This window comes from Cyprinodon tularosa, unplaced genomic scaffold (genome assembly GCF_016077235.1).
Source record: "Cyprinodon tularosa strain WSP-4 unplaced genomic scaffold, ASM1607723v1 ctg114, whole genome shotgun sequence".
Taxonomy (NCBI): Eukaryota; Metazoa; Chordata; class Actinopteri; order Cyprinodontiformes; family Cyprinodontidae; genus Cyprinodon; species Cyprinodon tularosa.
This window is the reverse complement of record NW_024037937.1, coordinates 316807-460985: the sequence shown is the minus strand read 5'-3', so window position 1 is coordinate 460985 and position 144179 is coordinate 316807. Positions and strand designations below refer to the sequence as shown.

The 144179-nt window shown below is 40.1% G+C and overlaps 3 protein-coding genes across 10 annotated transcripts in view; 1 reads left to right on the top strand and 2 right to left on the bottom strand.

Moving 5' to 3' along the window:
- Positions 1-41444: 41444 nt before the first annotated feature.
- tp63 (tumor protein p63) lies at positions 41445-84812 on the top strand. Of its 8 annotated transcripts, none has more exons than XM_038303991.1 (14): positions 41445-41592; positions 48994-49128; positions 49215-49344; positions 64089-64337; positions 74232-74418; positions 74496-74611; positions 75091-75200; positions 75283-75419; positions 75598-75680; positions 75767-75891; positions 79548-79693; positions 83037-83184; positions 83486-83579; positions 83675-83971. In XM_038303991.1, the coding sequence occupies exons 1-14, from the start codon at positions 41540-41542 to the stop codon at positions 83969-83971; spliced, it is 2010 nt and encodes a 669-aa protein (XP_038159919.1). In that variant the 5' UTR covers positions 41445-41539. The 8 variants fall into 8 exon arrangements, with proteins under 8 accessions (XP_038159919.1, XP_038159927.1, XP_038159901.1 ...); XM_038303999.1 differs by having other exon boundaries at positions 41540-41592; positions 75283-75407; XM_038303973.1 differs by lacking the exons at positions 41445-41592; positions 48994-49128; positions 49215-49344 and adding exons at positions 59606-59881; positions 61044-61112 and having other exon boundaries at positions 83675-84812.
- A 236-nt stretch (positions 84813-85048) lies between these two features.
- Positions 85049-108170, bottom strand: zbtb11 (zinc finger and BTB domain containing 11). Its single transcript, XM_038303960.1, has 10 exons — positions 107630-108170; positions 99224-99462; positions 98896-99127; positions 97688-98676; positions 95570-95872; positions 95012-95435; positions 94793-94910; positions 91905-92063; positions 85876-86051; positions 85049-85789 (listed from the first exon to the last, which is right to left on the bottom strand). Exons 1-10 carry the CDS (start codon positions 107937-107939, stop codon positions 85248-85250), a joined length of 3492 nt encoding a protein of 1163 aa, XP_038159888.1. The 5' UTR covers positions 107940-108170; the 3' UTR covers positions 85049-85247.
- A 35420-nt stretch (positions 108171-143590) lies between these two features.
- dpt (dermatopontin) overlaps positions 143591-144179 on the bottom strand; it is an 8395-nt gene continuing 7806 nt past the window's right edge. The window contains exon 4 of the mRNA XM_038303789.1: positions 143591-144179. This exon is cut by the window's right edge and continues 71 nt beyond it. The gene's annotated coding sequence lies outside the window, so the exon portion shown is untranslated.

Sequence of the window (144179 nt, the reverse complement as noted above, 5' to 3'; positions counted from 1 at the left end):
AAAACGATCTAGAAATAAGTAAAAATGTCTTAAATTAAGTGTATTTAGCTTTAATCTGAGTAGGTTAAGGAGATAGTTTGCCAATGGAATGAATATTTTTACTCTTAAAATACGACAATTAGAAAATATGCACTTAAAATAAGACAATGCAGTTGTGTTTTCCTATTTTAAGTGTAAATTGTCTTGTTCCATTGGCAAAATGTCTCTTTTACCTCCTCAATCCAAGAACAAATGCACATATTTTAAGAAAAAATGACTTATCTAGATTTTTTCTAGTGTGCAAAAACCAAATAAGTAAAACATTTCTCAAATTAAGTGTATTTACCATTAATTTGAGAAGGTAAATAAGATGCTTTTCCAATGGAATTAGTATTTTAACTCTTAAAATAAGATAATTTGATAATATGCTCTTGAAATAAGACAATGCAATTATTCTTTTTTATTTTTAATGTAAATTGTCTTGTTCCATTGGCAAAGTGCCTCGCTTACCTCCTCAAATTAAGAAAAAAATCACTTATTTTAAGAATAAAATTACTTATTTAGACTTTCATTTGTTGCAGTGCAGTGAGGCACTGTCAGCCCAATGAGTAAATGTATAAAAGTAGGTTCCTAGCAGTGCAGAGCGGGCTGATGGCAGTGATGTCAGAGTGCGGACAGAGTTTACATTCCTGCAGTCTTCAGCGAGCGATGAGAAGCAATGTGCCATCAACACGGCTGTCAGGTCACGCTGCGTACAGCTCTGATCCTGGCTCAGATGGACAGACACAGACACTCCTGGTCACTCCAGCAGGACTTGAACCGGGCTCAGAATGACTTCGGTAACATTTGTGTGCTTCCTGACATCGCTGAAATCTAGTCAACCGCTTTTAAAATTGTTTTGATAAGAGGGATAGCGTTGTGTTTAGAAAGGCCTCTCATGTTGATGGATGTGGGCTTTTTCTTCTGGAGCTGACTCGCTCTGACTAATGCTAAAGAAGAAGAAGGTGTGATGACACCTGTGTGTGTGTGTGTGTGTGTGTGTGTGTGTGTGTGTGTGTGTGTGTGTGTGTGTGTGTGTGTGTGTGTGTGTGTGTGTGTGTGTGGCAATATATGGCACTCCCTTCTCAGAATCACCTTACAGTAAATTTGGCACTCGGGCTATTTGTCAGAGCTCACCCTATCCATGATCTATTTCCCATCTTCCGTCGCTGCCTAAAAAAAAAAGGAAAAAGATATGTCAGCAAAAAGCTATTTTGGATCATTTAACCTGATTTATTTTGCTCAAGCAAGCATTTGACCCAACCTTTACATCTGGTTAAGTGGTTCTCTCCGTCACTATATATAATAAATGATACCAGCTAATCGCTCTGGAACCTTGAGTTTTTTTTTTTTTTTTTCTAAGCCTGTATGAATTAGCCTCATATTAAATTAGCACAAGTTTTCTATAAAGAAAAGGAAAAATTTCTGTACAAGTCTTAAAATGAAGTCTGCTTCTGAGCTGAGCTGCTTCTGTCATGATTTTATCAAGAGCTCGGACCCACATGCAGAGAAACCAATACAGAGAGACCAGGGGAAAAGTTTAACAGGTTTATTGAGAAGGTTGTGGAGATTTCAGTGTTCCTCTGAACACTGCTCAACCAGAACTGAAAGGTAAGGGGAAGACACTGCGATTAGTTCAGGTTCAGTGGGAAAATTGATTCTCGAACTTGAAAAGAAATGGTTTGCAGACTCACCTTTCTAGAAAAATGGTTGACTCTTTGACTCCAGTCGGTGTGGGGTGTTCCAGTGTTTGTCTCATTCGGTGGAGGGTGGAGAGGGTTTATCCAGAATGCGGCTGTTTGCAGGAGAATGGAGAAACTGACTGCCACTCAGATTTCCTGCTGTACTTGAACGGGTCGTAGTGGAGATGAATCCCTTGCTCAGTGAAAAACTCAAACGATCCCTTGGAGGAAAGTGGATCCAATCCTCCAGTTTGAATCCCCAGCTCAGTTTGAGGCTCAGTTGACCCTTCCAGGGAGAGAAGGTCCGAAACGTCCAGTTTGCAGGAAGACTTCCTGCCGAGAGGCAAAGAGAAAAATAGCAAGATTAAAACTCAGGTTGACAAAAACTCAGCAACTGAGCTTGGCTAGAGTACCCTAAACTGGCAACACTCTGGCGTCGAGGTATAAGCAGTCAGCAGCTTAAGAGCACTCCGTTAATGAGGTAACCCTTTGCAGGTGTGTGAGGAGGTGAATCAGGACTAGGCGCCGCCTGGTGGAGGAAGGAAGACAAACACACAAAACACAAACCACACAGACAGGAGTCCTAACTTAGGACCTAGCTACAGACCAAAGCTCATTTATGATGACTGAATTGGTGCTTTTATATAATTATTCTGAAATGCTAGATATGCACCCATTTGAAATTTGCCCCTGACTTCGAGTCTGCCTGCCTTTAGTCCTTTTATCCGGTTTGAATGGCTAAAGCCAAATGTAGCTGATTTCTCTGGTTGATATAATATGGAATCAGTGTTGATAATGTTTGTATAATTTATGTATATTTCTTCCTTGCATAAACAGTATTCAGTAACTTTAAATGCATTGCTGTCGTATTAACTGTTAGCATTGTTATAATATAACTAAACTTTATTAATCTCTGGAGAAATTTACCTCTGCATTTAACCCATCCCCTTGGGGAGCAGTGAGCTGCTACTGTGAGGCAGTGTGGGGTTAAGGGTCTTGCTCAGAGACCCAGACAGGAAGCTGTGGGATCGAGCTTGGTACTTGCATCCTTGCCAGAGCACAAGCGCACTGCTCTTGCCACTAGGCCAACGCTCCCCCTGAGCTTGGCCAGAGTTACCAAAGCAGATAGTTGTGTATTGAATTTGGATCCTGCCCTTATCTCTGAGATCTCCAACAGGCTGCCAACATGTTCGAGAAACCCAGAGCGCAAAAGTTCAAGAAGATAAGACAGATCAAAAGTGATTTAGTCTGTTGAGCCTTCATGTTATCTGCTCACAGTCTCTCTTTGCAGATTGAATAAACCACAGACTTGTTTCAACTTGTTGTACAAATACACTTTGGTTGTTGATAGGGGGAGCAATTAGATTATATGTGGTTTGTTTTGTTTTTTGTTTTTTTAAATTTGTAAATAAACCTGTTGTAAAAGCATAACTCTACCCCCAGACAAATTTTGTAAAATGCCAAAAAAAAGTATGCAATGCTCCAGAAACACAACCAAGTGTGGGTATCAATGGAGAGGGGTGAGGTCAGGATGAGGGAAAGTGAGAGTGAATTTGATAGGACTGAATAGTATAAATAAAATTAAAATTTGCCCTAACTACTGGTTAAAACAATACTTACCTTAATATTGCTATTGGTCTGTATTCCCTTGCCCAAAACTTCAACTTCTGACTCATGGTATGAGATGGTTTTATGTTTCTCTAGGGTCAAAATCAGTCGGTAAAGTCTGTATAGGTGTACCACTTTCATCATTGTTATGACAACAACAATGGAGAATATGAGCTTCCACAGCCAGGAAAATGGAACGCTATCACCTCGGAGATGACATCAAGGCAGCTTCCCGGCTCCAACTCTAGAACACTAACAGAATCAGAATCAGACTCAGACATACTTTAATAATCCCAGAGGGAAATAACTTTTTTTTTACACGCTCCAGATACAAACATTTATATATATATATATAACAACAACAACAAACCATCCATCCATTATCTGACACGCTTGTCCCGAGTGGGGTCGAGAGGGGTGCTGGTACACCCTGGACAGGTCGCCAGTCCATCGCAGGGCAACACAGAGACACACAGGAAAAAAATAACCATTCACGCACACACTCACTAAGGACAATTTAGAGAAGCCAATTAACCTAACAGTCACAACAAACCACACAAGATAATATAAATATATATGCATATAACTCTTCTTTCTCTATATATATATAAATGTATAGTTATGCATATGTATAACTGTGTATATATGTATAACATATCCAAACATGGGGCTGTGACGTAGAAATATATCAGGCTACACTGGCATTCACTGTTTTACCCAATAGGAGATTTCATTCAGGTGATTTGCAGTTGATTTCTCAGTCCTGTATCTCTGACTGTGACTGGCTGGATGTGCTCTCTTCATCCTCTGACATGGGAGCTGGCTCGGAGCTCGTCTGCCTTGCTGTGTGTTTCCTGGATGGGGCCGTCTGTGGAGCTGGTTTATAGCTGCTTTTTGTATCTCTGCTTCTGTCTCCTTGAACTCCAGTCGGCCTCAGAAGATGGCCACTCACACTGAGTCTGGTTCTGCTTGAGGTTTCTTCCTGTTAAAAGGGAATTTTTCCTCTCCACTGTCGTTACAAGCATGCTTAGTGTGAGGGATTGAGGGATTGAGTCGATGCAATCAACTGTTTTTTCTTGGATAGAAAACTTTGAATCAGTTTGACTCTATGATCTGGTGAACTGTAAAGTGCCTTAGGATGACAAGCGTTGAGAATTGGCGCTATAGAAATAAACTGAATTGAATTGAATTTCATTTCATTTAGTTGATTTAATTTCCTTTCAGTGCTGCCCTGTATGGGTTGAGTTTCAACCCAAATAGACTAAAATAGTTGCAGAATCAAAATTTTCACCATAACTTCTTTTTTCCAGCTTTTTATTGTCATTACACTGTCACAGTACAGAGCAACAAAATTTGCCCTCTGCATTTTGCCCATCCCCTTGGGGAGCAGTGGGCTTCCACTGTCTGTGGGAGTGGGGCTCGAACTCAGAACTTCCAAGCTCTATGCCCTAACCACTAGGCCAACACTGCCCTCAGAATGTACAGCCCTATATTGTCGCACAACGCGGGAAATGCATTTAACCCATCCCCTGGGGGGGCAGTGGGCTGCCATTGTGTGGCGCCTGGGGAGCAGAGTGGAGCTTTCTGGGGATCAAACCGGGTACGTGCAACCTTCTCACAGCAAAAGCGTGCTGCTCTTAGCCTGACGTAGTCCGACTCAATTCTAGTCAGAATATGAGTCTGATACTGCTCCATAGAGCTGTGATTATGGGGCGTGTTTTGAACGGACCAGGAAAAAAAATGCCTCTGCACTCAATTGGATAGACCTACAACCAATAAGAGCAACGGAGTGCGTGACGTATCTTAAGCCAGGCATAGTTGTTGTCCACAAAAATCAAAGCGTGCAGTTTCACGCCTAGAATAAGAAGGTGAGCCTTGATCGCGTTTCTCTGTTCCTCTTTTAAAATTAATTTGCTGTCGATATCTTCTAGAACAGACCTAATAGCAGAATCTACTCACCCAAACTCTCCAGCGGCAGCCATTATTGTTGTCACCCAAGCCCGCTTTGGTCACGTGGTTGATAACGTTACTCTTGATCATCTGTCCATGATCGTATAAAGCCCGCCCTGACAATTTGATTGGATCGCCTGACAGTGGGCTTTAATACTCGCGCTACTATGGAGCAGAGCCAGACCGAACTTCCCCGACCTCAAACCTTGTGGGCGGGACTAAGTTCGGACTGGCACCCAGGCTATGCTGCTCTAGCCACTAACATAAAGACGGCACCCATAAGGCCCTATTCATGCTGTGTAAATGTATCTATTTTAACTTCAAGAATAATAAATAATTTAAAAATATTTTTTTATTGATTTTGGTGTAGTTAATTTAGCTAAGTTGCCGTCTACTGGTATTTCATCAGCTAAAAAGCAAAGAAAAAAAAAAAATCAAAAGATTCTGGTAACTTTTTTTTTTTCCTGATTGCCTCTTAAAGATTTGCCGCATCATTTTTTCACAACTTTTACAGCTATCCAGTAAACATTTTAGGAACCAAAGATTTTTTTTTTTCTCTTTTGTTAGCATTTTGTTTTAGATTTAGGTTTGAAGAGAAAGACAGGATCCATCTGTATGTGTGGAGCTCATTGGCTGCCTAAAGGCAAAATGAAAATAAGGGGTTGTTAAAATATGTTCCCACAGTTTAATAAACCATGCAAACAAATTTGCTCGAAGCCATAGTTCTGTTAGAGAAAAAAATAATAGATCATAACTTGGGTGCAGTTCAGCTAGAAACTTGGACAAATTTGTGCCTCAGGTCTCTTTAATTTAGATGGAAAATGTAGCAAAACTTTTTTTTCTTAAACAGGAGAAAAGAAGCTTATTTTCTTTAATGTTTTTTTCTCATGTAAAACAGTAGTCAGAGTTGATGCTTGATGGCTTCCTAGGAAATTCTAACAAAAGAAGAAAAGAAATCAAAACACGCTTGGCAGGTTGGGTTGTCAGTTATGCATTATTATCAGAAGTGGTAGCAGCAGCAACGCTATTAATGATATTATCTTTTATGGGGTTTTGTTTTTCTTTGTGGGACTGTCTAAACTAAAACTGCAGGCAGACCCTATTGGCTCAGTCGGTGCTGTTTATTCTGCTAGATCTGCTGCTCGAACATCAACATGTAGTCTAAACAGAGGGGGGAAAAAACTATTTCCTAAACTTACATGAATGTTTTGAATGAATATTATGAACAAAAACAGAGTTTCTTTAGTCTTAAAAGTGGGCCTTTTTGGAAACTGTGAGACAGGGAGTGACTCTGTATGTAACAACAATGTCTTTCTCTGCAAAAAATAAAAACATTTTGAATGTTTTCTCTTTATGTGCATCTTGCTGTGTTTTTTTTTGCTGTGATTTAACCTTAAAAGGTCAGTTGAATGCAGGATCATAGTGGTCCCTGGAGAAGTGGATATACTTGCGCTCTTTTTTAATGCAGCCCAGAAACAATGACATGTAAGACCGCTCAAAAATTTCTTTGCAGTATTTACTCATGTCATATAATTTTGACCTCAGGGAGGAAGGATTATGAAATAACTAAATACTGGCCCACAGAATAGTGAGAGACAATTATGGATTTTGAGGGAACTATTCCTTTATTCTGAATCCATCTACATACATGACATCTATTCTGTCACTTAGCAAGTCAGTAGTTCCTTTTGGAAACTGTCTCTTTGAACAGCTGATTTGCAACAGTTTGTGTGGGCCGCTATTAACATCAACATAACTTAATCAGGAGCAGTTTGTTGGTATTACTGGTCATACAGTCAGCCCGCATGAATATAAAATACATGGCAAATAAGGCAAACATTGTGTTTCAGTTATTTTTTTATTATCATTTATTTAAATAAAACATATTAGATTTGAATTTTACATCCTTGTTCATATTTCAACTTAGATTTAGAAAGGAAAATCAAATGCATCTCCAGCTGTCTACTGGCGAGAGGTACACCCTGGACAGGTCACCAGTCCATCACAGAGATCAAACAGTACAAACACCCATTCACGCACACACTCACACCTAAGGAGAATTTAGAGAAGCCAATTAACCTTACAGTCATGTTTTTGGATTATGGGAGCAAGCAGGAGTACCCGGAAAGAACCCACGCTGCAAAAAATTGAAATCTTAATAAGTCATTTTTTCTTAAAATAAGTGCATTTTGTCTTGAATTAAGGAGGTAAGTGAGACCCTTTGCCAATGGAACAACACAATTTACATTTAAAATAAGAAAAATAATTCTTATTTTAAATGTTTTTTCAAGTGCATATTTTCTAATTATAATCTAATCAGTAAAAATACTGATTCCATTGGCAAATCATCTTATTTACCTACTGAAATGAAGGGTAAATACACTTAATTTAAGAAATTTTTTACTTATTTCAAGATCGTTTTTGCAGTGCACACGTGCACGGGAGAACATGCAAACTCCATGCCAGGAATCGAGCCGGGAACCTTCTTGCTGCAAGGCAGCAGTGCTACCCACTGCACCACTGAGAACCCCTGATAAATAACATAATAAAGCAAATAACACAAAAGCAGACATATTTAAATCATATGAACAATAACTTATCACGCTTATCTTTGTTCTCCAAAGAGAAGTTTGTCTCAGTGTCTCTTCTTCATCAATGTGGTGCAGTTGGTTGGTCAGCTAGTTGACCGATCGGTAATGTTTTCATAGGTACCTACTGGAGAGCTTTTGCTGTTTTCTATTTTTGTGCAATGTGTTTTTTTTTGTTTTTTTTTATGGTCGTTTTCCTGAAGGCGGCAGTCCTATTTTGACCACTTTCATTTATGTGTGTCTGACGTGTAGATTGGATTTTGTGAAGCTTTCCAAAGCTAGCCTGGGTGCCATTCCGAACTTAGTCCCGCCCACAAGGTTTGAGGTCGGGAAGTTCGATCTGGCTCTGCTCCATAGTAGTGCGAGTATGATCGCCCACCCTCTGGCGATCCAATCAAATTGTCAGGGCGGGCTTTATACGATGATGGACAGATGATGAACAGTAACGTAATCAACCACGTGACCAAAGCGTGCTTGGGCAACAACAACAATGGCTGCCGCTGGAGAGTTGAGGTGAGTAGATTCTGCTATTAGGTCTGTTCTAGAAGATATCGACAGCAAATTAATTTTAAAAGAGGAAAAGATAAACGCCATCTCGGCTCATCTTCTTATTCTAGGCGCGCAACTGCACGCTTTGATTTTTGTTGACAACAACTATGCCTGGCTTAACATACGTCACGCACTCCGTTGCTCTTATTGGTTGTAGGTCTATCCAATTGAGTGCAGAGGCATTTTTTTCCTGGTTCGTTCGAAACACGCCCCATAATCACAGCTCTATGGAGCAGTATCAGACTCATATTCTGACTAGAATTGAGTAGGACTACGTCAGGCTAGGCCAAAGCACCTTTCCTGCCCTGGATAGTGTTCTTACTGATGACCCTGTGAATGCTGAACGTAGTGGAGCTAGAAACAAGTGGTGGGAGCTATGATTTAAGACATTCAGATTCTAACTTTTGTGTGGAAAATGTGGTCCGGAGCAAAGAATCTGAAGTCAGCAGCTCTGTTTGAAATTTTGCTGCACAACTAACTATTTTATCCCTGTGAGTTCAATTCAGCTTTTTTTAGAATTTCAATTGCTTTATGGGGCCTCAAATCCTAATGTTGTTTTACTGTTCTTGTGTTCATGTTGCCTTAGGGTGTTTGTGTGTGGGTGTGTGTATATTTTGTAACTCACCCCAGTCATTTGGACGTGATGGGATGGGGCGGGGCTGGCTGGCAATTTGATCTCTGTAAATTTTATGGCAAATCCAACTGATGACATATTTATCCACTTTTTCCACTCTCTTCTCTTTTTTTCTCCCATACACAAAAAAACAGCAAATACGAGAGGCCAGCAGAGTGAATCTCACAGCACCGAACAGGATTTTGTTTATACTTACCTTCCCAATGATGTGTTTGTTTTAGGAGTGAAAGTTCAGAGATTTGTCATCAAGCTGGGCTTTTCTCAAAGCCTCCTCACGTCATGGGTCTGATTGGACTGAGGAATACAGTGTGCGTCCGTCAAAATGAAAGCATTATTCTAACAGTCGGTAGCGTGTGGAGCGGCAAATGCCTTTCTAGAGTAGGAGGTGAGCGATGAGAGCGAATGAGTGCAAACTACCCCCCAACCCCCACCCCACCCCACCCCAGAGGCAGAGGAAACCAGTCCTGCAACTTTTTCAGGTTAGCCCACTGTGTGAGGTGTTCGAGAGTCAGATTTGTTTTTTCAGACATGTTTTCCTGCTTCGTTAAAGACTAACATCATATCAGAAAAGCAAAAAGCAAACAACGAGCAGTGCTGCAGTTCCTAATTTCTCTTCTAAATTTTTATTTTTTATTTTCATTACACTGTCACAAGAAATTCTCTGCATTTAACCCATCTGCTTTGGGAGCAGTGGGCTGCCATTTGCGGCGCCTGGGGAGCAGTGTGGGGTTAAAGGCTGATTTAAACTCCGGTGCACCTCTCCAAAATTGTAGGTGACTGCAGACAGTGCCAAAAACAGGAGGCCTTGTTTTGTTTGTATGACCGCCATTGTGGAAAATGACTCTTGAAGATTGACCAGGAAGAAGAGCGAGTTGTGAGAAAACATTTGGACCCTTTTTCCACCTGGATCCCTGCTCTTTTTTGACGTCATGTCCCTGCGTTGTCGCACAAACTTGCCCCCACTACTTCACCGCCCTGGCCGTATCTAGACACACAGCTAGTTGGTGATTGTCCCTCATGGTTGTGGCGTGGAATAACATAGCGCAGACCACGCTTCAATATTGGGCATAAATCAAAAATAATCTGCAACAATCTGCTGCGGGAGTATAACCAGCCCTTAATGGTCTTGCTCAGAGAGCCAGAGGGTTTCAAACTCACAACCTTAGGATGCCAAGCCATATGCCCTAACCACTAGGCTGCCACTCCACTCCACATGTTACTTCTGATGTTTAATGCTCATGTTACTCCTCTAGAGTGTATTCGCAGTGGCAATTCTAGATAAGCCCAATAAGGTTACAAAATTAGACCCTCTAGTACGGTATCACAACCCATCAGTTTTTCTTTCACCTACAGTTATCTTAGCCATATTTTGGAAGTAGTTTTCTTTAAAAGGCACGCAGACATGTCAGGTCACAAATCTGGGGGGAAAATATTATGATTTCATATTATTCAATATCCATGAAGCGAAACAAGTTTGGTTCCACCAAGAACCTTCAAAACTAGTCAAGCAATACTGAGTTTTTTCAGAGGGGACCAAATGTCCAGCTGCCTGAGAAAACTAGAGTTCACTTGTTAGGATGGGAGACAGTTGAGAAGGTCAACTGCGATATACTTGTCATGTCTTTAAGGATGAATGGCCAAACAGATGGCAGTCCTCACTTAAAGGCATCTCAAATTTACCAGAATTTTAAAAAAGAACTTCCTTTTTAGGCAACAATAATCACCTTTAAATAATTTCTACAGTGAAGCATGGGGGTGGCAGTATCATTTAATGATATTTCTTTTGGTCTGCATGGAGCATAAAAAGACTCCAGGTCAATAGAGACTCTTGTTTCAAAAATAAGACAAGGATTCATCTTCCAAAATGACCCAAAGTGCTTAGCCAAGAGAAAATAAAAACAGCTTGGAGACAGTCCATGTTTCCTGGCTCAGCAAAAATCTAGGCTTAAATCCAACTGAGAATCACTGCAAATGACGAACCATAAAAGAATCCTTAGAAGAGACTGGTAAGAAAAAAAGGTATAAAAAAAACAGGTGGGCCAAAAGATACAGAAGAGTCACAGCCAAAAGAGTCAAACAAATTAAACCATGGGTGTGAATACCCATAAAATATTGAATTAACAAACCTTTGGCAGTAAAATTATTATCTTTTTGCTTTAAACTTCTTTAGTTCTATAGGTCTGATGAAAGGAAAATCTTGCACCTATTCTAAAATAAATCTGCAACTTAAAAAGATATAGAAAATGTAAAAAAGGCGGCAAGACCGACAGTATTTTTCAGATTACATACAAGTTCGACAAGTAGAGGTGTAACGCAGTTATTGTTTTAAAATGCAAACCAACCGACAACAGTTTTCATTACCTCAGGGTATTGGTTACGCTTTGGAAAGGATTCCTAAAAAACAAATTATAACAGGTATGGGAGGTGTTGTTGTTGCGCAACTGTTTTTGTGCTTTTAAATGCAGGTACCTTGAGAACTGCAGGCAACTCTCTTAACAACCATTTCTTTAAAAAAAAAAATCCCTGAGAATTTTGTGTCTACAACTAACTAATGACTTAACTGACAGAACAGAATGTTTTAGAGGTTTTAAAGTCTGTTTGGTAATCTTTTCACAGCAAAGACAATAGATCTGCTCTTCTGGTCCTCTCTTATGTGGGGTCCTGTGGGACTCCGTTTTATGTCCCTGTCACATGCTTGTCAGGAGGCCAAGCAGTCTTGGAGGTGGGACCCAAACTGGTTGAAAGAAGAACATGCTTTGTAGAGTTTTCAGCAGACAAAATTGTTATTTCTTCTTGTGCAGGACATCAACCAAACCACACCAACCAAGAACAATGGCAGACATGTTTCTTAAATAGAGGAGGAACTAAATTGGAAGAAACCATTTTTAAAAGGCTGTTCAGCTTCACAATAAGAAGAAAGGGAAATTTTGGTTTAAACAAACAACTACTTAAGAAATACTTTTACCAATAAATACAGAAACAAATATTTTAATTCAATCCAAACAAATACTCAAACTCAATAAAGAAAATACCATATATCAGATCAACCTCCCCCCTCTTCAATTATCTAATGGTACAGTCCTGTACACACCTGCTTGGAGAATGAAACAGCAGAGGTGAGTATTTCAAAATATTTTAAATCTTTAAGCCATGAATGTCCCTTTTATAAATAAACAAAAAAAATATATTGTAAAGTGAAATCAATGTACCTTTTTACAAAAATAAAAACAAGATGTGGCCAACCAAAGAACCACAACCCAAACAAATCCACTTCACCCAAAACAACAAAAATAAACCAACGTAGAAAACCAGATCCTGTGTTTAGCTGCTACTATGGCCAATATACAATTAACAATGGCTCATTGTTACAGTCCCCTTTGCGATTCTCCCTCTTGATTATAAAATATCTAGTCTCCATTTGTGGTTATGCAGATAATAGACAGATTTATTGTTGTTACACTGTTAGACAGGAGAGGAAATATAAAAATTATTGCTGAATGTTTAATATTACCATTAACACTTTGGACCACATTCTCCTCTTTACTGATTGCTTAAAGTTTTGTGTTCAACATCATCTGGCTGAATCTGGGATGCTTCTAGGACTGTGGCAGCTTTGAAGTCTGTGAAATCTCTGAAGCCCAAACAATATGATGTTGACTAAAACTGAGCTTATAGGAGTAATACTTCTGTTTTTTTACACTAGACTAGATTAGGGTTGAGCTCGTTCACAGTCCACATGTGGGGTGTGTATGTAAATATAAGCTAAGTTGTTGCATACCATCAACAACATACCGGTATTAATCCTGCATCAGATTCTGTTGACAAAATTATTTTTCATATCAAACGAACACTGGGGGATCCTGCTGTGCTGCATTCTGTGCACACCTGCAACCTCATGGCTCAGCAGCTGGTTAAAGTGGGTAATGCCTCCTTTGCCCGATACCAGGGGCAAAGGAGGCATTACCTCCTTGGTGGGGGTAGAACAGCCCCACCACCCTTCAATATGCATGGGGATGGTTCTTCATCATATCATACACTGCAAAATCTAAAATATGAGTAAGTCAGTTTTTCTGGAAATAAGTGTACTCTTGATTTGGGTGAATAGTGAGAACATTTGTAATAGAGTAAGATGATTCCTGCCTAAATTGAAAAAAAACCCAAAACAATTTGTTGTGTTTTTAGAGCATAAGGTCTAATTATCTCACTTTAAGGACAGAATATTCTTTCCATTGGTGGATCACCTTATCTATCTGCTTAAATTAAGGGAAATATCAATATTCCAGGAGAATTGTACTCACTTTTATGGCAGTTTTTGTAATATGCTTTTTTTATAACTACCAAAGACACCTCTACACATATCCATGATGAAATATTACCTTTTGCACTACAAAATATGAATTATCATATACTTTCTATGGATGTTTTTCCAATACCAAAAAAAGATGCAAGGTTTTCCCTCAAACTAGCAACAGAAGCAGCTATTCAAAATTGCCCTTCCCAGTCAATTGTCCAGTCGCTGGAGTGACCCCCTCCTTCTCCTTCTTACTTCTGGGCGTGCATATTTTTTACTCTGACTCTGCCATGTCACTGAATATTGAGGTCTGACCAGGAGAAGGTGCTTCTCTTTAAATCCTAAAGTCCACAAATCATGACAGAAACAATATTTTAGTACAAAGATTGATGTTTAAAAAAGGAATTGTAGGGGACCAGGCAAGGACCAGCCAAAGACCAGCCAAAAACCAGCCAAGGACCAGCCAAGGACCAGCCAAGGACAAGCCAAAGACCAGCCAAAGACCAGCCTAGGACCAGGCAAGGACCAGGCAAGGACCAGCCAAAGACCAGCCAAAGACCAGCCTAGGACCAGGCAAGGACCAGGCAAGGACCAGCCAAAGACCAGCCAAGAACCAGCAAAAGACCAGCCAAGGACCAGCCAAGGACAAGCCAAAGACCAGCCAAAGACCAGCCTAGGACCAGCCAAAGACCAGCCAAGGACAAGCCAAAGACCAGCCAAAGACCAGCCTAGGACCAGCCAAGGACCATCCAAGGACCAGCCAAAGACCAGCCAAGAACCAGCAAAAGACCAGCCAAGGACCAGCCAAGGACAAGCCAAAGACCAGCCAAAGACCAGCCTAGGACCAGCCAAGGACCAGCCAAAGACCAGCCAAGGACAAGCCAAAGACCAGCCTAGGACCAGCCAAGGACAAGCCAAGGACCGGCCAAGTACCAGCCAAGGACCAGTCAAGGACCAGCCAAAGACCAGCCAAGGACCAGCCAAAGACAAGCCAAAGACCACCCAAGGACCAGCCTAGGACCAACCAAGGACCGGCCAAAGACCAGCCAAGGACAAGCCAAGGACAAGCCAAAGACCACCCAAGGACCAGCCTAGGACCGGCCAAGGGCCAGCCAAGGACCAGCCAAGGACAAGCCAAGGACCAGCCTAGGACCAGCCAAGGACCATCCAAGGACCAGCCTAGGACCAGCCAAGGACAAGCCTAGGACCAGTCAAGGACCAGCCAAGGACTGGCCAAGTACCAGCCATGGTCCCATCAAGGAAAGTGGGGTCATTTTGAATGGCTACTATTGTAGGTGAGGCAACTGGTACTCTGTTGAGTAACCTTCACAACTGTTTGCATTGAGCACATACTACACTGTGAGCATAAACAAGCACATATACAGAGCATAAATTTAATTTGCACTCAACAAAATGTAATGTTGCATTTTTATATTACAAGAATTTAGCAAGAAGAACATCACGTTTGCATTTAGTTTGAACAGAACCAAATCTCATTAACCCACCAGTGTTGCCAGTCCATCATCTGCTTTCACTGATAAAATTGCATAGTTTTTAAGTAATAAACACTTTGTGAATCCACCTAGTCCTTGTCTAAGTGTTCAAAGCTGTACAGACTAAAGAGCAGGTCACAAAGGAACACATTAGGATGTGTTGGCTCAAAGTTCACATATAGAAATTGTAACCACTTCTGCTGAATGCTCTCCTTAAAGAGTTTGAAAGTTATTTGGGGATTAACTTATTCTTTGGGCGTGTTCCTAACTTTGCCAGGTCCTCCATGGTTGGTTCAATACAGGGAGGTGGGGTAATTATAAATCCCACTATGAGTCATTGTGACAACAGAAACAGAACCAGTTGTTTTGGAAATGTGGATGGAACTGCCAAGTAGAGCAAACTATTATTGAGGATTTCTCAAACAGGCCAGAATAACCAAAAATAACTTTTAAGGAAAGTTTTTTATATAAAAATAGCATTTTATAAAAGCTAAAAAAAAAAAAAAAAAAAGATGTAATCTTACATATTATGGTTCCTTTAAACAACTTTTAGGACTTAAAGTTATTTCGAGTATTTAATTAGTGAACAGCTGGAGTGGCCATTTTTTGTGGACATGTCATGAAACCTCTTTTGTCAAAAGTCTCATCAAGTGACAGATGAACAGCTTAGGTCCATGTGTAGAATAGTGTGACATATCTTACATTATGTGGTGCCATTGCTCTCTTTTTGTTGTGGAGACTTCCATTCAGAGAAGCTCACCACACCAAAAGGGTCAACTACCATCTGGAGGTGTTTGTGCCAGAGCTGTGACTCAGACTCCGCTTTGGTTTTGTGATGTGAAGCCGGAGGTTCGACATCGACACCGTCTGTTAACAAATGCCGCCGATGAATTCCTCAGATGTGGGATCCGTTCTCCTTCCTCAGCATCTGCATCCTGAACCCACCTCCGTACATCACCTGCTGTGAAGGCATTCTGCTGGCCTGGCATGATCTGGCAGCGGATGGACACATCATGTACGGATATATCGAGGGTAAAACGAGAGGAGGAGCAGGGCTGACCTTCCTAGTATAGCCATGATGGGTTTTGCTCTGACTATCAAAGCCATACCTTCACACTTTAGCAGAGGTACGAGCTCAAAGATTTCCCACTAAGAAAGGTACGACACCGCGTAACGATGTGACGTTATGCGGCTGGAAGTTGGCCCTACCTGACACTGCAAGCATTCCCTTTCCGTTACCTCCTGCTCTATGTATCAGCTTTCATACGTCGCTACAGCGGTGCAAATTCTGTAAGCCATTCAATTAGCAAAGAGGATTACATGCTTCTTCGCTCAGGCTGACCTCATAACAGAGAAAGCAGAATCAAAAACCAAGGTCATTGTTGAATGCTGAAGGCTCTGGGAGTTTTATTGAGCATGACTCATGATAAGAATGTAACAGCGAGTTCAGCACAGATGAAGCTCAGGCTGCACCATCTGCCCCTTCAGGAGAAGGGGATAAAACCTGAGAAAAGATTCCCCAGTTTTCCATGACACAGATTTCTCCCCAAACTTCATGAGGCCTTCAAGTGTAAACCCTGTCAGACGTATAATTGTTTGATGGTCAGGGTGTGCCACAGAAGAACTATATCCATCCACTCATCTGAGACTCTAAGAAATGCCTCTGAAATATCCACTTTCAGTCAAGCGTCCCAGAACGTCGACAGGGTGTTTTATTTTTAAAAGCATATCCAGTGACAAAGGACACCATAACCCCTCGCTTAGATTACATGTGGACGGGCGCAAGCATCATTATGTTTTACGCATACATGCTTTTTAATAGGTTGAGGGGGAGACCAATCACACTTGTCAAGCTGTTGCCAGGAGACCGGCTGTGTGGTTGCTAAACACCAGTCCACAACTTTTACATCATGGACTATATTTCTGAAAGTTAGAATATGAAAGAATATTACATTACCTCACAGAAGTGCTGAAGCAGGTCCCGGCAGCACCTGCTCTTTCAGTGTAAAATATCAGCGGCTTTGAGCTCCTGAGTCTGAACAATTTCCTCATTAAACGCCAGCTCGCATGTGAGAAGATAATCATCCTCTAATCCTAATTAATTGTCAGCCTAAAAATAACTTGAAAGGCTGAGGAGCATTTTTCAGTTAGAATGAGTAGTTTAGGTTAAATACTTCATTCATTTCAGGAGATAACTCAGTTATCATTTGGCAGTGATGAAAAATTAGCTGTAATTTGAGGTAAGCTTTTATTTCCGTGTACTAATTAAATCTCCCATCAGATTGTTATCAGCTTAATTAGGTCTTCTCCGTTTTTCAGCTCAGTAAGCTACTGCTTGTGTTTTTGGCTCATTTCTCTGTTGTAAAATAGGAAATTATTAGCGCCGTTCCGCTCTAGCTCTGCACCATCAGTGATGTTGACTGACATCAAAAGGCAGGTTTAGTGCTGGATTAGCCCTGATTGATGGTTTGCGGTTCACCGGTTGATCTGCTCCTCAGATCTGGGACCAGTTTTGGGGAAAGCTTTGATTGTGTTTACTCCAGTCGGTGAAGGGATTCTCTCTCCTGGGAAAAAAAAGCAAAGCAATCCAGTTTTACCCGTCTGAAGTGAAGCAGTTTTAATCCACAGGTTCGTGTTTATTGTTTCGTCTCTAATCCTTTATGGCCTCCTGCTTATCCAGGTTATGCCTGAGGAAGAGCTGCTGCCCATGTTTTTGATGTTCATATCTGTTTATATCCAGAGGTGGGTTGTCACTAGTCACATTACCAGTTACATTTTTGGGGGGGGGGAATACTTTTAAGAGTAGCTGTACTGCATTTTTACCTGTTAATTGAGTAGTTTTAATGGGAAGCATCGTGACTATTACTTGAGTAACTTTTTGGAAAAAAAGTACTTTTAAGCGTAGTTTACAGAAGGCCTGGACAATAAACCAGATTTCTACCGTTGCCGTCATTCACCACAATAAGCGGTGACAATTTTCCGATGTCAGTAAAAGAAATAAACTTAATTGTGCCGTTTATTCTCTGTGTGTTGGTGGCTGGTATTTCCTTCCCCTTTAAAGGCTGGTTTATGCTCAGGAACCAGGTTGTCTGTGTGTGTGTCACAGTTAACGCAGATACGCCACCGCCCCTCCCGCAGACACTTTGGTGCACCTCTCCAAAATTCTAGGTGACTGCAGACCGGAGTCATCTGCTCTACTCTATGCGTATTTCCTGTTTGGTACCTTACTGGCTTGTTTTGTTTTTATGACCGCCATTGTGGAAATCGGCTCGTGAAGTTGGATCAGCTAGAAGAGCGAGGTGTGCAAGAACAATGGGAGCCTTTTTCCATCTGGATCCCTGCTCTTTTTCGCCCTCATGTACCTCCGTTGTCGCACAAACTCGCCCCCACTTCCTCACCGCCTCGGCCGTTTCTGTGGTCAAGATACCACTAGCTGTGGTATATAGACCACAGCTAGCTCGTGATTGTCCCTCTTGCGTTGTGGCGTAGAATAACATAGCACAGATCACCCTTCAATATAGGGCATAAATCAAAAATATCTGTATCATACCTGCGGCACACTGCTGCGGGAGTATAACCAGCCCTTAAGACACGGCAGCGTGTGTGTAATCACCTGACTCAACCAATCCAGTCAGAAGCGTAAACATAGAGAACTGCGGATCAGCCCAGCGAAGAAGCACCTAACACAGCAATAAAATAAATTACATCAGTAAAGAGAAGAAGTCAAAAGCATGCTATCAGAGTTGAGTGCGCGGCAGACCAGCTTTGATTGAGGATATGTGAGTTTAAACAATTCACAACGTTCTCACTGCAGGCTCAGTTCTTTGGCAACAGAATTACGCCATACTGTAGATGTTGAGCAAAAGAACATGAAATGCAAGTTTGACTGAAAACTGTCAGAACTACCCAAATTAACACATCCAAATTCCACCACCTACTGCACAACTACACTGTTGAGTTCAAAGATGTGTAAAAGGCTCCATTACATTTTCGCAAAAATATTTGAAAGAGAAGAGAGGTAACATTATTCTCCTGATCAATGAGCCATTGTTAAATTTTAAACTTGAATGGGTACAAGACTTTAATATTTAATTGAAAGTAAAATCTAATGTGATTTATTGAATAAGTAAATTGGAAATAGATCGCTTAACCCCAGTCGGCCCAGATAGCGGCTCACACTGAGCCTGGTTCTGCTGGAGGTTTATTGCTGTTAAAAGGGAGTTTTTCCTCTCCACTGTCACTAAAAGCATGCTTAGGGTGAGGGATTGCCTTTGAGTCAATGAGTCGATGCAATCAACTGGTTGTCCTTAGATAAAAAACTTTGAATCAATCTGACTGTAGGATCTGGTGAACTGTAAATTGCCTTGAGGTGACATGTGTTGTGAATTGGCGATATATAAATAGATTGAAATATTACTTGAGGAAAATGTCCGGTTACCCTTCAGAGTGCGAGTAACTGCTTGGGGAAGAACAAGCTTGTTTTAAACTAAAATCAATCAGACAAAAGCAGTTAAATCATAATATGTATTCTTGTTTTTTACACTTTATATTTTGATGCTACTTTTTGATTTTGCTATTGGATGTCAAGTGAATGTACAATATACATTGGAGGTTGTCGAGGTTGTTTCATTTTGATTTAATTCAATTTAAAATTTTCGGAACCAGCTCTATTTTTACTTATTTGGTTTAAAACTCATTGAGATCTTTAATTCAAGATGAATCTGGGAAGATTGAATTATTGAAATTCAGCTTTTAATTTTATTCAGCTATATGCCTTCATATGGTTTTAAAAAATGTAAAAACATTAAATGAGTTACTAGAATAATAACTGACTGTCAAAAGGAAAGCTCTCTTTCAACAATGATTTTAGTTCAATCAAACTTGCTCCATGAATTTAGACTGAAAATTAACCCAAAAAATAATAATAATTGGGGGAAATTCTTGCCTATTGTGCATACCGAAAGCAAATAACTTAGGAACTGTGAGCCCAAATTACATGTTAGCTAAAACCTTCTAGTTTCTGAATATATGAATGAAAATTGGGTGAGTTAAACACAGCCCAAGCTGCATCAGTACAAGCGTGACTCAAAGTTTTTTTTTTTTTTGTTATAATAGGTCTTTTTTGTACAGCAGTAATAAAGAAATGCTTGCTTGTTGTGGCTCCTTTGTCATGTTTACATGTTTGACATGCTGCTATATCTGTTTTTATTTTGCTTTGATGCTCGCTATGTCCATAAAATGAACTTGGTTAAATTGTGGAGAATCTCCCAAAAATGTCTAACATGCCTATATTGGTGAACATTTTACCAATGTAATTTTCAAGCGTTCTGAGTTATTAGTTGTAAACACTTTAAAACTAGTCGCCGGCAACACAGTGGGTTTAGGGAGGGTAAAACATGTTGAAATATTGGGGCTTTTACTTAAATTTTAGTTTTTGGCTCTACCTACTTCCAATTCCATTTTATTTTCCAATGTTAAGTTATGAGCAGATTTAATGCACATTTTTAAATTTTATGTAAAAAAAAATATCTAGCTTTTCTTAAGATTAAAAGTAAACAAATAATAAGAATTAAAAAAAGGCTGTAGGAATAAAAGTTTCTACAAATCATATTGGCAAACTAAAATGGAGGACTGTACATCCCATCCATTTCTTGTTCTACTTGCCTATGACTTTTTTCTGTTTTTTCCAGCTTTTTATTGTCATTACACTGTCACAAGTACAGAGCAAGGAAATTCACTCGCTACATTTAACCAATCCCCGTGGACAACAGTGGGCTTCCATTGTGCGGCACCCGGGAAGCAGCATGGGGGTTAAGAGTCTTTTTCTTGGGGACCCACAGTGACAGTCTCTGGGAGTGGGGCTTGGACGCAGAACCCCTGGATTCCAAGTGCAATGCCCTAACCACTAGGCCGCCACAACCCTGAAACAAACAAGCTAGCCAGTAGTCTAACCTAGATTCTTCTGATCCCTAGTCATACATGTTATCCATTGCACCACTAGCCCTAACTCAATTATAACCTCACATCTTTGCCTTTTTGAAATTCATCTATTTATTTACTAAATATTATTCTGAAATTATTGTCTTAAGCTTAAAAGTGATATTTCAGAGTAAAGACAAATGTACAGACAACGTTGATGACCACTAGATACAGTGAGGGATAATTCCTCAGGAACTTGTTTTGTTTACCCCACATTAGATACCATCAGTTATTTTCTTGAAAATTACTGTTATCAGTGTTTTGCTTAGAAGAAAACATCAGCACATTTTGAAGTTGTGAAACCTAAAAATAAATCAGAATTTGTATTTATACTGTTTTTCAAAACAGAGGTGCCATTTAAAGCACACTCTTCTGACACAATAAGAGTCTGTGGAGGCAGGCTTTTATTGATCGGTATCCTAACAACAATATATGGGGTGTTACAGCCCATTACAGGACAAAGAGACTGCATTGACTGTCATGATTCCTGGCAGTACTGCTGGTTTGATTCAGGATTCAAAACACCTGTCAGATCCGCCCCGTTCCCAATCAGCCTCCATCAGATGCACCTCCTCACCTGACTAAAATCACTAGTGCCAGATGATTACAACCCATTGAGGGGTTTAATCCAGAATTCATGCATACCTTTCTGCCTCCCGATTATCTGAGCCTGCATGCACCCTATTGGACCTGTCATAGTGTATTTTTGGATATCTGTACTATTTATAATAAACACTGTGAAAATTGCCTTGTGTTATCTGCCTTGTCACCCAGTTGTCCAATCTCCTTCCAGTTCCGGTTGCTGACTCTGGTGAATCCCTCCCAATGTGCAGCAGTTTCATATTTTAATAAACAATTTAAACACCAGTTGTTGCGTCTGGTTGAATTCTGGGTCTTCTGTTTTTTGGTCATCATAGAATAATCTGGCCAAAAATGAAGCCATCGCCAGATCAACAGTAGCATGCATGCGTGGAGAATTCAGCCTAAAACGTTGTGAGATACAACATTAGAAACATGTAATGTTTTTAATGTTGATTTCTGGTTCACTAACCTTCTCCGAGTTTGAGAACAACCTTTTAGAGTTTCTGAAGAAGCCGGTTGGAGTGTGACGCCACTGGTTAACCTCTGAGGATTCCTGAATCCTTCCCGGTTGGTTTGCAGGAATCCTTATTTGATAGTTACTCGTTTGTCCGCAGAAATGCAAAGGGTCATATCTGCAAGAGCAGAGAGGGAGAAGGAGCAAAGGGACAAACCAGAGTACTGGAATCCAGGAGCTGGTCCAGAGTCAGAGCCAGGTGATCTGAGATCAAGACACTATCCAGAGGGGAATCAGAGAGCGAGGTCAGGAGACAGAAAATAGGTCAGAGATCCAAAAACACACTATGACAGGTCTGACAGGGTTCAGGCAAGTTCAGTAAATCAGGAGGCAGAATCAGGTCAGAATCAGGAAGACAGGTAACAGGATTGCTGGACCAAACCCACTGATGGCTCGAAATAATCTGGCACTAGTGACTGGTCTGAGAGCTGGTTATATAGTCAGGTGAGCAAGTGAATCTGATGGAGGCTGATTGGGAGCAGGTTGAAGCTGACAGGTGTGTTGAATGATGAATTAAATCAGCCTTAGTGCCAAGAATCAAGACAATTCAAGCGTAACAGCGATTTCTATAGTCACTAGTTTGTCAGTTCTGCCTTGCAGTAGCGTAAAAGATGTCTGCCTCCACAAGTGCGAACCCACTCCTATGTAATTATAAACAGCAATTTCTAAGGAAAGGTAAACATAAAGATTGAGGCTTTGAGGTATTCAATAACATACATATAGATAATATATTACATTTATGTCAGTAAATCTCTGTAATTATTACTCACAATACCTTTATATAAAGCTGTTATGCTATAGTCAGCACTGTTGCCCTCCAGCTATAAGTTCCATGGTTCAAATCCCAGGATTTAGTCTTTCTTCAAAGATTTTAAACATAAAAATCAATTGAACAGTCCTTTGAGAGATCTCAAAGGTATAAATCTTTCCCAAAGATTCTGTCTACACTAATACGGCACAGCACAGCAGCCAATTCAGTCTCCTTTTCACCATGGAGGTCTTTATGTTTCTTTAAAATTCACCAATGTTCAACAAATATGCAGCCTGAAGTCTATGATTTTTGAAACTGAGCATGCAGTCTGAGGTTTAGCTCCTCACCTAGGGTGCTGTAAATATAACACCCTAAGTGAGGAAGCACACTAATTATATAATAACGTAACAAAGTGATCCTATTGGGACTTCCGCTGCAGGTCTTATATTTGCACGTCAACTTCTTTATCAGAAAGAAATACAAATACCAGCTGGTTGTGTAAGCAATGAGGCACTCTGACTTACTCTTACTAACTAAATGCTGATATTTGCTCACGGAAAACCACCAAACATTTAAAGCTCTAAAGCAAACGCTCTTTGAAAATCGCTTCCTCTTCCTTATCTCAACTCTGATGTTGGATTTCACGTTGTAGCGATATTTCAGCTTAAATATAATAAAACTGACACAAAGTGAAAGTAGCAGGTGCGTTCCTTGCTTTGATGGATGTGTAATCACAAAGCAGGTTTTGTGTGTCAACGATTAAAGACACGGTGAGGGGTAAAGCGCTGCATATTCGCCTAACTTTTAGTCTCAGAAAATCCATGCAATCAAAACGACCTGCAAGCTGGAACATATGTGCAAAAAATGACCAGATTTAAATCCAAAACTGGAACGTACCTAAAACCATTACAGTAGTGCAAACAGAGTATACAGTTTCTTCTGGCTTTCTGTTTAAACAGTCTACCTGCAATGTTCATTCTTGATAAATATGGTTTAAAGAATATCTCTTAAAGTTGACTTTCAGCTATTGAGTAGTTTCTTATAGGTCTGCCAGTTACTATTTTATGAAATATTAGTCATAAAGATCACAGAAAAAACAATCATAGGATCCCAACTGAAGGTAGTTGGGCGGGTTGTCCTACTTTGGCATGTTGCCACTTTAGCCGCAAGCTGAATTAATTTTCCCAAGATCTCAACTGGTTACTCTTATGTACCTGTGACAAAAGGCTCACAGAAGGGGAAGGAAAAGGCCCAATCGTATCGTGGGAAAGAATCTCTAATAGTCTGGGAATCTAAATATTACAACACCAGATGCAGTGAATTGATAGAAAAACTGGTTTAGTTGGTTAAAAGGAAGCCTCGTGCCGTCTCATGATTGCATTTCCTCAGTGCCGTTGGATGGATGTGAAGGACTGGTTTGAGAGGAAAGTATTCTACGCTCAAGGAAGTGAATTTATGCTGAACTGTAAACATGTTTTGATTCATTTTGTTGTCACCTATCAGTTTGTTTCTTTTTCTGTTTCCCACAGTTATCTCTCCTGGATAAAGTCTTCACACCCCTTGAACTTTTCCCTATTTGTGTCCAAGAAGAGATTTATTAGTATTTTACTGGTATTTTCTGGGTCAAATAGAGACAAAGTGGTGTTTAATTATGAAGAGGAATGGAGAATTAGATTTGCAAACTGAATTAAATGTGCATTTATATTCAGCTGACCTGACAAACCACCTTTTAATGCATTTATGGCTGCAAGTCTTTTCCTGCTTTGCACATCGGAAGTCTAAAGTCTTTGTCTGTTGTATTTGGTAAAGTATCTCAAATTTAGACTGAATGTGAAATGTGTTTTTTTTTTTTTTTTTTTTTTTTTTTTTTTTTTAACCAAAGTTCTAATGAGACTTTTTTCTGGGCTTAAATTGGGCTGTTAGAACTGTTTTTTTTTTTTTCAAAACCAGGGGTCAGTAATCTGTGGCTCATTACCCCTGGCTGAGGCCCTTAATAACATTTGCTAAAAAAGAGGTATTTGAAAATGTAAACCTTACAATAAAGGCTTAACATTACTACAGGTGATACACAAAACGTTCAACATTTTTTTTTATTATTTGTTTAAGTCTGTGCTTTTATTAAATTATTATCTATAAAACTTTCCTATTGAATATATTAAAATTACAAAAAAAAATGTATTTACTATCTAGACCAATTTAATACATTATTTGTGTCATGATCTCAGCGCTGATGCCTGGTCTGATCACTCATATCACACACCTATTTAACTCCGCCCAGTTCTCATTACTGGCTCATTTGATCCACCTGCATTAGCCACTATATAACCAGCCTTCAGACCAGGCATCAGTTCCAGATTATTGCTAGTCATTGGTGAGACTTCACTCAGCGTTCTTCGTTCTGACTTCCTGATCCTGACCTGTCTGCCTCTCGACTCCTGAGCCTGCTTGTTCCTGTCTGATTCTGACTGCCTGACCTGTCTTCCTGCTTCTGCCTGATCTGACTACATGCCTGATTCCTGCCTGTTGTGTACCAACCTGATTTTCATTCCTGGCTAAGGAGCCTGCCTGCCCTCATCCAGCCTTTCTGCTGCTCTGTGAATCGAACCCGGGACTGTGACTATACACCGTCCTGGCTGGTCATTGGCACCTCACCGGCTCTCTGATCTCCTGGCTCTGACCATCTATCCCCACACTCAACGACATAAAGCAGAGGTCACGGATTAGTGGACCACGGTGCGGATCCGGACCCACCTGCGGGATAACCTTGACCCAGCCTGGCTTAAAACATTGATGAATTACCGCATGACGACAGTGTTTACCTTCACTTGTGCGACTTCTCCTGTTAATATGATAAAGACCTCCAAAGAGTCCAGGACTACAGGTGATACAAATTAAGCCGGGCATACACTGTGCGATTTTCGGGGTGATTTTCCATTCATGCGAGAAGCTTTCGTTCGGGCCGACTTTTAGTTTGATCGTGCTTCGTGAGTCATGTAGTGTACAGGGTGTAACGAGGGGCGATCAGCCTCTCATGACCACCTCCTGATCAGGAATTGTGAGATCAGGAGAAAATCAATTCTCCCAACCGTTGTGGGCAAATCGCTCAGTGTGCAAACAAACATTCTTCTGTAAAGACAGAAGCAAGCCAGGGATGCAATGAGTGAAATGCAGTTCTGTCTGTAAAATTGACAGACTGTAGTTGCCACGTTTGCTCAGCCATGTCTTTTGTCCAAATACGTTGTCGCCTTTTCTTTTTAGGGATTTCAGCACAAAATTGCTCAAATTGCCAAGGCAGCACATTTCACTCTAATGAGCTTAATTTTCCCCTTCTATTTGTTTGGCTTCCAGATAGACGAGTCAGAGCAGCTCCATCTCACTGCAAAGCCAAGTCCGATGTGCTTTTTAGTTGAACAGTGTGAGCAGGTAGATCGAATGAGAGCGTCGGGCCGAACATAAATTGTTAGCTGTGAACTCACACTGTACGACTGAACCCTGTGGTTAGTCGTATAGTGTGAGCAGTAGCTGCGTGCAACGACTGAAAAAAATCGCATAGTACACTATGCGATTTTTTCAGCTGTGTCAGTTTGTGTCAGCTGTGTCAGTCTGGGTTGCTGCTGCTGCTACTTTTAGACACAGCAAACCTGTGGCAAGCCGGGTGATAGGAAAGAAGGAGAAGATGATGAGAAAAAGAGAGCAGAGAAAGTGTGGACTGCTGGAAGAACGGTGGTGAACTGGTGACAGAAAAGTGAAATGGTGCTCAAAGATGACCCTGCACATTTTAAGTATGTATGGCTCAACTTACTGCTGTGAAGCAGTCAGTTCACGAGTTTTATAAAATTTGTGAATCAAGAAATTGTCTATTTTACCAAACTGAACGATTGTATAGGCTTCATGATGCTGATGTGGCCTCTATATCAAAAAAGGCTTTTACATCCCTGTTCTATGAGTTGCTTATTTCTAATACTTAAGCAGTAGTTTTAGTGGAGTGAACATGGTTGTTTTTCAGAAAAAAATAATAAATATTTTGTTTTAGGTTAATGTTAGAGAGCCAATTCTCATTTACTGATACAACTTTGCAAGTTAGCAAAGCCAGCTGAGTTGATATAATCAATTCAGTTTATTTCATTTTGTTTGAATATCACCAATTCACAACATGTGTCATCTCAGGGCACTTTACAGTCAAATTGATTAAAACACTTCTCTAAGTAAAGCCATATGATGTATGGAGTCATTTTCTTTCAAGGGCTTGCAAATCCTTGACGGGAATGGGGCATTTTCAGTTGCATTATGTTGTTGACACTACAGCTTTCCTTCACACTGAACATGCATATAGCTAGGTCAGAGAGGAAAGACTCATTTTTAACAGAAAGAAAACTCACACAGAACCAGGCTCAGTTGAGGTTGTAGGAGACAGAACATAGAAAAAGACCAAAGAACCACTGCTCCATAAATGCTTCTATGTTAGAAAGGTAACAGTAGTTCTACAAATTTACTAAAATGAAGGGAATTTAATTGGAAAATTTTCATACGATTCTTTATCACATCACAACTGTCCCCCCAAGAAATGTGTTGGAGGCAATGTGGCACTGCTGATGCCAACCAATAACATGTTTTCTGGACCTGCATTGAGATGAAACCTTTCTGGTCTTCTATCAACCTTACTCTGTGCAAAGTACTGTTGTATTCTGTACCATTAACTTTTACAACAATGTATCTGGGCCTTATGTCGAATGTGAAGAAAGATGATCAATATTAGGTTAAGATATTGCTGTCAGCATGAAAACTGTCTATTATATCATGACAACCGGTTGCTGACTTACGTTTGTGTATTCATCTTCCCGTAAAAATTCAAAAAATATCCACTGTACTTGGTTTCCAAGATTTGAAGACGTTTCGCCACCTCTCCAGGAAGCTTTCTCAATTCAAATGTCTGGATCCGCAGTGAGTTTGAGTCTTATATAGACAAAGCCTTGTATTGCTTGGAAACCTGCAAATGGTAACCGATGAATGGGTCGTTTAGTTCCATCGTTAGCCTGTAATATCTGAACCTGTCTATGATTCTGAAGGTCGGTCGTTCATCGGTTACCATTTTGCATGCTTCCAAGCGATACAAGGCTTTTTGGAATTTTTACGGAATGACTATGACCTGGATGACTGAGAATCTTCATCAGCATGTATTCATCTTATTTTAATTTTGCATGTTGTTAATATACAGAAAACTGGGATCAACAAATTATATCTTCTTTTGTCAAAAACAATAAAGATAAAAGTGGAAAAAAATTAATAAAAGGTGACAGTAAACAAGCTTAAAGGGATAAAAGATCACACAGTTCTATCATCTTCAGTCAGGTGTGTTGAAGGGAACAGCCTAGCTGACATTTTTCTCCAGTACAGTGTCACAGCCAAACAGCAGTGTTGGGAAAGTTCTCTTTCTACGTGAACTAGTTCAAAGTTCAGTTCACACATTTTAAAATGCACTAGTTCAGTTCATAGTTCATAATTCAAAATTTTGAACTAAGTTCACAGTTCCAAAAAATGAACTAGTTCATGGTTCTTTTTTTTTTTTTTTCATATATTGCTCAATTACACCATAGCCTACTGTAGAACCACAGACAGCAATTACTTTATCAGTTGTAACACTGAAACTGTGCGTCAGATTTCATCTTCATATCCACTTTTGAATCCTTATCCAACCAGGGTTTACATTAGCATTGAGGGGACAGCATTTCCCCATTGTTGCTTTAACGCTTTGTTGCTGTCCATTCACTTCACACTAGTAGCAGCTGCAGCTTTCATTCCTACAGTATATTCTCAAAAACATCAGGAAAAATGTGCTGCTTGAATGGTCTTTTTTATGAGGAATTATTGAGGAATTATTAAAAGAAAAACAGGAAAGTAGACTTTAAGGCGCAAATGTTATTTTTTTTTTATTTTAATTATTTTTTCCATTTGAAATTTCATTTCAGTACATACTAAAAAGGAATACTGGAATCCTGGAAAATTATACCAGGCAGGTTTAAGTGCGGATTTTTTTACTGAAAGCCGGCGGGCAAAGTTTGCAGAGAAATGTAAGATTGTTGCCATCATCCTCACCGACCACCTGGTCATAAAACTGTTTTAAGTGATTATACTGCTGCTTTGTCGCATCCACGGTCGCCTCCATGCTGCTGTGGCTTCCACGCTGCATTTTGTTTTGATGACGCACGCGGTTGTAGGCTACTACGCTGGTAGCTGGTGTTGCCAGATTGGGTGTTTTTCCCGCTCCATATTAAGGCCTGTTTACGGTGTGATTTAGCCGGGGTTTCGCCTGGAGGGCTCTATAGAAATTTGGCAACCTATTGAACGGAGTTGAACTGAGAGAGCGTGCTGTTCACTGACATCAGAATGAACGAGTTCACAATAACGTTCATCAGGCAGTAATACAGTACGTTCAGTTCACGTTCGCCCAAAATATGAACGAGTTCATGAACTTTCGTTCAATGAACGCGTTCAGGCACAACACTGCCAAACAGAGCCATGCAAGATAAAGCTACTGTACTTTGATGAGAAAAATCAGAAAGAGCATAAAGTTGCAAAAAACTGGAGAATTTCAGAAAGGAGAGAATGAAGCAGAATGACAAAAGGTTGTCCCTATGTCCTCCAGGAGCCTAAGCCTATAGCAGCATAACTGTGGTGATAGCTCAGAATAACCCGTGCCACTCTTAACTATAAGCTTTATGTAAAAGGAAAGCCTGGTCCTAAAAGTAGACTAAAAAGATCAGACTAAATCAGGCTTAAAGCATAGTTGGTTCAACAGGAGAGGAGCCTGATTACTAAAAGATTTGCCTGCTGTTCTACTTTAAGAAATTCTGGAAATCAGTAGTAAACCTGCAGATTTAGAGATCAGTTTTGCTGTTTTCCTGTTTAGATAGTAGACTTTAAAAAAAATTTCTGTAAGATAATACAAGTTTGGAGAGTTCTTTTAAATATAAACTGTGTTTTAAATGTTTTAACAGCTTCATCCAACAGCTTTCTGCTCTGATCCTGGGTCTTTATGATGCTATTTGTTCAACACTGTTTAGGTTGAAACACAAGAGGTCTCTGGTTGATCTTCTTGTTGCTATCAAAGTTAGGAGGGTTGAATGAAGATGCACAGCTCGGTTTGTCAGATGTTGATTTTTTAAAAGAACATTTTGAAAACTATATAAATGCTTTTTTTCCCAGCTCACTATTTCTGTATCACATAATAAACCTCTGAGCATTTTGTCTCAGCACTATGATGCACTTTAATGTGTCTTTTTGGGATTTTGAGAAAAAATACCTCTACAAATCACTGTTCATTCTACTGTCACTGTGAAACAGAAGTTTAAGGGGATGTTACAAAAAAATACGTTGCTGGGCAGTTTAGTCCATAGGCTGTAAATTGTCGCTTCTCGGACACTTCACCGGACACTGGTAGTTTTGACTCATCTGGATTTCCCCTGCATTAGTCACCAACTGGAATATACACACAGACGCGCACAAGAATGCCCACATATCCCCCCCTCGCAGTGCGAGAGAAGCTGGCAACAGTGCGGTGTATATGACTGACACGGATAACACAGCTCTCTGTAGTGCAGAAAAACGTCGGGCCTTGTTCATCAGCTGCTCCGCCAACTGCTCTTTGGCATCCGGTAAATTCATGAGGCAGTGCGAATGAGGCTGTATAATGCACACAGGACAACGAAGACTCTGGAGTGAATTAAAGAGATATTGGGCTGTAAAATCACACAGGCTGCTTGCCATCTACTGTACGTTTTTGACTACAGATACAGTTGAAGATTAAAGCGGGCTTAGCGCTCCCTAACCAGAGCCTTGTGAGAATAATAACCACATTAGACATTAGTGAGCTCCTACTGATGACAGTACCAGAGATTTCAATGACGTAGCTGCTAACTCATAAACACACGCATGCATCTGATATGAAGTAATAGAGATTCAGTGACTGCTGTCCAATGCCTGAGCCTTAAGAGTAATTAATGATGTAAGGGTTTCAGATGTCATTGTAAATATCAGATTTAATGACATCTTGAGGTAAGTTTGTCCTTGTTGTGTTGAGAGGCAGGAGGAGTCAAAGAGGACGAGTTATTATAAGAGAGAATTCGATGTAAAGCTAACATAATAAAGCACCGTGACGTTTTACAAGCTGCTTTTTATTGTGGACTTGTTTCCATATGCAACGGGTGAGCTTTGATGGTCAGAGGAACAGCTGGACAAACTGATTAGCGTTTGTCACACTGACCACAGTGAAACGATCAGCTGTTAATTTGGTTTGCTATCAGTCATATTTAGGACAGCAGATTATAAAACGTCTGATACGTACAGTGAACGCCAGAAGATTTATAATTCTCATCTTGTCTCTGAATGTCATTGAAAATTTTCTATGAGGTGGAATGAGGATTCAACATTAGTGTTGCACCGATGCGCAGTTCCATTGCACAAAATAGGGGGAAGTTTTAAGAAAGAGTATGTGGAATTGGTTCAACTTTTGCTTCAACACTGGAAACCTGAAACCATAAACTTGAAATATATACCGGTATATATATATATATATATATATATATATATATATATATATATATATATATATATATAAAGGGGAAAAAGAGTGAGTGTATATATCAAGGAAATAGATTAAGGCTCTAAAGCTATCAAGCTAACTTGATAGCTTAAGAGCCTTAATGTTTTCAATTGGGATACTGTCTTGAGATACTGTTCAAGTTCTTTTTTTAAAACAAGGAGTTTGAGTTTCCTGTTGCTGCCTTTGCTTTTTTGTATATGTAATTTAGCCAAGAATAAAAGCAGGCTAATAAAAAGTATGGTACAGTTGAAAGTCTGAAAGAATAAAGTAAACTAAAAATTATCGGTTGGTAAAACCCAACCAAAATGGGATTTTGAAGGCTGATACTAATATTGATATTGGGTCAATTTGTGACCGAGCTGCATTTAGCTAACGAAAATACACAGCAAAAATTTAAATATAGGTCAATTAATTTTTCTTTTAAATTGTGTATTTTCCCTTGATTTTAGCAAGCAAGTAAGTAAATAAGTAAATTAGGTTATTAATAGTTTGCTAATAAAATAAGATGATTTTCATAAATTAAAAAAAAACCCAGCAACCCCAGTATCTTAATTCAGATGCATAATAATTAAGTAGCTTAATAATTGAACTTTATTGATCTAACATTGGAGACATTAACTTCTGCATTTAACACATCCCCTTGGGGAGCAGTAGGCTGCCATCATGGGGTGCCCAGGGAGCATTCCAAGCTCTATGCCCTAACCACTAGGCCGCCACTCCCAGCTCATTTTAGGGGAGAAAATACTCCTTCCATTGCTAGATAACATTTTCCTGCCCAAATTCTACAATCCAATCCAATCAAACCTTATTTATATAGCACTGTAAAAAAAAAACTATGGTGTTTGTATTTCTGCGCAAAAGCATAAATAAATAAACCATAAAATGCAATAAGAGTTATAAAAACAATATAAAATAAATACATAAAAACAATATAGAAAATGAAAGAAAGAAACAAAACATAAAGTCAACCAACACCAACATGTTTTTTAGTATTAAATGCCAGAGAGAATGAATGAAACTTAAAAAAAGATTTAAAAATGCTCAAAGAAAAAGCCTGCCTGATAGACAATGGCAAATCCTTTCAGAGTCTAGGACTGGACGGCTACAGAGAAGGTCCGGCTGGTCCCCTGTGAGTTTACGCCTCGTTCTAGGTACTGACAGGAATAACTGATCCACTCATCTAAGAGAACAAAGTAATAAATAAGAATGTAGGAAATCAGCAGTATATAGTGGGGCAAGGCTATTAAAAAACTTAAAACTAAATAAAATAATAAAAAAAAAGTTTTTTTTATTTTCAATTTTGAACTTGTGCAGATGTGCAATTAAAGACTCAGTAACACCAAAAATAAAGTGCATTACAGTGATCTAGCCGAGTGGTCACAAAGGTGTAGATCACTGTTTCAAAGTGTGCTTTGCTCACCATAAACTTTATTTTGTCCAGCTATTTATTTGATTTGACAACAGCTTTGAATCAAAGTTAAGTTGGCTTTCTATTATAAGACCTACATTTGTGGCCATTGGCTTTACAAAGTGATCTAGATAGCCCAGGTGTAACTGCCGTCAAAAAACATCAATTTAGTCTTTTTCTAATTGAACATTTTTAATTGTTTAAAGCCATCCATGTTTTTCCATCATCCAAGCATTTCGAAAGAGATTCAACAGAGTTTTAGTTTTACCACAGTGGGACATAGATCTGACCATTTTCTGCTTAAGGAGAGAGAACACATTCTTCCTTTAATCAATCCAAGTGGGAGCAGATAAAGAGTAAAAAGAAGGGGACCCAAGACAGAACCCTGAAGAACTCATATAAAAACAGGAACAATGGAGGACACAGAATTTTACAGACTGACACAAAATGTTTTATCAGTCGATAGGAGCTGAACCAATAATCTAAACGAGATAAAAGGATATTATGATGCTGTGTCAAAGGCTGCAGTTAAGTCTAAGAGCAAAAGAACAACATATTCACCAGTCAGTAGCTAAGAGCATATATACAAAGATTTAAAACCAAACTGGAAAATGTCAAAAATGTCTCTTTTACCTTCTCAATTTACTAAAATAAAGGCTATTAACTGTATGTAGATGATCTTTTCCAGAATTTTAGACACAAAAGGTAGTTTAGGTCTAAAATTAATAAAGAGCGTTTCAACCAGGTCAGGTTATTTAAGAAGAGGCTGGACTACAGCTTCTGAATTATGGTTAAATACATTTATGTTGAGAAATCTTTACTCTATTTAGTCCTTTTCTTGCAGTGTAGGTAGCTGACAGGGAGCGCAGAGGAAAGAGTTGATTGCACTGCTGCCTTTAATCAAGAAGGTTTAGCTCCATATCCATTCCTTTCCTCTCTGTATGGAGCTGTTCTACCTCTGCATGTCTGGGTTCTCTTTGGGTACTCCAGCTTCCTCTCACGCTTCAGAGACATGCATGTTTGGTTATTTGGAGTTTCTAATCTATTCCTAGGAGACTGCTGGAGAAAGGTACCAGTGCCTCTCACACCTATGAAGACAGTGCAAGGGTTAAACAGATATAAATAAGTGGAAAGAGAGAAATTCAAAAAATGTCCAGTAAAATGCAATACATTCAAATACTGTGGCACATTTTAACAAAGAGATTTTTCAGTAACATTGTTACTTTCAATTTCAACTTCCCCCTGTTTTAGCTGAGTAGTTTTTCTTTTTGCAGGTGAAAGAAGATGAAGAAAGTTAACATTGAGCAATATGGCATGCTGTTAACGAAATTATTATTATATATTTCAAGTCATGTCAATGTATGAAATAATTGTTCTGCTTCTTCTCATTACAGCACCTCCATCTAGCCTAGTTTTGTTTGGCTATGAGAACATCATGGATGAAGTTCAACAACTTCTATTATAGATGATAGATTTGGGACTGGCGACCTGTCCAGGGTGACCCCACCTCTCGCCTGTAGACAGCTGAAGATAGGCACCAGCACCTCTCATGATTCAGATTGGGATAAGCATGAAGGAAAATGGATGGATGGATGGATGATAGAGTTGGGCAGTTATTCTTTAGTGCACTGGAAGAACGATCTAGAAATAAGTAAAAATGTCTTAAATTAAGTGTATTTACCAATAATTTAAGTAGGTAAATGGGATGATTTGCCAATGAAATAAGTATTTTTACTCTTAAAATAAGATCTAAGATAAAATGCACTTGAAATAAGACAATCCAATTGTGTGTTCTTATTTTAAATATAAACGTTCTTGTTCCAATGGGAAAATGTCTCTTTTACCATCTCAATTCAAGAACCAATGCACTTTTTTAAAGAAAAAATGACTTATCTAGATTTGGATATTTTACAGTGTGCTTAGTCCTGTTTCTCTCCTAGACATAGCTAAGGGCTCAGCTTTTACTGTGACTAACTGTATGTGCTCCCTTTCATCCCTTTTGACATGGAAACTTGCTCATTGTTGCCGTATCTGTTCCTTTCCTAGACAGAACCAACCACCCATTCGCTAGTTTACTATTACTTTTTCTAACATACAAAGTTTTTATGGATCAGTGCTTCTATGCTCCTTTTGTATGTCTGCTTTGCATGCAAACATCCACTGTCAGCACGAGCTCATCCTGCAGGAGCAGATACAGCAAAGTCAACGATTTAATTAAATCAGCTGAGTTTCCTTGGAAAACTTTTAACCACTCTGACTGTATGATCTGATTTAATTTTCTTTGTAAAGTGCCTTGATGTGTTGTGTGAAAGCAGATTATCTGGCCTGAGCTGAAAAGCTCTGCAGCTCATCTAGAGTTGACATGGTTTTTTTTCATGCTTCTCTGCTTGAGTCTTTTTTAACCTGTTTGTTGAAGCAGGTTGTCGTGTCTGGGAAACGCTGGTAGTTGCAAATTATTCTTTCCAATTTTGCTTGATGGTCAATTAGATGTTCAGAGGAATATTGTTTTATGAGTTAACCTTAATCTTAACCTCTCCATCACTTCTTACCTGCTGTGTTCCTCAGTCCTCACAGCACTGCTGGATTCAAGTTAAATTAAACACAGCAAAGGCATATGGCCCTTTATATTTAAATAATTGTTTAAATTGTATCTAATTAAAAATGCCCCTTTTGAGAGGCTGATTTGAAAATGAATTATTGATAAAAAATGTTAATCAAATATCTAAATTCTGTTACAACGCATAATTAATTTTCAAATAATTTTCAAATACTTAAACTCTAAAGGTAGTCATGGGATTTAAATAAGTCTGATTTTTTTCTCTAAAATACATATTTAAGATGGGTTAAAATAGGGGTGCTGAAAATGTTGCTATTACCTATAGGGTGTTACAGGAAAGTCTTGAGTTTTCAGTGTTTTCAGGGTTAAAGCTGACATTCAAGGAAAATTCTGATTATGTCAGCAAACAAACAAATCATATCATAGACTGCAATTTATTCACAAATGAAATACATCTAGATTTAAACTTAAACTTTATTGTTTTCTTGTATAGACAAAATGTATTCAAAATGAAATTTTGATGCATACAGCTTTTCAACAATGAATGAGCAGCATGCAATGGTGAATTGAACATTACCATTTATAAAGTGCAGCAGTGATCAGAATGTAAACAGTGTAGGAGAAAAGAAAAACAGCTTAAAGTCATAGTGTAAAAGGCGTTGATTATGGTACGACGGAGTATTAGGGCCAGGCTAGAGACTTTTTTTCTTCTATTTCGAGAATAAAGTCGCAACAAGAATAGTCTTAAAATTACGAGAATAAAGTCGTAAAATGTTACGACTTTATTCTCGTAGTAGAAGAAAAAAATCTCTAGCCTGGCCCTAACTATCCATTGTAATGGGGAAATGTTCATTTCAGTGCAAATAAATAAATATGGTGCAAAATGTGGTAAAACGTTGTATTTAAAGGGATTGTGAAAAGAATCAGGCATGTTAGTAGTGCAAATATGATGTTTAAATGTGATGCAGAGTCTTGATTAGTGTTTTCAATAGTTTAACAGTCTGGTGGCAGCAGGGAAAAAGCTGTTGCAGATCCTGTTGGACTGGCAGGGGATGCTGCGAGGACAGTCCATGGTGGGGCTCTCAGGGGTCACTGATGATGGAGGGAAGAGGACCCCAATGATCCTCTCTACTCTCCTTAGAGAGGATCATCAGGACTATATCTAAAAAAGTAATAACCAATCCTTAAACTGACTAAATCTAGCATTTTATTTTTTTGGCGCTGCCAAGAAAATGAAAGGACAGTCTGGCAACGTATCAGTAGGAAATATAAAAAGATTTAGAAACAAACAGTAAAAGCCAAATTTAGAGATTCTAATTTTATCTTCTATCTGATCTAATAGAAGCATTTTTATGAGAGTCACATAAAAGGTCAAACACATCAGTCAACCTAAAGCATAGATCAACAAATAGAAATATTAACACCTGTGGCTATAATTCACATACATTTTTAGGGGTGGGATTACTTTGTCATTTTAGTCTTTCCTGTATTTCTGTTAATATTTACCCTGGAGTTTTCTCTTCTGCTTTTTTCCAGTTTAGTTGTTGTTTTTGTTATATTTTTTCTGCTCGCTGTAAGAAATTATTTCGCTTTGAGGACGATCGTAAAGTTAAACTGATACATTGAACCATGCATGCCTTCTCTGTCTGTGTGTTTTCTCCCAGGTACAGACTGGACTCTGAGTTAGGAAGGATGATACTTTACATCTTTATTAAAAGTACAAGAGAGCAGCTTAGAGGTTTGTGTTCCCTGGATACACCACATCTATTTATTATCATTCCCCCACGGTGACCTGATCTTTTTATTTTAGCATGCTGATTCATCTGCTGTTCATCTCTGAAAACCACACAAGACATCTAGGTTTACATCTCCAAACCGCTCGGATGAGGGGAAGCGGGTGCATGGACGTGGCACGAGTAGATGGAGACGAAAGAGAGGACTATTAAAGAGACTCATCTTTTGTTTTTTTAATGTAAGCTGCATCTGACAAGGCATGTAGAGGACGGCTTCATTTCCTTAAGATCAAACAGGTTGCAGACGAATGTTGTTGTTACCATTGTCTATGCACTGAATTGGCACATGGTTAAATGTGCTTGTATTTACAATGATAAGTCAAGCTTAAAATTACTTAATTATCAAAATTATTAAAAGAGCATCATATCTCTCATTTAAACTTTTTATAAAATAGTTGCTAAACAAGTATGTGAGCACTTACACTGTAATGACTTTTTGATGAGCTTCTGTCATGTTTTAGAGCTCATCATAGCACTGAAACAGCACTGCTGAAAGTCACTAATGATATTCACATGGCCTCAGATAACGGACTTGTATCTGTAATTGTCCTTATTGTTACATATATTCTAATTAAACTAACACATTACACAGACTGCGAGCATGTATTTAAGACATACAAACATGAATGACACTAAACTTTCTGACAAGAAAACGTAGAAGTTATTGTCTTTGGACCAGTCTGAAAAAGAAACCGATTAGTCAGTCACTTTATCTGGGTTGGATTAATTTGGTCTAAAGTTATAATTCAATTCAATTTAATTCAATTCAGTTTATTTATATAACGCCAACACATCATCCCATTACAACACATGTCATCTTTAAAATTCAACCAGATCATACAGTCAGATTGATTCAAAGTTTTCCATCTAAGGAAAACCGGTTGATTGCATCGACTCATTGACTCGATTGCAATCCCTCATACTTAGCATGCGTGTAGCGACAGTGGAGAGAAAAACTCCCTTTAAACAGAAAGAAATCTCCAGCAGAACCAGGCTCAGTGTGAGCAGCCGTCTGGGGTTCAAGGAGACAGAAGCAGAGAAACAAAAAGCAGCTATAAAATACGGCCCCGTCCAGGAAACACACAGCCAGGCAGATGAGCTCTGAGCCAGCTCCCATGCCAGAGGATGAAGAGAGCACATCCACCCAGTCACAGTCAGAGAAACAAGACAACACTTAAAAACAGACCGATATCCAACATCTATAAACAAAGGTGTTGATGGCAACAGCACAACTGATATTTCTCTCCAGGATGGAGTCACAGCCAAACAGATTCTGCAGAGTGGGAGAATAGAGATAGAATGAAGCAGATTGATGAAATAGGGGTCCCTATGTCCTCCAGTAGTCAAAGCGTATAGCAGCAAAACTTTAGAGAAAGCTCATGATAACCTGATCCACTCTGGCTATAAGCTTTATCAAAAAGGAAAGTTTTAAGCCTACCCTTCAATGTCCTTCATTCATTCACAAAATATTGCAATATATATATATATATATAGAGGTAGATAGAGCATCATAGGAAAAGCTATAATGCTCTACTTGTTAAAAAAGGCTATTCCTTAGCACTCAAAAAAACATTTCTGAGTCCTGCACATAAAAAAAATGAGTGAGAGAAGTAGCTACAGTATTAATCTAGTATAAACCCAGATTAGAAGAACCTGTTTCTATTTTCTTGTCTAAGATTGACACAGAGCAAAGTGGACTTTTACATCCCAAAATAACTGTTTTTGTCTGTTTTTTTATATTTATTTATTTATTACTTATTTATAAAAAAGGTTCGTTTTTGATATGAGGAGGCAGTGTGCCATCTGTGATCTTCCTCTTACAAACACATGCTTAGAACTGACTTTATGATAACTATATGGTCAAATACTAAAGTTGAGAGAAAAGGTGCCCAAAAATTTCAAATTCATTTAAACCTCAAAAATGAATTAATTTAATTTAATGTCATTATCAATTATCAATATTGATACAATAATCCCTTTACTTTAGCTGATTATGTCGGTTATGCCCAATTTATGCAGATTTAATTGTCAAAAATCTTATGTTCTAAAGTACAAACAATTGTTTTTCTTTATCGGCCATATCGGCAATTGGTACATCAGTTCCTCTATCACAAAAAAGATTATGGATAATTGTGTAGTTTATGAATTAGTCAAATTTTCCTGAAAAATGTCTCCTTGATATGAGTTTATCCAACACAGTTGATGCAGGATACCACCATTCATATGTGACCCATAAATGTGCTAAAAAGCATAAAACATTTTTTTATAGATAAAATTTGTTTCTTTGAAAGAACTTTCAGTCAAATATTTTCTGCCTCCTTACGATTTTCCTGTTTAGATTTTTCCAATTGAGGTACTTTGTTATGGATTCTCAGACTGAACCCCTAATTGATGATGGGTTGTCTTTTGACTTAGCTTAAAAGAAAGCTACATCTTTAATGCTACAGTTGATATCTCATTTGACCGTCACTTCTATGTCTGTTATTAAAGAGGCTTTAGATCTATCTGATGGGGAGGATGTCAGAAAGTTATTACCTTTCTAATATTTTTTTAATGCTTTTTTTTAGCCCCTCATCAACAAAGGTTGCAATGATTTGCATAGTATTCTAAGTATCTATGGGCGGTCTGTTTATCTGTTTTAATAAATACAGATTTTCCCAGTGTAAGGGACAGCAGGCTTGTTTTTGTTTCTTTTTAGTTGTTTCGATTCCCAGCTTCCTTGGTTCCATTCTTTCTCTCGCCCGTAGGGCACCAGCACCCCTCGTGATCCCGCCTGGGATAAGCATGACAGAAAATGGATGGATGGATATTAAACACTAAAGTACAATTAAGTATAATTAAAAATTTGGCCTGATCACTATACTGTATATGTTTGGCATTGGATGGTTAATGTTGATGCACCTCTACCGACTTCCTTTTCCTGCGTAAACCCTCATCAGATTCCATTTAAATGAATAATCCATGCAAACGTGATGACTGGTTGAAGGTTCTCAATCATTCAGGATATCGAGAGCGAGAAGCAGGGTACACCCTGGACAGGTCGCCAGTCCATCGCAGGGCAACACAGAGACACACTGGACAAACAACCATTCGCACACACACTCACACCAATTAACCTAACAGTCATGTTTTTGGACTGTGGGAGGAAACCGGAGTACCCGGAGAACCCACACATGCTCAGGGAGAACATGCAAACTCCATGCAGAAAGAGCCCGGGCCTGAAACCAAACCCTACATTTGAGGCCATTTCGCTTCTCAGGCACAGAGTGAAACATTTGGGTAGTTTAGTACCAGATGGAATGCCAAGTCCTCTATAATAAGGTAATCAAACAGCCTCTCCATAGGTGTATGCAAAGCCACTCCTAGGGGATCACATTGTAGACAGAGAAGATAGATGGTCTGTAAGAACAATGAAAGAATCTGTTGAAGTCACAGGAGAGAAACCATCTCTTTACAGAGTAGATGGCCTCAGATTTTAACTTCAGAAAGCTTAGAGCCCAGCATCGAGCCTGATGTCAAGTCATTTTAAAAATCAATTCAAATCTTACAAAACGTTTATCAGTATCTCAGTAGAATGACAAACAGTAAACAGTGATTTTAGAATGGCTTAAAACTCGGAGTTACTTCATCACGACCTCTGAGCTGAAGAGGATCTTCAGATGAAAAGTGAAACGTCTTCAAAACAAGAGCAAAATTTTTATTTTCAAACCGATTTTTATCAACATTTCTAAATTTGCTTCTGAACAAACTACTTTCTTGAACTGAAGATTTTCTTTCTTAAGAGCAGATGTCCACTTTGATTCATATTCCTGTCTGGATGGCCTTGAGCCTTAAGTTTAGATAGCAATTAAACTGGATTCATAGTAAATGAAGACTCCAAAAAAGTTATTTACCTACACTTAGATATTACCTGCTTCTAACTATACGACAGAATCTCAGTTAGAAAAACATTAACTATCCATTTAATGTCTTGTTGAGTTAAATTTTTTTTAGGTTCCAACACTAGTAGACCTATACATGAAACGTAACGCAACAGACGTGCTCTCAGCTGTCCAAACCCGCTCCAGGATCTGGCTGGTAATATCAGAACAAGGCCAGAGCAGCGCAGAGGGAGCTTTTCAGGATGTAGGAGCTCTAGCTGATGGTGTGTGTGTGTGTATGGGGGGGGGTATGTGTGTTAGGTTGGAAGGGGCACAGGGGTCAAATGTAGTTGCTTGATATCTATGTCCTGGCAACAGAGAGTGAGTGATATCTTGTACAACTGTAGCCGGGGATTGGTCAGCGACTCGGCCCAGGCCCCTCCTATCTGTAAAGCAGCCTAAGAAAAAATACCTATATTCAAAACATCTCTGAAACTTTCCCCACTCTGCACTGTACCACCTGGCCCTTTAACCCAGGCCCCTTTGATTATATAAATTGTTTTTATGTATTTAGAGATCTTTTATTCTTGCTGTAAATTGGGTTTAATTTTGTAACTCAAGCACAGGTGTTTCTTCACGTTTAGTACAAGCTGCTTTTTTTAAGGAAAGGTTGGCATGCCAACATGAACTCACCTTATACAGCTTTGCAGTATTATCCAGAGTTTCCATTTCATAGGTAAGTACTTACTTATTCTCTGAATGGATGGTTTGAATATATATATTTTTAAATATCATAGAATATATAAGCTCATGTGATGTATTCCACTAACCATAACAGGTGCACTGAAAATCTCATAAGAGCAGTCTGTGTGATATTATGATTTCCTTATAGCATAGATGAAAAATTTGACTTTTAATGCCTGATAATAAGAATATGGTGTCCTTTGTTTGACGCTGAGTTCATCTGTGGGTCCAGAGCAACGTGTCAACACTGTCGTCTGCCCGGCTCCTCAGCTGCTGCTTGGTCCTAATATATTTATATGTGTGGCTCACCTATGGCAACAGTGCAAGTGCAGAGGGGTATTTAGGGGCTGATAGTGGACATAAAACCTTAAACCAAGGCTCTTCATCTGAGTATTTGCAAGGTTTATTCATCAAAACGGCAATATACCTTTTACTTTAGAATTTCTAAGAGTGATATTTGGTACGATGCCTCTCATTCAGAGTTTGACCCAAACTGATCTTTACCAAAGTAATGGTTATGAGGATTTGTTGTTGTAATATGCTATTTTTTAAAATCATATTTAGATATTAGCTACAATTTTTCATTCATTAATTTGGTTTAGCTGAAATATAATCAAATTCTATATGAAATTTAAATCTGCCAAATAATTGGACTTTATTGATATAATGAAACTATGTTGAAAAAAACAACAACAAATACAAACCAAAAACAAAGTTCAAAAGATAAATGAACCGAAGCAAACAATTATCAAAAGCTCTAATTAAAAAAGTATACTGGGTAAAAGACATGTGAAAAACAAAAATATTAAAGAATTGAGAATGTAAAAAAAAAACAAAAAAAAAAACAAGAGAATGTTGGTATGAAATAAATATATTAGAAAGCCATTAGAAAATATAAGGAACAGTGGACTAAAGTTTCCCTAACATTAATTAGAAATTAAAATGGATAAGAGATTACACTCAGAACACCAAAAGAACAGCATAATTATTCAATTCTATTCAAAATGGTCAAGTAAGGTATAAATTCAAAAGCTATAACAATGAAACGGAAACTAAATGCATCATTAAATCATTAGCAAAATGATCTAATATATATATAGTATAGTTAATATCATTGCATTAAATTCAGTTAATTTCTAGATTTATGCTGTTATCAATTTTTTCATCTCGCAGTCTGTACTTTTATCTTTATGGTCAAATTTGTTTCTTTTTTACTCTATAAATAATTTTCTCTTATGGCAGTTTAAAATAGAGTTAAGCTAAATTTGAAAAGGACAACTTTTCATTTTTCATGTATAAAAGTTTTATTAGCACACCTTTGTTTAGTGAAGTCTGATACAGTTTTTAGCAAATGGACAGCTGTTTAGCATTTTTTTTTATTATTGTTTAATTTGTCAGTTTTGTCCCAAAATGAATAAATGATCATGTTTTCACTACCCTCCAACTGTTTCACCTCCCTAAAAGTAAGGGGATAAGGGAAGGGACACCGAGGCTTTCTATTGTTTTGCAGTCATGTCCCTCTTCCAGCCGGGGCTGACGGATGAGGGGGAGAGGGTCTTAAAGCCTTTGAAAAGTGATTAATAATGACACTGGAGAAGGCCCCCTGATAGCCCAGGCTGTTTGTTTTGATTGCATTTTCATCGGCCGCTGTGCCCAACCTGCTGAGAGACAATGGCCGTCCCTGTTTAGTGCTGACCTCTGGCCCTGTCTCGTCTGGAGGCGCTGCGCTGTGTTTAAGTGGATGCTGAACAGCCTTTGCCTCTGGCTACCTGAAAAACTCTCTGAGTAACCAGATATCCGATAAACACTGAGAAACAACTGCGAGAAAATGGATAAAGCCCTTTGAGCAAGTGGAGCAAAACTAAACTGTTACACAAAATAAAGAAAAACAAACAGTTTTAGTATATTCTTACTTGATGTCATGCATTTCTGCACCAAATTACATTGAGCTTTAAATAAATATTCTTACATATCTTTTACAAGTTCAACTACTTTTCCGTCTCACTGTTTGTTGGTTTATCATTTTAAAAACTTTTATTAATTTTAAAGAATACCAAGATTAAAACAACCAAAAAGCAGATGTGCATAATAGTTGAAGTGAGGCATTAATGCGTTGATAAATTGTATCATGTATTATAAGAAATCAGTAACTATGCATTGGTTTTCTTTTCTTTACAAACCTGAACCACACAATTAATGATTATACTCTGGACTATCACACACTGCTGTTGGAAAAAGATCATTGTTATAGACAGTGGTGTCAAAAGTACACACATTTGCTACTTAAGTAGAAGTATAGATACTGCACTCTGGTAAAAGTTGAAGTATCAACTTGACCTTGAAGTATGTGCTCCAAAAACTACTTGTATAAAAGTATAAAGTAACTTAAAAAAAAAAAACAGCCACTTCGGGTTGGCAGGCTGCCGGCGGCTCCGGGGCTCCGGCATTGCGGAGGCTGGGGGACTTCCTCGGGGCTGTCTCTCCTCGTCCCTTGGTGGGGGTCGGATATCCTGGGCTGGCCCCTCCTTGGTGCCTTCACTCTTGGGGTCCCTTTGGGCGTCTGGGGGCTTTGGGTCTCCTGACGCTGGACTCAGTGCTCTGGGGGGGCACCTCTTCGGCTCTCCACAACCACTATTGAGCATTTTTTCTTCGGGTAAACTTCACATGCACAAGTGCACTTTCACAAACAACTACAGGTGCTTGGTTCGAGGTACTCAGAGATTCACTTCCATACAGACAGCCCATAAACTTATCTTCAGGTAACACAGAATACATGTCAGATTAAATAATACTACTTACACTTCAGTGATAGTTTCTAGGTGTTACTTTATTGTATGTCTTGTACCTTGTCCGTTGGTTGTGTTGTTCTTTTTACATCTCTTTGCAGGTGATGAAGCAGACTGAAAATGTTTGATCATTATCTCCCTTTTATCTCCTCTTTCTTTCATCTTTTCTCCTTTTTTTCTGTTTCTCCTTTCCTGTTCTACTTGCATTGCAGTGTCCATATAATCTGTAAAACTCCCTGCATAATCATAATAAAGTAATTTATATGCATAAAAAAAGCGGAACACTATGGCAATAGCCGTACTGCTCCACTTGTGAAAGTAAAATCTGTTGTGCCCTTTTTGGCATCAAGACACTTATTCTTATTGCCACACTGCCAGACAGGACACTGTTCACAGCTAGATGCCACTATATGAATTGAAAGCCACATTTTTCGACTATTTGGAAAAATGTTTAGAGATATGGCCAAGGATGAAGGAGGTCTTGTTGGTCTCCATCTCCCCATAAGCACTCGCCTGTGTCCGACCTTTCAGACATTTCAAGATCTTTTTCTGAATCCATCATTGTAGCATGGCATAGATAATTCACATTTGCAGTTTGAAGAACGCCTGCTTCCTTTTGATGATTTCCTTTAGCTAACCAATGAGTGTTTGCATTATATAACTCATCTAATTACATTAGTGTTCACTAGATGTGGATGGAGCCAATGATCTGCCTTGGATGGCGCACATGATGTGAAATAAATATTTATAAACACAGTAACGTTTGTTTTTAAAATACAAGGAATAGAAAGTACAGATACTTGTGTGAAAATGTAATGAGTAGAAGTCAGAAGTAGGAAGAAAAATAGTAGACTTAGACTTAGAATTATTTTGTCATTTTGTATACACAAGTGTAAACAAAAAGAAATTTCATTAAGAACAGCTAGACAATTACAAAAATACATAAAAACAGTAATATAAACATATGGCTGTATATTTACAGTTGTAAAATTTAAGTTTTTTTTAAATAATAATAGTAATGTAATAATACTATATAATAATAATAATAATAATAATAATAATAATAATAATAATAATAATAATAATAATAATAATAATAATAATAATAATAATAATAATAATAATAATAATAATAATGATAGGAAGGATTAAAGCTTCAATTAAAAAGAACTGAGCTGTGATTAAAGCCCCCAACACATCTGCTTTTATTAGTTATTCCTTTCAAAGAAAAAAAACTTTATTTATAAAGTACGTTTTAATTAAGCAGGCTCTGGCAAAATGTGCTGAACAAAAAAAAAATTATATAAAAATTATTATATAAAACACATGAAATGATTGAACGTAGAAATAATTTAAAACTGAAATTAGGAAGATAAAAATTGTTATTAAGGGTTCTTATGCATGACGTTTAATTGTGAGTCATGTCATCTCGCGATATTTCGATTTCTGTGACAAAGAGGAGCAAGTTTCTACAACAGTTTGACCTTCTCACCATCCTCTTGTTACGTTACAGGTAATTTCATAATTGTAGCTTCTAAAGATTTACAGTTACAGAAATTATACATTTTGCCCGAATGAGAGATAAATGAAGGATGTATTTTTTGATGAATTGCGTCTTTAGAAAATAGTGTTTTTTGGGGGGAAAAGCGGCTAGCCGAGTATGCTAGCATGCCAGGTGTGACTAGCTAACTAATTGGACTTTTCATTAGCATTTCCATGATACTCAGTTTTCTTTATATTTTTTCAAATAAAAAAATACCTTATAAGCAGTTTTTTAAACATATGATATACACTGTAAGTTAATTTGCTATCTAAACGAGTTTTACAAAGAAAATATGCTTTTAACTTATTTATTTGTTAAGTTTTGCTAACTTATCAATTTATCAAAGAAGTTAATTACTTTAATTTTGTCTGCAAAAGTCTAAGTAATTTAGATTCGCTTCCATTATTAATTTAGGACGGGAAACCAGTTAAAAATATAGTAATTACTTTTTATTCTCAGCCATGTATAATTTAACAAGAAGTCCCAAATTCCTTTCTAAATTAAAACATTTTAAATCCATGCTGGATTTAAAGTTTTCACCATCAGCATCTCTGATACGGATGATGGGGATTTTTAGTGTTTCCATCCAAAATAACAATTCTGAATGTAGAATTCTGATTTGGATGGACAAAAATGTCCCGACAGCCCTAAGTTGCAGTATCCAACATCGCTGCAGCGTTTATTAAACATTCTGAAAATTGCAGGAATAAGCAATTAGGTAGCACTTCTTGTAGTTTACACCTAATTAAAACATGATGGAGCCCAACCTCTACCTGCAATCATGTTTAAGTGTTTGAAGTGATGAAATAAAAAGGATCGTATAGTTATGAGTTTTATTTCTACTTACCGCAGAACATAAAAAAAAACAGAGAGGTTTATCTATAACAACAAAGACATTCAACTAAGCTGAATCCATGTTCTGAATTAAGTCAAATGCGCTTCATCTAGAAATCCCCCTCAGACTGATGAGAAATAGCTGCAAATAATAAGATCTTTACTGAGGTATGGGAAGCTGGTGAGGTAGTATTTGTAAATTAGGTATGCTAAGTTTACACAAAAAAACAAACGATTAGACTTAAGAGCTAGGTTGCATAAAAAAAGTTTCAATGATTATACATCTTTGCAAAATGTACAGCAATTTGTATATTTCTTTTAAGTGACATACTCTGTTCATAATTCCTTTAATTTTAATAAATTTTTTGCACCTGCCTTATTTCTTCCAATATTTAAAAAGTTACTGTTGAATCTCTTATTCTGTTTTGCTTTATGTTATTATTATTATTTTTTTACTTTTTTCTGGGTCTGCATGTGTCACTTCAGAATCAGAATCAGAAATACTTTAATAATCCCAGAGGGATATTACTTTTGTTACACGCTCCAGATATACAAACATTTATATATATAAACTATAAATCCAAATAAAGTGATTGTGACGTGCAAAAACAGTGCAAGGAACAGTGTCCAACAGCTTTGGACAGTTAGGGATCTTTCTATTCGAAATCTGGTTTTCAGAACTATATACTAATATATTATGCATATATGATGAAGTCAACTTATACAAGTAGAGACAGTTTTAGTCATTTTTGGGACTACTCCTTAGTTTAAGCCATCTTCAGAAAATATTAGAGCCACAATCTACATTTTAGGTTTCATCAGGATCTGGCCTTAAATGCTTCCAAATCATAAACTGTAATTTAAAGAATTCTTTTTCAGTATAACACAAAATGGCTCATGTTAGATATCTGGTTTGGTCATGCTTAAGACTGTTTGGCATACCCCTTAGAATAATGTTAACAAGGCTTTGTTGGGCTACTGTATAAAACCTCTAATTCAACGCTATTCCTGACATTTTGGATTGAAAAAGCTTCCTGGATGGGAAGCAAAACGTCTTCAATCTTAGAAACAAAGTCCAGTGGATTGTTTTTCATTTTCTTTTTTTGGAATAATTATTTGCACTTTGCATGGTACTTGATTTTTCTAAAACAATTCTAGTTGTACTTTCATAAATAGAACAAGTATGATATTGATGACAGTGTTATAAAGGACTATTATGTAGTCTAAGATAATAACAATCCAGTCCACATGATAACACTACATGTGTTTGGTTTTAAAGTTAATCTTCAGTGGTTCTGATTCCTAAATAAAATCACTACAAGAGACTTTTATTTAGCTGCAAAGTCAGAAGTGTCAGATCTAAAGCAAACGTTGCTGTATCCTTTCAGGTTTGAACCCAAAGAAAAAATAGAGGATATCTTTATTAGTGGTAAGTTTAATTCACTAAAGCTTTAAACCTACTCTTATAACTTCAAAAGTATGATACTGTACTTAAGACAAGATGTAAAAACCTCCCACTCACAGTACTTTTTAGGCATTACAAACTGAAATGTAATCTCTTATCTGAAACTCTACAGTCCTCTGTGGCTGTCTCGTGCATAATTTGAATTTTTTGCTTCATTAGATATGCCTGTGTTTCTAAGTCAGGTATTAATATCCTTCATCACACAGCTTTGGGGAATTCCAAAACCTAAAATAGTGCCAGCTTCAGATTATGGCTGCCCCATCAGCCCACCTCCCAGGCTGGTCCAGCTGAACACATACCAGAAATGGTGGCAGCGCTATCATATAGACTGTGGGGGGAATTCCGCTCATCTCAGACTCCAGCGTGCGCCACTTCAGCAGGAACAATGGCGGGCTGAGCTCCGAAGCAGGTGTAATGTTTCAAGGGAGCAGGTCAAAGTGCCTCTGTTTGAATGGTGCATAATCACCATTATGTGTAGTACAAATATTCTGTATTATGCTGCCTGACTTCTTCACAATGGATGTGCTCTTCATGAATGGCTGCCACCAGGACTCCTCCTCCTTTCTTCCCCCTGGCTGGGTGGCCGAATCCCAACCTCGCACATCAGCTCCTACAATGAGTGTTTGCTGACAGTGCACCTTTTATAACTACTCATTAAAAAACGTTATGCCTTTCTCCCAAACCTACTAACAGAAATGATTTTTGTGTGTGCTGGAATGTATTGCAGGGAAACAGACATGACTGATTGGTGTCGTCTCTTTGCAGACTCAGGGAGCCTTCATCCCTGCTGTCCTGGAGTGAAAGCTCATTCCTCACCACTATGACTCAGAACCAGTCAGCACCGACCACTGACTTCTTCAGTCAAGATGTGTTCAACCAGTTGTTTGATATGCTGGACCAGTGAGTGAAAACACCTGGAATATTCTTTGCAATCTCAGACGTAGAAAAGTGCAAATGATGTGCTTTGCTGTTTGTGTCTTGTTTAGGTCTGCTATTCACTCTGTTCAGCCCATTGAGCTTAACTTCACTGAGAGTCCAACTAATGGGTCAGCAGGAAACACCATTCAGATCAGCATGGACTGCATAACTATGCATGAGCCAGAAGATGTGCTTTCTGTGAGTATGCTGATTTCACAGGGAAGTAAGTAAAAACAGGAGAAATTTGAAACCCTTTACTAATTTATTACCCATCAATACCAAAGGTGTAAAACCTGCAGTGTTTGTTTTTAGTGTCTAACGTTTATTTCTGTCATCAGAGATCACTTTCATTATGACTAACTAGGATTTTTGAAGCTAAAGCACTTTCTACTTTATATGGGCCAGTTGTGCAAAGGCGGAGATTAGCAGAGCTGTGAGGAAAGCGGGTTTATCTGTTGTTGTCTGAGATGTTGTCAGTGAGGATTTTATCTCATTTAGACTGAGCTGCGTTTAACCTGGGTGGCCCCCGGCTCCTGAGAACAGTAGATTACAAACTGTGTTCATGGTAGGATGTGCACCAGATCGTCACATGATCCCCTCTTTCTGAAAACAAAACTGGCTTAAGCTTTTTTAAAGAGTTTGCCTGTTTTGATGGAGTCTTTTATTTGTACCTTCATATAAGAGGAAACTATGTTTTGAACTATTAAACATTTTTAGGTTTTTATTTACTTTGTAGACTAAAGCCTTGATGAACATCAAACACCATACTGGATAAATGTGAGGGGAAAAAGAGTTCTCTAACGTTTTAACAAATCAAATTCTTAACAAGTGTGGCGTTCCTATTTATAAAGAGGCCTTTTATTATGGTTGTCCTACATAAAAAGCATGTGACAAAAAATGGTCCTTAGAGTCGCTTGATTAGTATGTAGAGCCCACCTGTGTGTATATTAACCTCAGTATAAATCCAGGTTTACTGCAAAAGCTTTAGAGAACATTAGTGAACAAACAGCATCATGATGACCGGCAGACCGGACAGGAATACAACTGTGGAGAAAATTAAAGGCAGGATAGGTTATAAAACAAATCATTAGATTATTAAAGTAAATATTGCCGAAGTAATTTCTGTAATCTGTGTGTTTGCTTATATAGCACTTCATCACCAAAACATGACCTGGAAACAAAGCTTTTTCTCTGATTCCAAGACTTTTCTCTGGATTGTTTTTTGTTTTTAGGTTTTATGGCACTAGTGGCTCATTTATTGTAAAGTGGTCTGACAGGACGGGGGTACAAGAGAAAGGGTGAGACATGCTGCAAAGGACCACAGGCCAGATTCGCACATGTGTCTGCCATATCGAGGACTACGTCCTCCGTTCATGGGTCGTGCGCACTAACCACTGCACCAGCAAAGCACATCCACTACTCTAAAAAACTTGAAGATTTATTAGAGAGCAGTCAATTCTAACAAATAGAAGGACCACAGCACAACACTAAACCTGACAAGACGGGGCAATCCACCTTAACTGCTGGGAATAAGGAGTATTTGTTATTGAGGCAGCAAAGAGCACTATGGCAGCTCTGGAGAAGCTACAGAGACATCCCTTTTGTTATGATTCCTTGTTATCTCAAACTAGCGCTGCACCCAGATGTGGTGCAAACTCTGAAGTAAATATGCATCAATTGTAATTTATGAACGTAATTACACTGACTATGAAGCAGTGGGTTTTCATAATGAAAGGTGGGATAGATTTTCTTAAAGATCTTGCTGTATACTGTAGATATATATATTGTAGTGGGAATCAGGGTCTGTAATAAACAAATCACAATTGAATTTTAGTGGAAAGCCTATTATGATAAAAAACACCCTTTTCAATTCAAAATCCCAATGTTTTAAATAAAAAAATAGTACAGCAACACATATTTTTATACACTGTTTAGGTTATTCCACCACCAGATTGTTTGAACGTTATAATCTTTTAGCTTTCTTTTAACATTTTTGAAAAACTCTTCGGTGGAACTGTGTCCAGTACATGAACTTTGATTATAGCACCATCTCTTCATATTTAATATGGTAAAAACCATATAACAGCAACATATACAATTTTGCTTTAAAAAGTTTAACTTTTGCTGTAAACAAGTTAAACTTTGATTTCTAAAACTAACCACAGAACTATAACAGTATAGCTGTGCATAACATTTGATATTCAATATGCAACGTTTAGTGATGTACAATGGTACATCAAACAGTGACTTAACTTAATTCCAAGGGTGAAAAAAATGCAATTAAAAGCTTACATTTTTTTAAACATATGCAGAGTTTGAAATCTTTATAGTTAATCGAAATTAACAAGAGAGGAAAAAGAGGTGGTAGAAATTAATTAAATAAGTTACCCATTCTGATAAGTATTTCAAAAAACTTTCATGGAAATAATTAATTCTGTTAATCAGTAAAATAAGCAGTTTAACTAAAGTGCAATGTGAAGATGGTAGTTATGTGATTTAAATTAGACTGTTGTTTTTTTTATTGCAGTATCTGACTTGCTGCATTTGACTTTTCTTTGTTTAGCTGTTGGAAAGGTGAATTGGAGGGGGTGTGAAAACTTTCTTGTAAATCACAAGTTTTGGCCAATAAGAAAGTTTGGAAACCAAGACCAAATCTTAGCCTTTTTGCATTAACAGATATTCAAAAAGTGAAAAAATTAAATCCACTTGGATAAATAAAAGCAAAGACAGACATCGTAGAACTAGTAGCTCGGCGGAAATATCAGGATGCAGTTAAACAAAAGTCAAAAAATGAAGCAGTTTTATCTGTTTTAAGTTCATGATATGATAGTGAGTTTTGTTTGACATCTGCCTATATCACCTGGTTTCATTGCCCGATCTGCTCAGGCTTCTTGGAACACCTCTTGGTTTCGCAGAGAGGGCGTAGTGTACAGGAGGAAATATAAGGTTGTAGCTGAGAAGGATGGTGGTTAGCTTTACATGCCACAAATCTAAGCTTTCGTGGAAGAGCAGCAAGAAGAAAGTTATAACTGAAAGAAATTCAGAATAAAGCCAAATAACGAGTCAGAACAGTGGAAACAAAAAAAACTGTCAGAAATATTGTAGGAAAATTATATACAATATAAATTTTTCATAATAAGTGGTGAAGTAACTTTATTTATAACAAATTGTGTCAACTAAATTATTAAACCAAAACTAAATTTAAGTGATTTAGGGCAGGATTATAATAGGGATGCTGCAAGATCCCTGGTTTGAATCCCACAGACTGGGCCCTAAGAAAGACATTTATCTAGAGAATGCTCCCTGGGTGTTTCACAGTGGCAGCCTTTAGCTCCCTAAAGGACACATTAAGAGAACTAATTTAATTAGGATAAATAAAGTTGTAAAACCTTTCAATATATTTTATTTTTATAGCAGCATCTCACAACTTTTCATCTCAAGGCACAATTAAATGATACACAGATTGGATAAAAGGTTTATAGACTAATAGAAATAACTATTAAATCCAGAATCTATTTTTACTATTTACCAGTAATTATATTTTTTTATGATAATCAGCTTAGAATGAACATATTTTGAGCAGACAAAATAAAAGAAACACTTTGGAGAAAAAAAAACATCAGGAAAAAGTAGGAGATAAAAAAAAAAGCTTACAAATTATAAGGCACAAGGAAAAGTGGAGCACTTACAGCAGCTGAAAGTGCAGCTTGTGCTGCCAGACATACATAATAAATGGACTGCAGTTAAATAAATGCAACTAAAACTTTTTACATTTGTCAAAAACACTGACTAAATCTAAAATAGAATGATTTTATTCCAGGATTAAATTAAATCAGAAAGAAAAACTTGACTTATCTTTATTTGGTACTTAATGTAGCCTGTGCTGTGTGTTCTTCCCTGTATGTGGTTAACTTATAATGAGGGACGTTTACTCGTTGGTTGTGCTCCTCTGGGATGATGTGTATTTTCCCCTCCCTGTGTTGGAATGTCGTCGTCCAGCCAGGGAGGGAAAAGAAAAAACAGCAAATAAAAATGATCTTTAAGGAGCTGAGTGGTTACCCCCATGCATCCCCTCAGGGGGTGTGTGCTCTCTTGAACTGGTGATTAATGGCCCCACCACCTACTTTCCTCTACACCAAAAGAGGGGCGTGGTCCAGTGATTGGCACGCCAGTAACTCCGGGAGCATCTTTGTGGGGCTGGAAGCTCACTGCCATGGCGGCTTGCCAGTAAAAAAAAAAAAAAAAAAAAAGAGCTTGGTTGTGATCAAATCTGCTTTGATTAAAAGCTGCAGCCGGCAAACTCAACCTTACCTGATCCCCTTCTACTTCTATGATAAAAAGTCCACTCTGTTTCTCACTGCAAAAAGCCAGAGGGGACCTATTTATATTGTGTAACGTTTGAATTTATTTTGAAAATCCTTTTTTATTCTGGATTTTTTTTTCTGTAGCCTGAGGGCAACATTTTAACACAGCACCTGCCTCTCCTGCAGAGGTCCCCGCTCCCATCTATCAGTATGTAACTTAAAAAAGGTGGGGGTTGGAACAAGGGGGAAGGAGAAGAAGGAGAAGATTAAATAACATGAGGAATGTAGCAGGAATAGCGGCTATACGCTAGCTTCTACAGCTGATTTTACACTGAGATAAAGCTGTGATCAGCTGTGTGTGGAAGAAGCATCGATTAAGCTGACAGAAAGAGGTCCTCTTCTGTCACAGGTCAGAGTTTAAACAGCCTCACTGTGGAGTAGCTCAATCGACACACGGCTTCCCAGAGATCTAATTACATGTTTGTGTTGAGGTTTGTACTGTTTCACCACACCTCTGCAGCGCACAGGCGCTTTTTCTTTGCTGTTTATAAAACTGAACAAAGTACTCACCTGATCCTAACAACGTCTGCTAAAAACGGTGACAATGACACTGCAGTTATTCACGCGTTTAACTTTTCTCCTTTTTACACGAAAAAATGATAAATGGTGACCCACCTTCATGACTTTAGTTCTTCTGTTGTGAAAGGAAAATTTCACCCAGCTTGATGTTTAGGCGGGATTATGAACAGAGCATCATACAGCGTTTTAATGCTCCGCCAGTTTGCCTCCAGCACGTGAAGAGATGTTTTTTAAGGTGAGGCAGTTTTGAAATAAGAGCTTCTCATGGTCCAAAAGAACGTTTTGTCAGTTACGAGTTTCTTAACTCAGAGAGGAAAACAGGAGGATATTTTAAGTCTGCTTTGTATCCAACATCTTTTCCTGTTGCTTATATTTAGATTGAACATATATAATTGTATAATTGCCTATTTTTTTTCTTTATTCTTTATGTCAACAAGTATTTGGCCTAGGCCTTGTCCACAAGGACCAAAAAATTGAATGTTTTTATAAAGGCCTTTTCACATAAGTTCACTCAACTCCACATATATTCAAAGAGATGAGCAAAAACACATTATTTCTTCTTGTATTATCTATGAGACACTTGCTAGTGAACATACCTTTATATGGTTTGGGTTTTATAGTGGAAAGCTACAGCTGTCCTCTAGAGTTGTGTAACTTTTGCTTTTTGTTTGGGAACGCTGTGGTCCCAATCAGAGCTGTAGAGATAACAGAGTTCTGACAACTGCAATGACAAGAGGCAACATTTCAATGTGACGCACAGAGCTTATATATTTAGAGGGAAGCTAGCCACTCAAACTAGCATTTCCATAGACATTAAGCCGGGCTTACACTGTACAACGTTTTTGCCCTCTCCGGGTCGACAATCCAGTAGTGCTAGAATTTTTAGATCGGGCAGACCTTCAGCCTGATCGTGCGTCGTGTAGTCTACAGCGGGTAACGAGGGGCGATCAGCCTCTCACAACCACCTCCCGATATGGAATCGTGAGGTCGGGAGAAAATCAAACACGTTTGAAATTCAGTCGGCCGTCGTGGGAAAAATCGTTCAGTGGTCATGCGCAAACAAGGATTCTTCTTCTTTGTCTTCTTCTCAGATGAAAACACAGAAGCATGGCAGGGGGAAAATGGAGCTCTCTGTAAAATTGACAGATCGTAGTAGCCACGTTTGCTCAGTCATGTCTTTGTCCAAATACGTCGTCGCCTTTTCCTTTTAGGGCTTTCAGCACAGGACTTGTCAAGGCAGCGCGTTTCACTCTAGTGAGCTTCATATTCCTCTTCTACTGGTTTGGCTTCTGGATAGACCAGTCCGAGTAGCGCCATCTCACTGCGGAGCTCAGTCCCAAGTAGTTTTTAGACGTACAGTGTGAGCAGGTAGATTGCACCGCACAGTGTGAGAACATACATCGTGAGCTGTAAACTCACATTGTACGAGGAAACCGCACGGTTTCGACGTACAGTGTAAGCTGTAGCTGTTTGCAACGATTGAAAAAAATCGCAAAGTGTATGCCCGGCTTTAGTAAACCATTCTTAACAAAAGGAATATAGACAGGAGATCTTAGATATCAAAAAATGCTTTCTGTTTTTACCAAGAGTTAAGTAATAATAATAAAGAATATGTTCGAGATAGATAAAAATGTGTTAAATGCATCGTTATACATGGTACAATGAATACAAAAAATTGAAATGTAAAGAGAAAAGTATTTGTAAGACTACATCTAACTACGAGCTCTATGGCTCGGATCACAATTTGACCTCCATATTTGTACCGTTTTATTTTATTTTTTTAATTTAACCTTTATTTAACCAGGAAAAAGAAATCCCATTGAGATTAAAAATGTCTTTTTCAAGGGAGTCCTGGCCAAGATGCAGCAAAGTTACATAAGAAACAGAGATACATTCAATTAAAATGACAGGTACATTAAAAAAATATATCAAGTATAACAATTACAGATCATTGAGGCTGCTTCAAATTCTTTTACCTTCAACTTAAAAGCATTTAAAGATAAAAACTCAGAAAACCTCCAGTTCCTTTGTACAAAACTTCCACGCACAAGGAGCTGCTTAGCTAAAGGCTTTCTTTTCTAGTTATGTGCAGCCAAAAGGAACTGGATCTCAGGGCATAAGAGGCCAAGCGTTTCTCTATAAGTAAGGTACAAATGTACCATGACATCCATGAGAAAGTGATCCAGTTTTGTTCTTGCTGTTGACTCCAGGAAATATGAAGGAACAGGAGCTATGGGGTACAGTTAACAGTATTCAGATTGAAGATGGCTAAACACAGGGAGATTGTGGTGCTTGTGGGTTATAAGGAGAGACTGAGCCTCATAAAAGATGCGTTTTTTTTCTCTACTGAAAATTTGAACCTTTTTTTTTTTTTTTTTTTTTGGCTCTGTGCAGATACACCTAAGTTGTCTCCTTGTGAGCCGACCCTGTTTGATATTTCTTGATGCTTGATACTCTGAGTCAAATTTTTCAGTTTTCCAAAGTAGACCAATGCTAGTTCACTGATCACCAAAGAGAAAAATAAAGCTGCTGCAGGCTCTTTGAAGAGGAGGAGGAGTCTATGTAAAATAAAGTAATCGCTGATGTCAAAGCAAATGGTCCTAACATTTTCCATAAAAAAAAGATGCTTTCTTTTGCTTAAACTATTTATAGATTGAAAAGGGTTTTTACTTTATGAGGCACTAAATGCATTGAGAAAACAGAATAAGGATCTGACCTATCAGAGATCAGAACTGTTGCATCTCCAGCTGTGCTTGCTCCTCAACCTTAGACAAAAATTATCGATTACTCTCTCATAACTTTTATGTTGCGCAGCTTTAATGGTATCAGCTTTGATAAATTTGCATTTTAGTTCAGTATGATGATGAATGCCACTTAGATAAAAAAAACATTGTAAAAAAAAACTGCAACACAGTTTTTTTAAATTATTTTAAACCACCAGATTGTACGGAAATGACTTCTTAAAAGCAGATTTAAATTGAACAGCTTATTTGAGCAATTTTAGAAACTGCCACCCAAGTGATGCTCCATTGACCGCTTGCGTCTGTCACTTGGGATCAGAGCTGCCTGTGTGTTTAGGTCAGGTGTCTGTGCCTACCCAGACACTGCAGCTTGACACCCGATACTAAACTAATCTGGCCGACTTTAGGAACAGGCTCTTAAAAAGGAAAAAACTTTAGAAAAGCCTCTTTTGTCTGAGCCCCTGGATTTGCTGATCCCCCCCTGCAGATCCTATAGAGCCATCCATCGTTTCACATTGTTGCAGCTAATTTTACACTGTTAACAAGGTTGTTTCCTCCCTTACAGAGTACATTATGTAAGATGGATCATTTGATTTGATTTTAACAGAATTAATTTAAAGCCTACAGTGAATTAGAGGCATTTAAAGGCCCATGAGCATACAGCAAACACCCAGCGTTTTAACTCAATTAGTTAAACTAGTTATCCTCATCCAAAACATCTGTTTGACCCTGTGTTAGACTGCAGAAGGGAAGGTCCGTGGAGCTTTTTAAGTGTTGATTTAGCCTTTGTAGCCGTCTGACCTGCAGGCTTGTAGCCTCTGGATTGGAACAGGGTGTGGCTGGCGATTGGGACACTAAATTCACATCGTAGCAGCATTTAAGTTTGCACCCTGACCACAGGACAAGAGTTTCTGCCCTCAGGCTGTGTAGCAATGCATGTGATTTGTGTCCTTCTGATCGCTCTCTGCTGTCTAGGTGTGAAGCTGTTGACTCATCATCTGTGTGCAGATTTCTAAAACCCCCCAACTTAAACTGGTACATTTTTAAATGTTAAAAATCTGAAGTGTTCTACTTTTGCAGTGTTGAAAAAAAGAGCTCCTCATAATTTATGATCACATTTTATGTTTTTCCTGTATCAGACACAAAGTTTAATTGAATTTAAATGTTATGCAATAATAAAGCACAACATGCTGCATGATTAAGTAAAGTTTTCCTGTTGGAAAGTGACCTTTTTTCCTTGTCTTCCATCAACTCGGACAAGCTTCTCTGTCTCTACCAAACGAAATGCTCTGACTCAGCATGATGCTGCCTCCACCGTGCTTTATAGAGCTGATTTATACCCAAAAACCAGGTCGTCTGCGTGTGTGTCGCATTGAACACAAATTTGCCCCCGCCCCTTCTGCAGACACTCTGGTGCACCTCTCCAAAATTGTAGGTGACTGCAGACAATGCCGCAGACAGGAGGCCTCTGATTGGTCAAATCTACATCCGCTATGCGTATTTTCTGTTTTGTCCCTTACTGGCTTGTTTTGTTTGTACGACTGCCATTGTGGAAAACGACTCGTGAAGAAGGACCAGCTAGCAGAGCGAGGTGCGTGAGAACACTGGGACCCTTTTTCCACCTGGATCCCCGCTCTTTTTTGCCCTGTTGTCCCTCCATTCGCAAAAAAAATGCCCCCATTTCCTCCCACCTCGGCTGTATCTAGACCCACAGCTAGTTCGTGATTGTCCCTCTTGCGTTGTGCCGTGGAATAACATAGCACAGACCACGCTTCAAAATTGAGCGTAAATCAAAAATATCTGCGACAAGCTCACTGCGACACACTGCTGCCGGAGTATAACCAGCCCTTGAGGCTTCCACATTTACAAAAATCAACATTTTATCTGAACAGGACATGTGGCAGACTTTAAGCAGGGATTCTGGCTGTATTGTCAGCAGTGTTTTCATTTTTTTATCAATTTGTTCCATAAAGGCCAGATTTGTGGAGTTCACAGAATAAAGTTAGGCTCAGCCTGGTTCCTTGGTCTTCACAATGCTGTTTCTTCCCTAACAAAACCTCTGAGGGCTTCACAGATGAGCTGGATTTATTCTGAAATTGACAGCAGTCAGTAATCGGGTAATATTTAAAGGCAGTTTTTATTCTTTAGTGGAATTACATTTTAAGACTTTAAAGTGCATCATTATTTTCAGATTTTTTCATTTGCAAAAATGTTGTAAATCGATGTATTGTTTCCCATCTGCACTGATCTATGTTGGTCTTACAGTTGAAATCCAGAGAAAAGACATGATATATGCGGTTGTATGATTTAATAAAAAGAAAGTGAAAAGTTTGCATTAATTCTGTTTAAATATGCTTCATCACCAAAAGAATTCAAAGGTTTCATTTTCCAATAAAACACAACGAAAAAGAAAATGAAACAAGTAATTCTTTTTAAAACGACCGTTTTAATTATCAGAGCTACGAGGAAGCGGGTGTCTTAGTGCCATCACCATTACGGCATCTGAGAAACAATGCATGTTTCCAAAACAGACCCTCTCTGGTAGATACAAGCAACCTACAGGAGCCGCATTGTTTCTGCAGAGATCCCCCCCATCCCCATTGATTACAGGATGCAGAGGAGAGTGATTCATATGCAAAACTCCTGTCTGCAGCTGTCACTCTGCAGCCCAGCGTCTCACTCTCATGTTCCCCTTATTCCAGGTTAGTTGGTAAAATATCCCTAATTTGCTCTAATGGGTTTTGGTTTTATAAAAGGTTAGAGTTGCTTTTTAGATACGAGTCTAAATCAGAACGTTTACCTCCGACTTTAACTCACAGATAGACTAAGGAGAAGACTCTTCTTCTGGGGATGGGTGTGGAGTCAGGTATTGGACAGGTAGCTCCAAACCACTCCCCTCTCTCCTTCAGAACTTATATACGAACTACCCATAGACTCCTGAAGAAGCCTTTGCTCGTCCACTTTGCATCCGTAGTCAGTATCACTCCTTTAGAGTGGGGAAAAGAGATTTGGGGAATCCTGGAGCCAGTGGAGCAAACAGCAGCAGCTCTGCTCAACCTCAGCGCCAACATGTTGTACCTGGAGACAGGGACCACCAATTCTTATAACGAGGTAAGATCGTCCAGACGGTCCACGGTTTTAGCTCCCTTATATTGGACCCATATTTCTGTGGCGCTTAAACAAACATCTGAGGTTAAGGCCTTCTGTTGATTTTCCTTCCTTCCAAGTCCTCATAGGTTTTCCATCCTGTTGACTGAACCAGTGTTCAAACTACACAGTAAATATAACCTAACTATAGATTAAGTAAAAAAAAAAATACTTTTTAATATTTTTTTTTATAAATGTCTTTGTTTTTTCTTATCTGTTTATTATTTACACGCGTCTTTGTTTGAGAGACAGAGCAGAGGAATGTAAACACCTGAAAATCTTCCTTCAGTCTGTGTTGTGAAATGGCTGCTGTCTAGCTGGGCACGGCCACAGTCAAAGGATGTGATTTGCTTTGTGTCGGGTTGTTTTTTAGGCGGGCATTTTATGTGTAAAACCTGTTTCTAACAGGGTTCAGATTCTTCTGTGGACAGATTTATGCAAATAGGGGCTAAAGAAATCGAAAGCATTAAGACTTGTAGATAAAATAAAAAACACAATCGTGATGGTTGGGAGGTTCTTTTCTTTTCATTTTATTAAATCTCAGCTTCTCTAATTTTGTTCTGCCATAAAATAAAGGCTTGTAATCAATGTAAACAGGGACAATATGCTAAACGGAAGAGTTTTGAAAATCAAACTTATTTTTTTCCTGAAAGTCTACATATATTTTTTAAAGAATTAAGGTTTGCAAAAACATCACAACAAAAAAGGTGAGATTTTAGATGTTTCTTTGTAAATTAGACGGTTGTCATAAAGGTAGCGTTTAATGGCTGCAGCTGTCGATTATTTTAGTTCATGAATAATCCAGTGATTGCACATTTTATATGGCTAAGACATATCAAAGAAATCTGCATGCAGTGTTTAGAAATACCACTAGAGGTTTTCTGGATATAAACAATTTAACAACATATATATACATTTATTTTAAATGCATAACAATAATATTTCTGCAGAGTTGAATCACTGTTTTGGGTGGTTTGCTCATCAAACGTCACATTAATTGTTTCTGCCCTATTTCATTTACCATTATGGTCTGTAACTAGATAAATTAGCTTTAAAACTTCTAATGGGGGGGATAAAAGGTTTCATTGAGGCTTTAGTCTAATACTGTTTCTATTTCTTTCACCAGCCTAATTCTCCACCCAATGCAGATGTTGACTGGTTGATAGACTCTCAGATTGCAGGTTGCAGATTGCAGGTGTGTCACCTCCGTGTCTTTTAAGTTGTAGAGTTGAGGGGCTTCTTTAAGTGGTGTCCACCTCAATACCTGCAGTGCCTGGAGTATCAGGTTGCCCCGTCTCCAGTCTCCAGGGAGCCGCTGCAGTCATTAGAATAGGGCTGGCCAGGCGCTGCTGTTTGGTTCAGGGTCCTAATTGCTTTAATGGTATGTTGATGTAGATACAATCACCTGCTCTGCCCACCCCAGCAGGTATGAGGTGCAGATAGACCCAGTCCCACATGAGCTCCCCCCGCCCCTATTGAGCCTTTAATGCCTCCCACCCCTGTGGTCACTCATCATAGCTCCGCTCATGCTCTTAGCAACTGGCCCAAGGATCATGGAGGGTCACTAGAGAGTCTGGAATGGGAGCTATTCTGCCCCTCAGGCCAGGTCTGCTCTGGCTCCTTTTATAATGATCATTGGCCCAATAAATTTAGCAGCAAGAGGAGAGTTTGCAGAAGTTAAGTCAGGAGTATTGGTGTTTTCGCCAATAATACACCAGTTGGTCAGCTCCTGGTCCGAAAATACTGAAAATTAGGATTTATTTCATAGTTTTTTTAATCAGAGCTTCTGTTTAAAAAAATGATGGTCTTAAAGGGGAAGCTTTGATGTAGAAATGAAGATGAAGTTAAACCTTTCCTTTCAGTTGGCTTTGAAACTGCACCCTCTTAAAAAAGAACACAGTTTTCTTCTGTTGTCTATTTCAGATTTTTCATACATTTAAACAAGGTCATTAAAGTTTGCATAAGTGAGAGTTTATGTGTTATTTTCCTTAAGAAATCCCCCAATCTTAGCATGTCTTGGTTTTCCAAGAAAGGCCATAAATACTTGACAGCATCTGTTGAACTCAAATATTTCTTGTCATTGGCTTATCGATAAATACAGAGCAAGACGGAGCATGGAGTAATTTAATGTGTTAGTATGCCATACCAAATGCCAATGTGTTGGCCCTATCAGTACCGTCTAAATTAGTGCTGCCAAGTGTATTTCAGGTATTCCTGATATGCGTTATGCATAGTTAGGATTCCAACATTGCATTGAACAGGGAATCACTTTAAAGGTCAGCAGACCTCTTTTTGTTTTTTTTCTCGTATTCCTGTTGGCCAGAAACGGTTCACCTCTTTCATCACAGACTGAGAAACTGAGAAAACACACAGCCGAGCCGTTCAGCAAAGTTTATTAAAGGCTTCTGAGGAAGCCAAGGCTGCTGATTTACTGAGCTCTCGCTTAGCAGCACATCATCCCGAAGGCCTAAACACAGAGCCGGGCCATAAACAGGAGGAATTTTTAAGAGCCGCTAAAGTGGTTATTAAGCAGTTACTGTATTATAGTGGAATCAGATCTTATGGAGGGAAGCAAAGAGGAACGAAACGTGCCTCACACTAACCTTTTTTTAAAGCTGACACCCTACTTCCAGCCAATTTAACATGAAAATATGATGAGATGAGGTGAGACGTTGTTAACTAGCCAATTATGGCTTTGTCCCCTGCTTGATTTTTTTTATCTTTGATCCTTACGTTCGGTGTGACGGTGACGAGCGTTGCTTGGGAGTGTGCCAGCAGCTCTGCTTTGTGTTTTAGCTTTTATCTGCGTTTGGTCTCAGACCAGCATCAGCCTTTTTCTTTAGAATGATAATTTCGCATTGATAATTGGTGCCTGTCACAATTATGGCTGCCTCCTGCGTCAGGTGCTGGGGGTGTCTGTGTCATCCCCCTGCCTGAGTGCCTCAGTGGGATTACACCACATTTCAAAGGCTTCGCTCTGATATCATCATTCACCCTAACATACGGGAAAACAGGGAACTAAGCCACTCCCTTGTGATTAATTGTAATGTTTATGTAGACTGCAAAAGTTGGGAGTGCTAATAAAGTTTCTCACTTTAAAATGGATGTTCACAATATCCCTTTTTTTTTAGTTCAGCTGTAGGATCATAGGCAGAAGACCTCCTCTGCAGCCCATTGAGCTGAAACCCTCCTAATACATGTGTGTAATTAGCCCTTTGTGAGAGAGTGTGTGTTTGTAGAAGCGGGAGGCTCTCCGGCAGAAAGAGTTTTTCTTTGGGTCTTAGAGTATGTGTCCCCCTCCCACCCCTGCATTCACAAGACACTTGTCTCCTAACACCTGCATACCGCCATAATTGTCCTGCAGAAAAGCTCCTGTGAGCTCTGTTGTCATTGTTTCCGGGCGGGTGGAGGGTGGAAGGTGGAGGCTAAGTGACCCTCATCCACACAGCGAGCTCCCCCGTCCCCCTGTTGCACAAATACACCAAGGTTTACTCAGATGACCTTTTTCCAGGTGTATCAGTCTGACTCTTTGTCTTTGACTCAGTCTGACTCACAATGCCTGGATCCATGAGTAAGAAAGATGGATTATCGATTTATAAATCACTTCCTTTGACAATAAGTTACATAAACCAGGTCCTTTCACTGTGTTTCGCTGGCTACCTGGTATGACACTAACACCTGGCAGTAGGGAGGCGTGAGTCGGACAGCTGTGGTCGACCGTGCTTGAAATAAACAAGAGGCCCCCTGAGAGATTAATGGCTGCCCGAAGAGTCGAGAGACATGGCACCTCATCCAGGAATGTGCCATTTATAAACGGAAAGGAATGGGGTGAATGGCAAGTGGAGCAAGCAGGGAGGGCCTGGCTCTGAATTCAAACCACCAGTAACAGATTGTTTAATACATCCTTATTGTGACGTTTAAAGAAAATTAAAAGTTTCCGATAAACTTGTTGAAACATATTCTATCAGTTTATGTAGGGCTTGAATGAAGTTCAGTTTATCTTTTCCATCTTATTGTAATTTAAAAGATACATTCTCAAACTAAAAACTACCTTCCTGTTTGTGTGATGAACAGCTTTCCGTCTTAGCATTTTAATTGTTAAATTAAGAATAAAATCTCTACTCGATTTATTACTGAACTTGTTCTTTGTTGTTGTTGTTTTCCTCACTAGTCGCAGTACACAAACCTGGGGCTCCTGAACAGCATGGAGCAGAACAACGGCTCGACCTCTACCAGCCCCTACAACAACGAGCACGCCCAGAACAGCGTGACTGCCCCATCGCCCTACGCCCAGCCCAGCTCCACATTCGATGCCCTCTCTCCATCACCAGCCATCCCATCCAATACGGATTACGCTGGGCCGCACACCTTCGACGTGTCCTTCCAGCAGTCTAGCACAGCCAAGTCCGCCACCTGGACGGTAAGTCTCATCCCCACTCTATATGTTCTTTTTGCAGAAGAGGCTCCTCCAGTCTTCTCAGGGTTTACTGCTTTTCCAGATACTTCTAACAAGTTTAGCAGAGGTATCCAACCTTCGAAGTCTTAAAAATCAGCTTAAGTCTAATTCCAGTAAAAAACAACTAGTAGTTACTAGTTTTAATCAATAACGATATTGGCATTTCACATAACTTAAAGTTTATTATTATTAGGCTTTAAATAAAAGAAGAATAAAAAGAGGATGCAGTTTAAAAGAAAAAGGTTTTTGTTGTGCATATATTTATAAATATCAATTTGCTCCTGAATCAGTTTTTATCTAAAAAGGAGCCATAGTGGATTGCAAAGTAGGCCTGGGCCAGTTTTTAAGAACATCAAGACTTCATAAATTGATCATTAAGACCTTTCTAGAAGTTCTTTCAGTCTGTTCCAAGTAAAGAGTAGCTCAGTTTTCTCTCTAACCAAGTATTTTGGGGCGCTATACCTCACTCTCACTTATTAAAGAGAGACATATTCGGTTGTTTGGAAATATTTGTATTAGCTGCATGTTTTAGAAGCCGACTGCAGGCTTACTATCCTGACTAGTTTTACTCTATAAAGATCCGAAAGACAAAAACAGAAAACATACATACTAGAAAAGCACTCCTAAAACTAGCATGCGCTTGTATTAGAGTAAAAATAGATCATGTGTTACAGATATTATAAATATATGCTATGTGATATAATGTATTATTTTTAGTTCGCTAGAATATGATATGAGATATAGAATGTTTTATATTATAGATTTTATTTTGTGTGTGAATGTTGTTATAAATATATTTTTATTGGAAGTTTAATATACCAGGATAATCTCTGATTCCTTGCTAGAATATGTTCCTCATTGACTTTAGTTAGGTTTAGGAACCTAAACAGTAAAGACTAAGTTGTTGATCTGTCTCTTTGCCACATTGTCAAAGTCAGTTTGAGGCAAATTCAGGTAAGTTGGTGATTATGAATTGCCTTTTTTCTTTTTTAATAACTGTAATGTTTTGCATCATAACCCTCTTTTTTTTTGCTTCAAATATCTTATCAGCAGTGATGATAAAACAAACCCACACTTTAGTGTTTTTGCTGTCATCGAGTGAATGAGTTTTGCGGGTTACAGGTTAAAGGAACTCCTTTACGTTTGAACTCCTTATCTGACTGCCGATGCTCTAGGCAGATTCAGGTGTACGTTAAAAAGTCATGAGTTTCACAATTGCATTTGGAAAGGGAGGAATGTCACTTTAGATGTATAGCTTCAAATCATGTGTCAACCTCAGGCGGTTATGGTTAACTAGCTGAAAAAAGGGAGGGAGGAAGGGGGGAGCATCACTCACCACAGACTCCATTATCACCACTGGGGACATTTACTGCCCTGTTCTCAACCATGTAACCTACAGGTTAGATTAATCAGCTTATAGAAAATAAAATGTATCCAGTTTAGTAAGAGGTTTATTTTTAGTCCAGCTAAGCAGACCACCTTCTATTTTTTAGAGACTTGGAGGTCTTCCAGGGGTTTTGTTTATTGTGTCTCCTACTTCTCATCTTATCATTCAAGCAGATCAATGGGACCTAACCCAAGGAATGAATCCTTGTTGTGTCTACACATAACATATGGTTTAAATAAAACCTTTTGTTACAAGGAGCCCTTTGAATTGACCCAATTTATTGACTCCAACAGAGAAAAAGAAGCAGCATTTTTTTTGTGACAAACAGATCAAAAAGCTGCACAGATTACTGTTAATGTTGGCTTTTTTTGCTTAGTCGTTTGTTGACACGCCAAAAAAGTATGTTTCCAGTTTTTCCATCCCTTTTATTTTATTTTATTTTTTCAAATAAGATAAAAAGTTTAGTAATTTTGTTTGATTTGCTGCTTGAGACGTTAATTGTTGATCTAATCTGTTTTGTCTTTTGTTTTATTGATTCGTTAATGGTTAGACAGGTAAACCATCTTAGAATTGGATTTTAATCAGTGAATCAGTGATTCCTGGATCCAGTTTAGATCCTGTATTTGAAATTTTTTTTTTGCAAGTACAGTTAGGGTAATACAGATCACAAACTCTAATTTTCAGTTCAGATTTAACAAATCTGTTTCATAGATTAAAACAATAGTGAACAGTCCTAGAATCCAATCTGCATTCAGAAGCTAATCTCATCCCCTCACCACACACAACCAATAAATGAGGCCGTCCTGGTTTCGTATCCCAACCCAGAGACCTTTGCTGCATGTTTTCATCCCTTTCCTATGTGTATACTTTCAAATAAAGGCCACTGGAGCCATAAAATTAAGGTATAAAAAATAAAGCCACCTGTAATAGAAGGTCTGTAGATTTTTTTTTTTAAGTTTGCAGAAAACAGTGAAGATGTAGAAGTTTGAATCTGAATAAGAAGCCCAGAATATTCAGGTCAGTTTGCTCCGGTGTTAATTTTTACCTCCATCTCATAACCAGGTGTTCCCTTTAACATCAAGACTGACAATCAAACCCTTTTTTTTATGTGCAACCCTTTGTTTATCTGTTTATTTTAGTAAATGAGACTTTGTGAATTGTTTTGGAGACAATTAATCATAAAAATTCTTCATCTCATAAATATTATTTAATCATAATTTATCATGTATAATTTTTTTTGATTTTATTCTTTTTTCCATTCATCGTGGTTTTAATCCCTGACTATATCTTGGCCAGTTGTCTGTTATGAACTTGATATAATTATGTGGAAGCTAGAATAACTTGAAGGGACCTTCCTGATGGAAATGTTTTATTTTTTTTATTTAACCTTTATTTAACCAGGAAGTCCCTTAAGATTGAAATCTCTTTTTCGAGGGAGACCTGGCCAAGACGGCACAACAGTTAAAATACAAAAAGAAATCCAACATGGACAAAATCTCACATAGAGGAAAAGACAGGTCACATAGGGCAGTTACTTTTTTGAATTACATGACATTTTAACATGGCCTTAAATTCATTCAATGGGACTAGATCATTTAAATGGAGCAAGTTTTGCAAATTATTCCAGGACCATGGAGCAAAGTAAGAGAAGGATTTCTTCCCCAGCTCAGTAAAAACCATTGGAACCTGGTAAGAGCGCCACCTGGTGGAACGGAGATGAAAATGGCTGGAATTTAGCTTGAGGAGATTACATAAATATGCCGGCAGTTTACCCAACATGGCCTTGTATAGAAAAATATACAAATGAAGTTGTCTACGTAGACTTAGTGACGGCCAGCCTACCAGTTCATACAGCGTACAATGATGAGTACGGGAATAGGAGTTAGTTAAGAAGCGCAGAGCACTATGGTACTAGACTGGGTAGATTCCTTTAAATTAAAGGTGGTCAGAGTGAGAACAAAATGTAGAAATTTACCCGAATAAAAGCCTTCAGAAAGGTAGAAGAAGTATTAATGTGTCCTCGGTTCACCTACAAGTCGGTCAAAGTTCGCCAGCGTTATGTTGACAAAAGAAGAAAACAAGATGAGTCGTTGAATCACAACCAGCTCCTCCTGCTCTCTGATTATGAGTGACAGGCCTGAGGGACAACTGTTGTCCATTGCTCCACCCATTTAGTTGTTTATGTGTCTGATCTGCAACAAAAACATTCTGTTTGTTCTGCCGATGTTCCTTAGCTAACAATAGACAGACAATTGCTGTTAAAAAAAAAAAAACGGTGCTTCAGGTGGTTTTTTTGGAACAAGTCAGGAGGGGAACAACAGCTGCAACATGGAGAATTAGGATGTCACAACTACAAGGATTGCATCACAGACCTTCTGAGACACCGTGATGATTACATAAAGAAATCCTGAATCACCAACATTTTTTACAGACCTGAGCTTTTATTGAGGTCAGGTCTTCCCGTCAGCTCTGATTTAAAATGGTAAAATCGGGGAGTGCTCTCCTTACTCACTCGCCACGCCAAGTGTGGGATTGCATCGTTCACCTAATTCCCACACCGCCTCGCTCATCCCTCTCATTTTCACAGCCCAAAAACAAAAGTGTTTGTCTCATTTAGAGTAAGGTGGTTGAGAGTTGGTTCATGAGAGGCACGCCCCAGAGCCTGCTTTACTACACATCCCATAATAGACATGGGGTGAAACAGACTAGTGTCCCAGAGTCACAACACATGATGTAAGACTGGTTGGTTCGGTCTTACTCAAAGTGGAAAAGCAGCGGATTACCGTGCTTAATGTTGTTACACTGGATGAAGGGCAGATCTCCCAACAAACACCTTGACTTAATGTTTACCGATTTACAAAGAAATATTGCTTAAAACACCTGCTTTACTTTGCAAAAATTATAAATACTCTGTTGAGTCTGCAGATTTTTCTTCTAACATGTCTTCTAAGAGATAAAATGGACTTAAAAATAAACTAAAAGCCAAATTTTTTTGCAAAAATTTGCATAAAATGTTGTATTTTTATTGAAATTTTGTCTTTCAGCCTTCCTGTGTCCGTAGCCTACAATAAAGTTTAGCTGTAATAATTTTTCAAATTTGCATCAGTCATTAGTAGTGAGACACGGTGGTAGCACTATTATGCTGAGGGCTGTTTTCTGGCTGAAACAAGGGGGTGGGGGAAAGAAGAAATAAATTGCTCTGTCTTCCTGTCAGCTTTTAGCTACGCTTATATTGACATAAGTAACTGGAGTCTCAATATTTAAATATTGGCCGTTTCATTCCAATTACTAGTTTGGAATTAAACAATCTGATTATATATACATTTTAAATTTTTTTTTATCTGAATAAATTTCAGTCAAATGGAGAACTTGTGTGCGTCTAAGCACGGCTACTGTCAGGTGTCTGCAAGAAAGCTGGCACTGAATGTACTTTCTTTTCATTGATCCTAATGAAACATGACTTCATTTGAGGATTATTTATGTTTTAAAACGAAAACTTTCAGAATTAGAAAATCTAGGAGGGAAAAGGAATAAGGACAAGAAATGAGCAAGAGATGTGTAGAATCAGGATGGGAGCAGCCTCTTGTTGAAGAGAGCTTAAATAAAACAAGGGTGTGAATTGATGCAATCTGGAGTTTGTGGTTCCTCCCCTTTGTTTGATGTAATTTTTTTCCTACCAATAGATTTTATGCATTTCTTATTATTGTGCTGAATTTAGCATCCAGTAGCATCAAAAATTGGTTTAAGACTTGTTAATATGGTGCGGTTTTATAATTTCTAACAGAGTTGTGTGCATGTGCCGCACGGGTTAAACCCATCTCAGCTTTGCTGGGCTTTCAACCTGGATCTGAAGATTAATGGGACTAATAACATTCATCAGCCATGACAGCTCTGCCTCACTTAATTATAATTCTTGTTCTGCTGATTTTCCTCATGGCCTCACAGGGAGTCCTTTTCAGCGCTCCTCTGCAGAGGCCTACCTCATGCTAAAGACGAGTGATTATAGTGTCGGTTCTCATCTTGAAGAAGGCTCCCTCATCTGATCTCAGGAGCTCTTTCTCAAAGCTCCCCTAATCTCAGCCCAATAGCTCAATTGCCGGACTGACGGACGGATGGCAGAGAGCCACCGAAGATGTCACCAGCGCAGCTTTGCTTGCTGCATAGATCTGCTAATGCTCCCTTTTTGAAAGCTTGAGGGATCTTCCACAGGACTTATTGGACTGTGTACTGTACTTTTTGATGACTGTTCTTATGGAGACACACCTAATCCCTAACCCACACCTTAACCTCTTCCTGTCTAGAATGACACACACACAGTAGACGCACAACACGTCAACTCTTCCCAGAATGTCTCCCACACAGCGCTCTTTCCGACAAACCCTCACCCATTGGTCAGAGGAAAGCAGAAGGTCAAACGAATGAGCGGCCTGGCGATGTATAATGAAGTGTCTCAAATAAGGCGACCATTGTCAGCTCAAAGATTGGTTGTGTTTGCTGTGTGTATTATCTGCCACCAAGCGCGGTCAAAGGAGAGGAATGTCATGGTCTGGGCTATCACTGGGACTCTGCAGAGCTCAGAGGGATTACAGTAATGGATTGAGGGCCTGTAGGTAATACTTGTGTAAATACTACGTGCCTCTTTTCTGAACCCTGTGCTCTCGTAGAGAGCTCTTGTCTCTTTTTGAGGAGAGTTAAGCTTGATGGCTGGATCTCACATTGCGCCGGAGGAGGAGGAGGAGGGCCTGTGAATGCTCAAAGAGAAGAGTGTTCCAGCGAAAGGCGGCAAGACGCAGCTTGCCCCTGGAACATCTGCGGGCCCGTCCCACGCCTCGCAAAATTGGGCTGAGACTTGTTTGTGTCAGGGAGCTTGTCACGACTCGCCCGTCAAAGCAAGACAAGCCCTGAGAGCTTTAGATGGGAAAAGGTGGAGGGGAAATTTTTAAAGGAAGAGTTGGAAAGATTTTATGACAGCTTTGGGATCTCTCCATGATCGTCATGGAAAAGCACGTTCCTCTATAGCTACAGTTACCAGACTCATTTTTTGGCTGGGTGCTAAGAAACCTAGCATGTTCTTCTTCTTCCATTGTTGTGTTTCTTTTTTTTTCACTCTTTTGTCTGTTCCCTCCCCTAATTCCTGTAATCAGTTTTCCTTCTCTGTCATTTTCATCTCTGTCTGTTTGTAGTTGCAATAAGAAGGAATATTTTCCCCCAACACTGTAAGGCAACCAGACCCACGAAACCTTTTTACTTAGAATAAAATTAGACATAATTTGATGTCAGTTTAACAGTTTGGGTTTGATGGCTGTTGTATTGCTTATTTTCTCACCCAAAAGGGTTGAGGAAGGGGGGGAGTGATGTGTATTGGATCTCCAGCCTACGAGAGGCCACAGGGCAGCGCGCAGGTTAGCCTCAGGACGCGTGTCATCACCGTGATCGGGTGGTCGAGATAAGTGCTGCTGACGACGGGCGAGCATTTTCTACACGGGGGGGATGGAAGCATCGTGCTACCCTCAACAATGTTTTATTCGTTTAAAGTTTTGCTCTAAGAAGCAGTTTATTTCCTCTGCCTCTTAAAAAAAAGGAGGAAAGGGGAAAAAAAGCAAACTTTTTGGGATTATTGTTGATTTAAACAGGTTGGTGAGAAGCTCCAGGCATGACATGACATGTCAGGTATGAAGAAGACAAGACCAGAGGCGCCAAACAGTGCTTGTTTAAGGCCTGATGTTTGTCAGGACTTGACTCCTGCATGCGCCCGCAGCGCCTGTCAGGGAGAGAGGAACGCTACAGCTGTGGGCCTGCCTCAACCTGCGCTGCAAAGGAAGTGTCTTCTTCTCTCTTTTTGGGGAGAGTTCAGCAGGATTTTAGAAAGAAGAGGCACACAAACACGAAGGTTTTAAACTCCATGCAAAGTCGCCTCGGCAGTCTCCTGCTCCCATTCTGCTTGTTGGCTTCCACTAACAGGCCATAAACAGCTTCTTCAGGTTTGTTGCGTTTCGTGGCTCGCTGCCACGCGTGGATGTCCAGCGGCGAATCACGTGCGATGGCTGCAAACAGTTTTTCTTTGAAATGAATGTGATTAAACAGCTCTGCTTTGTGCGCCGTGTTGTTTCTGGGCTGTGTAATTCACATTGTGACCAATGAAAGGCCCATAATTACATGTTAAGATCTTAGCGCCGCGCCCTGTGTGAGCCACTGGATCCCATCAGTCAACCGGCCGTCCTCCACCCTGAACGCTGCCTGCTGCTCCCAGCAGCACCTCCTGCGCTCGCTCCCCTCTCAGCAAACGGCACCAGCAGCACATAGCTGTGCTCTTAAAGTTTGTAGCCTGAGGGCTGGGATGATTCTCTGCTCTGAGTTTGCGCTTCTATGTGATTTGAGGTGAAAGACAAATGAGATATTATCTAACCAAACTTTAAACGTCTGATTAGATTATTGTGCTTCGACTTTTGTTGTTTTTTTTGTCTTAAGCTGAATAAATCCAGCTATCTGTTATTTTCTCCAACCACCATAAAACAACCCTTTTTTTCAGGCAGCACTTCTTGTCTTACTTTTCGCCTCTTAATCCTCGGCTCCCCTCTGTTCCCCAGCCCCTGCGCTTGGCTTCTCCACCTCATTTAGCTGATTGACAGAGCCGTACGGGGAGTATCAGGTTAGAAGCGAGGAGACAAGCACCACTATTTATCTTAAGTCCTTTTTTTCCCTTCTTCTTCTTAAGGAGAAATAGTTATTTGAAAAAAAAACAAAAAAACATTTAGATTTAAAAGTCACTGAATTCTTTTAAGTTACAATCCTTTTGTGTTTAGGTTTTGTTTTATTTCAGTTATCTACATGGAGGGAATTTAAACACATTGTGAAACAGCAAACAGTTCGCAGTGAAATTGAAAGCATTAATCAGCCCTCTTTACTTTAATGCCCTTGAATAAAATCCACTAAAACCAGAAATCCACCCTTTTATGCAGAGTGTGGTGCAGCTGCAAACCACTAAAGACAATAATCAGGAACCTTAACTGACTCTGGAGGAGCTGCAGAGTTTCCTGGGGATTTGAGGCTCTGTATGTTTTCCTGACCTGCAGGAAAACAATAAAAACCATAACTTCAGCTTCTTTGCATGTGAGGATTCAGTTCTAGAGAGTACTGACTTAGGGAGGCTAAGAATCAACCTAAATGGCCATGTTTGCGTGCACAAACACGTGATTTTGTTTCAGTTTTCCATCACTCACATGAAAAAAAGACAGGATAAAGGAAACAGGAAAGGAGTAGTATGCAAAATAGCTCTTTATGTAAGTGCATAAAACAGCTTAAACCCATGCATCCCGTCATGTGTTGGTCTACTACATAAAACACATTTCTTACATGTGAAAAAAGCTTTGGATGCTTTATCAAGGCTGTGATTTGTTTAGTCAGAGTTAAAAGAACTGCTGGTTTGGTTGGTTTTCTTGGTAATAAACAGGTTTTGCTTGGAGGGAAGAGTAAGATGTGTGTGTGCCAAGTTTGTGTAACATTACAAATCAACACATCCTGGTTCAGGAAAAATTCCCCGATTCCTTGGAATCTTATGTTGCGTTATTATCAAACAGCCCCTGGCGTCTTCCTTACTTTTTTTTATTATTATCTTAAATGTGCTTTTTTTTCTCTCTCTCTCTCTTTCTCTCTAAAATGAAGCTGACAGGAAAATATTCACCTCCACCCCCAGCCTGTGTCTTCTGCACACAGAGGATTTAAAGCTCTGCTTACATAGCAGTGATTTGAATGGTTTGTTTACACAGTTGGGTTGCGCCTATTAGTAACAATTCAGTCTTTTCTGATGGCTTACTGCTTATCAATCCCAGCAGTGCCAGGGATCAAGGCACATCCATTATTTATGACTTTTGGCTCGCACACCTGAACGCCAGCCAGTTTGCGTTTGAGCAACCATCACATTTCGGCATCAGTCACGGATGGATCTCGCGATTAGGCCTCCACTCCTGCACTCAGACCTAGAAGCGATTCATTTTCATCCAAGCGCACAAGTAGGACCTGCAGCCATCCTAATATGCAGCTAAAGCCTGCCAGCCCGCTTCAGAAGAGCTGCTCTGTATGATGAGTAGCCATCAGATGCTCCCGCCTCTTAAGATGAAAGCCAGGACCCCTGTTTAATTGCTCCTGGAGGGGGTCCATTTTATGGCGGAAGTCCCAGAGGCTCTCTCTAAGACATCTTTGAGGTTACCAATTCACACTTGTTGCAGCAAACCTCCTGTGTGTTTATTTATGTAGGTCATAATCACAGTGTTGCATTTATCCCTTTTTTCTCCAGGGCAACCAGAGGTGTTCAGTTGGGGGCAACAGGTGTTGCAAAGATAAATCTGTTGGAAATAATAAATGCAAACTGTGAAAAAAAAAATCTGAAGCAGCCTCAGAGCAGAGAGCACTTCCTGTTTGCTGCACCTGGTTTGAAACGTTTGAAGCTCTAATGTTTGTCCTTCTCTTTCTAGTACTCTACAGACCTGAAGAAGCTCTACTGCCAGATCGCAAAGACCTGCCCGATTCAGATTAAAGTGCTCACCCCACCGCCGCAGGGCGCCGTGATCAGGGCCATGCCCGTGTACAAGAAAGCTGAGCACGTGACGGAAGTGGTGAAGCGCTGCCCGAACCATGAGCTGAGCCGCGAGTTCAACGACGGTCAGTAAGAAATCTCCCCTGGCTTGTTGTTTGTGACGGGAGGCAACGTTTATTGACAGAGGTCGCTCCGCCAACAGGTCAGATCGCGCCACCCAGCCATCTGATCCGGGTGGAGGGAAACAGCCACGCTCAGTACGTGGAGGACAACATCACTGGACGGCAGAGCGTGCTAGTGCCGTACGAACCACCGCAGGTGAGTCCATCGTTTTAAGGGTCTCACACTTTGCAAGAATAGAACTGGAGAATAAAACCCATTTTATGAGCATTTTTTATGATAGGCAAACACATTAGGGGTTCAGTGCATGCAAGTTTTAAGGATGTGTTTGAGGCATTTTACCAAATACCTCCACTAATCAGAGGAAAATCATTTGTGCTCTGATTTAAAGTCTTCCCCATGAGAACTAATTTCTGCTTTTTTTTTGTATACTTGCAAAATTGATCTAGATCCATGCGATGATTGTTTGGAGATGCTTTCCTTAATTAATAAGAAAGCTGCTAAATTAAGGATGATAGTATGAAAAAAAGGTTTTTACAGCAGGATATCAGCTTTAAAATGTAAAACATACTTATAAAATGAAAGACTTTTAGCAGGTTTTATGTGGAGATGTTGACCAAAGTTCAAACGGAAAGAATAAATCTGATTTCTGTCTCCGTCTTTGTTTTCTTCTTCAGGTCGGGACCGAATTTACAACAATTCTATATAATTTTATGTGCAACTCGAGCTGCGTGGGCGGAATGAACCGGCGCCCAATCCTCATCATCGTCACCCTGGAGACCAGAGAGTAAGACACACTTTATGGTTCTCAGTAGCCCGTGGCGTCCGTTTAGTTGGTGTCTGACTGAGGCTCGGTCTGCTCTGTGCAGTGGACAGGTTCTGGGCCGCCGCTGCTTCGAGGCCAGGATCTGCGCCTGCCCGGGCCGAGACCGCAAGGCGGATGAGGACAGCATCCGCAAGCAGCATGTAACGGACAACTCAAAGAGCAGTGAGGGTACGAAGCGCCGTAAGTAGGGCTGGGGCTGGTGACGGGCTGATGAGCTTTGGCTTTATGTGACGTGTCTCAGACACTAACAGCACCCCTCCGTCTGCTCCGCTGCTTGATTCTCCTCCTGTTCTGGCTCAGGCTTAGAGTTCAGCGCTACACCAACCTTTACTCACTCATTTTTCTCTCCGCTTTTCAGCTTACCGCCAAATTTCCCAAAGCATCCAGATGTCCACCATCAAGAAGAGACGGTCAACGGATGAGGAAGTTTTTTGTTTACCAGTAAGCCTGAATTGCTGTTTATCTCCTAAAATCAAAAACTGTTTCAGCTCAGAACCTCTTCTTGACTGACTCTGTTCCGCCCGCAGATCAAAGGTCGTGAAATCTACGAAATGCTGGTGAAAATCAAGGAGTCACTGGAGCTCATGCAGTTCCTGCCTCAGCACACAATAGAGTCGTACAGACAGCAGCAGCAGAACCTCCTTCAGAAACAGTGAGTACTCGCTGTGATTCCTCTAAAGAAGTAGCAGCAGTGGTGGAAATGCACCGATCATCTTCTGGGGCCAGTTTGGATCTCTGATTAGGGACATTTCAGGGAAGCCGTTATTATTTCACTTTCTATAAATGCACTATAAGCGCCATGAAACAGGCAAGAGACTGCTGTTCTATTCAGTTTGTCTCTGTTATTAAATAAACCCAATTAATACATAAAGGGACCAGAATTAAAAGCATTTATAATATATCTATAGGCAAAGGCGATTTAGATGATTTGTTTTCCTAAAATTAGCAATCAGCTTGTTCACCTTTTCTGACTGCAAGCATCAATTCATTAACTACAAAGTCGTAAACATCTCCAAGCCAGACATTTTCCATAATAAAATCTCCAAAGGATAAAGTAGAAACACTTTAGGCAGTGTTTAGCCCACATGACCCATGTACGTATTCCTTAAGGGTTTGGTTATAGTCCCGCAGCAGTGTGTAGGGGTGTAAATAATAATCGTTTTGTATCGATGCATCGATCCAGCAGCCAACGATCCGATCCATCGACACATCTGCATAAGTATCGATTAATTTTTTTGTTGTTGTTTTTTTTCCTCCACTCTACTTTTATCCACTTGCTCCTGGACGTAATTCTGACTCCCGTGCTGCGGTAGCTTTAAACCTATTTTGCCCTCCTACCTCGCTTCCTTTAGCCCCTATCCTCTTTCCACATGCACACACACTCGCGTAAACACTAGGCAAGACAGACGTGGCTGAGGAAACGAAGATGATATCGAAAATAAACAAATTGTTGGGTCAGGAAATCGATACTGAATCGAATCGCCATGATGGGTGTGATTTACTAGCCTCGTGAGACCATCCTGATCTCGCGAGCTTTCAAGGTTTCACTCGCAGATCAGTCTGGAGACTCTCCGTTACAGAAAATTTGGAGCCGTTCACCAAACGAACGTCCAATCAGCGTTGGCTTTGAGGCGGGTTGAGGTGTGACGCAACGAGAAGCGCGACAGTTCAGTCTAAAGAACATGGTGGCTTCAGCCGATGAAACTAGCGTTAGCGTGGCTATCGAGCAAGTTTTATCGGAATTACAGATTATTTCTTCACTGAAAGAAGAGCAAAACACTGCTCTCAGAGGAAGGTTTCCAGATGGTAATGCGAGCAAATCCATCTGGCGGAGTCAGGTTAGTGATTTACACCCCCAGCAGTGTGTCACAGTGAGCTTGTCGCAGATATTTTTGATTTATGCCCAATTTTGAAGCATGGTCTGTGCTATGTTATTCCACGCAACAACGCAAAAGGGACAATCACCAACTAGCTGTGAGTCTAGATATGGCCGAGGCAGTGAGGAAGGGGGGGCAAGTTTGTGCGACAACGGAGGGACATGAGGGCGAAAAAAAGCGTGGATCCAGGTGGAAAAAGAGTCCCAGCGTTCTTGCGCATCTCTCACTTCTAGTTGGTCCGTCTTCACAAGTCGATTTCCACAATGGTGGTCATACAAACAAAACAAGCCGGTAAGCTACCAAACAGGAAATACGCATAGTGTAGAGCGGATGTAGATTTAACCAATCAGAGGCCTCCTGTCTGCAGTCACCTAAATTTTTGGAGAGGTGCAGCAGAGTGTCTGCGGAAAGGGCGGAAGCATATCTGCGTGAACTGCGACACATGCAGACAACCTGGTTTCTGAGCATAAAACAGCCTTTTAGTCCTCGATGCGGCCGACCAGGGTTCGATTCCGACCTGTGGTCGTTTGCCGAATGTCTCTCCCCACTCTCTCATACCCCCTTTCCTGTCAGCCTAATGTCCAAAAAAAAACTAACGGAAAAAAACCTGAGCCACTAGTGCCAAAAGAAGCTACAAAAAAAAAAAAAAAAGTAAAAACCTGTTGTTGCTCCTTCTGTTAGCTCCCTCTTCATCGTGATCAAATTAAAGACGGTTTTCTTAGCGGTTGAGCTGAAAACCAGCCAATCCTGGCTCACCAGCTGATCATCAGTGCATTTCTACCTCCTAGATTTAACTCCTTCCTCGTTTTCTGTCTCTGCTTCCTAAACGGCATGTTTTACTGACCGACCCCAGCTGAATGCCACTAACTAACTGATCTGTTGCTGGAGGATTGGATGATGAAAAAGTGGCTTAGAAAAAACATCTGATGTTCTGCAGCTGCAGAGAAGCTAAAGCTGCCAGCCTGGCGTTAAAAGCTGCCAGACGGGACGGGAGCCAAAGCTGATGAATGGTGACAAGTGTACCTGTCTGTGTCTCTGTGAAGCGAGAAGGTTTCAGTGGTACATGATAGTATCTCTGGGTGCTCTGCCAGCTTCATCTGTTGGCCTCGGCGTTGTTAAAAGATGCTCCAGTTTTCCTCCCACCGCCTGTTTAACTTAAACCCATAGAACCCAGGAGACAGGCCTGCCATGGTAATTACTGCTTACGGACAGGTTCCCCATTAAGGGGCTGACAGCCGCGCTGTGAGGTCATGCTTACATCGCCTTTGTTTTTTTCTGCTTCCTAGCAGCTCTGCAGCTCCAGACGTTTAGCAGATCGAGTATCAGTTGGTTCCAGTCCAGAACAATGTTTGGACTTTACTCCCAGCTTCCTGGTTGTTTCTAGAATCCTAGTTGCTGCTCTGGTTGTTAGTGTTTAATTCCCCCTGCATTCACATGAACCCCCCCTATCTGTGAATTGCCTGGTGATGAAAAGCTGTGATGTGTGTGTGTACGCTGCCATCTTCTGGCCGGTTAGCTGTACTGCAGTGGTTTGGTTGTAATGTCTGTGAGAAGTTTGTGATCCAACTCTGTTTACTTTCCTGTTTCCTTCACCCCTGTGGACCTCCACAGTGTCTGTAGCTGCTTTCTCCTCCTGCAGTGAGCCCTTACTCCTGCTCTCTCTCTTGTCTCTGGTTCCTCCCTGCAGCCTGATAAAAAGCCGACTGGGTAGCCAGCTCCTGGAGTCTGCAGGAGAGCAGAGGCGGCGCAGCAGCTCCTCCTGAAACTCAGCACCACATTCCTCCTCCTCATCTTCCTCCGACCTACTCCAACCTCCTCTCTGTCTACTTTTTCTGCCATTTTTTCCCCCCTGAACTGTCCTTTCTTCTGGGATGTCCCCTCCTCATTTTGCTGGACAGACTTGTTTGACTGAGTTGCATGCCGTTTGTGAAGCGTTCCCGTCTTTCAGCCTTTAGGCTGAGGTTTGTACAGGAACACCGCCTGATTGTTTTGTTTTTTTAAACTTGTATTTGAATACAGAGATACGTAAATAAATGTTTGGAGCCTTTGCATTGTCATGAGAGCTGGACTCAAACCTTTCTGTTGGTTTTGTTTTTTTGATTGTAAAGACATAAGTAAAAACTATTTGCTAGTGCAGGTCATGTCTTTTAAAGTCACTGCAGGACAGTTTGTGTGTTGAACATGGCTTCTTTGTAGATCAAGCTTGAGATGTGCACCATGTGACTCTCTGTTTGAAACAGATCATTTTATCCTGCTGACTTCTGCACTTTCATAATCTAATGGAATAAATGGCTTTTCCTGATGGTGTTTGATTCTCTTTCTGTTAATGAAAAAGAAAAGCAATAATCATGAAGTAAAGCAGAATGCGTATGAGAATGAAGGGATTCAGAGATGTTTCTAACAGCCGCTCACCTCCTCTCTCCTGCTCCAGGCCCTCCATGCAGTCCCAGCCCTCCTTCGGCTCCACCTCCCCGACTCACGGAAAAGTCAACAAGCTTCCGTCTGTGAGCCAGCTCATCAACCCCCAGCAGCGCAACACGCTCACCCCTTCCAGCATGTCTGGAGGCCTCACAGACAGTAAGTGTTCCTGTTTCTCTTCTTCAGCTGTCTGTCCGCTTCACATGCTCCCAAACCAAACCATCAGGACCTCCTGCATGTCCGAGCATAAATCCTCCCTCCCCTTAAAAAAAAAGCTTCAGATGTTGCCGCTGGACTTCTAGGAAGTTTCTCGCTAACAGAATTGATGCACCAATCAGAGCTCTTTAAATAAACTGCAGAGACGGAGTCGTCTAAAAGGAGCAATGACCAACCATAATGATCCATCTGATAACCTGATGAATGAACCGCTAGAGAGCCGCCTCCCTCCAGGAATCTGCAAACATTTACACGATTCATTGACTGGTTTTAATTATAAAGGAGACTACAAAACGATCGATTGTTCATCTTTATCCAGAGTGGAGGCGACGACACACTGTGAGAAAACCAGAGGTTTTACACTGCAAAAAATATACATCTAAGCCATTTTTTCCTTAAAAAGAAGTAACTTTTTTTCTTGAATTGAGGAGGAAAGGGAGATACTTTGCCAATGGAACAAGACAATTTACATTTAAAATCAGAAAAAACATTTGCTTTGTCTCATTTTAAGTGCACATTATCTAATTATTTTATTTTAGGAGTAAAAATACTCATTCCATTGGCAGATCATCTTATTTACCTGCTCAAATTAAGGGTAAATACACTAAATTTAAGACATTTTTCCTCATTTCTAGATCATTTTTGCAGTGTACTGCTGTTAAAGTAGAAACTAAATGACTTTAGTAAGACTAAATGGCTGCTCAAGTGCTGAGTCACTGTTGGTTCGTAAAAATCTGACTTCATGTTTAAAATGATGTAATTAGACAAGTGAGAGCAGATTCTGCTTTTACAAATTTTATAATTAGACAAAAGAATTAAAATAATAAGATTTCAAAATATTTGGTGCAGAAGGAACAATTCTGCACTTGCTTGTTAGGAAAGGATAAAGAACCTCCTCTGATAATATCTGCTGGATTTTCTCCTCATTTTAAAGTAGCTCAGGTTATTTCTGGCAGCTGGAGTAACCAGAAAAATAAAGACTAGTGAGAATCTAACAAGAATTTTACATCATTAAAAGTAAAAAGTAAAGTAATACTAATCCTAAAAATGATGATATTGGACAAACTTATTTTTTTTGCCATCTGTATTGGCCGATATTTGCCGATTGATACATTTTTTGTTCCTTAATTTTTGTTTAAAATGAAACCTATGTAACATTTTAACCTTTGCATCTTTGTTATCATGTAAATTGAGGAAAAGGGAATATTAGCTCCAAGAATCTGCTTTCAAATATCAACAAAACTTCTCAGGTATCTGTTCGACTGCTGTCTAAATAATCCTAATCAGCCTTAAGCCGGGCTTACACTGAACGATTTTTTGCCCTTTTTCGGGACGACTTTCCTGTTGTGCAACAGTTTTTCAGCCTGATCGTGCGTGTCGTGTACAGGGGGTAACCAGGGGCGATCAGCCTCTTACAACCAGCTCCTGATCAGGAACCATGAGGTCAGGAGAAAATCAAAGATGTTTGATTTTCAGTCGACTGTCGTGGACAAATCGCTATTCTTCTTCTTCCTCTCAGATGAAAACACAGAAGCATGGCGGGGGTGCGAGTGAAATCGAGTTCTTTCTGTAAAATTGACAGATCGTAGTAGCCACGTTTGCTCAGTCATGTTTTTTTCTAAATACGTCGTCGCCTTTTCTTTTTAGGGCTTTCAGCACAAATTGCACAAATCGCCATGGCAGTGCGTTTTACTCTAGTGAGCTTCATGTTCCTATTCTACTCATTTGGCGTCTGGATAGACGAGTCCAAGCAGCACCACCTCACTGCACTGGAAAAATGATCTAGAAATAAGTAAAAATTTCTTAAATTAAGTGTATTTACCTTTAATTTGAGAAGATAAATGAGATAGTTTGCCAATGGAATGAGTATATTTACTCTTAAAATAAGATATTTGATCATATGCACTTGAAATAAGACAATGCAATTGTGTTTTCTTATTTTAAGTGTAAATTGTCTTGTTCCATTGGCAAAATGTCTCTTTTACCTCCTCAATCCAAGAAAAAATTAACTTTTTTAAAGAAAAAATTACTTATGTAAATTTCGATTTTTTCCAATTCACACTGTACGACAAAACCGTGCGGTTTCATCGTACAGTGTGAGCTGTAGCTGCGTGAAACTTTTTGTACTTAGCTACAGCTCACACTGTACGATGAAACCGCACGGTTTAAAAGTTCACAGCTCACGATGTATGTTCTTACACTGTACGACCCGACGTTCTGATGCGATCTACCTGCTCACACTGGACGTCCAGAAACCACAGATCTGGAAGAAGAAGAACTCCCTCGTTTGCACATGCTCTGTGTGTTAGGTTCTTGTAAATCAGCTCATAGCTTTGCTTCAACAGCAGGATTCGCTCAGGAACACCTTATGAGGACTGATTGAATTTTTAACATCTTTGTTTTTCTCCTGACCTCATGATTCCTGATCGGAAGAAGGTGGTGAGAGGCTGATCGCCCCTCCTTACCCCCCGTATACGACACGATGCAGGATGAGGCAGAAACTCAGCCTGATCCCCCCAAAAAACATAGCACGACTTGAGAATCGGCCCGAAAAGGGCAAAAACCGTACAGTGTACGCCCGCCTTACAAAGCCTGGATCAGTTGGTCTCTACCTAAAAGCATTTTACCTCTTAAAGTAAGTCACCTAAATCTAACTACACTGGAATAACAATCCAGAAATAAGTAAAAATGTCTTAAATTACGGGTATTTACCCTTGATTTGAATCGGTAAATCAGATAATTTTTCCAGTGGAGTTAGTATTTTTACTTTTAAAATAAGATAATTAGATAATATGCACTTGAAATATGTCTTGTTCCTATGGCAAAATGTCTCTTTTATTTCCTCAATTCAAGACCAAATGCACTTATTTTAAGGAAAAATGACTTATCTAGATTTAAATTTTTTCCAGAGTAGTAACTACTCACCTATAGAGAGAACACACAGTGTCAGACCAAACAAAACGATCACAGAGTTGACCTTAAATTGACGATTAGCTCTGTTAAATTCTGACCTAATCTGGCAGATTTCAGATATTTTCCCTAATCCTGCATCAGGAAGCTGATGTGTGAATTTATCCTCTAGTCTGGAGTCCCGCTCCCTGTTGGCGGCGGCTGCATGCATTGCTTATATAGGCTGTTAACCGACTCCGCTCCCGGACGCTCTCCTGGTGCATCTCTGATATAAGCCCCGCCCCCCTCGCTCCCCACCGATTTCAGCTGGCATGACGTTTCCTTTCCACCCAGAGCAGTGAGAGAAGGCTCACGTTAGCTCCCTTTGTCTCTGCAGTGACTCCCATTATGGGCTCCCACCTCCCCATGAGTGCTGACATGAGTTCACTGAGCCCCACACACGCCCTGCAGCAACAGCTGCCCCTGGTGCCCTCCTCCCACTGTACCCCCCCTCCTCCATACCCCATGGACAGCAGCATCTCCAGGTACCTAAGCACCGCCTGCATCCTCGCCGCTTCACTGACTTGTTGTCCTTTTTGGTTTTATTTTACCTTTTGGTGCCTTTAATCACGCAGGAAGAGATGTTATTTATTCAGTGATATTTACACATTTGGTTTTATTTTCACAGCAACACACTTTGATAGAACACTTTAGTTTCAGATTTTTCATTTGTGGTCACAGCATGAGCTAAAAAGGAGGAGGATTTATGGAACCTGAATGTTTTTACGTACATTATTGGTTTGATGTCAGAGGAGATCAACAGCTGTCCTCCTTCTCCCCCTGCAGCTTCCTCCTACGGCTGGGCTGTGCAGGCTGCTTGGATTACTTCACAGCACAAGGCCTAAGCAACATGTACCAGATTGAGAACTATAATTTGGAGGTGAGCCCTTGCCTATCCAACACGAGTCATATGGGTTAGAGAGAAGAGTGGCTCGGCCTGCGATTACTAACGCTCCCCTGTGTAATGACCATTAGGACCTGTCCAGGCTGAAGATCCCTGCAGAGTTCCAGCACATCATCTGGAAGGGCATCATGGAGCACCGACAGGCCATGGATTTTTCCCCTCCTCCACACATAGTTCGCACCTCCAGCGGAGCCTCCACAGTCAGTCTGGGCTCCTCCGAGGCGCGGGGCGAGCGGGTCATAGACGCCGTCCGATTTACTCTGAGACAAACTATTTCGTTCCCGCCTCGCGACGAGTGGTCCGACTTCTCTTTCGACTTGGATTCTCGCCGCAACAAGCAACAGCGCATCAAGGAGGAGGGGGAGTAAGCCCACTTTGCGCCTGCCGTCAATATCCCCAGAAGCTCATTTCACCCCCATTTATGGAACATTTCATTTCGGCGCAAAGGATCCGTATACCGACTGCCGGGATGCACTTATTCTCAGTTTTGTACTGCTTCGGTATTATTTTTGATTTCTTAAAAGCACTTAAGAAATGTGGAGTATTTCAATTTTGCTTTGTAAAATGTCACAGACTGTGTTAGTTAAACGTGACATGAAGCTTGGTTGGGTGGATGCTTCTGCTTTTGGACCTGAGAGTCATTTTCCTGTTCTGTTACCCGGGTTTAGGTACATTTACTACATTTATTTGAGTTGATCTTAACATTTCATGTGTCCCTTTAAATAAGAAGTATTATGTAACAGAGAAAAAACATCTCTGCTTTATCTTTTTGTGTCACCTTATTCAGGCATGTTCCACTGAGGTCGTTCATTTAATGTAGCCACATATAGGCCTAATGCTTTTGACCCAGTATTTTAATGTTCTGCCATGACTGATGTCTTTTTTTTTTATGTTTTGTTTACTGCAATTCAACTCAATGTTTCAAATGTGTATGTTTTGTAAATATACCCTACGGTACTTTTTTTTAGTTTTGTTTAAAAAAAACCAAATAAAGTTCTATATTTGCTTTATTGCATGTTAGAATCTTGTCCTTTTTTTTTTTGAAAACATGTTTTGTTTTAATGTTAAAATCTGGATTTTTTTTAATCACATCTGGAGGAAGATTGATGATGTAAAAATCGGTGTGGAATGAAAGAATAATCAGACTTCTTGTTTAATTACTTTTGTGGCATTTCTTTTAGATTCTGAGTCTTTGGTGGAACAAATAAAAGGGTAATTTCATACGTCTGGCCAACAGACCATCTGTATTGTTCTAAACTTGTACCACATTGAACAGATTTAGACATTTTGTTTTCAAATTTGGTAGATTTATAAACAAGAAATATGAATTTATAATTCAGGAAGGACTCAGACTTTTAATTTCCATAAAAACTGCAGATTTTGCCTTTACTATGCAGCTATGGTTTATGTTTGTAGCACAAAGAAAGTCAGACATCTTTTCTTACTTTTATTTTTCCTGACTGTCAGATTTTATACATGCTGACTCATCAGGTCTCCTTGCTTCATTTCAAGTATTTACAGAAAACACAGAGCCAGTATTTTACAGTAATGTACAATAACAGAAAAATAGGAATATTTTACACTCTTATGGGTTTATACATTACATACAGGCTGTAAAAAAAAAAGATCAGTTTGGAGTCTAGATTACTCCACCTCGGCCACATGAGCCACCTCCACCTCCATGGTGTGGATCTCCTCAGGCACCTCCTCCGACTTGACCCCAGACATGGCCTGCTGGGCCAGGACGTAGTTCACCACCTGCATGATGCCCTGGTCGGAAAGCGTCGCCACCGAGGCTTCGCTCCCAGCCTGAGCGGCCTGGACAGCCTCCACGGCCTCCACCGTCTCCTCGGTGATCAGCACCGTCTCCAGCTCCTCCGTGGGCGCCTGGTGGGCGGGCCGGAGCTCTGGGGGCAGGTCGGAGGCCAGGATGCTGACGGCGTGCTCCACCTGGGTGCCCTGATTGTGGAACTGGAGCGTGTCCTTCTCCAACATGATCTTCCCAGGCAGGTTGTCCACGTGGTACTTGGCCATGTGCTTGCGGAGAGTGCGTGCGTCGATGTGGGCCTCCTGGCACATGGGGCACACATACGGCCGCTCGCCTGTGTGAGTCCGGACGTGACGTTTGAGGGAGCGGGCGTCGGCCCAGGCCACCCCGCAGGTCAGACATTCAAAGGGCTTCACTCCTAAAGAAAATCCCCAATTATAAAAATGAGAAAAATCGATACGTTTCTAGATTTAAGTACTCCAGGGAGCCACAGCGAGCGCTCACCTTGATGGTTGTTGATGTGGCGCCTGTACTCTCGGAGCTGAGTGAACTTCCTGCCGCACTGCTGACACTCCCTCTCCAGGTTCTGCTTCACTCTGCCCTTCTTGCCATGCGTGGCTTTCTTCACGTGCCTCCTGAACAGAGCCTTCTCAAAGAACTCCTTCCCGCACACGTTACACCTGAGGACACAGGGATAGAGCTGTGAATATCCGATCGGTTCTCCTCTAGTCTTAACCCTTTTAATTGGGGTTTTTAAAAGGCCATCAGGCTAACAGAGAGCGTTACAAAATGATGAATTAGATCTGGACTTTGACTTGGCCAATTCTAACACGGCAACATTTTAATTCCTGCTTTAAGGGCAGATTATACTTCTGCAACAGCACACATGAAATGTGCGAACCACAAAAAGCGATCCAGTTTTGCTGGTATCCTTCTGCACCGTCGGTCTGGAATTTCTAGGGACGCACAGCAGTTTCCCGCCAAAGCACAAGGGGGAGCCTATTCGAGAACTTACAATAGGAGTGTTTACCTTCCAAAACAACAATGGCACTTCTGCAAGATATCACGTTCACGGAGATGGATCTAGAGTTGCTAGACATCGAAGAGGAACAGGTTCTGTTAATGGAGTTGGCAAAAAGACCGATTAACCTTTTGTAGTAGTTGTCCATTGTAATTGTTCCTCGGTTTTTAAAAATGGCGCCCCAGCACCGAATCATGAAGGACGACCACACAGACAGCTGGAAAGATATACCAACGACAAATCACAGCTGTTCTTTATCTGCGCATTTCTGCTTGAGGTCTGCGTGGGTTTGCGAGCGTCCGACGCGTAGTCAGGATTTTTTTGAGGTACGTGACGACGGATGCAGAACCTCTGCGTGGGGGGCGTGGTCGTGCACTGAGATTTGATGATTGCAGAGGCTATGCATCAGAAGCGTCTGCACTATGTTATTCCAGGGGGAACTTTTTACGTCACAAATTAGCAGGGATTAGCATGATGGATATGCATTATCAGTTTTTTTTGTTTGTTTTTTTTTACAGCATTTAAGGAATCAAAAGAGGGAGGAGTTTCCCAATACAACCTTTTCATTTCTGATAAAGATATTGCAGGAGACTAATTAGGTTTTCTTAAATAAATAAGGGAACATGAGCAGGTTGTTGAAGAGAAGCGAATAAAAAAATCTGCCTGGAGAACAAACGGGAGCGAGAGAGATAGAGGTCAGTGATCAAGGATAACTGAAAATAAAAAACCTGACTAAGATAAGTTTGTAAATATTCTGGTGGATCAGTCCCCAAAACAAAAAGATGGAAAACAACCGAAATGAATCGAAATGCGGCTTTTCAGTGTTCCATTTTTGTTTAGATCGCTTGCTTGCAGACAGAATGGCTCCCTCTAGTGAGTCTGGGAGGTATTGAACTGCTTGTGGCGTACAGTGCAGTAAGGATTCACGCCCCATGCATTTTGTGCTTCATCTTGGAAATTCTGCACTCTGACGTCAGACGCACAGCAATAGCATTTTTGACACCCTGTCAGGGCTGCTCTTTTATGGCAAAAAATAAAATTAAAATTATATTGACTTAAATTAAGATCTTAATTACCGTATTTTCACTACTATAAGGCGCACTTAAACGTCTTTTTTTCCCCTCAAAATGTGCGGTGCGCCCTATGGTGCGGTGCGCCCTATGGTGCGGTGCGCCTTATGTGTGTTGTAACTGCGACTTTTGAGACCACCTCATTGAGGAGATGATGAAAGAGTGGCTGAATGTAAGGAGACCAGCTGTTTTTTTTCCACCCCTCTTTCCACCCCTCCATGCGTGCCCATCTCACAGCTGATGTGAAAAACATGGGGAAACAAATTAACGCTGTGCTCGCTGTTCAACCGCTCGACATCGGTGTGAACCGGACCCAGTAGGTGCAGCAGAAGCAGCGAGTTTACATGCAAAGTCAATGGTTGACGCGCATATAGGTGCAGCAAAAGGTCCTGCAGCGCGTTTTGGTGCAGCACGTCGGGAGCGTTTAAGCATCTGACGCACCGCCAACGCGCTGCTGCTGCTCAGATGGAAAAATTGAAGTTTTGCTGCTGGACGCGCCGCATCAACCAATCAGAGAAGCTGATCTGGGAGCTGACAGCGAGACAGACAGCGCTCTGATGACATATGATATTAACGCAAATGAAAAAGGCTGGATGAATGAGGAGATGATGAAAGGCAGGTGTATGTGAGGAGACCAGGTGCTTTTTTCCACGCATCACCATCGCTGCGTGCCCATCTCACAGCCGATGTGAAAAAAAGATGAATCAAATGAACGCTGTGCTCGCCGTTATACCGGGGGGTCTGACAAAGGAACTTCAACCGCTCGACATCGGTGTGAAGCGGCCGTTCACAGTAAGGCTGCGAGCGGTGTGGGAGCGATGGATGACAGACTGAGACCACAGTTTCAGGATAAGTGGAAGGCAGCGCCGTGCAAGTTACGCCACCGTTTGCGGATGGATTGTAGATGGACTGTGTCTGCTGGCTCTGTTGTTCAAGCTTTTGCAAAAGCCGGCATTATTTCTGAGGAGCTGCGCTACACGGAAAGTGACTGACAACGAAGAAGGGGAAACTGGCATGTCTGATTTAGCGCAGCTGTTTTATTCAGAGGAATGCTGAGGATAACAGAGGATGATGACTTTGATGGGTTTGATTAATACTTTGTAATAAATACATGAATAAAGCACAATCATACTCAGTTTTGCTCCCGCTCTATTTTTCTACCTGAAAACTTAATTCAACAGCAGCCTCTGGACGCGTCTCCTCCTCTTCAGCGCGGTGGCTGGCAGGTGTTTTTTCATCTAAATAATCTAAATCTTGCAGCTATATTTGCTGTGATCAGTGGGAATAAAGTAGTTTTAATATGTTTTTAAGTGAGAAAGTCCACCTGAAAACTTAATAATTGCAGTCAGTTCATCCAGATTATCTATTTCTGTCGGAGGCGCTCAGACCCCCACATACCAGCGGTGCACCGACAGGAGAAATCCTTTCGTTCACCGCGGCTGCTGGCAGGTGTTTTTCATCTAAATAATTTTAGCTGCAGGCACCAGGATACCGGTAATAAAAGCGAACATATTCCGTCGGCAGGTTTCAGGATTTTAAGTTAATTTAGGAGTGATCACAGCGCTGTGTCATCTGCGATGTGTCTGTCTCACGGCCAGCTGCCAGGTTTGATTAATACTTTGTAATAAATACATGAATAAAGCACAGTCATACTCAGTTTTGCCCCCGCTGTATTTTTAAATACGCAGTAGAGGTATTTAAAGGTAGTAGAGGACATGTACCTGTATATAAAAAACGCGCCCTATAGTCCGGTGCGCCTTATGTGTGTGTTAAATACAGAAATGGGACACATAACTGAGAGTGCGCCTTTTAGTCCGGTGCGCCTTATGGTCGTGAAAATACGGTATTCATAAACTTTAACCTAAAATGATTGAACAATAACAGCAGCTTTAAAACAATGTTATCTTTTCCAATTTTAGAAAACAGACTAACTTCTCAAGTGGGATAGAAATAAATGTAACTTTGAGTTGACAGCTTTTTTTTTGTGGGGGGGGTGGGAGAGGGTTATATTTGATTAAAAATACTTGGAGAAATAATTTGCCTAAAGGCTGCAGTGGCTGTGATGCCCTGATGGGTTCTTCCTCTGCTCCATTTAACCTTCGGTTTTATGACAGACAGAAAGTAGCAGCAGCCTGTGGAGCCAGAAGTTCACTTCTCTGAAGGAGGCTGTGATGCTGAACTGAATGTAGATAAAAAAGGAATTATATTTGTAATAAATTCTAATCATGTCACCCAAAAAAATTAAAGGAACACTTTGTAATCAGAGTATAGCATCAAGTTAATGAAACTTCTGGGATATTGATTTGGTCAGGTAAGTAGCAGAGGGGGTTGTTAATCAGTTTCAGCTGCTTTGGTATTAATCAAATTAACAACAGCTGCACTAGAGGGGCAACAACGAGACGACCATCAAACCAGGAATGGTTTTACAGGTGGAGGCCGCTGGTATTTGTTCCCCTCCTCATCTTTTCTGACTCTTTTTCACCAGTTTTGCATTTGGCTAGGGTCACTGTCACTACTGTCAGCATGAGGCGCTACCTGGACCCTACAGAGGTTGCACAGGCGGTCCAAATCCTCCAGGATGGTACATCAATACGTGCCATTGCCAGAAGGTTTGCTGTGTCTCCCAGCTCAATCTCAAGAGCATGGAGGAGATTCCAGGAGACGGGCAGTTACTCCAGGAGAGCTGGCCTAAAGGCCAGACGTCCTCTAGTGCAGCAGTCCCCAACCACCAGGCCATTTGGTACCGGGCCGCACAGAAAAAAGTACATATACACACGTGTGTGTGTGTATATATATATATATATATATATATATATATATATATATATATATGAAAACAGGTCACAGATACTGATTTATGCCAAAAATAACAAATAGCCAAAAAATAGCCAAAAAAAGGCCCTGAAAACAGGCTGATGTAAATTACAGTCAATACAGTCTTTTGAACAAAGACAAGCATTTTACCCTACTGCTATAAAATGTAGTACAGTTAACATTAGATGTTAATTAACCAAGATAATAATGAACAATTTTCAATCAATACATCAAAATCAATAGACCGACATCACTAGATGGAGGTAGTCTATACTCTAGAAAGTTACTTTTCAGCCTCTTAACAAAAATGAGAACACACACACAAGCACCCACCCACACACAGACCCACCCACCCACACACACACACACACGATACTGACCTGTGGCGTACACAGACAGCAAGAGTGCCGTAGCAGATTCCATTTCACCTCAGTAATCTGTTTTCTCAGCGTATGTCAGGTTGCTACTAGTTACCAGACACTCAACTTGTTTGTTGGTGGTGGGGCTTGAAGAAAAGCCACTAGCGTCACCCAGTGTATCAGCGTCTTTTTTCCTTGAGGAGCTCCGCTCTAGAAGCCTATGAGAAATGCATAGACTGGGGGAAAATAGCCCCGCCTCCCCGCAGGCTGCAGCGGGATGTACTTGGAAAATTGTACCATAAAACCACATAGCGTTAATCTCACGTTAAAAAAATTATCGCCGTTAAAATGGCCTCGCGTTAACGCGATAATAACACGATAATTTTGACAGCACTAATATGTATATATATATATATATATATATACATACATATATACATAAAATTTATCGACGATCAGAGTCTAAATGATGTTTTATTTTGAAAAATATAAAAAATTGCGGTATTCTCTCCCAATTACATCAGTCGGTGCATCTTTGCCTCTTGACACAGGTTAATTCTGTTCAAGACTCATCCTATCTATAACATCCTATCTTTGTGAAGCGGGATTTTCTGCGGTTACAGCGACCAAAACAAAGCTACGGAGCAGACTGGACATCAGGAGCACACTTCGTCTGTCATTTTCTCCGATTATGCCTAGATGGGACCGGCTTGTTGTTTTATTTTTATGCTGTTTGTATTTGATTTTATGCCAGTCGTATCATTTTACTTGATCGTATGGGTTTAAAAGCAGCATTATTATTTTTGACAGTCCTATCCTTGGGGTAACCTAAAGCCCCCAGTGCTGCAGTCACATCTGAACTCCTCACCACGGGACAACAAAGGTGATTTCTATTCTAAACATTTCTAAATCTGTAACTACTGTAAAAACTGAAATACAGGCAAGTTCATTTTTATTGAAATAAGCTTATTTTCCCTTGATTTGAGAAAATTTACAGATGGAATAAGATCATTTATAGTTTTAATAAGAACAATTTTTTCAAGAACATGTACTCTAATGGTCTTATTTAATGCAAAGTTACTCATCCCATTGGTAGATCACCTTATAGACTCACTGAAACTAAGAGCAAATACACGAATATTTAGACCAGTATGTTAGGCGGGTCCCCAGGTTAACCTTAGGGCCGTCGCCCCACTGGTAGACAAACCTCCTGAATGTTACGGATTTAAAGTATGAAAATGATTAATAAAATGCCTCATCTGAACTTACTTGAAAGGCTCCGCCACGCTGTGGGACTTCACGTGTGAGTACCAGTCCTTCTTCCAGCTGTAGCACTTCCCACACACCTGGCACTGGAAGGGCTTCAGGCCCATGTGCTTGTTCATGTGTTGCTGGAGATCCTTGGCTTCATAAAAGCTCTTCTCACAGCTGCAGGAGGAGAAGAGGCAGGGGGTCATTCAAACGCTTTCCTACTTCTGCATCCAGCAGTGTTGTTTCATCAACGATGACGAAATCATTTCGTTGACGCTCCTTTTTTTCATGATAACGGAAACTGAGTACCGTATTTTCGCGACTATAAGGCGCATATAAACGTCTTTTTTTCTCTCAAAATGTGCGGCGCGCCCTATAGTGCGGTGCGCCCTATGTGTGTTGTTACTGCAGACGTTGTTGAGACCACCATGAGAACGTTAAAGGAGGAAGTGTGGGCGTGGATTGTGTATAAAAGAACAGGTATGTGCTTTATGCAGAACATTGTTGTCATAACAACCCTGAAAATGGCAAGGAGACACGCCTATGAAGCACAGTTTAAACTGAAGGCCATCAGCTACGCAGAGGAACATGGAAATCGAGCAGGGCTGGATGGATGAGGAGATGATGAAAGCGTGGCTGAGGGAGGTGTATGTAAGGAGACCAGGTGGTTTTTTCCATGCATCACCACCGCTGTTAATCTGTGACTCCATGCGTGCCCATCTCACAGCCGATGTGAAAAAGAAGGTGAAACAAATAAACGCTGTGCTCGCTGTTATTCCGGGAGATCTGACAAAGGAACTTCAACCGCTCGACATCGGTGTGAACCGGCTGTTCAAAGTAAGGCTGTGAGCGGCGTGGGTGCGATGGATGACCGACAGAGACCACAGTTTCAGGATAAGTGGAAGGCAGCGCCGGGCAAGTTACGCCACCGTTTGCGGATGGTGTAACTTGCTTTGCTTTAACAAACTTTGATGGGTTTGATTAATACTTTGTAATAAATACATGAATAAAGCACAAACATACTCAGTTTTGCTCCCGCTCTATTTTTAAATACGCAGTAGAGGTATTTAAACGTAGTAGAGGACATGTACTGGTATATAAAACCCGCGCCATATAATCCAGTGCGCCTTATGCGTGTGTTAAATACAGTAATGGCACACATAACTGAGACTGCGCCTTTTAGTACGGTGCGCCTTATGGTCGTGAAAATACGGTAGCTAAACATGGATCTTTGATGACTAAAACATGACTTTGGTTTGAGTTTTCCTCTACAAGACGAGACTCAATAAAAATTAGCGGGTCTTCTTTCAGACGTTTAAACTGCATCATTGTGCTGTAATCAGCAAAGCACTATCAGCCGTGCTGCTGCATCCTGTTTGATCCTGCCTCCCACCTGCCGCAAGGCGTTGCCCATGATGCAGGAGCACAGATGGATCATGGCAACAGCGGCTGGGTCTGAGAAAATAACAGAATGGTCCGGTCCTGCGCACTCAAAGCAGACAAACTCTCTGATCTTTCCTCTGTGCTTGTGCAGAAATGCGTCTTTGCACGCAGAGCTCTTCGCTCTCAGCAGTATGGCTCTTCCATCGCTACTTATGTGGCTGATCATCCTTTGCCAAGCGTACAAAAAATCCCTTTGTCAGACTATCAAGATTTTATTTCTTCCAGCTCACAAGATGTGATGCTAAACATTCTTTAATTTCTACCAAAAGGAATCCCTGAATTATATCCCAAGAAAATATTTAGTTGAAATCTGTTTATTTTTAGATAAAGAGCCCGATGAAAAGGTACATAAATATTTGAATATTTCTCTCATTGTTCTCGTTTCTATTTATATGATATAAATATTTTCATGTATTGTCATTAAAACCTTTACTCTGTTTGCTCTGAATATGTCAATATTTTAGTTAGTATATTAATTTCATTTAGGTCTGGATTCACACTGCAGGCCTTGATGCTCAATTCCGATTATTTTTGTGAAATCAGATTTTTTTTACGTTGCCGTTCATATTTCCAAATATATGCAACTTGTATGTGACCTCCTGTTTGAACTGTATTCATACAACGCAAGTGTCCCGTATGCGCAGTAGAGGATGCAATGGAATTACAAGCAAGTGTGCTCTGTGTTTACTAGGGCTGGGTAAAAAGAAAAATCGATTTAATCGATTTTGGATCGATTCCTTTACATTTGATGTCTAGGAAATTAGATCAATTCATTTTATAGTGACCTGTGTGACGTTCACATTCAAATGAGCAGGAAAGATGCACTCAAGATGACTTCAAGTCAGAAAGCTGCAAATATAGCCAATAGGTTGACTGAAGACATTAACAAATGGGGGCTGACCAGCAAACACCCTGTGGTTGTTACAGACAACGCTGCAAATATGGTTTGTGCATTGAAGTTAATGCAGCTCATGAATGTCTGCTGTGTCCCCGCTGTGTCACCTCTGCTTGCTCAAGTGAGGCTTCACTTTTTCACTTTTCACAAACAAGTTTGCAGTTATAAGGCAGTTTTGTTCACATCTCAGTTTTAAACTGTCCGATTTACAAGTTTGTGTTTAATATGACAGGAAAAAAATAAAATACATGAGTATTTTGAAACACAGTTGAACCACTTTCATTATTGTAAAAACAGATCGAATCGAAATTAATCGATTTAGAACTGTGTGAATCCAAATCGAATCGATTCAGGACTTCAGGCCAAAATACCCAGCCCTAGTGTTTACAGAAGTAAACATGGATGGTAGTGCCAGAGCACATCTAGCGATCTTTTCCCAACCATACTCAATCTAACTCAGCCGTTTGATTCAGGTGTGTTGGACCAAGGAAAAATCTAAAAGTTGCAGGATACCGACCCCCAGGAACTAGAATTGCCCCCCCCCCCCCGAGCTAACAGATGTACTCACTGAGAACAGGAGTATGGGCGGACTTCGGGTTTGGGTTGGTGCTTCTTCAGGTGTTTGCTCAGAGCAGAGGCTCGGTGGAAGGTGGCTCCACATGTGTTGCAGAGGTACTTTGACTCGCCTGTGACCATGTTTTAGAAGAAAAGGTTTAAGATAATAAAGCTGTGAGTGAGGAAGATGATCGGATTTTCCAGATTTTGTTTTTTTAGAAAGAACCCTGACCTGTGTGCAGGCTGGTGTGCTCCTCCATGCTCCTCTTGCTCACAAACGTCTTCTTGCAGTACTGGCACTGGAACTGCTTGGTGACGTCGTGCAGCACGCGGTGCATCTTCAGGCTGTGTTTATGGGCGAACGTCTTGCCGCACACCTTGCAGGTGTGGGGCCGCACCCCGGTGTGGGTGAGCATGTGGATCCTAAGAGAGTACAGCTTTGGTAACGTCTTGCCGCAGATGTCGCACACGAACTCTCTCTTGGTGTGCAACAACGTCGCCGGGTGAGATTTGTCGCTCGGGTCGATTTCTGCTCGGTCGGCGGCGCCGTACTCTGCAGAGGTTTTGGAGACGGATGCTCGCTGGCTCCTCTGCTGCTTGTGTCGAGCCAGGTGGGCTTGGAGGGAGGCGGCGTACTGGAACTCCTTACTGCAGAGCTGGTGAAAAAAACAAAACTAATTTTACATTTAAAAATAAAAACAAACAAACAATTTGGAAGAAAAATCATCTAAAGGAAGTCAGTGTATGTGTAATGAATCCTCCTCATAGGTCATTTCTATGTGACACTCACGCTACACTTGTATCCTCGAGCTTTCTCATGCTTCAGGGTGTGCATGATAAGAGAGTAGCGCCTCTGGAAGGACATGCCGCACTCGGAGCAGGTGTATTCTCCGTCCATGGCGCTCTGTGACGGAGTTTCCGGCTGCTTGGCTTCGGTCTCCGGCTCCACCACCTTTGATGCCGCTTCCTCCGCCTCCAGATCTCCTGCCGTCACGCTCTCCACGGTGCTGACCTCCACAATGGCCTCAGAATCGCCCTCAAACTTGGCCTCCATCGGCCTCTTTGGCGGTCTTCCTCTCTTCCTTGGACCGACCTGGAACATTCATGTTTGTTTTTGGGAGAATTTTATTATTTCCTTTTTAATCCAATTCTTTAATGTATAACAGGATAAAACTGACTGCTGCCTTTGTTCTACACAGCACAGCATTAGAGTTAAATGATTAAATGATAAATGATACTGCCACCTGTGGCCAAAGCGCAGAACTGCAGCACTTTCCTTTATGTCCTAGTAGCTGGTGCCATTTTTTATTTTGTTTACTAAGTTTAGCTGGATACCTGTCAAATAAAATCCTTCTTGAATAGAACGCTTTGATTGTTTGCTAGGTCAGACCCATTTCAATAGAATATTTATATATTCTGATTTAACCAAAGGATATCAGAGTGACCTACAGTGGGTGAGGTGACAGGATGTGCGTGATTCAGTGGGAAAATCAAAGCGTTACAGCGTCTGAGAAAAAAATATGTTGAGCTTAAAAAAATAGGATATGAATATCCTATTTTTTTTAAGCTTTGCTCATGCAGTGTCATTTATTTTAGGAAAACCGATGAGTAGCTGTCTTCCCTCCTAGCAGTGAGGTTGACTGAATTACCATCAGGGCTAAGAGCAGCCATCGATGGCTGCAGACAGTAAACTCAGCTCCAACTGTGGTTTTCACTTGTCAACAGAAAAACACCCAAAAATAAAAGCTGCTAGAATGATTGCTAGACCCTTTAGAAAAACAAAATGGGTCTGAAAAGTCGCTAAATATAGAGACAAAGTGAATTTACAGAAGTACAGAGAGTAGAGCGTTAGCCCCTTCAATCAGTGCTCCATTTCCTCAGGTGGAGGAGATCAGTATTACTACGTTTTCTGAGGTGAGACCCTGTGAAATACCACCTTAAAGGAGAATGCCGTTTCTTTTCTTTTTTTTTTACATTGGGCCCTTAATTTTATATTATTACATCATGTTCTACTCACCCATATTAGTTTTTCGTCATTTGGAGCCGTTCTGAAGATATTCAGTTTCGTTATATCCACGTAATGTCTTCCTATGGGCAACGAGTTGAAGGCACAAACTAAACTGTTCATAATTTATCATTTACGGTACGCTAGTATTCATAACATGTAGGCGAATCACTGTCCCCCAGACATCCACGGTTATATTTTTTTTATATTTATATCTTTTAAAAACGAAGCGGCGTGTGTATGACGTCATCCGCGCGCGCCGGCTACCGTTCATTCATCCTGTCCGCTGAACTGCTGCTAGTTTTCCTCACATGCCTGGAAGATGTCTAGTGCTGCTACCACAGATGATCTCAATCTCCAAATGGAATTGAACGATTCAGATTAGCTAGCCGAATATATAAGAGGTAGAGCGTAGCCGCCTGTGGCCCGGGCTGCCTGTCACAACTCCAGTCCGGCGCGCGGATGATGTCATACACACTCCGCTTTGTTTTAAAAAAGTATAAATATAATAAATATAACCGCGGATGTCTGGGGGACAGTGCTTCGCCTACATGTTATGAATGCTGGCGTACCATAAAGAATACATTATGAACAGTTTAGTTTGTGCCTTCAAGTCGTTGCCGAAAGGAAGACGTTACTTGGATATAACCTAATGGAATATCTTCAGAACGGCTCCAAATGACACAAAACTCATACGGCTGACTAGAACATGATGTAATAACGTAAAATCAAGGGACCAATGTAAAAAAAACCGGCCATCCCCTTTAATGATACTGATAAGCAGCTGAAGCTTGTCGCTCCATTAAGATGCTCCGACGTGGCCTGGGGCCACATAAATACCGGGTTTCGGTCACCATTTCTACTGACCACAGAGTAAAGAATCATCCAGAGGTTAGCTTGTACCTTAGGGGGAGTAGCAGGTGGAGGAGTTGTGCTCTTCCCCTCCTCCTCTTCTTCCAGGCCCATATGGAGGCGGGCGTAGCCGCCCTCAGCCATAGAGCGCTGCCTCAGCTGTCTTTTGCTTCGATCACCAGGTGTCTCCTCCAGCTTGTCAGCCTGCTCTTCGTCAGCAGCGGGGCTGTCTATCGGTGGAATCATCGGCTCCTCCTCCCGCTTCACCTTGGGTGGACGGCCCCGCTTGCGTTTTTGAGGAACGGAAAGAGTTTCTTCTTCCCGGGCATCTGCTGTTTCCTCCTGGGGAGCGGCCGTCTCAGATTCCAGCACCACCACCTCTGAGGGTCCGTCTTTGTCTGCGCTCACATCCACAACAAAAGCTCCGTCCTCAACAGCCTGAGGCTGCTCCATGGCCAGACAGGCTGACACCACAGCGAGGGACTCGCTGGCCCCAGCCTGCCCGCTGTGGGTGACAACGGTCATGGTGTCGCCCTCCAACCCCTCAGCACACCCTGAAATGAGCGTGAGGGTCTCGCCAGGCTCCACCTCCCCACCATGAGCGATCAGGGCCACGGTTTCAGTCTGTCCGTGCACTGCGTCTCCCTCCACTGCGTGAGTCAGAACCGCAAGCGGCTGCTGGATGCAGCCATCACTGGGCTGCTCCACAAAAGCCAGAGTTTCCCCTGAAACGGCCACGGCGCTGTGCGTCACCATGCTGCTGCCGTCGCCCTGTATGGTCACCATGTAGGCCTCGGGCTCCTCCTTGTCACCCTGAGTGGCCGCTGGTCCCGCCACCACGGTGTGCACGTCTCCTTTCTGGTACACTGTCAGCTTCTTCTCCTCCACCTGCTTGTGCACCGACTCACAGATCTGCAGGACCTCGGTCATCAGCAGGTGTCGGGCCAGGTTGGCGATGTCGGCCATCACGCAGAAGTTAAAAGTCAGCACAGAGGTGTAGGCGAAGTCCAACAGCGGGAGGAAGCTGGCTTTGGAAAAACCTGGAGAGATCAGAAGAACCAATGCCAACAATCAACTAATTGGATTCAAACATTTCATACGAAAAACAAATCTTGGAGGGGAAGGATGTGAGGAAGGAAGAGAAGTAAAACGAAATTCAATCTAGGAAATGTTTATTTTACTAATTCAAGCTTGAATAAACTAAAACCCTAATCCATATTTTCCAGGTTTGCGTGGGAAAGGGGAAGCGAGCAGCTTACCGGACAGGTCCACCACTGCTTCGTGGGTTGTAACGGCCCCTTTCTCAAAGAAGAGCTCGTTGAAGTATTCGCTGCAGGCGGCCAGGACGGCTTTGTGAGCGCGGTGCTCCTCCCCTTCGATAAGCAGCGTGATGTCACAGAACTGGTTGCTGAGACGCTGCTGGTTGAGCTTATCCAGCATCGTCTGGCTGTGTTTGGGCAGGAACTGATTCACCTCTCCTTTGCTGTTCACCTAAAACGATTTGCAAAGCAAACAGCTGAAACTACTGAGATTATAAACACTTCTTCCTCTGCCTTTTACTCTTTGCCATAATAGGAAGCCACTTACAAACACCACCTCATGCTTAGCCATCCCCTTGGCCGGCCGGGGCTTCTGGGGGGACAGGTCCATTGTAAACAAACTGTCCTCTCCATCTTCCTCCTCTTCATCGTCCTCTTCCTCCATCAGCCCGGCCTTTCGCCTCCCTGGCCGCGAGCACGGCCGAGGTCCGGAGCCATCGTCAACGGTGCGTTTGCTCTGACACTGGGGGCACTCTCTGATGAGGTCTTTGACGTTCTTCAGGATACCTGCAGGTAAAAGAGAAGGAAGGAGGCACCATCAACACCCCAGTCCTGTTTTCGAAAAAAACTGCAGTTTTGTCCTGCTGCTAAAACTCATTTCATATTTCTGCGCCAATATTTTAGGAGAAAATTGGAGGTAAAATAATTTAAACTTGACAAATAATATCATTAGTCAAACATTTGTGACACAAAGTCAAAGTCGGGCCTCGATAAGAGGACAGTTGCAACTTCAAGCTAAAGAACAGACAAATTTAGTCAGTTTAATGCATTTATTTTTTTTATAAAATTGAAGGCACATCAGCTGAGAGGAGTGGGTGCAAAAATAAAATAACTCAGAGCTCATCTTCTATAGGCAGCACCAGGCTGCCTGAGAGGTATGCCTGAGTCATGGACATGTGTGGTAGAGATGATGTTTGGGTTTAAATCAATCAATCTACATTTTTTGATTAAATGATTCACCTAAACCAAAAATACTTCATATAAATTAATATTTCCATAACAAATGTTTAGGATAAAGCAAACTGTGCATTTTATATTAATTATAAATGGCAAAAATATGAATATACACTGTACGTACATAGACATGTAATGATTTATATGTATAAGCAAAAATATTCAGAATCTCAAAAGGAAAGTATTATTAGTTAAGTTATTTAAGTTTTGTGTTTATTACTGCTATAAAATCAGGGCATTTATTCAGCGAAAGGTGTGTTTTAGAGTAGAATCGTAGAAATCAGATCAATGGGGGGTTTTCAGTGACGTCACTGGCCAGCTCCCGGTCCGCCATCTTGAGTGGCATATTATCGTATATTAAATATATCATGTCGCGAATAGATAAGTACGCCAGCACGCTAGAGCCACCAGATCATGGAACATATCTGAGGAAATGTTCCGTGATCGACCATATGGACCCCTATGCCCTCCACGGTGCCTTGTTTAGCACTAATCCAGATGATTGGCCAAATGTAGAGCACGGTAACATAGTTCATTACCCGGTGTTCAGTGAAAACCCCAGCAGAGCCGAGCGCGATTTGTGGCACTGGCAGGTCGCTCTGGAACTTCCGGTGGCAGGTCGGACTGCCACGGCGTATTACTGGCAGCTGCCAGTAGTTGTGGCAGCTGCCACTAGGCTGCCACAACTACTGGCAGCTGCCACAACTACGGAGACTGGCTGCCAGACCGGTTTAAACCGTTTCGGGGGCTGCCGGCGCCGTTTTTCGGCAAAAAACTTAGTTAACGTGACTCTATAGGTGGATTTTTTTTTTTTTAATTACCATCTTATTGTTTAATAAAATGTGTCAAGCCTTTCATAAAGTCCTAGAGGTAATTCGTCTGAAAATAAGTGGAAATTGACAGCTGTCACATCAGGGTGACAGTCTTCACTGACACCTGCCAGTAGTTGTGGCAGCTGCCACAACTACGGAGACTGGCTTCCAGCTGCCACAACTACGGAGACTGGCTTCCAGCTGCCACAACTACGGAGACTGGCTTCCAGCTGCCACAACTACGGAGACTGGCTTCCAGCTGCCACAACTACGGAGACTGGCTTCCAGACCGGTTTAAACCGTTTCGGGGGCAGCCGGCGCTGTTTTTCAGCAAAAAACTTAGTTAACGTGACTCTATAGGTGGATTTTTTTTTTTTTATTACGATCTTATTGTTTAATAAAATGTTTCAAGCCTTTCATAAAGTCATATTTATTTAATGGAACGACGTAATTCGTCTGAAAATAAGTGGAAATTGACAGCTGTCACATCAGGGTGACAGTCTTCACTGACACCTGCCAGTAGTTGTGGCAGCTGCCACAACTACAGAGACTGGCTTCCAGACCGGTTTAAACCGTTTTGGGGGCTGCCAGTGCCGGTTTTCGGCAAAAAAGCTTAGTTAGCGTGACTCAAGGTGGATTTTTGTTTTGAAATTATGATGTTATTGTTTAATAAACTGTGTCAAGCCTTTCATAAAGTCATATTTATTTGATGGAACGACGTAATTCGTCTTAAAATAAGTGGAAATTGACAGCTGCCACGACAGGGAGAAAGTTTGGCTGTCCTGCCAGTTTATGCTGGCAGCCTGGTAGTAGTTGCCAGTCGTTGTATATATATGTATAATATATATATGTATATATTGTATATATGAGAGAGAGAGAGAGAGAGAGAGAGAGAGAGAGAGAGAGAGAGAGAGAGAGAGATTTTGAGTGCTTTATGAACGTAACAACAAGGTTATATGGCCTGCATGCTTGACTCGAGACAGCCTCCAAACTGGCCCGGTCGGGAGGGTGGAGAAATCGGCTGCGGCTTCCTCTAGTCTTGTGACGCATGCCTGCAAATCTTCATCATCCACCAAAGTTCGTACTGTAACATTACCATGGCTGTTCGTCTCGTCATCTACTCTTGATTCTGTTTAATGTTCGGGCCTAAATATGAAAAACTGCTTTTTTGACAATTATGCTGCCACACGTTCTCATTAATTTCTTGGTTAGTTAGCAGGTGCTCTCTCAGGTAAATATCTAGATCCAGTAGGTTACATTATTGCTTTTGCGCCATCTACTGTCTGAACTCGGGAGTGGGTATTAGTTTACTTTAACCGCTTCGGGAAGAAAACTTATTAATACTCTTTACAATAAAAACAAAATTAACAAATGTGAAGGACACAAGACATGTATTTATATTAGGGCTGTAAAAAGATAATTTTTTAATTGCAATAAATCACATAATGTTGATAGTTAATTGCAAGATTAATCACAAATTAATTATGTATTTTATAATTTCATATCTGAACGTGTAATAGCCTGTTAGGGCATTTTCAAAGGCAATTTGGGAATAAATGACACTAATAAAATACATGCTTGTACAAACAATATTTTAATTTTGTTATTTTTCAAGCACTTTCAGAATTGGAATGAAGACATCCTAGTGCCAAATGTTAAACTCTGGGCTATTGCTAAATGACTAATAATGACGCCCTGCTGTTTACACAATGTGTAAATAAATTTGTAAAGAAATACCTGTTTTCATGCCGATATATTTTTTGCCTCTTAAACAAAGATAGACATGGTATTACGCATATACATGATTAAAAATTGTACATTTCAATAAAGTCATATGTTTTGTTAATTTTTTCGATCTCTCATCTAATTCTGAGCTTTCAAACCAACAACAATAACTTCTTTGAATGTTTTTGCTTGCTGTTTATATCCATTTTCATATAGTTTTAACCCAGGAAAAAAGTTTTAAATTTCTAGTTTATTGCGGAGTGGGAGAGGGGGGGATTGGTCTGACCTAAGAAGGCCGCTCTGTCGGCACGCCTCTCACCTGAGGACGGGGCGTCTACGTATACGTGTCTGTGGTATCAACAGTAAATGGTTGCCAGATATGCGGTAACTCTGACCCTATTTTAAAGTTTCATCAAAATACACTAAGCATAGAAATTGGTTTGTTATCCTTGAAAACCCAAGGCAGTTAAGTGGTTTTAACAGCCAGACCATATATTTACAGGTTTTAGTAGCCAAGAACAACTACAAACAACTTAGTCAGTAATAGTTAACTCAGTCCAACAATTTATTTTATTCAGAAAAAGGAATTTATCCATTTATTTTACTCAATATTGATCGAGTAAGATATTATTGCTCATCTTAAAATATTAGCAATACATTAAAACTTATAAATGTTGTTTTTCTTTTACTGCTACTACTGGCAGGTGTCAGTGAAGACTCACCCTGATGTGACAGTTGTCAATTTCCACTTATTTTCAGACGAATTACCTCTAAGACTTTATGAAAGCCTTGACACATTTTATTAAACAATAAGATCGTAATTAAAAAAAAAAAATCCACCTATAGAGTCACGTTAACTAAGTTTTTTGCTAAAAAACGGCGCCGGCTGCCCCCAAAACGGTTTAAACCGGTCTGGAAGCCAGTCTCCGTAGTTGTGGCAGCTGCCACAACTACTGGCAGGTGTCAGTGAAGACTGTCACCCTGATGTGACAGCTGTCAATTCCCACTTATTTTCAGACGAATTACCTCTAGGACTTTATGAAAGGCTTGACACATTTTATTAAACAATAAGATCGTAATAAAAAAAAAAAAATCCACCTATAGAGTCACGTTAACTAAGTTTTTTGCCGAAAAACGGCGCCGGCAGCCCCCGAAACGGTTTAAACCGGTCTGGCAGCCAGTCTCCGTAGTTGTGGCAGCTGCCAGTAGTTGTGGCAGCCTAGTGGCAGCTGCCACAACTACTGGCAGCTGCCAGTAATACGCCGTGGCAGTCCGACCTGCCACCGGAAGTTCAAGAGCGACCTGCCAGTGCCACAAATCGCGCTTGCTGTCTCTCGAAAACCCTCTGCACACTCTGGAGGAAATGAGAGCGTACAAGGGTCTAGAGGCTCACAACCAGTTCACATCTGGTTGGGTACGAGATGTCGAAGTGATGTACATGAAGGAAATCGCCATCATACGTGGACGGGTGAGTTTTAATAAGATGGTAAAAATGTAAACAATCCGACGCAGGGCTCGCTATGCTAGGTGGCTATCGGCCGGCGGTGCGCGAACAGTTCCAAAGCTACAAGTCCTTGGAGTCTCATGTGCAGTTTACGAATGGATGGGTTCAGGAGCTGCAGCTCATAAAGCCAGCAAACAGTGCTAACCGTTAGTGCTAACAACCACTCAGGCATGTAATGTACTTTTAACTAGCTGCTATGTGTTTCAAAGGTTTGGTTAGTAACGTTAACTGCCAAACCTCCCTAAACCCTCCGGGTTTCTCACATATTTGGGCCTTTTCCCGCTGGTTGAAATCAAGTTAAGGTGAAATTAATCAAATTAAAACACGGCAGAGAGAGGGAGTCCAGTACGCGGTGGTCATAGGCAGTAGTCTGAGTAGCGGCGGCGGAGACGGTCAACATTGCGGCCACGGAAAGTAATACGTCATGACGCCCAAGCCCTATTATTAATATATTCTTACATGTTTTAAATGCTTGACAGTTAATTACCTGTGACAAAGTGAGCACTGCAGACTCTGGCGTGTTCCAGCTTAACACCGTCCAAATCGGACCTGGATATCCGTGTCAGCCATAGGTGACGGCGTTGTTCAGATAGCTGTTTTGTTTTTTCACATTGATTCACGATTACGGCTGGTATGCGATAGAAAGAGCGTTGATCTCCACCTCCACGGGCCGTGCAACCAACAATTACACACGATTTCACCATTTTTCACTGTCAATACTGCCTAAGGCTGCCACCCAATCGGTCTTTGACAGTGTGCGTCACTTCCGCAAAAGCGCAATGCATTTAGGGTAGTTAGCGCCATTTCTGTGGTGAAGAGACAGCAGCAACTAACAACAGAAAACTAACAGAGAGTAGAGGTGTTCTAGTTGCTTCCGTTGGAAATAATGGGACACTGGTGCTGCGTCAAAGGATGCAACAGTAATTCTAAACAGAAAACAGCAGATGGGGCCTTACGGTTTTTCGTATTCCCCACTTGGAAAAAAAAATACGGACCGCAGACAGAGGACTTAACAAAGAGGCGTCGGGCTGCATGGGTCGCTGCTGTAAGAAGGAAAGACATCACGTTTCATAAAATATCTCCTCATGCTCGTGTTTGCTCTCTGCATTTTCAAAAAGGTAAGTCCTTATAAATATACACTAATACAAAATCAACACGCTGAAATGGTTTGCTTATAAAGTTGCAGGAGTTCATGTAAACCTACTGAAACATGCTGTGGAAGAGAAGCGGAAAGTGATGTTTGTTTTGTTTATTTCTTTTTTAGACCGCTAAAATTTAATAAATAATGCATTCTCTGTATATAATCATTTACACAATCTGCAATACATTTTTTTTTAATGAATAAATATATGTAAATACACTGTACATATAAAAACACTGTACATACCCACTCGTCAGCCAACTCACTGTATTTATTTATCCTGTGCAAACTACGTAAGTATATTATAATCCTTTGTTCGTCTGTAAGCTTTTCAGTTTATTTATTTACCTCTGGCCTTACTAGTCCGATGTACTTGTGCTGTTTCGGTATAGCAAATTTCCCCACTGTGGGACACATAAGGTTATCTTAATTTATTACACATCTAATCTAATGGGCTCTGTTATTTAGGTGCTTTATATAGTGTTTTGAATAGATGTGTAAAACACTCAACCTTTCATCTACTTTGCAGGTCAACCCGCATATGAGATGATGGAGACTGACCCAGACTGGGCTCCATCCCTGCATCTGGGCCACACTGACATCAAACCAACAGACACAGACCGCTCTTTAAGACGTGGTTATCGGGAACAGCTGAAAAAGAATGCCCTGCAAGCAACTGAAACGGGGCTCCATCGGGCTGATGAAATCCTTGAGCAACAGGATGAAGTAACACATGAGGCGACAGAGAACCCTAACCAGCAACAGACTGACACGCAGAAGGCTGCTGAAAACGTTGGCCGGCCAAACACCAAGGATGACACAGAAGGTGGTCGTCAGGAAGGACAGACAGAATGTAACCTGTGTGTGTTCAGGTGTGCAGAGATGAACCATCTTTTGGAAGAAAACAGAGAGCTGCGGCGTGAACTTGATGAGCTGCGGATCTCTGACTGCTTCTTTGGAGACACTAATGAAAAAGTCCAGTACTATACGGGTCTACCAAACTTGGTGACCTTTATGGCTTTGTTTAATTTTATGCTGCCTCTCATGTCTGCTCAAAATAAAATTCTCAGTCCATTTCAAATGCTTCTGTTAACCTTCATGCGTCTGAGATTGGATCTGCCCTCACAACACCTTGCTTATCTCTTCTGTGTTTCACCAAAGACAGTGTACAGAACATTCAATGAAATGGTGTCATTTTTATATGCAAATCTAAAGCGTGCAATTGTGTGGCCAGATAGAGACACCTTGCACAAAATTATGCCTCATCCGTTTGTGGAGGCCTTTGGACATAGAGTCACAGTGATTAGTGACTGTTTTGAAATTTTCACAGAGAAACCAGCTAATAAATGAATGCCAGATCAAGTACTGTTTCAACTTTCTTCTTTTTTTATTCTTCTTTTCACACAAATAGAATTTTGCTTTTTTTAAAGTTACTTTTGAAAAATAACAGCAAAACAAATATAAGTTTCACCATCACTTCAAATATTAACAATGTTTCTGAAGTTGTAAAAATGTGTGTACAATAAAGAGTGGAGTTTGAAATTTGAAACACGCGTTGTTATTATCTTTTCAATCAAGCAGAGAATTTATGAAAATGCAATACAAAATCTCAAATACATAAATAATGCAGAACAGTGCAAAGCTTCAAATGTTTTACTTTGTCTTCCTCCCTCGTATATAGCAGATTGCTCTTTAGATTAAATTAGACGATTTTCATTTTCCCTGGACTTGTTTTCACTGTGGTCTTCCGTAGAGATATGACCTAACAGGTGATATCTGTGAAGAAGACTGCAGATCCCAGTGAAAACAGGCCTGGGTAAAGTGAACAGCAAATACAGTGTGCAACTTATCAATGTGCAAAAATTCGGACAAGTTTTTCCGTTCAGTCTGATGAGCAGCACAAACTACTCTAATAACTGCAGCGATCTGTGCAACTGCCCACAACATCTGCCTTGTCACTGTAATAATAATAATATCGTTCCCTAGCAGCTTTAGAAAGTTTGTCTGGGTAGGGTATCCGTTCAGTTTTCTTGTTCTTTTCCATTTAACTGATAATCCTCGCTGCTGGCTTGCAGCGCTCTCCTCTTGTTTTCTGCTGTTTTGTTTTTCTTCCGCTCACCACAAAAATGGCGCTAGGGGGCGTGTCAGTCACGTGGCTGACAAAAACCGATAATACATCAAACAACCTTAGAATATATTAACATTTTGTTATTTTTGAGTAATTTCAAATGTATTTAGCTAATAGTCTGTGATTCTGTTGATAAAACATGTTCCATGATAAGTTTGGAAAAGTTTTTAATAATAAAATAATACATATTTCCATGCCTTTAACTGTTTTTTTAGTCCCTGTGGTATCACCAATAATAAAAACATCCTAGAGATCATATTGACGGTGGTTGGACGCTAGGTGGCAGCAGAGAGTAGCTCAATGCTGCTACATCTAACTAATGACGCCTGTTTTTTTCCAGCAATGTTTACGAACTAGCCCCGTCACTATAAAGCCAGGCGGCTTCCTTTGGGCTGACCCCGGGGTCTTACCTCTCCACCAGTACTTCTGAGAGATTATCTCCCAGGTGAGCTGCTGGTTGAGGTGATCCTCTCCCTCTGTAATGTGCGCCTGGTTGATAAGTTCCCTCCTCCGGCTGTCCTGCAGCACCACCTCCAGTTCGGTGAAATCATTCTGGCCTTTCTGACGGCGCTGGTAAAACAGAGTCCCATTCCTCACCACGTAACAGGCCGCCGCTTTGCGGATTTTTCTCTTGGTATTACCGGGCGTCCCGGGCGCATATGGTTCCCGTTCATCCGTCAGATAGCGTATGATAGCCAAGTAGCTTTCTTCACACGACATGGCTCAGCACACCCGGCTGGTTCCTGCTGAAATGCGGTCTTATCTTGAATTAGAGAGGCCTTCCCGGTCCTCAGGAGAGAAGCGCGATTTTTTTTTCAGACACCTAGATTATAGTTGTTGTGAAACAAACACGCCCAAACAACATTTTAATTTGTTTGCTAAGGTGGAACTGCAGTTCGTAACGGTCAGGGTAGCCTTGCCCGAACAGACAAAATGGCTGCTGCACAGCCGGATTTTGCGTAGACGAAAGCGGAAGTGAGCGTTGAGCGTTTTATACCACTAGATGGCGCCACGTCTCCTTGCAAACATTTGACATACAAAGACAGTTGAGAAGTTTTATACCTAACAGGAACAAGCACAACGTCCATATTCCTAAATAAAGACAAACTATAGTTTCATAAAGCCTTTGCTAATAAATAGATGCATATATTTAAACATATGTCCAGATAAAAGGTATAGCGGATAAAATTCTTTCAGGTTTGAGTTCTGGAGCGAACATCTTTTCCAACGTCATGACTTACCTACTTTTATCAATATCATTCTACATTAAATTGATATTTATAAGTACTAATATCTACATAAATTGATAATTTAATAAGTTTTTGTTAAACTAGTTATTTACAGTATCTATGATTTTACTGAAGACTCTTAGATGGCACAGACACATAATTTTCTCTTTACGGCATATAACACAAAATCTAGTTCTGAAAGAGCATGAATTCTGTACTAATCATCTCTAATGTTGGTATATTGATGTGCATAATTGACCGCAGTGTTTTTGTTGTCAAGTAATTGTTAATATATATAGAATTAAAATGTTTTGAATATTCTAATTGAGAGAAAAAAAAATTGTAGGGCTGGCCAAAGGGGTGGTCAATGATTGGCTAAGGGTGGCCATGGCCACCCCTGGCCCCCCATCTATCTCTGTCCCTGATTGTAATATCATAATGGCTATTCCAATATTTCAAAGCTAGACTGAGGTAAAAAAAAAAAAAAAGGCAACTTTAGCAAATAACACCACATATTTCAGCTACACTGGTTAAACAGATGTGCTTAACTTGTGCATAAAATGTTCTTATTTCCAAGAAAGGTTCTGGCATAAAGGTACAATCATGGCTGCCATCAACAACTTATTGAAGAATTGATGTTGAAGAAAGTATGATGTCCAGACACCCTGTCTACTTTTATGGGTAGGCTTAAAACTTTTGTTTTTGATAAAGCTTATAGTTAGAGTGGCTCAGGTTATCCTGAGCTCTCTCTGTAGCTATGCTGCTTTAGGCTTAGACTTCTGGAGGACATAGGGACCCATAGGGACATAAGGACCCATCTGCTGAGGCTGACCCCGAGTCATCTGCTGGAGGTTTGTTCCTGTTAAAAGGGAGTTTTTCCTCTCCACTGTCACTACAAGCATGCTTAGTGTGAGGGATTGCATTCAAATCAACGAGTTGATGCAATCAGCTGGTTTTCCTTAGATAGAAAACTTTGAATCAATTTGACTGTATGATCTGGTGAACTGTAAAGTGCCTTTGGATTACATGTGTTGTGAATTGGCACCATAGAAATAAACTGAATGGAATTGATGTTTAATAAAAGATCCAACATATTTCCCTCAAACTAAGGTGGTTCCATTTATTTATAATAAATGCTTTTGATATCAATTTCAGTTTAAAAAAGTCCAACTGAATTTGGTCCTAGGCAGGGACAAAAAGAAACCCAACAAAAACCTAAATTTGAGTCAACATTAGCTGTATTTAGCTTCAGTAATAATTTAAACTTTTCTTGTCTTCCTTTTTTGCAAATAAGAAACATGCAAATAAGAATTATAATATACTTTTTTATTTCTATAGTAGGACAACAGGAAAAAATAAAGTACTAATTTACCAGCATTTTGTTATCTATCTTTGTACATTTGTTTAACAAATAACACATTAAGCTAACATTTCCTGACATACTACAGTTTAAGCTCCTGTTAATTTAACATGTTAGAATGTTCTCATTGGATCCTTCTGCTTTGGTGACATGCATCTCTTCTCCAATATGTGCTAACATCCGTTAACATTGGGAAATATTGCCAATAATCACGATGGCTGCAGCTGGTTAAAGGAAGGCATGATAATGCAGCGCTGGCCTAGTCTGCAGGTACTAACAGATCAGATGAACACACTAAGGTAAAAAAGGGTAGGCTACTGATTTTGGGTGAGATTTACAACATTGTAATGTAAAACAAATGTTTTCTAAAGATGATCTATCAGAACCACTATCGATCCAAAGAATACATTTTTATACAAGACGTAGCATAAATGGATAAGATCTTCCCCTTTTCACCGTTCTGTCTTGCAAAGTTCCCCATTAATAAACTAATGCTTTCCCAAACAGGGTCCCCCCACTTTAACAGGATACAGTGCCTTGAATTATTCATAACTCTTGAACCATTTTATCATATGTTTAAATTACAACCACAAACCTAAGTGTGTTTTGATTATATTTTTGCAGGCTCCTGTGGTTCACATTATTGAACTACTATTCTAGTTAGACATTTACAGACTTAAACTCGGTGTCTTCTTTAAAAATAGCTCAAACTGTCAGATCAGGTGGGCAGCATTGGTAAACATTAATTTTCCAACTCTTAAAACTGATTCTCTTTTGGTTCTGTATTTCACAGGAATCCACCCTCTCACTCAAGTGTTTTCTTCTAGTCATGTATTTACTTTATCCTCCCACCAACTCTGACCAGCGTCCTCATCTCTATTCCCCATCTCACAGCATGATGGTGCCACCAGCCTGTTTATCTTTACGGATGGTGTTTTCTAACAGTATGTGCAATGGTGACTAACATCATTTGGTATCCTGGAGAGAAAAAAAAATAAAATTCTGGTTCAATTTGGCAGTGTCATTTATACTTGTTTAGTCCTTTCTAGCCATGATTGGTTCAAGACAGAGCCTAATGAGGGCCAATGCCTCAATGCTGCTATGGCCCCTGTGCTCAAGGTATAATACCAAATGAAATTTTGATAATGAGATAGGATCTGGAACCGGCAGAGTAACTGATAGCTCCCTTGGACCAATCAAAGTTTATTCTTTATGGTTAATTATGGTTTTAAAATAAAAGTGATGCCTTCAGTCGTACTGAGATAGGATCACTGCTTTCATTATCTAAATGTTATTTTGAACCAAATAAAGAATACAATAATCGCATTTGTTATGGCTGAATTTATTATTTTTATTTAAAATGAGTCAGAAATATGTAATAATTATAAATTTACAATGACTTAATATTCCAAATAACAGCTTTTCTTTTCATTGTGAGGGGTTTTTCTTTTATTTTAGATAAATAAAATTAAGATTTAAAAGCAAAAATACAAGTTTTCATTGGAAATAATAATTTTATTTAAACTAAAATTTCACCTCATTCAGTGCAGAACCACAAGTGGCTCTTTGGTTCTGTGACTCTATTAATACATTTTAAATGATAAACTATCACCCTGATTTTTTTATAAAATGTTTCTCTCAGTTGCTCTCTGTTGCTCTTCCAGACTTACCATTGGCATTTAGGCTGATTCTATGATCACTGTGCTCTTTGCCTGTCTTGTTATCTCAGGACTTGGTAGATTTGCAGCCATGGCATTCTCCGTTTCCAGGAGATGAACTGAACAGTGCTTTTTGATGTTGCTTTATAACTGAACTGGCTGTGTGATGGAACCAGACAGGCCTGGTAGAAACAATGAAAAGGGGTACAGTACAAAGAGAGAGACAGAATCCTGTACATGTCCTAGTGTGTTGAGATTCTGGCTTAAACAACACCACTGTCAACTTCTTGTCAACTGATATTGAGAGGAATGGCTTATTGTTTATGTGTTTTTGAAATAAAACCCATTTCTGCATTCCATCTGAATGTAACCCATAGAAGATTAGGAATTACCTCTGTCCTCACACAGATTATGTTGTTGATGTTACCAATAGGCCTTGATGGAGACACTGCATGAGAGAGCAATGGCTCTGGCGTGTAGAGATTACTCATTTTAGCAACTCGATACAGATTCAGACTTTTACAGAAGTATGCTCAATCTGGATGGAGAAGAAAAAACACAGTTTTTATTGCTGTCGTAATGATGTGCTAAATAGCAAACTGGTTTCAAAAACTTTTCTGGTATTGTGCTTCATTGTTGTTAAAGCTGATTTGACCCTTGAACTTTGCTTTGCCTTGTAAAGACTGCTCCCCCAACACACATATCTTTCAAATTTAATTATTCATACAAATAACAGCGCCAGATAGATTGTCCAGGACATTGATGTGCAAGACATCCATCCTGGGGGCTCCACAGCCCCTGGATGGGCCTGCACTGCCAAGCTGCTGCCCATCCTAAGGGTGATGCATCAGTAGTCACCACCTTGCATCTTGCGGGAACAACACCATAGGGCACTCCGTGCTGTGCATATGCACTCTACAGCTGGTGGTTACTAACCCCCAGTTCTGCAGGTACTACTGGGGGTTCTTGTGGAGGCTATTGTAAGGGCCGTAGATGAAGCAACCCCAGTGGAGTCAGAGTTGAGTCCACCACCAGCATCCCCAGCAGTCTCAACCATTGTCAGACTGGAAGTGTTGTTCCCACCTGAAAGGACTGGAGCAGGGAGTGGATCATCTCCATTCTCTCTGTGGTCAGTTGGGCCAGCATGAACACTGACTCCAACTTCATGCCGATAAAGACTGGCTGCTGGGCTGGGGTCAGGGAACTCTTCTAAATGTTCACCTCTATCCCAAGTGCTTCGATGTGGTTCAAGACCCTCAACGTTGTGCAATATGCCGCTCGGGAGAAGGGAACACAGATGAGCCAGTTGTCCAGATATGGCAGAGTCTTTACCCCTGACCAGCACAGAGGGCTCAAGTTGCCTTACTGCACCTCGTGAAGATTTGAGGGGCCAAAGAAAGCCAAAACTGAAGGTGTGAACTAATAAGCCAGGCTATGGATGGAGAACCAAAGATATTTCCTGTGTTCTGGTTGGATTGAAACATGGAAGTATGCATCCTTCAGGCTATGGTGTCAACACTATGGTGGATGTAAACCACTCCTGGACAGATTACCTGAAGGACATCGCACATCCAGGAGCATGCAAAAAAGGAGAACCTTCAGGAAGCGGTTTAGAGCCCTGGGTCTGATCTAAATGAACCGCTGAAGGAATTTCCTGAGCCATCACGACCTTCCAAACTCAGGGGATCCCCCTCCCACCACTTGGACCTGGGAAGGGCTACCTTGCTCTTTGAGGGACCAAAACTTAGAATTGGAGGTCCTTACAGAGATTCCATCATCCTCCAGATCCTCCCCTGATTTCCAGGTTGCCCCTTGGGGGACGAGAGTTGGGTCTCTATCTTAGTAAAGTAAAGCATTGAGCTGCCCTACCTCAGAGAGTTCGCTTCCTGGCGAGATGGGCGTTCCAGCTGAAGCCTCTTCCTCTGCGGACTGTGGCAGACTCAGCCAACACATCGCCATACCTCTCAGAATTAGGTTGAGGCACCACCAAGGGTTCCAGCTCGGTCGTGAAAAAGTACATTCTCCACCTGATATAGACTGTCCTCTCTGACGGACATTGGCAGGATGCTGCAGTTTATTCATGGGTCTGTCAGAGCTTCCCTGAGATGAACCACACCAAAGCATTTTGGGGGGAGGACATGGCTGTCCTCCACCTGTAGGGGTGTTCCACAGGTGCTGCATGCCAGCATCCTGCACAGATGTGGGAAATGAGGGAAGGAACCAGGAAACCTGAATGAGGATAAATGCAATCAGAGGCCTGTCTCATTATAATGTAACCGCACACACACACACATACCTACAGATATGCCTTAAGAGTACTACTCACCTGTAGCCCACAGCTGTCCACCTTTTCCCCTCCTGGTCTCATGGGGGAAGGAAGCACCAGCAGCAAATAACAGTTAAACAACAGTCCGTCTGCAGCCGGACACTCAGTCACCGCCTACTACAATTAACAAACAACAAATTGACAAGTAGCCCACAGCATTAGAGGGCTACAAAGAGCACTCCGACCAACAAGCAACAGGCAATATGACGCCGTACCCACCAAACGTGTGCTTACCTCTTGCCCTGCAAAGGATGGACTTAAAGGAACAATCAACCTGTAAAGCACACCAAATTGACAGCGGGAAGATCAGTGAGATCGAACATAGCCTTCTACTTGCTACTTATCAAAGTACGCCCAGGTGGGCTACTTGTCACATGCCTGACTTGTTTACATTTAATCTCGACCTATGTGGAGCGCGTAGAGACATATCCACTTTCTTTACTGCCACTGGCAGTGAAAATGAACCAAACTTAAGCATGCATGATGTTTAAGCTTTTTATATAATTTTGATTAGAATAATAGAAAATGATAGTTGTATGCAAGTGTTTATTACTGTAAAGCTTTTTGAATTTGAGTCTGCATCTGATTAATAGAAAAGATTGGCTGTATAGAACTATATTTATGTAACCCTTAGCAGGTAGCTAATGTAAAGAGTTGTAACACCCTGATGTCACACACCCTAGTGATTGGCGAACTGGCTAACTTCAGTGGTTTGCCAACTCAGTTGTTGGCAAACCACTGTTACCTGATCAGATGTTTTCTGCTCAACTCTTTTTAATATGGTTTGTTTACTATTGTACACTATGCTAGGGTATAATATGCTATGATATACTATGGTGTGGCATGGCATGGTAAGATAAGGTAAGGTAAGGTAAGGTAGGGTAGGCTCGGGTAGGGTAGGGTATGGTAAGGTAGGGTAGGATATCCTATGCAATGTTATGTTATGTGTTATGTTATGGTAGGGTAGGGTATGCTATGGTATGGTATGGTATGCTATGCTAGGGTAGGGTAGGGTAGGGTATGCTATGTTATGCTATGTATGGTATGCTATGCGCTTTGCTATGCTATGGTATGGTATGGTATGGTAGGGTATGCTATGTTGTGCTATGGTATGGTATGCACTATACTATTGTATGGTAGGGTAGGCTATGCTATGCTATGCAAAGCTAGGGTAGGCTAGGGTATGCTATGGTATGCTATGGTATGGTATGCTATGGTATGGTATGCTATGCTATGCTATGGTATGGTATGCTATGCTATGCTATGCTATGGTATGGTATGCTATGGTATGGTATGCACTATACTATGGTATAGTAGGGTATGGTAGGGTAGGGTAGGCTATGCTATGCTATGCAATGCTAGGGTATGCTATGGTATACTATGCTACAGTATGCTATGGTAGAGTGGGGTAGGGTATTATATGATATGGCATGCTGTGTTGCATGCTATGCTATGAAATGCTATCCTATGCTATTGTATGATTCACATTGCTATTGTGTTTGCATAACTCCAAGGAGGCTAAACATGCATCCTCAGAGAAAGTTGACTTAATTAGTAAATGTGAACCCCAGTGAATTTGATTGACTTCTAAACGGAAATATTTGACACAAGTTAGCCTGATTTGTGATCTTACATGATTCAGCTGCACCATTAAAAAACAAAAAATGTGCCATAAATTTCCAAAATAATTCACTCATTTGTGAGTTGCTATTTCCCTTCTGTAAATTTCTACTCTGATCTGATTTGATAGAACAGATTCTTTATGAGAGATAAGGAATCTGTTAATCAGGATTATGATACTACTTTTAAATATGCTTTCATAGAGTCCAACTGACAAGCGAGTCTGGCTGTTAGACCTGTTAAGCCAACAGGGCAGGAGTGCCACTGGTAGTTATAACCAATCAATACCACAGTTTCTGACGTAATGTTGAATGATGTAACTCACTGGTGCTCATCTTCAAACTCTTAGGGAGCAGTGATTGGCTGGTCTGACTAAAGCTGAGAAGAAACCTGTTTAAACTGGAGTGAGGCCAGTCATCATCTGCCAGAACAAATGAAACATAAGCCGTTAGGTTTGTCTGGTTCCCATGCAAGGTTGCTGAAGTGTGAAAATAATCTGTCAAAGCATTACAGATACACTTCAGAGCTGCTTTGTTATTTCTTTTTTTCTCTCCATCTTTACCCCATCATCACCTCTCCAACTGAAAGCTCCTCTGCATGTATGTTAACATCTTCCTGCATCCATGATTTCAAGGAAGACAGGATATCATGTGGTGAAAATCTAATATTTCTGAAATGCATATTAATGAGCCTTAATGTTTCCCCGCCAAGTAAGACAGAGATTAAACAGATTTATCAAGCACTGGCCTACAACATGATATCCTCTATCAACTTGGAAGTTTTGCTTGGTATTTTTAATGTGTTTTGCCTTAAAAACTACACTGAAGGTCAAGGGCCCCTTACTAGGGGCCATCTGTTCACCATTTAAGTAAAGCAGGAGTTTGGTTGGCATTGCTGGCATTAAGCTGGACTTGTAACTGGGTCATATTTGATTTCGGCAGGGCTCCCCTCTGCCAACGATCCTTTTCATAATCTTTATGGAGCAGGCAAGGGAGACTTACTTGTTGACCTGCAGACGTGGTCCTGTTTACACCCTCCTGCCAAGTCCAGCATGCCTTTGGGTGGTTCGCAGCCGATTGGCAAGTGGCCAGGGTTAAGATCAGCTTCTCCAAGACCAAGTCTTGTCATGATCTCGGCGCTGATGGTTTGGTTTTTTCCTTTGCTCCTTGCTTTCCTGTCTAATTGGTTCTGTGGCTGATTATTGCCGATCATTTCCACCTGGTTCCTCTACTATTTAAGTTGTGTGTTTGCCTCCCATCAGCGCCGGGTTATTCTTGTGTTTTTGAGATACGTTCCCTAGCAATCTGTAGTCTGCCTGTTTCTCTGATATTGACCAGTTTCTGCCCTGAGGATTTCGAGTTTTTTGCCTTGCCCCTGTCTGCTCTGTTTGTCCTGTCTGATCCTGGATTCTACCGGCTTCTGAACCTGGAACTGTCGTCTGACTTCGGCCTTGGATTTCCCCTCTGGACTCTGTTGCTGCTCGGCGTCTGCTGCGCGCTCTCTAGGAACTCTGGGGGCGTCTCCCGCCGCAACTGCGGTCAAAGCTCCGCAAACGGACTGAACTTTGAATCAGGTCACTGACTTTGCTCCAAGTCGTGTTAAGCTCCATACCCAGTCACTGATCTGTATTCTCCCATTTCTGCAGAGAGCCCCCCCGCAGCAGACGAGCAGCCCCACGCACCTGTTTTTGTTAAATAAACGCTTTGAACTTTCTGACTGCCTGTCTCGCCTCGAATTCTGGGTCCTACATTCTGAGATCATTACAGAATAACCCGGCCAAAAACATGGACCCATCGGCAGACGGGCAGTGGCGAAATGACGTGGATCAGAGCATTTCCCGTCTAGAATCAGGCATGCGGGAGATCCTCGATTACCTGCGTAATCAGGCTCCCCCAGCTGCTCCGCCTGTGACAGCTGCCGCGCCCTCGTCTTCTACTGATAGTCTAGCTTATCTTGAACCGCGTCTGTCCCCTCCTGAAGTGTTTAAAGGGGATCCTGACCAATGCAGAGCTTTCCTGACTCAGTGCGAGATTCATTTTGAGTTACAGCCCTCTGCGTTTCCTTCTGATCGTGCCAAGGTGGCCTATGTAATATCTCTTTTAGCGGGAAAGGCCAAATTATGGGGAACGTCAGAGTGGCTGAATGACCCTGAATTCTGCAGCTCGTATGATGATTTTTCTTTGGAACTAATCCGAGTTTTTTGTCCAGTTCTTCCAAGTAGGGAAGCCTCCCGGGGACTACTGACTCTCAGACAGGGAGATCGGTCAGTGATGGAGTACATCACTGACTTCCATCTGCTGTCTGCCGATTGTTCCTGGAATGAGGATGCCCTCATGGATGTTTTTTTTTTTTGGCCTGCGGGAAAGCATCAAGGATGAGCTTTCGACCCGCGACTACCCCCGGACTCTGAAGCAGCTGGAGGACCTTGCCAACCGGATCGACCTTCGCCTCACTGAGCGTCGCAGGGAGAGGAGAGCACTGACGACGGCCTCCCCTCAACCTGTTGTTCACTCCGCACCCTATGCTCCTGCATCAGCCCCTGGTCCGGCTCGGATGCCAGAGCCCGAACCGATGCAGCTGGGACGCACATGCCTCTCCTAGGAGGAGAGGGCACGTCGAATCAGCTGCCACCTCTGTCTGTACTGTGGCAGTGATGGACACTTCCTCAGTTCCTGTCCTTCCAGGGGTAAAACTAGGCTGGGACGCACCAGACTCTCTGCCTCCCCAGCTCTCCTGCTACCTAAGACTCGTTTGGTTTCTTTCAGAACCCCAGACCCTCCAGTAGCCTCGGCCCCAGCACCCCCGGAGCCTGGTCCGGATTATTTTTCTCCCCCTTCTTCTGAGTCTGGTTTGGTGGATTTTTATTATGGGGATAGAGAAGATCTTTATCCTTTCCGTTCACCTCCACCCACCAGATCCAGAGAGGGGGGCCCTGCCTTCACTGTCAGGCGCCTCCTCAGGTCTAGGAGGATAGGCAGTGGGCTTCAGTATTTGGTTGACTGGGAGGGTTATGGACCTAGGGAAAGGTCCTGGATTCCGGCCCGGTTGATCCGGGATCAGGACTCCCACTACGGGGATCATCCTGATCAGCCTGTTGGGGCGTCTGGAATCCGCCCTTGAAGGGGGGGTTCTGTCATGATCTCGGTGCTGATGGTTTGGTTTTTTCCTTTGCTCCTTGCTTTCCTGTCTAATTGGTTCTGCGGCTGATTATTGCCGATCATTTCCACCTGGTTCCTCTACTATTTAAGTTGTGTGTTTGCCTCCCATCAGCGCCGGGTTATTCTTGTGTTTTTGAGATACGTTCCCTAGCAATCTGTAGTCTGCCTGTTTCTCTGATATTGACCAGTTTCTGCCCTGAGGATTTCGAGTTTTTTGCCTTGCCCCTGTCTGCTCTGTTTGTCCTGTCTGATCCTGGATTCTACCGGCTTCTGAACCTGGAACTGTCGTCTGACTTCGGCCTTGGATTTCCCCTCTGGACTCTGTTGCTGCTCGGCGTCTGCTGCGCGCTCTCTAGAAACTCTGGGGGCGTCTCCCGCCGCAACTGCGGTCAAAGCTCCGCAAACGGACTGAACTTTGAATCAGGTCAGTGACTTTGCTCCAAGTCGTGTTAAGCTCCATACCCAGTCACTGATCTGTATTCTACCATTTCTGCAGAGAGCCGCCCCGCAGCAGACGAGCAGCCCCGCGCACCTGTTTTTGTTAAATAAACGCTTTGAACTTTCCCACTGCCTTTCTCGCCTCGAATTCTGGGTCCTACATTCTGAAATCATTACAAGTCTATAGTTTTCAACCAGAAATATGTGGCTTGTTCCCTTCAGGTTGAAGCAGACTTCCTGTCTCAAGTGGAGGAATTCAAGTATCGGGGATCCTATTCAGGAGGGAAGGGAGAATGGAGCGGGATATCTATGGATTGGATCGGTGCTGCATCTGTATCACGGCGACTTGTTGAGCTCTGGTGGTGACATTTGGGACAAGACCAAAAGAACCAGATCTAGGATGCACTCAGCTGAAACAAGCTTTACCCGCAGCGTGGCATAGGCACTCCCTTGGTGATATGGTCAGGAGCTTGGTTATCTAGAAGAGCCTCAGTCAAAGCTGCTATAGAGCTGCTTTTCCTCCACATCGAGAGGAGTCAGCTAAGCTTGCTCAGACATCTTTTTCGGGTGTCCCCCCGACTCCTCCCCTTGCAAGTGTTTCAGCCACACCCATCAGCAGGAGGCCTAGGGGCCGGATCAAAATACACCGGAGGGACTATGTCTTCCGGCTAAACCCTGTAAAGCCTCAAGGGCTGGTTATACCCCTGCAGCAGTGTGTCGTAGTGAGTTTGTCACAGATATTTTTGATTTATGCCCAATTTTGAAGCATGGTCTGCACTATGTTATTCCAGGCCACAAGGCAAGAGGTGGCAATCATGAACTAGCTTTGGGTCTAGTTATGCCCGAGGTGGTGAAGAAGTGGAAAAACGCATGGGGCAAGTTTGTGTGACAACAGAGGGACATGAAGGCGAAAAAGAGCGGAGATCCAGACGAAGCGTTCTCGCGCACCTCGCTCTCTACAATGGCAGTCATACAAACAAAACAAGCTGGGAAGGTACCAAACAGGAAATACGCATAGTGCGGACTCGTAGAGCGGTTGTAAATTGACCAATCAGAGGCCTCCTGTCTGCAGCACTGTCTGTGGTCACCTAGAATTTTAGAGAGGTGCAGCAGAGTGTCTGTGGAAGGGGCGGGGCATATCTGCGTTAACTGCGACACACACGCAGACGACCTGGTTTTTGAGCATAAACCAGCATTCAGGCTTCCCCCAGAGGAGCTGGAGGAGGTGTCTGTGGAGCGGGAGGGCGTCTCTGCTGAGAATGCTACCCTGGGGACCTGCTGCCGGTTGGACAGAAACCTTCTATCTCCAAAAACCATCTGTTTAGGGAATGAGGAAAAACATTCATTATAAATGCAGACATATGTTGTTTGATCGTAGTTACTTGCTCTTTTTGATGTTTTTTGGTGAAAATTGTAAGTACAATTATGGGAAGATGTGGAGAGTGATCAGCTGAGGTGATTTTAATGGAAAACAAAAATAACTTCAAATGGAGATACACAATTGTTTTACAAGACAAGTGTTAATATGCAATTATTACAGATCATAATTAGAGTTGTCCTCACTGCATTGTTGCAAACAGGACATTAGAATGTGCCAGTTGAAGTGTGAGACTGATGACTGTATAGAACAACGAAGTGCAACATCTTCTAGAAGTAGCTCTATAATCTAATAAGCAAACCAAATCCCAGAAAAAAAAACATCCAATTCAGGGCCTATTTAGTCTTAATCTCAATAAACATGCCCTATGTTTCCTTCAAGGGATTATTTTTCATACTGAAACAGTAATCCCAAGCCTGCTCCTAAAGATAAGTAAAAATAAATATTAGTTTGTATTTGTGCAGCTGTTTGACACAGAAATCCCAGCTCTAATATGTTTAACTCAGAAAGGAAGGAAGCAAAATGTCTAACTTGCCTACGTAAAATATATCCTCCATACATGTAAAAAAAAAATGGAAGAATTTAATTACATTTTCCTCATGAGGATACGAAAGGGTAAAGGTTAGAATGATTTTATGGATTTGTTATCTGAATTTGCAATCTTTCAGCTCTGAACATTTTCTGTTAGAGTTAAACAGGTGCATGTTTTTGGTAGTTGTATTTTCTCTTCTACAGTGTCCATGAATCTTAGACAAGATAAAAGTGTCCCTGTGTCTCTGGACAAGCACAGCTGGAAGAGTGAGCAAGTTTAAGCTTCCTTATCTATCAGTGTCTCGCTTTTGTTATAGCCAAGGCCAGGCACAGAGATAAGGAGTTAGCCGCAGCCTTTTTTGGCAGCCGAGTACTTTTCCATTACACATTTAGTTCAGAGAATCCAACCACAGAGAGGAAGGAATAATGTAGGGACACCTACAGAGGAGAGTCTGTCTCTCTTCTGTATTGGCATGAGGAAGAGATACATGCAGGTTTTGCATAATTAATGGTTTTATCTAATCATTGTATGTTAACATCAGAAAGACAGACTCCAGGATGTCCAATCCAAGAAGATTATGAGATTGTGAAACTGAGCTTGATGGAACAAAGGAGAGATCAAGATTATGTAAAAGCTTATAATTGGCTGTCCGGATATATCACATTCTTAAAGCCCTCTGAACATTATGTGGTTATTAGTGTTTTCTTCCTTTTTTTTGCTTAGCTGATTTTTTTTATGTTATAAAACTACATATCATTCAATTCAGTTTATTTATATAGCGCCAATTCACAACACATGTCATCTCAAGGCACTTTACAGTCAAATTGATTCAAAGTTTTCTATCTAAGGAAAACCAGCTGATTGCATCGACTCATTGACTCGAATGCAATCCCTCACACTAAGCATGCTTGTAGCGACAGTGGAGAGGAAAAACTCCCTTTTAACAGGAAGAAACCTCCAGCAGAACCAGGCTCAGTGTGAGCGGCCTTCTGCCGAGGCCGACTGGGGTTCAAGGAGACAGAAGCAGAGATACAAAAGGTAACACTAAAAGGCGGCCCAGTCCAGGAAACACACAGCAGGCAGACGAGCTCCGAGTCAGCTCCCATGTCAGAGGAAAATTACCTACTAAATTTTATTTTCTTGAATTACCTCTGAGCTGGGACTAATTGACTAATATCTGTTGTCTCACTCCTCAGACATTTCATCTGTGGAGAAATGACAAGCAAAAAAAAAAAATGTGAAAACTTAGAAGTAATATGGAATAGAAGGATATGATAGAATAAGCCTTTATCTGTCCCTCAGTGGGAGACATTTTATCAATAGCAAAGGGACTGACAAATGGAAGGACATAACACAGACACAAAAATACGTAGTAATAATAACTTTGGGATATCATCATGAAGTCAGAGGGAACTAACTAAAAAGACATGTAACATAATTTGAGTTAAAGTTTATGATACATAAACTCAAACAGGTAGCAAAGGTCCCTCATAAAATTATGCATAAGTATGCCTAACAGGATACACTGCAAAACCAGAAATAAGTCAATACTTCTGAAATTAAGTGTATTTACTCTTAATTTGAGCAGGTAAATAAGATAATTTGCCAATGGAATGAGTGTTTTACTCTTAAAATAAGATAATTAGATAATATGCACTTGAAATAAGTCAATATCATTGTTTTATCTTCTTTTGAAGGTAAACTGTCTTCCTCCATTGGCAAAGTGTCTCACTTTTCTCCTCAATTCAAGAAAAAACACACTGACTTATTCAGATTAAAATGTTTGCTGTGCAAAACCACCTCTCACTTAATGAGACTTTCTGGGACAGATAATGAAGAACTGCTACACAAATGCACAATCCCAAAACAGATTTACAATGGCCGCTTCACTCACCAAAACAAACGCGCTCGCCAGTGTGAACAGTGAACAGATTTCTAACAATCCATGTTCAAACTGACCAGCCCCCATTTGTCTCAAAAGCTGTGACAAAAAGACGAGAGACAGATGAGCAGATCTGTGCAAAAGCTTATTTAAAACAACCCATTAGAGTCAATCACAGCCAGTCCAGGGAATGGGTTGGAGCAGGAAGCACTGCTGCCGGCTCCAACCAGATTCAATTTGGAGGCCAAACCAAGCAGACTGTAACTGTTTGGAAGCCAATGATCTTTATTTATTCACTGCATTGCTAATAGCCCTAAAAAAGCCATTCCCCACCCCCATGGAGATGCACCATAAAAATGCCTACATGTGTAACATTTCACTGCAAAAACAAGCAGTTTCCTGGTATTTCACAGGTAATTTCACAGAAAGTTGATGCACTAACCAACTAAAATCCATATATATGTACACATATATATGTATCCTATTGTATAGTTAGTATGTAGTGTAACGTTAGTCTGGCTATCTCAGACCGACTCGACGACATCGACTGAATTAGCCATCACATTATGTCTAAGGAGTAAAGTAAGGATGCTGTTGTTTTTGTAGTGTTTGGTATATGGTAAATGTGTGTTTGTGTATGTGTGTGCATTAATACTTGTATGCATAGTACATGCAAATTATTAGAGTTTGTAAATTTGTTGCAACTATGAAAGAAAAGGAAAATATGTATTTGTTGTTGCCTGTTATTTTGCCAATTTATGTGATTTTGCTAGTGTAGAAACTGAAGCTCTTTGTTATTATTAAATTGGTTAATTAATTTAGTTTTATTGTAAACCTATGCAATGTACAATGACCTGTTTTTATATTTCATACCCAGTGCAATAGATGTATACAGTATATATAAATACCCATTTAGTGTGTGTGTGTGTGTGGACACACTGTATATACTCTGTGTACTCTCAGTGCACCTTTGGCACTTTCTTCTTCTTTTTGAATATTTCAGCCGATGTAACGAGTACATTTCTCCACTGTACATTCAATAAAGTCAATCAATCAATCAATCAATCAATCAATCAAGTAAAGGCTAATGCACAGACACAGCATAAAAGTATAAGGTATCATGCATGTACAATGCATGCAAATAAAAAATACTATGACATTAACAGACATGTACTTGTAATTTAGTTTTTATGTAAAATCTTGAAAGTATATTTAATTACCTTAACAATGTCATCCATACATGTATATTGTACATCATCAATTTAGTACTTTTTGGCAAGTCTGTATTATTATACTCCTTCAAGACATTGATGTTGTTGTGATGGATTTGTATAATATTACATGATTTATATACTTCATTGATGTCATGCCGGCTATGCAATGTGATGTGCCTATTTTTATTATCGTTAATTACAGTAATCTACTTGTGCTATATAAAAAAGCAAGTGTGTGTCAAAGTGATTAATTTATCTTTATTTAAAAAGTCTTAAGCCCCCCACTGAAAATTAGAAAATCATCATTGTTCTATGTTGTAGCGCACGTATTGTTTTCGTTATGACTGGTCTATTTAGGGAGTACCAGTATGGCGGCCGGTGACTTCACTCCACCCGGTACTGCCAACGGGCTATCATCAATCCAGTGAATAAATAGATCAGTGTTGGAAGCCAGCCTTTTAACTAGAGCCCGGTGTATTCAATTAGGCAGCTCTGCCCTCTAATTGCTTTCTGAAAGAAAACGATAGAGACACCTAGTGGTCTGGGGGCCAATAGCAGTTTATACCTTGATCCAAACCTAAACCCATACCTGTGCTTTTCTGAGAAACAGATGACTGTCTCTTCTTAACAAATCTATGATTTATTAGTTCTATAAAAGCTAATAAAAGTTCTGCTTCCACACACCTTTTCAACTGATAAATTTTTATGATATAAGATATGGAAGATAAGGGCAAACATCCAAGGTGGCATGGCCTTGGGGGCGCTCTGAACCTGCTCTCCCTCACTTTACATATTTTCCTGGTAAAATAGGGTATCAAAATAAAATAAACAGACTAGTCACCACTAGACTAAATTATTTATATATATATATATATATATATATATATATAAGGACTAGGGTCAATAAGATATTTTTCTTAATGTTTTTTATGAGTGGCAAATCTTTCTAGAGATTTAAATCTTAAGTCTTCTAGAAGTTTTCTGTAGGTTTGTTTGGGTTGGTTGTGGGATGGGCACCCATCCATTAGGTTGCCCAGGGCCACAATTATGCAAGAACTACCACTGCTGATAAATGGGTTCCTACATTGGGCTAATTTTCAGAAATGCAGAAGGCTTTAATGCAAACATGACTGGATGTATTAAAGCTAGTTATGCTTTTATTATTAAGTATAGAAAACAAGCCTAACTTAATTAACACTGACAGAATAACAATGATTAATTTGAGGCTTTAGTACATATCAGCATGGTATTATACACACTGATTGCATCTATCCAGGCCCAGGAGAAGTTTGCTGTTTGATGTGCAGAATAAATGTGAAAATACATTTATTGATTTTTAAGTCGGAGACAACCCAGGTGGAAAAGACTCACTGGAGCATATTTTAAATGTCATTGGGCAGACATATTTAATGATGTCTGACATTAGTACAAAAACACAAGTCAAACCTCCCGAGTGAGCTCAAATGAAGGCAAAAGTGGCAGAAAATATATATTTCAGTATCTCAGCTGATATTTTTAAAAAGACTGATTTCAAGTATGACTCATATGGATTTTTGTTCATTGGTATGTTGTGACATATAGTCATAGAGGATTTCAATCATTTTCATAACTAACAAACCCAAATATTGTTTGTTTTAGAGCGTCTCACAGTTGATACCATACTTTGATCCAAAAGGCTTTTTTCAAAATCTCTTTGCCTCCCTATGCATCCAGATTAAGTTTGATCAATTTTACTTGCAGCTTAACAAGCTCTGCACTGGTGGCTACACGTGTGTATAGCTAATTTCTTAGGAGGAAGCAATGCTAGTATCTACTTTTCACGCTTGGACAGCCTCCACAAAGTTTAGAAGTTCTTAATAATCTAGAAAACAATCTTTTCTAGTAGTTAAAATATTCTCTAAGTAGATTCTTTAAGGGATCCCATTTTGATCCAAATAAAAAACGATCAACCTTTTTTTCAGCTTAGACTTAGACTTAGACTTAGACTTCTTTATTTGTCATTTTGTATGCACAGGGTGCATACAGAACGAAATTGCGTTACATACAGCTTATGAACGTTGCATTGATATTTCAAATGGCACGAGTTATGCTATGCTCTGGTAATCCAAGTTTATCCTTTCTCTACAGTTTAATGTCAATAGGATCAACAGAATATTTTCAGTCTTTGACCTCCTCACCTGAGAAGATATATCTAAAATCATAACTCAGTCTCTCAAGAGAGATTAAACAACTTGCAGCTGTAGTTGTAAAGAAAGATGGTTCTATGAGGACCCATGAGACTAAATACAAACACACCAAAACTTCAAAACCTTGAATAAACTCTATTTCTTGTATCATGTTGCTCCTACTTAAAGTTATGCAAAGTGTTAATGACGTTTAAGAGACATATTTAAGCATCCCGTACAGCCATGAGTGGGTTTTTCATACTGAGAATATTTAGCAGCTTTGATCTGAACTATAAAGTCAGAAGCTGAAATCTTTGTAATGCTCAAACATATCATTATATCTGAGTCTTGAGAAGAAAATTGGCACTGAAAGGGTGGGAAGACCAGATTTTTATGAACTGTATCACCGAGCTCTGGGTCCCAGTTTAGATCCACTCACAAAAGGCAAGCTCATGGTCAGGAGAGAAACATAAAACCTCTGTGTTCAACATTCACCTACAGTCTGACCTTTCACCTGCCTGGATGATTGGAAAAATGGGACAATAAACTGATGATAGCTGTCATAAACAAAGACATTTCTCTCTGGCCTTCCAGGCAAAGCAAACACTCAACATCGCTAATGAGAGAGAGAGAGAGACAAGACCTGTTGCCTAACTCATCCCAGATCCATTCAGTTTTAGTCCTCTGCAGCCCATTAACTCACTAATTTCCTCTGTGCCGGTTCAAACCAGAGAAGTCACCGGAAAGGAATCCAAGAGCAATAATGATGCTTTTGTCTGGAGGTGCGCTGCAAGCAGTGAAAATAAGAAAAGCAAAGGGAAGCCTGAGAACCAGTAATGCCCCTGAGCTCAGCTTACGCACTTCTTGTTCCCACAAACCTTTGGCTTCCTTCCCAAGTCACGCACATTTTTCCCCACACATCCAGAGAGTGGAGGCGTTATTTTCAACCAGCTTCTATAATTCAACACCTTCTTAGCGTGAAGCCAGGATGAAGCCAAGTTGGCCGTAAAAACAGCCCACTGCTCCCTTCAGGGACCCTCATTGCAAAAGAGCCACAACCCAGAGCAGCTCATAGTACCTGGAAAGATCAGGAATTATTCATTTAATCTGGTGCTTAGAAAATCTATTAGCAGCTTTTTTTATTATTGTTTTTTTTTTTCTTGTTGCAGGCAGCTAGAATGAATCTGTGAGGTGTGTCCTCATTAGATGTGAAACATGACACCAGAAACAGTGCGGTAGACACACCCCAGCACCCTGCCAGGCAGTAAGTGGACGTTTAATTCTGCTAACGCCTGGGCCAATCATCAGTGGATCTGCTTTCCCACCTCAGCAGAGAGCGTTTTAGGATTTAAAGTGAGGTGGTGGTGCTGAGGCCACCAGATGAGGCACTTTGAACTGCACCAAAACTAGATCCTTCTTCCACTCAGTCTTTTGGTTTACACCACTACAGCCACATGTGGTTGGCCTTATTTATAGCTTTTTATGACCTAAACCAAAAAGGCCAATAAATGCTATGATTATGATTAACTGTAAAGCTATTTTGTGATGGCTACTTTACCACAAAAACTAAACAGGCACACCTTCTTTTCGCTCTCTGTGTTTTTCCCTTGGTCCTTTAGGAGCTCTGGTCATTTCGCAGTTTTGCACCTTTGTAGATATTTGTTGTTTTTCATTTTTCAAAATTAGGCACAATGTTTGCACGAGTTAGTTAAGCTTCTGAACAAGACTGTGGGTTTTAAATATGGGCCCTTAGTATCTGTTAGTGGAGGTTTGAAGGACCCAAATGCAGAAATGGAAGCTGAAATTTATTGTTGACCCAAAGGAAACGGAAGCAAAGTCCAAAACAAAATCCAGAAAAACCAAAACATCTGCCATCATTTTATTTTTTTGTCTTAAATTGAAAAGAAGGTCTTATTAAAACTGACAGAGGTGTATTTTCCTAAAGTATATGTTGGGTGTGCTTATTTGTTATTTAACGTGAAATAATGAAAAAGAGAATCTGTGAGAGGAGCTTAAGATTGTCTTATATTGACCGTACAATTAAATTGGATACAGCAGCTAGAAAGATTTAAGAAGCATTTATGAATAAACAGTATAAAAGTCTGTGCAATTTTATTACCTGAGTCAGTTTTAGGACAAAAAAACTACTTTTAGGAGTTAATTAGTTTATGAAGTATCACAACTCTTACTTGAGTACATTATCTGATTATTATGCTGGATGATTGTTGCACCAGAGAGACACACACCGTAAAGCTTTGTTGTTTTAACTTATTTTTTTATTTTATTTTTTATCTTTTGAGGCTCGTTGAACTATTGAAGATCAAATTAACATACAGTAACCTGTAGAGAATGTTAATGTAAACCCTTGGCACTTTTCAAGCTTACTGCGATGAACATGAGGGGCTGTGTTCTGTTTAAAATCAATTTAGAAAAGTGTCTTTTATCTTGTAGTGACGTAGAGTAGTTTATTTTATTCAGTAAAATCGCAGAATTTATACATGACTTTATATTTTCTTCTGTCTGAATAAATAATTTATTATAAATATTAAATCAGTTGTAGTGATTAGCTACTCAGCACTTAAGTAGCCTTTTTACTGAATACATTTCTGGTATTAAGTAATTATTAAGTAATCACTTGAATAGCAGCATTTTACGTTTACTTGAGTACAGGTTTGGGCCACTTTATCCACCTCTAAAGACACAAATTAACAGGATGGCCGTGAAAGGTGCAGCCATGGGTCTGGGATTAGAACGGTTCCACAGTCTCTTTCTATGGGTTTTCAGTGCCCTGCAGGATCTGTCATGATGCTTTTAAGGGATCTGACCCACATGCAGAAAACACCTCAGAGAACCATGGGAAAGTTTAACAGGTTTATTGATGAGGATAACAGGAGGTGGAATCTTGAACTCTAGAGAGAGCTGTTGAAACAGAACTAGAAGTGGAAGGGAAGTTCACAGCGGTTAGTTCAATGGCCGTAGGAAACCGAATAGAGTTCTTGAGCATGGAGGAAAAAAGGGCTGATGTAGGAGGGGATCTCAGTCAAAGCCTTGAATGCAGAATGTGTTAGTTTTCCAGAGGGAGAGCAACTCGTTAGAGGGCGGACAGGTTGGTGGAGTTGGACCCTGAGGAGTATGAGAGCGGACTGCCACTTAGAGTTCCGACGGTACTTGAACGGATCGTGTGGAACTTTTCCCCAGCTCAGTGTGAACACAAAATATCCTTCCTGGGGGAGAAGGCCAAAGACTTCCAGTCAGCGGGAAGGCTTCCTGCCAAAAGGCAAAGACAAAAACACAGTTAGTCTCAGAGAAACGAAGCACAGGTCAGACTCAGCTAATCACGGCTTGGCTAGAGTACCCAAAACCTGCAAACACTCTTGCGTCGAGGTAGTGGCAGTCAACGGCTCAAATACTCCCCGGTGATGAACCAATGAGCCGCAGGTGTGCAGGAGGACCAACAAGGACGGGGCGCCACCTGGTGGTGGAGGGAGAGACAAACACAAAACAACCCACACAAACTGGATTCTTAACAGGATCTACCTCATGGTAGAAGTTGAATAAGTGAGCTTCTGGGATAAGATGAGATGGATCTTTGATAGTTTCTGGCTTTTTTTTTTTAAACCGTGTATAGAATAGTTCCTCCAGGGTAGGTAGAGGGCATTTGATGATTCCTCCTCAGCAAAGATAGATCCCACCTGGGATTCCAGGAAGAGCATGGAAAGTAGCCTAGCAGTTTTTAGAAGTGTTTGATTGCTTTAAGGCCAATAGAAATTTGTTTGGTTGATTTATGAGAAAGATATCAATAAATCCCAGCATGTCTTCTCTACAATACAACACTATGCAATACAACTTTAATTACTGTGCCTTGCGAAATTTAATTAAGAAATTAATTGTCTCCCCTACTTTCAGTGAAGCAAACTCTCTCCAGATGTTCAGTGATGATCTTTGAATGATCCACTGTTGAACTAAATGACTGATGATGATAAATAGAATCCACCTGTGTGTAATGAAGTATCCGTATAAATGCGCCTGCTGTATGATGGTCTCAGAGCTTAAGATTGTCTTATATTGACCGTACAATTAAATTGGATACAGCAGCTAGAAAGATTTAAGAAGCATTTATGAATAAACAGTATAAAAGTCTGTGCAATTTTATTACCTGAGTCATATCTGCTGTATGATGGTCTCAGAGGTCTGTTTAAACACAGAGAGCATCATAAAGGACGAAGAACACACCAGGCAGGTCAGAGATTTTGTTTTAGAGAAGGTAAAACAAATACAAAAAGATTTCCCAAGCTTTAAACATCCCAAGGAGTACTGTGCAGGCAATAATATTGAAATGGAAGGAGCATCAGAGCACTGCAAATCTATAAAGACCATCCCTCTAAGCTTTAAGCTCAAACAAAGAGAAGACTGATCAGAGATGCAGCCCAGAGGCCCATGATCACTTAGGGTGAACAGGGAGACTCTGTCCATAGGAAACCAATTAGTTGACTTGAAGAAAGCCGCCTTGTTTACAGTTTGCCACAAGCTACCTGGGAGAGACAGCAAACATGTGGAAGAAGGTGCTCTTGTCAAAGGAAACCAAAATGAAACTTTTAAGCAACAATGCAAAAAGTTTCGTTTGGGGTAGAAGCAACACAGCTCATTACACCGAACACACCATCCCCACTCTCAAACACGGTGGTAGCAGCATCATGGTTTTTTCCTGCTTTTCTTCAGCAAGGACAGGGAAGAGGGTTAAGATTGATGGGAAGACAGATGGAGCCAAATATAGGAGCATTCTGGAAGAACACCTGTTGGAGTCTGAAAAAGACCTGAAACTGGGACAAAGATTTATCTTCCAACAAGACAATGGTCCAAAACATAAAGCAAAATCTACAAAGAAATGGTTCATAAAGAAACACTTCCAGGTGTTAGAATGGCAAAGTCAAAGTCCAGACCTGAATCTAATGGAGAATCTGTGGAAAGAACCGAAAACTGCTTTTCATGAGGACTCTCCATCCAACCTAACTGAGTTGAAACTGTTCTGCAAAGAAGAATTGGCAACAATTTCAGTCTCAATTTACATAACTAATAGAGGCAAACTCCAAGGGACTTTAAGTCCTAATCACAGAATAAAGAGGCGCTACAAAGTATTAACTCAATGAAGCTAAATAATTTTGCACACCCAATTTTTCAGTTTTTTATTTCTTAAAAAAAGTTTAAAATATCCAATACATTTTTTCTAGTTCATAATTGTGTCCCATTTGTTGTTGAGTTTTGACAAAAAATAACATCCTTATGTTTGAAGCCTGAAATTTGCCAAACGGTCGAAAGGTTCAAAGGGGTTGAATACTTTCGCAAGGCACTATATAAAGCACCTTAAAAACAACACTGTTGACCAAAAGGCTGTACACCAGTTAAAAACTAATTTAAAAAAATTGCACAATAATTAAAAATGTGTATTGAAATTGATAAAAGAAAAGAAAAAAACAACTTCTCAAACTGAGTTAAAAGTGAAAGAGTTAGAATGTGTTTTAAGAGAAGATTCAAAATAGATTATTTCAAAAGACTTCAAAATTACTATTTAATTTAAATTGTTCAAAATATATTGAATTAAATATGATTAAATATAATAGAATTAATACAAGTGAAATAACAGCTTTTTTTTTAAATTAAATTCTTAAATAGACATTTTATCTTTTAAGAAATGTTTATTTAATTTCCTTTCTGCCTAAAGCTATAAATATCAGCATCAACTCATGAAAAAAAAAAGCAACATTTAATTTCTCTTTTTGGGATCAATTAACTATTTTATAATTGAAGTTAATTTAACTGAATTGTATAAACAGATTAATTTTTTATTTGCCCCCATAAAATATATATAAAAGATATAAAGATATATATAACAGAACACAAGTTCATGAAAGAAATATATTTGATAAAGAAAACTGATAAGAATGATATTTAGATATGTGTTATGTTGACATGATGAAGATCCAAGTTGAGCTGTTAGACTTTTATTTGCACGGGGTGATCCCGTTGCTGGGCTTTGCCTCTTCATCTGTATGATCCATCTGACGCTGACATTTCTATGTTTTCTACTTAAATGTAAGCAAATTCAATTAAATTGCCTTGAACTAAACCGAACAGAGCAGAAGCCATGTGTTCTTACTTACCCAAAGTGGAATCTGACTATCCAACTATTGCCGTCGTGGCCAAAGTTTTCACTTCATTTAGTTTCCCACAAAAAGAAACAATCCCTATTAAAATTCCTGAGAGTGGATGTGGATTATCTCGATTAACACGAATGTTGTTTGAGGAATAAAAAGAGCTTGTTGCTGAAGTTTCAAAACATCAGTTAAAACCAAATCCTACAATTATGACACATTCATTCCTTTTTTCAGTCAAAGCCAAATTTCCAGAGATAAATCAAAGCCTTACTTTACTGCCATTTTTAAATGATTGTAGGTCTTAGTTTTGGATCACTATGCAGATTTATCAGATTTATATGAATTCAGTTTGTTTGGCTTAAAAACGTTAATCCCCAAACATTTTCCCTTTTTTTGTGCTTGGAAAAGGTCATATCAGATAGTATATTTATAGTCAAAGTTATTTATACCTATGGCAGTTCTTGATAGAAAAAAGATATCCAATCAAGAAATGTGTTAGTTTGTCTATTAGGAAATGGGTCAGGTACCTCCCAAAATAAAAGAACAATGAAGGAATATAAATACACAATTTCTTATGTTGAATATTCATACAAAAAACATGTAGTCTATTAACCAGAGGTGTCAAATACTTCGTTACTGTACTTAAGTACAGTTTTAAGGTATCTGTACTTTACTCCATTACTTTTTTTTTTTCCTACTTCTGACTTCTACTCATTACATTTTCACACAAGTATCTGTACTTTCTATTCCTTACATTTTTAAAATAAACATTAGTCATTACTCTTGGCTTTGGTTTAATGTTTATAAACATTCATTTCACGTCGTGTGCGCCATCCAATGCAGATCATTGGCTCCATCCACATCTAGTGAACACTAGTGTAATTGGATGAGTCATATAATGCAAACACTCATTGGTTAGCTAAAGGAAATCATCAGAATCAAGCAGGTGTTTTCAAACTGCTAACGTGAATTGTCTATGCCATGCTACAATGATGGATTCAGAAAAAGATGTTGAAATGTCTGAAAGGTAGGACACAGGCGAGAGCATATCAGGAGACCAACATGACATCCCTCATCCTTGGCCCTATCTCAAAGAATATTTTTCAAATAGTTGAAAAATTGAGCTTTCAATTCATATAGTGACATCTGGCTGTTTTTTTAAAGGTTACTTTATACTTTTATACTTTAAGTAGTTTATGGAGCACATACTTTTTCACTTTTACTTGAGTAAAGAGGTCAAGTTGATACTTCAACTTTTACCAGAGTGTTTTTAAACTGTAGTATCTATACTTCTACTTAAGTAACAACTGTGTGTACTTTTGACACCACTGCTATTAACTATAATCAGTTATAATAAATGTATTAGTAAAATAGAAAAGAAGTCCTGCAGTCTTTAAGATTGATCTTTAATTAGCTCCAGGTATTTGATCATGGAAAACCTCCATACCATTACCCTCATTTTTATCTCTCTTTACAGATCAACTGATTTGAGCCTGGAGGCTGTCTTTTCCACTAAATAATGTTAACATTACTTTCAGTCAGCAGAAACATTTTAGTCAAAACAGAGAACTACTTCAACTTATAAGTATTTGACATCCTTATGTTTATTTACATTCATCCATGTATAATAACAAACACTAACAGAGACAAACATGGTGCCTGTGCACATTCACAGTCAAGTCATGGAAACTTTAAATGGCTGAAGTTGATGCAATTTCTGCCTCTGTGGGATCCATTGTTTTCTATTATTGTTAGAAAATAGCATATTTATTAAATGGAAATAAAAAAAAAACAAAAAAACATAATATTTCAAAATTTAAATTTAAAATTGAGATGCGATCCAGAAATAAAACTTTGAAAAATGTTTTAATAAAAAAAAAGTAAAAAAATAGGTAGTAACTTTAATTTAATTTGATCCCATCCAAATGAAGTGACATAAGTCAATAACTTGATTTTTCTGCATTCAGAAGCAGAAAGTTTAGAGTCATCCAGGTTTTTATGTCTTCAATAAATGCCTGAAGTCTATGGAAAGATTTTCCATGTAAGTTAAGTAGTTTTTTCCAGAAGGCTGTTGATTCTCTGCAGCTTTTTAAGAGACAAATCTGAAACAACATGCACAACTTTAGCTATATTTCAGTTGGTAGATAGTGTGTGATCCATTCCCATCCCATTTCGTTTTAACCTATAGGCCTATACGTATGTTTTCTCTGTACATCCTTAGAGTTTTTTCTCCTGTTTTTAGAAGCGGCCTGGGTCAGTAAAGAAGACTGACCTTAAGATGGACTTGTGTGTTGGGATTGCGCTGCAGTGTGCCCCCATGCAGGCAGAAACAAAACAAGGCAGCTGTTTTTATCCACAAGTGAGAGCAGTGGTATTGAGTGCAGAGGCTCCCTAAAATAAACAGCCTATCTGTGCAGGCCTGGGGCGGGGTCAGGGTCACACTGCATGGTGCTCACACATCCCTAACACAGCCCCTCACTTCTGCGCCCGGCTGAGAACAGAGCAGACTCTGTGATTAAAACTTACAGGGAATGTAGTTTCCTAAAACATTTTTTAAAAAGGTCTATTTTTTTGCCTGTTGCATTCAGTTATCATTCCAGAAGCTTTAAATTCAACCTAAACCTCCTTTATTTTACTTAGATCTTAGGGGATAAACCAAAAAAGTAACAAATAATTGTAAAGTTGAAAGTGAAGGATACACAGTGTTCAATATTTTCCTCACATATGAAGATCTGAACACAGTAAAAGCAGAAAAGTTATGCCTTTGGATCTGTGAAGATCAGTTTAAAAGTCTTACTGTAAATTATTTAGCTGCTGACTTTGACTGGGCTATTCTAACCATTGCACTTGGTCTTAAAAATCATTGTTTGGGTTTATTTAGGGTTGCTTTCCTTTGAAAAACGTTAACCTGAGCTTATGACTCAAATCTTTTGCAGCCTACAACATATCTTTTAACAGAATCACCATTAATTTTGCCCCTCCATCTAACTATCATCACAGTCCAGGTTCCTCATCCCTGCCTGACAAAATATGGTCACCTAGCATGATGGTACCACCACCATGTCTCAGTGTGTGAATGGTTCTTTCAAATTCGAGCTGGTTGACTGAAATGTGGATTTCTGAGACTCCTCCAGAGATATTGCTGTCCTCTGGGGAATTCCTCTGATAAAAGGTTGACATTAAGTTGTATTGTATGCCTTTGAGTTTAGTTTTGTAGCTTCTTTTTGTGCTCTGTGTTTTTGTTATTTGTGTAATTTTGTTGCATCTATTATATTTTTTCCTCCTATATTTGATATTTTCTTCTGTAAGCGCCATTCATGTAGATTAATCCCCCTCCCACTGATGTAGATTAGCTGCAAACACCTGTTCGACGTTACCGTTTAGCCGTTCTCAGGGGTGATTCTAGGACCAGAGGTTTGCTGAGCAGCCAAAGAGCTATCTGGCCAAACAAGATTCATTTAACTGTTTTCGACACATATTTTTGAAACTTGTTCAGTGCGTTTTGCTAATAACTGACTCTCTCATTCATTAATGCATTGTATCTAAGACGTGTGCCGAAAAAAACTTAACAAGCAAAGCAAAAAACAGCATTTTTTAGAAGGATATTCCAACCAATTAAAGCATTTAAATCAACTCATTTCATGAAAACCTTTGAATCAGTGACAAAATTACTTCCATGATATGTAAAATAATCTACAGAATAAAATGTTTTTCTTTGCCAGTTTATCAACTGCTGTTTGGTGGTTCTTACCTGGGTTTTCCTGACCTTTCACTTTGAACACACCTTGCTCCTCTGCTCCCACTATACACTTCTCCCTCTTTAGACTGGCAATCATAAAATGGATTGTAAATTCAAATAACTAGAAACAAAAAATGATAAGATTTACTAATGATTCAGTAAATGTAAACATTGATAATGAGTTGTGGTTTTAAAGATAATTAAACCAGTTTCAGACACATTAGAGCACCTCGCTGATGAACATTTCACCAACACACCATCAATAGGTGCAGAAATCTTACTGAACATTTCAGAAACACCTAAATGCAGTGTTTTCCTCAAAGCGTTGGTCAACATATTAGATAAGGAGATCCATTAGGCCTGTTTATTTATTTTTTGTTTTTTGTTTGTTTATTATTTCTGATGAACCAGAACCCAATTGAAGGGGTTAAATAACCAAATACTGTATAGTTTTACAATGTCACATTTATTTTGGTTTTGTTTGTTTTTTATTGTAAAAAGCGCATACAGTATTAAAAAAAACCACTAATATTTTAGGGGTGCTTTCATTCAAATTTGGCTTGCTTCAGCACCCCCAAAAATAGGCTATACATTTGAAACATAGCTTTGTTTAAGTTTAACTGTTTTTTTCTCTGATCTGTGGATTTCACTGTTTTGTTTTTAATGCGGGCTGCTCAGTGGGTAGCACTGCTGTCTTGGGTTTGATTCCCAGCCTGGGGTCTTTCTGCATGGAGTTTGCATGTTCTCCCTGAGCATATGTGGGTTCTCTCCAGTTACTCTGGCTTCCTCCCACAGTCCCAAAACATGACTGTTAAGTTAATTGGCTTCTCTAAATTCTCCTTAGGTGTGAGTGAGTGTATGAATGGCACGCTTGGGATAAGCGTGCCAGAAAATGGATGGATGCTTTTAATATAGCTGGTGTTTTCAATGTGTATTCTGTACTTTGTGTGTGTTCATCTGTGATACTAGAAGCTGTCTGTTTCTCTTTTGATGATGACTTTCGAGCTTAAGCACGGTGTTATGTATTGTTAAGACTAACCTTAACCTGGCTTTCATCTGCATTTGATGGGTCTGAAGTTTTGCCCAACTTTGTTCAACAGGATCAGACTTATCCCTTTTTAAGTAATGAAAAAAGTCATAATTTTTATGTTTTTATGTTTGTTCATAGCGTCTCTGGCGAAGCTCATCTCTTATCTTTGACGTGCCAACATGTTGCTCTGCAAGACATTCTTTACTGAATGGATTTTGCTCCAGAAATCACACACTGCATCCAGAATACTGATCTTAGGAAATCAAACATTTTTGTTCTCAAGCTGAAGTGAAGCCACACTGCCTGCTTTACCATCTTGACAATGTTTCTGCTTATTTTAGATGGTAGTAATAAACACTTCAATGAAAACTTCTCCCTGTGGTTAAAGAGATACATCTAACTATTGTTGCCTCTGACAAGAAGCACTCAGCATTTTAATGCTAAAGACTTTCTTTTAAAACTTAAACTTATGATCCCTGTATGTCTCGATTCGTATAGAGGTTGGTTGAGGACCCAAATGCAGAGACCAGGAGGCAGAGGTGAATCTTGTAGATAAGAACTGAGGCAGACAACCAAAAATCCTAAATACTAAGAACCATAAAACCAGAAAGCATCAGGGTAAACTCACATGGGAAGCCAGAAACGAGGGAACAACAAAACAACAACCAGCACTGAGTGACTGCAGAGGTGGAGTATATAAGGGGAACAGAACAAAGGATGGACTAACGAGCTGAATATGGAGCAGGTGTGAGTGGAAATAACTAGAAGGAAGCAGAGGGGAAAGGAAACAAGCACAAGGAGGCAACTAAGGCTACATTCACACTGCGTCCTGAAGTGACCCAAATCCGATTTTTTTTGCCCATATGCGACCTGATCTTTTCATGACAGTCTGAACAACACAGATCTGATTTTTTCCAATGTGACCCAGGCCACTTGGGTATGTAGTCCTGAATCCGATAAGAATCCGATCTTTTCAAATGCGACCTGTGTCTGAACGGCCAGGTCGCATTCATCCGACCTGAATGACATTAATTCAGACAAAGGTCACTATTATGCTAGCCTGACGTAGTCCTACTCAATTCTAGTCAGAATATGAGTCTGATACTGCTCCACAGAGCTGTGATTATGGGGCGTGTTTTGAACGAACCTGGAAAAAAATGCCTCTGCACTCAATTGGATAGACCTACAACCAATAAGAGCAACGGAGTGCGCGATGTATGTTAAGTGATGCATAGTTGTTGTCAACAAAAATCAAAGCAGTTGCACGCCTAGAATAAGAAGATGATCCTTGATCGCGTTTCTCTGTTCCTCTTTTAAAATAAATTTGCTGTTAATATCTTCTAGAACAGACCTAATAGCAGAATCTACACACCTCAACTCTCCGGCGGTAGCCATTGTTGTTGTCACCCAAGCGCGCTTTGGTCACGTGGTTGATTACGTTACTGTTGATAATTTGTCCATCATCGTAAAAAGCCCGCCCTGACAATTTGATTTGATCGCCAGAGGGTGGGAGATCATACTCGCGCTACTATGGAGCAATGCCAGACCGAACTTCCCGACCTCAAACCTTGTTGGCACGACTAAGTTCTGAATGGCACCCAGGCTTCTATTATGCGTCTTGCTACCCAGAAGCAGCAAGAAAAACAACAACCATGGCAGATGATGATGCGGAGAGCAGTATTTATGTTTAAACATATTGAAAAGATTGTGTTTTTATGGTTGGAAAAGACCGCTAGATGCGCGACGGAACTACCATCCATGTTTACTTCCGGAAAAAAAGAGCATGTTGGCCTGTGACGTCATTGCATGCTCTACTGTGCATGCGGCACATTTGCGTTGTATGACTGCAGTTCACACAGGAGATCACATATAAGTTGCATATATTTGGAAATATGAACGGTAACACAAAAAAATCAGATTTCGCAAAAAAATCGGAATTGAGCATCAAGGTGTGCAGTGTGAATGTAGCCAAAGAGTAACTAAAAACTGCTTGGATATAATGGAAAATAAACCAAAGATCAACAAAACAGAACAAGTAATACCTGAAAACTAAAAACTAGTTATAGTTGCACACAGTAAATTGAGCTATTTTTGCACAGCTCAGTCCTGCAAAAATAATGGCTTTTGTTTTCAACCGAATGAAATTACTACAAAAATGCAAAATTACCAAAAAAAAATTTTCTGAACTAATGTGTATTCAATGGGAGTTTTACATATGTTTTATAATTAGGATGTGAATTTGTGGCACCACAGTAAAATATAGCTGCTGATCTAACACCATAATTGAATGTTTTCTTTTTTTATAACCAGGATTCAAATTTGATTAAATTTTCCTCTGTTTTAGTTGCCAAAGAGTTTAATGTATGCATTGTGTTAATAACTAAAACATTTGATATGTAATACCTAAAAGTATTTGGTATCTTTCAAGCATTTATTATATAATGGAGCTATCTGCTTCTGGTAAAAATAAATAAATAAATAAATAAAAAAAAGATAGGTCTTCATCAGATTTTGGAAATCTATTTTATATGTTGTTTTGTTTCCATAAAAGTATACTTAGTATTTAATTATATGGCAGCTAACTACAGGGTTTAAACGTGATTGCAGTAAGGAGACCTTAATAACGTTGTGGCTTCTCCTCTAAACTTTAATTACAACCAGAGTGGCTATTGTTTTGGAAGGATCATTCTTCATCTTGCTGTAATGAAAACTTGTAGGTGGGAGGAGAGGACAAAGCTGGGCTTTAAATCTTCCCAAATCTTCAGATTCAGGAAGAGGCTTTCCTTTTCTGGGATAGGTCTCCTATGGCGGGAGGCCACTGCACGCGTGTGGCTCTGGACCGGCCACTGTTCCGAGGGACAGCTGTGTAATCCCAGCGGTGTTTGGCCCCGAGCCTGGAGACAGCAGCTGCCATAAACAAACAGAGCTGAAAGCTACTGGCCCAGTCCCATGTCCCTTTCAAGACAGCAAAGGGAGCCCAGTGACCTTTACCCAATCCGGTCCATTAAGTTAGAATAGATTTGATAGGTTGAGTCGGTGAAGGAAACCAGAACAAATGGACTAAGAGGAAGGGCCAAAAATGTTGGCTCCACAGTTTAGGCTCTGTTTGTATAATGATCCAGTACAGGAGATGAGATAAAACGTACTTGGCTCACAGGAAGGAGCCAAGGAGTATTTTTGGGAAGATGGATTCAAGATTTTACAAATCTTAATGAGTTTCTATGAATCTGTAAAAGAGAAAAATTTTCCAATCCAGGTTTTCCTTTTATGTTGATTTATTTATGCTTGTCTAATTTTGTAGAAGTCCTATCACAGAAATCCAAAAAGCAAAACATAAAAAACGTTTTCTTTAGTGGTTTCACAGTTGGGAAATGGATTTTTAACACACCTAAACAGTTTTTTTTTTTTTTTTTTTTTTTAACTCTCAGGTCCGTCTCTGATTAGTTTAAGATTTAAACAATGTAACAAATTTCACCCGATATTTTTTTGCCCTGTGAAGCATTAATGATCTGTTTAGGGTTAACTCGCTTCACGACCAATCACAGCTGATGATTTTCTTTGATGAGAAATATTGCTTTCTACCAATATATATCTCTTTGCACACTGACTGAAGAGCCATTCATATCCCATGGCACTTCATAATGCAAAAGCAAAAGAACAAAACCCATGGGAACTTTTATGAGTGCATCACAGCACTATACAGTAACCACAACCATTTTAAATTTCCGACTAATAGCACAAAAGATACCAGATGCACCAAGCAATGGAAAGCTGCAAGAATTCACAAACTACAGCTGAGATCATGTAACACAGCCCCAGGAGAAGGTAGAAATCTCAAAGTTCTCTGTTCCGTTCTTGCAAAGGAAGCATATACTTTTAAAGTTCCAAAGCTGCATGAGTCGAAGTATGTATTTGATTTGATTTAGAGAACTCTAGAAATGTTTTTTAGGCATTTTTATATCAATGTTGCCACGTTTTACATGCCCGATAGTTACAGTATGTTTGTTGGGATTGGTTTATCCTCATAATGATGGGAACATTTCTTCAAAAGATGGGGAAAAAAAGACAATTTAAGATTAACTTCATAGAAACTTTGTTTTTTTTTCTGTTAGCTGACTGGAAGGTGAAGTTAAACCATTCTGGGTTGAGTGGAGGTTTGAAGGACCCAAATGCAGAGATTAAGGCTGAGTTGGTTACTTGCAAGTTTAATTTCCAAAAAGGCTAACAGAGGCAAAAAAAAAAAAAAAAAAAAAAAAATATTCACAAAATCCAAAAATACTGAAATCTTAAAAACTTAAATGAAGGGTAAGAAATGACGACGACGAGGAACCAGCAAGCACTAACTGAACAGGAGGTGTATATATGGGAGACAGAAACAGAGACCAGGCTAATCAGCAGACTGGGAGCAGGTGTGGACAGAGGAATCTAGAAGGGAGCTAGAGAGAAGGAGACTGATACAAAAGGGGAAACACATAAGAACTCAAATGTCATAAAAATAACTAGAATAACACAAAAGGGAAATAAAACCAATGTAAACTCAAAGAGAAAACTTAAAACAGAACCAAAACCATGATAAACCAGATCCGGTGTTTGAAAGTCTGGTATATTTGTACGACAAATATTTATAAAGACATCTTGGTGTCTGTCCTTTCATCTTAAGTCTTCTGTTTACTACCATATTTTACCCGTTTCCTATCATTCTCCCATATATTATAATTTTTAGTGTGTCGTACAATTATATTTTTTAAAGAACATGATCCACCTCTCCAAACAGAACTGTCCCTAGCATTGCAAGTCCAAATCTGATCACCTTATTGTAGTTTGTACATGTCTTAAAATATATTGGATACTGGAGCTTGACTGGGATGGTGGGTTGTTTCACAGCGGATGTCTTAAAGTTTCTTGACAGGCATGGCCAATATTCAACCAGAGACAATATTTGATGCTTGAACAATTTATAAAAATATGAAACTGCCGCAGGTCAGGAGGGATTCACCAAAGTACCAGAACTTCTCAGAGTTTAAGGGCAAACTTTTACAGTTTCTGAGAAAGCCAATTTCCATGATAAGTCACTGCTGAATCTCTCAGGGTTCTTGATTCTGTCCAGGTTGGTTTGGAGGAATCCTTCTTTGACAGTTACTTGTTTGCCCAGAGGGATGACTTAGACTTATTAGAGACTAAGACAACATTTATTGAAATTTCTCATCACATTTCCATTTTCATAAAATGTAGCAGTGATCAACTGAAAACATTGTTGGAGGAAAAACATGGTGCTAAAAAAAATGCATTGATATGGTCAGTTTGATGCAGAGTCTGTGACATAATTTAGAGTTTTTTCAACATTCACTTTTCTGATGGCGGTGGGGAAGAAGCTGTTTCAGAATCTGCTGGACCTGTATTTAATGCACCGGGTCAGATCCATGAGAGCAGAGACAGGCAGAATGATCAAAGAGACAAACCAGAGTTCGGAATCCAGTAGCTGGTCCAGAGTCAGACCCAGGTGATCAGAACCCCAGGGCAGAATCCGGGAGCGAGGTCAGGTCACAGAAAATAGGTCAGAGAGCCAAAAACACATTATGACAGGTCTGATAGGGTACAGAGAATCAGGGGGGAGAATCAGGTCAGAATCAGGCAGGCAGGTAAAAGGAATGCTGGACTAAACTCACCAATGGCTTGCAATAATCTGGCCCTAGTGAACTAGGCGCTACTTTTCACAGGTCAAGGGTGTGGAATCTGTGTATTAGTGTTGGGATGAGCTCTCGGGCTATAGTAGGAATGGGGTCTCAATGCGAAAACGTGACAGCTAGTTTACCCTAGCTTAGCTTAGCCTTATTGAGGCATGAATAGTAAACAGAGGGACATTTTTGATTTTTGAGGGGGAGATTTCCCCCACCCTTGTCAGGTTGAGGGGGACTGTGTGCAGCCAAGTGGGGCATAGTTTTATCACTTTTAGCTACTTGTTTGAAAGACATGCCTGAAACTAGCACTGCTACCATAAGGAAAAATTAATTGCATTGGCATTCTTTAACCGTTAAAGCAATATTATATATTGCAATATATTGTAAAACAGAAAAAATGATAAATCAAAAATGTAAAAATAAATGCACATTGATAGTAAAGTAATCCCCCTATTCACATTTTAAATAAAAAAAATATATACATATTTATTTTGGGGTTAGTTATTTTATCGTTTCAGTGTCATCGTTCATATTGAGTGGGGAATCGTTTCATAGAAGTGATTCATCGTGCTTTTACTAATCCCACCTCTCAAACTCTAAAGTACACAGGCTCACAGACTCAATTCTCATTTTGTTGTAGCAGTACCATACTTACCTTTAGCCAAGCTGAGCCCAAAGGAGCTCATCATGTCTCACTTATCCTCATCCACCCTCCTCACACAACTCCACAGACTTCCTATGTTATACCTTTGCATATAATATTCTGATGTTCTAATAATCTTTTTGAAATCCCCTAAAAAAACACAACAATCTCCAACAATAAATATCTTTATTCAAGTTTTTTTTACACAGATAAATATGCCAGACGTATGAGATAAAAAAAGGGAATTGATCGGCACAGTTGGCTGCATGCAAAACATATAGTGACACATATTTATTCCTCCTCATTAGCCTAAACTGTTGCTCCAATTTTTCTATCTAGAGAACATCCTTAATGTTTTGGTTCCCTAGCTGAGAAATCTTGGAGCAGAGCCTGTTTTGCTATTTTTCTTTCAGATGCTATAAACATGGTATCAAATAATTGCTTCTGCTCTGGGAAACTCTTGCAAAACATGCAAGCTGGTCCTCCCAAGGTGAAAAGCTGTGGAGCTCAAATATTCACTTGATTCCAAGTGTAGATGTTTATTATGTACTGGTTATCTTATGTATAAGTTCTTACAGCTAGAAAAAAATAAAATGGTTACAATGGAAAAATCCTGGATTTGGTATATTTATTATGTGAAAAGATATATAAAAAACAGAACCTGAATACTTTAAGGTTGTACCTTTACTATGATTTGACTGAATGAGTAATGGTTATATATATTTCACACCTTTGTGTGTAATTAAGATGCTTCTTAC

What these genes read in the sequence shown, in the direction of transcription:
- zbtb11 (XM_038303960.1), bottom strand. Translation starts at nt 107,939, where the DNA reads ATGTCGTGTGAAGAAAGCTACTTGGCTATCATACGCTATCTGACGGAT. An exon ending in TCAGAAGTACTGGTGGAGAG is followed by an intron (nt 99,463 to 107,629) that starts GTAAGACCCCGG and finishes TTTTACCTGCAG; the next exon opens with GTATCCTGAAGAACGTCAAA. An exon ending in CCACATCAACAACCATCAAG is followed by an intron (nt 85,790 to 85,875) that starts GTGAGCGCTCGC and finishes GATTTTCTTTAG; the next exon opens with GAGTGAAGCCCTTTGAATGT.
- tp63 (XM_038303973.1), top strand. Translation starts at nt 59,621, where the DNA reads ATGGGTGTGGAGTCAGGTATTGGACAGGTAGCTCCAAACCACTCCCCT. An exon ending in CAGAACCTCCTTCAGAAACA is followed by an intron (nt 75,892 to 79,547) that starts GTGAGTACTCGC and finishes CTCCTGCTCCAG; the next exon opens with GCCCTCCATGCAGTCCCAGC. An exon ending in ATGGACAGCAGCATCTCCAG is followed by an intron (nt 83,185 to 83,485) that starts GTACCTAAGCAC and finishes CTCCCCCTGCAG; the next exon opens with CTTCCTCCTACGGCTGGGCT.